General features: G+C 37.4%; 1 protein-coding gene across 1 annotated transcript; it reads left to right on the top strand.

Annotated features, from left to right (window-relative positions):
* The first annotated feature begins 71,652 nt into the window (after positions 1-71,652).
* Positions 71,653-136,391, top strand: LOC131067627 (amino-acid permease BAT1 homolog). The gene is made up of 5 exons (XM_058002711.2): positions 71,653-71,814; positions 132,564-132,755; positions 134,886-135,191; positions 135,358-135,540; positions 135,826-136,391. The coding sequence occupies exons 1-5, from the start codon at positions 71,671-71,673 to the stop codon at positions 136,300-136,302; spliced, it is 1,302 nt and encodes a 433-aa protein (XP_057858694.2). The 5' UTR covers positions 71,653-71,670; the 3' UTR covers positions 136,303-136,391.
* The last annotated feature ends 7,788 nt before the right edge of the window (positions 136,392-144,179 follow it).

Below are 144,179 nucleotides of genomic sequence, written 5' to 3'. Positions count from 1 at the left end.
TCCGCCATATGGTAGTGTTGACGTGTATTTTGTACACAATCATACACAGAATAAAATACCCAAAGGCATCTTATCCTCTCTTGAATAAAGTCGCTAATTGCTGAAGATATCGCAAGAAGGATCAGTTAGGATGACTCCAATGTTCTTTTTAGTAGGGTCTCTACGTGTGGATAAGCACCAGTGGTCGTTGTGATTGCTGTGTCATCAAGGGGCCTTACGTCGCCGAAGATTTTTCCTAAACTAAACAAACTTTCAAAAAATGCCAAAAGAGTAGGGTTTGCGAGAGGTCTAATCTAATCTAACCTTAAGAATGACTTAATGTGGACAAGGCTTGGTGAGATTCTACCAACTTCAATATTGCCATAAATTAACAACTCAATTGAAATTGATGCGATCTTCTAAGGTAATAAATGATTTTTCAATACATCAAAGATCAAGGACACTACCACGAAGGTACATATCCAAGATACAACAACGATTGAAGGTTTAAGCGATTCAAGTATCTCCAGTCGACCACGCAAGGCGTTCCTACAATCAGCAAGAAGCTAGTGGTTTGGAAAGCGAATCCTGCCAAAGATCAAGTCCAACACTTTGTCCTTCGAATTAACACACTACTTTGATTGAGAATGATTCAAGAAAAATGAACAACCATGAAGATAACCAAGAGAATTGCAACAAAACACCATAACTTCAATATTTCATTGATCTCAAAGCCATCATGTACAACAATTGTTTGAATTCCTTTCTCAAAGCTCAATCTTGCTTTGCTAACTTCCAAATTTATCTTCAACGGATTCGTTGTGCCCCTTTTCACTTATCCTTGGCATGGTATTTGTTTCAACTTGGTGAGAAATTGGTCTAAGGAAGAAATCGCTCTGGTCCCTGACTGAGGGACAGGAGCGCCTAGGCAAATATGGGCCTCGCTTCGGTGTTTTACAATCTTCAAATTATCTTCAATGGGTTCGTCACACCCTCTTTACTTGCTTCAAACTTAATCTTCACTTGATCTTTGCCCAAATTTTGCCCTATAAGGAATTTCGCTCTGGTCCCTGGGAGAGGGACGGGAGCTAACATCAAATTTCGCCCTGGTCCCTGGCAGAGGGACAGGAGTGATTTTGCTTCTAAGTCTAATTTTCCTTATGATGACATTTCCAAGTTATATTCAACTGACAGGATGTACTTCCTTGGTTCTCCTCAAATCGCGAAATTGTTGAAATCTTGCAAGGACAAGGCAATGTTGGATTTTAAGCTCTGGTCCTTCAGTGAGGGACAGGAGCGATTTTTTCTCCTGGCACATTTCCATGTTCGCGAAATTCTTCAAATTATATTCAACGGAAAGAACATGCCTCCCTTTATCTCTTCCAATCCGAAAATCATCTTGATCCTACAAGGACAATAAAATTTTGAGAAACAAGCTCCGGTCCTTCAGTGAGGGATAGGAGCGATTTATCTTCCACAGGCCAAAATATCACGATTTCAAGGGTTTAATCACTTCACAAGGTACAATTAAGCTATTTCCAATGCTCGGGATCAAAAATCAAAATTTTCAAAATTTGGTCAAAATCATTCAATCAGACAAAATTCATCATTTCATCATCAACACTTAGGCAAAATTTGGATTTACAGTCAAAATTTTGACTGAACCTAGACCAACGTACTCAACTACCTGACGAATTCACCTTATTCAAAATTGCATCCTACGGGAGGAAGCTCAAAAAGTTCTCAAGATTGACTGGATTCTGGCCTGAAAACACTAAAACGGGAACCCTAAGGCTTGACCCTAGTCCAGACGACTGACATACTAAACCAAAACCCTAAAAAGCAGAGACAAAGGCGAGCACAAACGAGCAAAAAGAGGGGGTCCCCATTTTAATGGGGCGATGTGTGAAATGGTCACAACAGTAGTACTGGCAGCATTTCTTCTCATTTTCATTTCACGCTTCTTATTTACATTTAATTCTATTTCTAAGTTCTTAGCATCTCCGCCATATGGTAGCTCCATTCCCACCCTGGGTTTGAAAGCACATGCTTGGTGTCGAGTTTTCCTTTCAGCAGTTGTAATTGTAAAGATCCTCTGACCATATGTTAGTCCATCTTGGGCACATCCTTGGTTAGATTTGCTTTCAGTATGCACGAAGATCCTCTGACCATATGTTAGTCCATCTTGGGGACATTCTTGGTTAGAGTTATTCTCAGAATGCTTTAAGACCCTCTGACCATATGCTCACGCCTTGCCCAACCCGGGATCCTTGTGTACATTCTTGGTTAGAGTTGTTTTCCGCATCGTTTTGGTTTAAGTGCTAACCCTAACGAATGTGTGTTACATTACTCTTTATAATTGAAAAATTGAAAAAAATTGGTCTTGGATATTTGAGTGGTATCAGAGCCTCACATCCTGCCATCCTGTGAAACAAACCTTCTATGAGTGACAGAGAATGAAGATACTTAGCAAGGGAAGATAAGAAGGCTGCAAGTCAGTTTCAGTTTCAGTGGTATTAGGTTCCTGAAGGTCAGACAGCATCAGGGGTTTTGAGGGCTCCTTGGGAGTCTTCTCCGGAAATAGAAATGGGGGACAATGAAAGGCCAGTGGGTGGTACTGAGAGGTTTACAAGCAGTCGGGATGAAAGTGGAAAAGGAAGGGAAAGAACACCAAGTCCGGGAAGGAGGTTCGAGAGGAAGATGGATGCCTTATTGGATATGGTATCTCTCATGATGGGGAAAATGGGTCAAAGTTCTAATTCACAGAACAATCAAGGGCACACCGGAGAACATAGCGGCTCCAACTAGCATAGTGAACATGCTGCTCCGCATACCTCAAATAGAGCAAACATTTCTTCCAGGCCTTTTAAACCCACCTTCTTGGCACCAGTAAACCCTCAACCTGATCCGGGAGAAAATGCATCATTTGTGGAACAGTTGAGACTTGATCGTGCTGAGTATGAGTCTCTTCCTGATGAAATCAAGTTAGACATGTCTTACAATGATTTCGTGGACCTTAAAAGGAAGAATAAAGGACATGGGAGACATCGTGAACATAGGGAAGCAACAGTACAGAGGGATTTGCATCAAGCAATCAACAAGGTTATGCTTCCACATTTTGACAGGAGTGACAGTAGTTCAGCTAGAGCTTGGATAAAAAAGTTAGACAACTATCTAGCTCTTAGACCCATGACAAAAGAGGAGGCAATCAAGTTTGCTACGCTTCATTTAGATGGGGTAGCACACGAATGGTGGTACCATGGTCTAGTCACCTTGGGGCATCGGTCGATCACTACCTATGATGAGTTCACCAATAGGCTCACAGAGAGATTCGAGAAAAAGGATCCATAAGTGCATTTCATAGAATTGGCACAACTTAGACAACATGGCATAGTCGATGCTTACATAGCTGAATTTCAAAGGCTTTCAGTAATGGTCACGGGAATCACTGAGAGGCGGTTGGTGATCCTATTCAGTGAAGGGCTTATGGAACCACTCAAGGGTTGGATTAAAGCTTTCTATCCACCCTCTTTACAAGAGGCAATGAAAAAATTAACAAATATGAAGTGGGCTGCTCCTAAGGCAAAAATTCAATCCAAGCCATTATTTCACAAAAAGGATAAAGGAAAGGGACCTCAGCATAAGGAGTTCAAACATCATAACACTAATGCACAAGGTTGGATCTAGAGACACTTAACGAACTCCGAAGAAAGGAGTTATGTTTCCGGTGTAGAGAAAAATGGTCCCAAGATCATATTTGCCCAAAGGGAGTCAAAATTCATCAAATTGAATACTATTCAGCTGGAGAAAGCGATACTGATTCTTCAGACCAGCAATCAGATTGTGATGACAACAAAGTGGAAAGAGTTCCCGAAGAATCTGAAGGTGAAAAAGGAAGTGGGGGTACCCTGGCTGAACTTTTGAGCTTTCAAAAAAATGAATCCTTCAAGGTTCGAGGGATGATTAAGGGGCAGCAAATAGTTGCTTTGATTGATACTAGAGAAACGCATAACTTCATTGATGAAGTGGTGGTGGCAAAGAAAGGGCTGCAAACAGAAGATTTTGAAGGCTTCAAGGTTATGGTTGCTGATGGGTTTCACATTTCTTGCACCAAGAAGATCCCAAATATGTCTATTCAATTGGGCAACTACGAAGTCAAGGATGACTTCTACATAGTCAAGATTGGAGATACGGATGCCGTCCTAGGCATTCAATGGCTACGTTCACTTGGAGAGATCTCCCTAAATCTGCAAACCATGGAGCTCAAGTTTCAATCCGATGGGAAGAAGGTGGTGTTAAGAGGAATGTCTAACGGTGGACCTCGGATTGTGTCATTGAAGCGAATGGCAAAGTTGATTCAGCATGATCAAGTTGAGTGGGCTGCGGAATGTATGATTCTCCCAGCTAGTCTGGTTGAAACAAAGAGGGACTACCCTCATGATATCCAGTCCTTACTCAACAGGAAGAGTAAAGTGTTTGCTGATTTACCCCCAGGGCCACCTCCCGAACGAGGTTCAGAGCATGTCATAGAGCTCAAGGAAGGGGCTAAACCAGTTATCACAACTCCATAGCGGTACCCTAAGAAGCAAAAGGATGAGATTGAGAAAAACATTAAGGAACTCTTGGAGATGGGCTTCATTCGTCCAAGTAAGAGTCCTTTTGCTTCAGTAGTTGTTCTTGTGAAGAAGAAGGATGGTACCATTCGCATGTGTGTGGATTATCGTGCTTTGAATCAAAGCACCATCAAAAATCGATTCGCCATTCCAAGGATAGATGAGCTGCATGGAGCCAAGTTCTTCTCAAAGATTGATCTGAGGTTGGGCTACTACCAAATTCGGATGAGAGGGTTTGATGTTGAGAAGACAACATTTAGATCTCACTATGGTCACTTCGAGTTTTTAGTTATGCCATTTGGGTTGACTAATGCTCCTGTTACCTTCCAAACTTGTATGAACAGAGTCTTTCAGAAGCAGTTGAGGAACTTTGTGTTAATCTTTTTTGAAGACATTCTGATCTACAACAGGACATGGGAAGAACACCTCAAGCACGTAGAGGAAGTGCTTAGCATCCTTGAATCAGAAAGTCTGTTTACCAAAGAATCCAAATGTGAATTTGGAATGAAGGAGCTACTTTACCTTGGTCACATAATCAGTGCTGATGGAGTGAAGGTTGATCCCGAAAAGATCAAGGCAATAGTTGATTGGTCACCCCCAGAGAACTTGACTCATTTGAAAGGGTTCTTGGGTCTTTGTGGTTTTTACAGAACATTTGTGAAGGGCTATTCACAGAACGCTGCTCCTCTTACTGACCTCACGAAAAAGGGAGTTTTTGTTGGACAGAAAAGGCTCAAACTACTTTTTATAAATTTAAGAAGATCATGAGCTCTTATCCGGTTTTGGCAATTCCAGATTTCTCCAAGCCCTTCGAGCTACAGTGTGATGCATATGGAGAAGGTGTTGGGGCTGTTTTGATGCAAGACAAGCATCCCATTGTGTTTTAGAGCAGAAAATTAAGAGGTGTTGAAAGGACCTACTCCATCTATGACAAGGAAATGCTTGCAATCATGCATGCATTAGCTAAGTTCAGACAGTATTTGGTGGGGAGCAAATTTGTGGTCAAGACTAATCACAATAGTCTGAAGCACTTCATGCATCAGAAGGATTTGAACGAGAGACAACAAAAGTGGGTGAGTAAGCTTCAAGCTTATGATTTTGACATCGAGTATGTCAAAGGGAAAAACAATATTGTGGCTGATGCTCTATCTAGGAGACCTCATCTGCGTTCATTGTGTGAGCTCACTGCTGATTGGAAGGACGTGTTGCTCACTGATTATGCGAAAAATCAGTTGGCAATCAGCATCATTGAAGGTACTTTTCATGATGAAAGGTACAAGGTGGTTGACGGGCTGATACACTACAAGGGTAGAATCTTTGTGGTGGCTGATTCTAAGCTTAGAAAGAAGATTTTGATGACATTCCATGACATTCCACTTGCTGGTCATCAGGATTTCTTCAAGACATATAGGCAGATTCAGGAAAGATTTGCTTGGAAAGGGCTGAAAGGGAAAGTTCAACGTTACATCCAGGAATGTCCTACTTGTCAGATGAACAAGAATGAGCACACTCTACCTGCTGGTCTGCTGCAACCTCTTCCCATTCCCAACCAAAAATGGGAAAGCATATCAATGGACTTCATCACTGGGTTGCCAAAGGCCCAAGGCAAAGATTGTATCTATGTTGTAGTGGACAGATTGACAATCAAATTATTACCAGTTACGAGGTTTAGACTAACCATGCAAAGCAACTTGCAATCAACAAATCACCAATGGTATGAACCAAAGAATTTATAAAATATCTTCCAATATTACCATCATAACCAATGAAATTCAACTAAATTTGAGAAGTAGAAAGAAACCATGCAAAATGTAGAAACAAGGCACAAATATCCACCATATCTTCAATGAAACTTAAGTATTAATTTCAACATAGTCTTGGCAACAATATCTAGTCTCCTCTTTCTACTCTAATCTATTCTGCTTTACTACTTCCTAATTATCAACTCTCATGGACTTCTTATCTCTTACAAATGAAAAGGCCAAGCCTTTTATAGACTTTGAATTACAATTCAAGGGCTTAGATTGATTTGAAATCAATGGCCAAAGTTTAAATGAATAAAACCCTAATATGGGGTAGTTACAAATACCACCACTTTATTTAATATTTGACCAATGATACGATTATACAACTTTTGGACACGTCTCTTTTTAGAATAGACTAATGAGAGATGAGGTAACCGAAATCGATTTGCTTAATTAGGAGACAATTTCTATCTAAACTTAATAATAGTAAATTTTAATCAGATACTTATCATAATGCTGAATTAATTATTCATAATTTCATAAATCAGAGATAGGGCTTGAAGCTTACCTTATATTTGGAGAGTATAGATTCAATTAAGATAACCTGCACCAACAAGGAAAGGCAAACACCTACAAACATATTCATTCTTAACTAGTTTTAATCTATTCTGCTGTCACAATAGAGAGGGAGAGAGTATATGGGGCATGAAAGGATTGCTTGAGTCTGTTGTCTACTAAGCGCAAGGAATGGTTGCTTCGAACCTGCTTGCTAGACTTGGCAGCTTGTATTGCTGCCCTTTCAAGCGTTTATACCCTTACACACATCTCCATGTTGTTGAGATTGGCGTGGGAGGAGTAACTGGTTCCTTGACTCCATGGGTCCTTATGACCACATGTGAGCCGCTCGTCACCACTGGAATACTCCCCCATCCTTCTCACACATGTTGGTCTTAACAAACACAGTCTCTAATGAATTACTTTATACTGATTGTATAATGCGTACTGTAAGAGTTAATGAATTTTCAGTACAGCAGTGACTTTGATATAAACTGACAATACAGATTATCTGGCATTCCATAATATTATTTGTGCAGTCTCTAATGTAATTAGACATCATCAAAGACTGATAGGAACCCCTCTATAATCATGATGTGTGTAATACAAGGGATATGTTGACTTACCAATTGATAATAATGGATGGGTGACCTTTAACGGTGATTGCTGATTGTTTTCTATTACTGGCAACAGTCTCCACTTTCTTCTATATTCCTTCCGATTACTTCTTACTATATTAATTTAAGAGTTCTTTCTGCTTTACATTCTAATATCATTATTTGTCTGGTCAAACATTATATATATATATATATATATATATATATATATATAAAGTATGACTGCCATACATATTGCAGTTTATATTAATATTACAATTAAATTCTGTAGGAGAACATTATTAGGCTTCATATATTAAGCATACATATTAAACACATTCCCATGCACACCACCAAGAACAAGGATGTTACTCGTAACTTAATAATAGTTCTGATCTGATCTGATCGATGGTGATTTACTGAAGAGAACTGAAGTTATGTTCTCGGATCGAGTGCTGATTCCTTGACGATTCACTCTGCTTTTTTTGTTCTATATTATTGATAAGTGCTGCCAGTATTCTGCCTAGGTGTTCCTCTCCTTATTCTTGATTGCCGAACTTCCCTATAAATCTCTTCTTAAGATGGAAGAGCCATAATTCACGTCTGTTCCCTCTAGAGTGGCGTCTCCCACTAGGTGACCCATTTCTTTGATTACCGTTGATTATTGTTAACGTAATTGTTATTAACATAACAAATCCTATCTTCCTTGTGTCTCTTTAATAAGGACATGTGCTTGTTGGAATATAATCCCATCTTCTTTAATAATGCTTGCTTCATAAAGGCTATGCATGAATATTTATATCGATGCAGAATTATCGTCTTCGATTTAGTAGCCTCAGAAAATTGGGAAGTCTCATAAATGTGATGATTTTCTGATTTATGGTATTTCCTAATTTATTTATTTGTTTTCTATTTCCTGCCTGAAGACAAGTAATGGGTTGTGTTGACGTGTCTGGAATGGCATTGCTGCAAACTCCATACAGCCAACACAGAATAGAATAACCAGCTGAGTACCCTATCCTCTCTTGAGATAAGGAAATCCCTAGTGCTGTTTTTTTTACGTTTGATCAAGGGGATAACCTCAAGGTTTCATTTGTTAGGTCTTGACTACGGGATTTCTCAGTGGTTTGATGTGTTTATGCTGGAAACACATGGGGGACTTACGATGAGATAAACGATTTATAGATAAGTTCCCTGGAATCTTTATGATCTTTCTTATCAAATGGTTTCGGTTAAGTTGATACTGTTTTTAGTGGGACTGCGGATTCTCTTTATAAAATAGGGAAAAAGGAGGGAAGGATAGGGAGAGAGAGATACATGAAATGTAAATTCTAACTAAGATAGCAGTTTCAGCAAACAGACGGACACCTCCAAATAACTAGCCTAAGCATCACCAGCTACTTGAGCACAATGTTTACATAAATCTAGTGCAATCTTCAAATGAAAATAAGATTTTCATGTTATCAACTACAACATTGGAGCTTTTACATTCATAGTGAGTATTCAATAACTGAACTTCAGCATATAAAAGGTTCAGATTAACCATGCAGAGAGAAAGGCAATCAGCCATTACCCAATGATGTGAACTGCGAGGATTCTGTCGAATGTTTGTTTGAAAATGCTACAGAAAAATGAAAGACATAACAAAATAATTTAAATGGTGAAGGAGACCATGCACTCACAATGAAAAGAAAAGAGGCTTAACTTTGCATTAATCCTGTGTAAATTTCGCCAGAGCTTAAGCAACAATCCATGAACTTCTTACAAAATGAGGGAAACCAGTCCCCTTTAAATAGGCTTCAAAATTGGATGAATGGTCCAGATTTAATCTAAACAAGTGGCCCAGATTCATCCATAAAGCATGGCTGCCCATACCCATAAATGGGAGGCAAATATCAACAACCACCCCAAAATGAGTAATAACTACCCAAAAAGGATAATTAAAACTTATCCAAAATTATCCAAAAAGGTGCATTCATAAAGTTTTACATTTTAGTTGACTTGAAAGTCAAATATGACCCTTTTGGCCAAAAGTGCACTTTTCAAAATTTAAAAAGGAAAAAAGTGCATTTTTAGGAAAGCACTTTTTCTTTTCCGGCTTCAAATCCTTTTATCAAAAATTGACTTTCTTCATGCAAATATTCCTGCCAGAGATCTCGACCTGATGCACGTTCCTCACGAACATACTCCTGGAACCTGATACATAATTTGAAAAGTAGACTGAATGGAGGCATAGGAGGATGGCGAATTTTATATTGCATGCCTTCGAGGTATTGGTCTACCTGCTTTAGACCATCTTGCCAACTGGAACGATTACGCTCAAAGCACAACATGTCCGAGTGGAATTGACCGACGAAGCCTAGGTCCTTAATGGAATAAGTGATCTTATTTGTTCCCAATCTTTCCTCCCAGTCTAGCAGTATCACTTCATCGGATTGGTCATTTACCCATCCTGAAACCATTGATCAAAGGATTATCTTGCCAAGTTCTTGCATGGTTTTCAGAATTACCTTGCATACATTGTGTTCTCTATCGATGATTTCCTTCGCATCATTCTTCATGTTGACAGTCCAGTACCATTCCTTAAGAGTGCTGATGTTATGAGGATCTAGGATGGGGGGAAATGTAGGAATCTGTGCATGGGTCCAGAAAAGAACATTCATGAGGCGAAGAGTAGTGGCAACCACTTCCTGGATGTGGAGGGATTCCCTCTTTACCTCTAATAACTTAACCAAAGTGGTTTCTCGGTGGCGAGCCATTTCCTTCACTTCCTCAAGGATTCGTTCTCCCCTTTTTCTGATGCCTTGTATCCATTCCTTGATGGCCCTTGTGGTGTCCCATACTCCTTCAAATTCTGTTGTGGTCCTCTCTGCCAATGCTGTCGGGGGAATGTGGGATTTAGAGGCATTGTGTAATGGTCTCAGGAGTTGATCGATGTACCCTTCGGCCTATTCAGCACGGGCCCGATACATATCCTTCTCAGCTGTTATCTCTTCAAGTTCCCTTAGTATGTTTTGCACTGAATCCTTGTATTCTTCTTTTTCTTGCTCCTTAGTGGCTTATCCAATGGGGACAGTCGTGATGCTATAATCTGCTAGTGTGATCTGATCTGCTAGCTTATCTGCAGGTGGGGTGGCAATGTGAAGGGTGCGGTTTCTTTGCTCGTCTTTAGTCATTCTGGAATATGCCTTGGGCTTTTTATATGCGTGAGAAGATGTCCTCGAGGTCGATAGGTGGCGGCCTTGCACTGGGCTCTGGCAATTAACCATTCTTGAGGCACTCTTTGGGTTGATGATATGGTTAAGTTTGCATTTTGGTCTTTGAGGTTTTCAGCCGACTCATCACAGATTTGCAGTTGTTCTGTTATCGGAGGGGTGGGGGTGGTGCCAAGTTCCTTACTTGCAGCTGAACTTTCTCTCATTTCACTGAATAGTTGTCTGGCGCCTTCGTGTGATGGTTGCTCTTCAGTCCTTTCGAGCTTGCGGGTCTCCTCTGCCCTTTGCTCTCCTTCAACGGTAGAGTCATCTTTGGTTGTATTATGGAGTAGCAGTTCATGGTGGCTCTGTTGGGTGGGTTCATGAACTTCGATCCCTTGAATGGATGGAATCTCTCCTTCCTCTATTGGGTTACCGGGTTGGGTTGATTCAATGGCTCTTAGCTCAACTTCTAGCATGTCGGGTGCGGGAGGATCATCAGTTCCAAACGCATCAATGTCACTTTGAGAAGGCGGAGCAGGTATATAATCTAATTCCACTACATCGTCGGATTAATTGGGGTCCTTTGATGATGAAGTGACCTTTGGTCTCCGTATAGGAATCTTTTCCCTTCTCGTTCTCTTGGATGTCCGAGTCCCTCTGCAAGCCTTAGCCTTCTTTCTCTTCGCAGGTTTCTCATTTTCTTCTCTGTGTGCACTGGAGGTTCCTTCATCTTCGGAAGACTGAGAATCGAGGCTGCCCATTAGGTGGTAAGTGAACTGGACTCCCTCATGAATTAGCCTCTCAATTTGCTGATGTAACCATTGGTCTGTGTATCTTGCTGCGGCTGCCATGATTGCCTCAAAATCAGTGATCGGGTCTTGTGACCAATCAACACTTGGCAAAAGATGCCTTACTGCCTCAAATTCTCGGACTTGAAGGCAATTCCCTGAATCTGTGAGTTTATCTAGGACCCGACGATATTCAAAGAGCCGCATTTGCTGCACACTCAGCCTAGAATATTCACGTCTCCGGACTTCGTAGTCATCATAGCAATTTTTCCAATAGTCTTCAACTGATTCCTTTGCTCTATACCGCCTGCCATAGGCTCTCTTTGCCAGATTATTGTGATCGAAATATTTTCTCGAAAAATGGTCCTGTAGGCCATAAGAGGCCAACTTTGCGAGGGATTCCTCTGCTAGGGTGGGGGTCTTCAGGTTGACATCCTAGTTGCCTATGATCATGGGGAACGCAAATCTAGCCTGCTTGCTTTCTCTGAGTAAGACGCCGGCCGGACGTGACTGCTTTGCGACCTCCATGAGAACTACTTTGTCGGTTAGGTACTGTGGAAGTCGGAGAGGGGCACCATCAAAGCCCGCTATTCAGATATAGGAGAACCTTGGGAACTGGATGAACCAGGAGCCGTATCTCTGTACTAGAATAGTAGCCTGCTCTAAGAGCCTTATGTGTAATCCTCCTTGCATTAGCTTGACTAGGCGCATTGTGAAGGCGTCATTGATGTGCTCATATTGGCCAACTGCATAAGCTGGGCTGCTCTTTTCTCTCTAAGCTATATCTTGGTAATGCAGCTGCGGGTAACAATCATAGACTTTTACCTGACCAAGCCCATTCCCGATTTCACCTTCCATTATCAACCCTGATAGCGGCTGGTTCTTGGCGAACATGTAGACGAAATAAGAGGTCATAGTGAAGTATTTCTTTGTTTCAAGCTCAATCAGCTGAGTGTGGATGTTGTCGCTTATGATCTGGGCCTAGTCAAGCTTAGACTTCCCAGCGAAGACTTGTTCTGTGAAATAAAATATCCACTCTTGAAAGTAGTTGGATTTAGGAAGTCCCATAACTTGGCTGAGTAATGTGACCATATCCCCATGCTCATTATGAAACTCACTTCTGGGAGTCTTTTTCACAATCCTGGCGCTCGGAAGCCTTCTGTCCTTGTACCACTCTTCGTTGATCAGTGCTTTGCATCGGAACGGATTCATATCATATGCCCCCTATGCTTTATCTATAGTCGTGGCCGTGGGATTGTTTGGGAAGGGAATGTCGAATGCATCGCCAATGGCTTCAGGAGTGAAGTTGGCTAGAGTCATATTCTCGAGGAGCACCAATCCGGAATTTGGCTAATAATGCCGGGCAGCCTCTACTACTAACTCATAGTTCTGTATTGCTGGAGGAAATCCTGCCGCCTGGGCGATGCCACTTTCCACCATCTATCCAGGCTTGCCATATGCGTTAGGGGAGAAGACCCGATTCCTAAATTCCTGGATGTCAATATGGCCTAGGTCGGTATCACTGATATTGTCCAAGACGCTCTGAACTTTTGACTCCCTCAATCCTCCTCTTTGATACTGATACTTCATCCTTTCAACTTTGTGTAGGATATCTGATTTGGGTGCTCGCGATGCCTCGGCTGCAGCGGGCGTCTTTGATGATTCTACCGCCGATTTAGGCATTTATCCTACATAGCCGGACTCGGATTACGAGGTGATATAAAAAAGTAAGGCGGGTTAGATAGAAAATAGTCCACCATTCAAGGATTAATTCAAAATTTAGATTGGATATCGAGCGACATTTCTAGTTGAGGGCGTGATTGATTTGAACCAACGCATTCATGAAGCTTTTGATCGCGAATTTACAGTTAACACTTTCTGGAGTAATTTTTTAACAGTGACAAAGCTCGATAAATTCTCCTAGGTTTGAAAATGCAATTTTTGGTTAAATCTTAGGAGCAAATTGTAATTTTGACTGCTTTGCACAACGTTTTACAAGCGGAAAGAGATGCGAAGTTCAAAAATTTAAGCATTTTAATCAGATTTCGCACACACATCTATTTGATTGATAAGCATTTCAGATGATCAGGAGAGGCAAAGCGTACTTACCTGATGAGAATGGATGGCGAAAAATTGCCCGACTTGCTGCGTAAAGACGAATGGATAGTTCTGCAAATTTCGAAGATTAACGGTTATCTCCTTAATACAAATTTTCGCGGTTGCTGTTTGAAAGGAATTTATCATTTTAGACTAAGCGATTTTTACCCTGGGCAATTGGTAATCTGAACTTGAGTGTTTGGAATGGTTTGTGTCAACGTTTTATGTTGAATGCAAATTGCGCCGAATTGGCTCTGTCTCCCTTTAAAAAATCGGACGTGATCCTCCCTTTACGTGAAATTCGGCAGTATGGAGGGGCTTCTTACCAATTTAAACTACGTTTTCCTTGATGAAATGGTTGAGTGCTATCACACCAACTTTAGACCTAAGCGATTTTCGGGGGGGGGATGGCGGATTTTATTAACTTCGAATTCCTTACTTGGCCTACGCGTTGCAGTTTTGAAGTTTTATGGCGAATTTCGGAGCTATGGCGCTATTTTGCAAACTTTAAACTGCGTTTTCTTACCGTAAGGGCGAACTTCGGAGCTATTGCTTTCTCGGGTTTTTAAACGTCTTCGCCATTTAGATAAACTTCGGACCATAAGCGCCTTCTGCAAGCTATATGAACTTCAGAGCCATTGCGTCCTTCACGATTTTCGCGTCTTTGGCCAATTTCGGAGCATTCACGAACTTCGGACCATAAGCGTATTCTGCAAATTCAAGTTTTCATGATTTTGGGCCCATTTAAATAGACTTCGGACCATTGGGCATTCTATGGGATTTCGGAGCTTAAACATTTTTGCAACTTTTAAAATACTTCGGACCTTAAGCCCATTTTGGAATTTTCGGACCTTATGCCCCCATTTGCAAATTTCGGAGCATTCATCGCTTTTTGCAACCTTTAAAATAGTTTGGACCTTAAGCCCATTTGGAATTTTCGGACCTTAAGCCCCGTTTTGCAAATTGAAGAAACTTCGGGCCATTTAGCATGTTTGGAATTTCGCGATTTTAGACTCTTTTGACAAATTGAAAGAATTTCGGACCCTAAGGCATTTTTTGCAACGTTTACAAATTTCGGACCTTTTGCCCAATTTTGCAAATTCGGAGTTTTAACGCTTTTCGTGAATTTCGGGGTTATAACGCCTTTTTGCGGTTTTAGGACAAATTCGGACCTTAAGGCTTCTTTACAACTTATCCAAAATTTCGGACCATTTAGCATGCTTTGCAAATTTATACAAAATTTTGAATTTCGGACCTTTTGCCAGTTTTGCGATTTTTTCGAATTTTTGAGAATTTAACCCCAGGGTCTGAAATTCGGCCCCCTAGGCGATTTTGGCAATCTTTTAACCTTTTGAAGTTTTAGAATTTTAGCCTTTGGGTCCGAAATTCGGTGACTTAGGCAATTTGGGCAACTTTTTGAAATTTCGGACCCTTTGCCAGTTTTCACAGTTTTTAAGGCATTTTCAGACCTTAGGCCCAGTCTTGCAAATTTTGGAGTTTTCTCTCAATTTGGCCTGAAAGTTCAAAATTTTACTCCTAGAGCGATGTTGGCGATTTAGACTTTCTCCTCGAGAAGCGCGAGTTTGGGCACTTGGGCAAGTTTTGCAACCTTGTCATTTTGGCCAGGAAATTCGCTCCTTCACCAGCAGGCGAAAATCATCCTTTATTCAAATCCCATAAACATCGCAAGGACAAACCTTATGCAATCTATCTCATCGATCTTGTGTGAAAAACAACAACTTTGGGTCCTTGTGCGACCTTCAGATGCACTGCTCTTTGCTTGGCGGGCTTCGCCAATCTCTATCACCTTACGCCTATTCAAGGCGATTTCACAATTTTGAAGAAACTCTTGGCATTTGTGCCGGGAGGGGTAGACTAGCCTGATAGATTCATCGACTCTTTTCATTGACATCATCACTGCACGGACCAGTCACGGGCTCGCTTGGAAGGGCGCGAGACACTCTGCGCGAAACTCAACAGGGCGAGGGCGAAAGGCTCAAAAAAAGGAAGGGGGACCTTGTCGGCGACAGGGAGCGTGTGCAACGCACAACGGGTTGTTAATAGGCAAGGGCATGGCAAGGCGCCACATCTGCGTAGATATCTCTTGATTCTTAGCATCATCCGGTTCTTTTGATTGATTGTGAAGGCTCATATTCCCAAATTGTATCATCTTGATCAAGTCTCTAACTTTGATTAACTCTTCTAAAATTATCCACTTTCCTTGATCATCCTTGTGTATTTAATTTTTATGTTTCGAAATCGTCCTTCTTGAACATTTCTTGATCTTGACATTCCTTGGTGTAGTTCCTGACTTCATATTGTGGAATCCTTTGTGTTCACTATCCTGGACTTTGATTTTCTCATCCTTGTCATGTCTTGAACTTGTCTTACCTTCATTTGTTCGCCATCATTGTGAAGTCTTCTTCATGTCTTGAGCTTTGTCCTTAGCTGAGCAATCCTCCATATTGTTGAGTTCCTTCCTTTGATAAAGGAAATCCAAGGTCGTTGTAGAATGTTTCTCGTAGAGATATATATTGACACACCTCCTTGCATGACTTGATCTTCTTGAATGTCTTGATGAAGTGTAAATCTTGATGTTGTAAGTCCTTCTTTGTTCTAGTGGATTCCACCTTGAAGTGTGAATCTTGTCCCTCTTTGCATTGCTAATGAATCTTCCACATTGTAATTGTATCATTGAGGTTGTGCAGTCCTTAGTGCAATTGCCACCTTCATGTCTCACCATGCACAATCTTGGAGACGCATGTTCTCAATGTTGATCTTCTTGATTCACCATGTTATAGAGCTCTTCATATTGTAATCATCCTTCATTCACATAAGCATGACTTGAACCTTGATCCTCATTGTGTTATTGAATCCTCTAAAACCTGAAAAGAAGGAGAACACCCTAAATCATGAAAGAAAGATGAAACCTTTATTAATCATGATAAACGGATTAAAAGTTCAAATTTATTGCATTCAATTAAAGAATTTTAAAAAGTTAAAAGCTAAAGTCTACAATACAAATGTTAAAATTACTTTAACTTACTTGTGATAGTATCTTGATTGCAAGAGGTTGGAGGAACATATAATCTTGACCATTGAGGTACCACCATGTAGTACCATCCATTTTGGATTGGTTGTTAGTGGCACAAGGACTATGATTTCTTCCTCAGATAAGCAAACAAAACTCTTTCCTAACACTTTCCACCACTTCAAGATCACTGTAGAGTCTAGCAAACGCCCGCTTGTACCCAGTAGCAACTTCAAAATCTCTATATGGTTTAGTTCTCCTTGGCAAAGAAAGCACTTCATTGCTATAGTACATGGGAGATAAAGCTTGTGCAAGGAGGTGCAATGACATGGTCATCTTGTTCCACCGATGACGAATGATTTGTTCCACCTTTTTGAAAAATACTTCTTGGGGGTCCTTGTCTCCTTTGCTATTATGACTTTGATTATTTCAATCATGGTGTCCATGTCATCATAGACTTCCCCCAAACATGTTGCATCTGTATCAGTATACCTGATCATACTCAAGATAGGCTCGGTGAAATTCAATATATATTCCGCACGATCCCACCAAGTGAGATCCAAGATCAATGACCTAACCTTTTGGGCCCTCACTGAATTTGATTGCTTCCAAATACTCCATTGGGCACTAATAACCATGGTCCTCAATGCCTCTTTCACCTTCGAAAGTCGTCTCATCACTATTGTGTTTGATGCAAATCGGGTCTCAGCGACCTAGGTTCATGTAAAAAATCTGACAATAACACATTTAAAAAATAATAAAATAAAATTAAACATGGCATAAATAAACTTAAATAGATAAATGTAGACACCTAAATTTCATTAATTTAATTAATTGAATTTAGTTATCCTGAGCGCCTTTAATTAAATAATTACACATGATTTAATAAATTAGTGATCCCTCCTAGCTAATTAATTTCATTAATTACGCTATAGTCCCCTTTTAATTAATTATTTGATAATCATAAATAAATTAAATTAATTAAATTTGCCCCCTTTCTTCTATTAAATACATCAAATGCATAAATTGATTATTTAATTCATTTTGACTTTTCCCTTTTAATTCCCTCATAGAGTTAATTAATTAATTCGGTTTCCTCACATGTCTCCTAACTTTAATCCTCCTCTAACCCTCAACTAACTCTTCCTCTGACCTAACCCACCTAGCTAACCATAGGTTGTAGTCAACATTCCAAAATATCTTAAATATCCTAATATTTGGAAATATCTTCATATTTGGAAATGAGTCCCCTTTTAATTAATTATTTGACAATCATAAATCATTTGTTAAATTAAATTCATCTCCTTCTATTAAATATATCAAATGCATATTTTGATTTTTTAATTCATCTTTTGTCCCCTTCCTCCTTTTTCCCATTATGGAATTAATTAATTCTATTTCCTCACATTCTCCTAACCTTAACCCTCATCTAATCCTTCCTTTAAACCTCACCCATTTGGCTAACCATAGGTTTTAGTGAACCTTATCCCTTTCCTTCACCATATGTGTGCACATTCTCAAATATCTTGAATTTCCTAATATTTGGGGAAATGTCTTAAATATCCCAATATTTGGAAATATTTTCATATTTGAAATGGAAGCTTCTTATTTGGGTGTCTCTCTCCCAAATAGGCATGTGTTGTCATGTCCCCTCTTTAGCTCTGTCTAGCAGAGACATGTGAGTTAGCCTATTATGGAGTCTTGTAGGTTGGCAATGGTGGATAGAGACTCAGTCAGGATATTTAGTGTTTGGATTTGGTGTTTCTGGCAGTAGTAGACCACTTTGGAGTAGTTCCTTGATTTTAGGAGGCAATTCCTACATTTTAGGAGGCAGTTCCTACTTTTTAGGAGGTTGTGACAGCGTCCAGGGTTGGGGTTCCATGAGACCATTCCTTGGTTTCAGTTTCGGGAGATTTGGGTGTGTTTCCTAGTTTCTAGGAGCATCCCTAGATTTTACGGATGAGACTGCCAGTTGTTCCATGGTTTCCGACATCAGTCACAGACAGGTGACAGGTTCCGTTTCAGACTTTTGGAGTGATTTGAGCCTTCTGCAGCTATTTGGGTTATATTTTTAATATATTTAAATATTTCCTAAGTTAGCGTTTAATTAATTAAATAAGGCTATGTTTATAGCCATTTTGGAGTAATAAGGGGTTTTTGGCTTCATCTGGATGCATATGCCCATGTGTTATAGCTCGTTGGAAAGGTCTTGAACTTTTCTAAATGTTTCCCATTTGTCAAGGACCCTTTTGATGAATGGAATTCTTTTATATTAAAAAAGTGGCGTTTTCTTTATACTTGGCGACTAAAAATGAGAAATAAGACTTTATAAGCCTAAGCGCACTTTTCATACACTTTTAGGGTTCGAGCTAGAGGGAAGGAGTTATAAGGAGATGGTAACCTAATTATCAAGTATCTTTTACACATTTTCATCTTTGATTTGGAGAATTTGCTCTGGAGACCGATTCAGCATCTGGGACGAAAACCCCAGGGTCTTGCCTGTGTGGGACGTAGCCCCCAGCACAGTGGTTATTTGGTTCTTGCATTCAGTTTTTAGTGCCTTAGAGTTGGTACGACATCTTTTCTGGAGGATTCAGTGGACAGAGTTAGGGTTCAGCATGGAGATTGGGGTTTCCAGCTTGGCATCACCTAACAGTTGTACGACTGTACTTCGCAGCCATTTCTCTTCCCACGTGGAGCTATGTAAGAGCTTTGGACGTTTGCGGCAGCCTCCTTATTTATTACAGTATTCACTCTTCATCCAGGTTGGACTCATTGCTTATTGTAATCTTCCTGGAATTGTTTGGAATCACTATCTAGATAATTATTTGATTTAAATAATCAGAAATCTGCTTGGTACGATTCTGATTTGGCTGTGTATGAACAATTATTTCCAGTACTCTTTTCATGTACTTGTTCTTCAATTATTACTTGCTGAAAAACTATCAAAACATAAAAAGAATTCAACCTTCTGCAACTTTTGTCTATTTCTGGAAGATTATAGTAATAAATAGGAAATTCAATTAAAAATAATTAAAAGACTTACAGCAGATCAGCGAAGGGATCCATCAGGGATCTTTCATGTGTCCTCAAGGACATTTGTCATTCTTTTATCCTAATTATCTTGATATTTGGAAATATCTTCATATGTGGAATGGAAGCTTCTTATTTGGAAGTCTTTGTTGCAAATAGGCATGTGTCCTCAAGGACACTTGTCATTCTTTTCCACGACACTTGCACTTCTCAAGGACACTTTTCATTTCCATCCATGATACTCGCCCTTATGAAGGACAAGTGTCTGATTTACTCAACCCTATCCTCTTTCCCTCACTGTATGTGTGCACATTCCCAAATATCTTGAATTTCCTAATATTTGGGGAAATTTCCTAAAATTTGGGGAAACATCCTCATTATCTTGATATTTGAAAATATCTTCATATTTGGAATGGAACCTTCATATTTGGGTAATTGGAGACTTTGGAGACTGGTGTTGGTATTGGTACGGCTATTTTTTTGAAAATAAGAGATGTGGGTACTTGGAGACGCCAATTTCCTTTAAATATAATTTAATAATTTATAGAAATTCTGAAAATATGACATTAAATATAATATAATAATTTAGTAATGGCTGTCGCAACGTTTTAAGAAATCTTTGTGGCCTGCATTTGATTTTGAGCATTGTTTTTTTTCCGTTTTTACCACATTTTGATTATTTTGTTGGCTGTGTTTTTATTTTTTTAACATTTTAGGGTTTCCTTTTTTTTGTTTGGCTTGGAGACAGTGGGAGACGAGCGGATACTTTAGCGGGAAGTCTCCTCTCTATGGAGACGTTTCGAACCAAGTTTCCGGTGTGGGATATGCGTTCGAGTCTCCGGTACGAGTACCCAGGGGCTGAGTACAAGTACCCATGCAACCTTGATAAAATCAAAGGACTATTAAATCAAAGGATAAATCTAGAGTTTGCATTTTAATTCCTATTATGTTGTTTGTCTAGTTTTCCTTCTGAATCGTCCTAATCTTGAGTGTTTGAAGCGATTTTGTGTTTGTTTAGATTGCTAGGTTGTATTTCAATGTAATATCCCGGATATTTTTTTTTTGTTTTAATGCAATAAAGGTTAGAAACAAACACCATAACTCGTTAAGGTTAGAAAATATAATCTCAATACTCCTGAAAGTAACCCTGCCACGTTCTTATCTCCAAGAGCCCAATGTGGGAAGGTGAGAGCATACGGTGATTAAGGGGTTCGTTAGCTCACTGATCTGCTGGAAATTATAATGCAAGTACAATATTGGGCAGCAAGCGAACCCCTTCCACTTTTTAGCGGGATGAAGATCAAGAACTTGGCGGTAAACCAACCAAGGGAACAAAAACATAACCAGAACCAAATCACTCTACCGCTTATGCAGCGAGAGGACTTATGCATAAAAACTATGACTCAACTGCATATTTCAGCCGGAGGACAATACCACTCCACCACTTATTCAGTGGGAGGACAAAAGTACAAAGAAATTACAAACACTAAGGCGGCTTGCTAGCCTCTTCCACTTATGCAGTGGGTATTACAATGAGCACTTCAAGTTCAATAAGAGGTTAGTACTACTAACCAATGATACAAGATGATTGCAATGAAGTACTTTAAACATTCAATCAAAGACTAAAATTGATTTTAGGCTAAAACATAAAACAACAAGTTCTGATATAAAATACCAGCTTCTCCAGAAATGGGCCAACAACACAACAATTCACACAACTCGTCCGAATCAGCTCCAAAATGCTCACGAACTTAGGCGAACAAGTGATATGACCATGGCGAGCCAACCAGGAGCTCAAACCAGCACGAAATTCACCACACACAAATGGCATGCAAACCGAGGCACTCTAATTAAGGTACGACCAACTAAGAATTTCGATTTGCTCTCAAAAAATTCAATCAACACCAAATCCAACGCCCTTGCAGAGGAATGATCACCTCTCCAATATGCTTCCGACGAGCCTCTACCTAGAAGAAACAGACACTCAGGCAGAGATCTATGAACAAAATCTGCTTCAGCCACTCCAAACTAGCAACACAGAAAACTCACCAAAACTCTAAAACTGAAAATCTTCACACCAAAATCCACTCTCAACACACCCACCAGCTAGGTACTATATTGCAAGTATGAAACTGTGCTAGATAGGAAGCCTCAACTCGGAAGCTCAGTTTTGCTCTCCATTTCAGTAGCATGACAATGCAAATTCTTTAGATGATCGAAATGAGAGCCCAAAGCTCTTATTTATAACTTTTTTGCTCGCTAAATTTAGATGCAAATGCACGCAAATACACCCAAATTACATGCCACTTCATTACACCCCAAGGGCGCTCAAACACATTTGAAAAAATATTAAATAAGTCTCCTCAAGGATGGCGTCCCCTTCCCCTAGGCAAGTTCGAAGTTTGCCTAGAAAAACAACTTGCAAACAAAACATAGAATGATGCTCATGAAATAAGTTCGATTTCCCTTATGCCATTGACTTAGGAAAAATTGATAAAATCACTTGAATAAAATAAACTTCTATTTCCCAAAGTCGTCCAAAATAATATATTTAAATATTAACCTTAGAATGAAGTGTTAACATTTAATAAATCATCCTGCAAGCCAAATACTGCTCAAAACCCAAATGAATTGAGGACTGAAGTGCCGAACCATCCACTGGACTAAACTGAATCCTTGAACTGCTCTACTATAAATAGAACCAGCTGAACTGATACTTACTAAAAATAGTAAGTCAAGCAATATAGCTCCGAAAAACATAATCTTCGCACTTAGTGACAGAACATGGAAAACTCAGTAAGATAGCACCATCCAAACAGTCAACCCCTAACTTACTAAAAATAGTAAGTTCAATGTGCACCAACGTTTGAAACCCTAATTCTTTATTCCACATAGCCTACGGGTCTCAGAGATAGGCCAATGGACCACTGAAAGAACATTATTGAGAAGGGGACATTACATTCAATCATTTTTTTTGCACACATTTTTACTCACACAATAAATTAAATTTACCTTCACCAATTCCAACTTCGAGAAGCTCCTATAAATGGGTTGTGACATATGGTGGTTTGTCACCAACATTTGGATCTCCTCACCCTCTTGGCAGATATCCTTCACCCACCCTATTTGAGTGCCAATTTCTTGCATCACCAAGTTGAGGGAGTGTACGGTGCATGGTGTTGAAAAAATGTGTGAATATCTTTGTTCAACCAAAGCACCTGTAGCCCTACAAACCTTTGCATTGTCTGTGATGACTTCGATAACATTTTCATGTGCCGCCATATCTATGGAATCAAAGAGGATTCTGGAAATGATTTCTGCATCTTTGAGCTGCCCCTCACAATCAACTGCCCTCAAGAACATTGCCCCTTTAGGGAACACTGCAATAACATTGATCAATGGATTGTTTTTGCAATCTTTCCATCCATCAGAAATAATAGAAACACCCGATTCAACCCAAGAATCTCTAATCGGTTTCAATGACATCTCTACAAAATTCTTCTCTCTTGCCAATAAGGTGGTGCACACCTTTTCATATCCTGGACTTATGAAACCAGTAGGTACATTATTGATTGCCATCACCATCTCCCGCCAATATGGTGATCTTACCAAGTTGAAAGGAAGACCATTGTTATAGAGGCAACGTGCAATTTTTTGCTTTGCAATATCTCTTGATTCTATTTTGAATTCTTTGTCCAATGGGCCTCTTTTGTGGGAAAGAAGGGAATTTTCTACTTCAACTTCATCTTGCATAGCGGTTATCTCTAAGAAAGGATGATGGGGGGACATTTTTGGTAGCATATGATCATTAGGTAAAGTCTTTATTGTTTTGCTTGCAGATGGATTAGCTCTTAGTTTCTCTCTTGCTATAGCTTGATCAATGTCTTATTGTTCTCTAATGATTGCTGCTATTTGTGTTGCAGACAACCCTTTCTGATCTGGCCCTACACACATTTTAATCCCTTTCCTAGCACTGCCACAACAGTGACGTTTCACTCGATAATACGAGCATTTATAATTGGTTTTACAAAAATTACAAGTCCATTCATATTGCCCACCTCTTGGAAGTTGTTGATGCATTGTAGTATAATTCCATAAAGGATATCCTCTATCAATTTTAAATTTTTGGTTTTGAGTCTTGTAACCCCCACCCATTAAACTTGAACTTGTTGCCATTTTGTTTTTTTTGCTATTATAAGAAATTAAACATTTTTAAATAAGAGAAAAAAAAATTAAAAAATGCAAGTTACAACAATGTAAAAGCTAATGGAAGCATGAAAAAACATTATGAAAAATAGTAGAATTTGTTATCTTTTTCTAAATTTTTTTTAAAATTTTTTTTGAAATTTTTTGTGAAAAGATCAAAGAATAGGGATAAATGCCTACCTTAAGTGCTTGAATCTCCTTTTTGGAAGCCCTCCACCTTCGTCAAACACTCCACAAACAATCTCCTTCGAAAATAATCACTTGCCCTTCAAAATGCCAAAATGAAACCAAGTGAGAATAGATGAGGAAATGCAATTGTTTTCGGTTTCAAATGTATTTAGCAAGGGGCGGATTAGAGTTTTTTGATTCAAAAAGGCAAAAAAAATTATTTTTTTATGTTTTAAAGTCACTTTACGTGACTGTTGATGTGTATTTTGTACACTGCCTAACACAGAATAAAATACCCAAGGGTACCTTATCCTCTCTTGAATAAAGCCTCTGATTGCTGAAGATGTCGCGAAGAAGGATCAATCAGGATGACTCCAAGGTTTTGTAATGTAGGGTCTCTACGTGTGGATAAGCACCAGTGGTCGTTGTGAATGCTGTTTCATCAAGGGGCCTTACGTTTCCGTTCAGGAACAGATTTTCCCAAAACTAACAAGTTCTCAAAAAAGATCAAAAGGTAGAGTTTGCGAGGGATGAATTCTAATCTAATCCTAAGAATGACTCAATGTAGGCTAGACTTGGCAAGATTCGACCAATTTCAGTATTGCCAAGGAATTACAACTCTACTGAGATTGATGCGATCTTCTAAGGTGATTATTGATTTTCAAGTCATCAAGAATCATAGACACTACCATGAAGGTACATATCAATAATTCAATAATGATTGAAGGTTTAAGCAATCCAAATATTTCCAGTTGACCACACAAGGCGTCCTTACAATCAGTAAGAAGCTAGTGGTTTGGAATGTGAATCTCACCAAAGATCAAGCTCAACACTTAGTCCTTCAAATTTAAACACTACTTCGACTGAGAATGATTCAAGAAAGTAAACAACCATGAAGATAACCACGAGAATTGCAATAAAACACCATAACTTCAATATTTTATTGATCTCAAAGTCAACATAGACAACAATTGCTTGAAATTCTTTCTTCAATGCTCAATCTTGCTACAAAATAACTTTCTTCTCAAAAGCTCTAATCTTCTAACTGCTATTCTCTATCTCTCTCTTATTTCTAATTTTCCTCTTATGAAATGAAAATGAATGAGGGTATATATAGCATCCTCAATTACAATGAACGGCCCAGATCAAAAGAAGATCGACGGCTGAGATTTTGACACCTAAACCCTAATTAGGGTTTTATTACAAAAAGTTCCCCTTTTATTGAACAATATTAAATGCATAGCCAAATATTTAATTGGCACAAAAATCTAGGAAACATAGACCAATGATAATTAAGGTGCCACATCATCTATAACAACCTCTCTTCTAGAACCTTGTTCCCTTTCCAATGCTCCTTCTTGGCATATGCAGTGAATCTAGACACAATTCCCTCGATCTCAGCAATAGGAATCTCTGGAAGATTCCTCATTCGTTCCTCCAAGTGGATGACCTGATCAAATGCCTTGAGAAGAGCTACGTCCCATCCAAGCTCGAGTTCTTTGATTTTCTCAATCAGGAGCATAGTGGCGAACATTTGATCTCTTTGCTCATCTGTGATAACATTCTCATCTTTGCAAAAGATGACCTTGACCTTCTCCTCCAACTCTTGAAGATTCACATCTGTCTCATCTTCAATCCTTCTGCCAAGAATAGAACATAACACTTCAAACACCCTGTCCTGAATTGGATGGATGACCTCCTCAACTTGATTGCATTTGGTACTAATGTCTTCGAAAAGAACTTCCTTCATCTGGAGTAGAGTTGACCACTGGAGTAAATTATGAGCTCCTCCATCCATTATCTTTTCTTGTGCTAAGATCTTCCTTGGTGTTTGCCTGATTACTTGCAGAACAGGAATGATAACATCTCTAGTGTGGGCAAAGGCGGCTATTGTTATCATTAGGTTGTGAATGATCTCAAGGACTTGGATAGCTCGATGGGTGGTCTGCATCATTCTTGTTGCGAACTCAATGGCAACGGTATGGGATTTGTCAATCCAAGAGCTCATAAGCTGGACCAAGCTCTTAACTCTTTCTACCTTGCCAACTTATTCAAGGGGAAGTGCTTGCACAGGAGATACTGCTGGATCCTGACGTCCCAAAGGCTGATTGAGATGGCTAAACTAGCCTCTCCAAGCACCGACGTCTCTCTCAAGCTTTCTATTCTTTTCCATTTCTTCTTTAAGCTTGTCTTTAAGTGCCTCAAATGAATCGGTGGCCTCATCTAGTGTCTGCTCGGCTGTTAGTGGACCAAGCTCAAATGTTTCTACATCATATTCTTCTGCAAGGATTTCACCTTCATATTTGTCCACTGGCGGTGTAGCTTTCTGCAACTTCCTGGACCCTGTCTCATCTCTGATCATCTTGGACATTTTGGTAGCCTTCCTTCGCTTTGTCACTTCCTGAGAATTTCCAACAAGGCTTTCTAAATGAATTACATTATCTTCATCTTTGATCACAATCACCCTTGTTAGCCTCTCCTTTAACCAATCTGGAATGGCGGACCTTGTCTCTCTAACTTGTATTTCTTTTGGCACTGATCCCTCTTCTCGGAGAGGAGATGTCACTTCATCATCATTCTTGTCTTCATATAGCCCATTGACTTTTGGAGATTGACTTGATGAACGTTGAGGTGCTTGCCTTTCTTCATGTTTATCATTTTGGACCATTGATTCCATAGATTCCTCAACTTCAAGCACCCTCTTCTCTTGTCCTTGACTTGTCCCTTTTTCATGTCGGGAAGATGTGCCAGATGAGTGATCTCGATGGGCCTCTTGCTTCTTCTTGGAGGGTTCCCTTTTTTCAGGTCTTTCTTTCCTCTTCGCGCTTCTAGGATGAGGATTGCCTTCACTTACGCATCTAGGGTGAGGATTGTCTTCATTTGTGCTCCTAGGATGAGGATTGTCTTCGCTTGTGCTTGCTCCTCCTTCTCCTGGCCTTTCCTCCAAAGTAAAAGTCATCGATGTGCTCTGTTCTCTCAACTTTTGATGTTGTATATCCACCCATCTGCGAGTACATGACAAAACCGGAGCCATCAAAGTCCTCAAGTCTGTAATCTCAGGCTCGTTCCAATCTATCTTCACTATTTTGTCCTCTCGGTCATAAGATGATTGGAGATGTCTGCCACTGTCCTGGGCTTGATCGGCCACTCTGTAAACTTTGCATTTCCTGATGAGATCTAAAGGCAATCTGGAATGCATCTTTCTCTTTACTTCTAAATCACTTGAGAGATTCATCAAAAAGTCTTCTATCTGAAATTCATGCTTGTACTTTCTACCGACTGTCTCTTCTATATATCCATAAGGATCAAAATTCTCTCTCAAGGCAAAGAATGAAAATGAATATAAGGCCAACTCTTTCTCTGCATCATCCATGGCTAGAGCATTAGGACATACCTCAACTGAATTCCCTAGTATGATAGGCACAGGAATTCCATTTCCATGCCTGTGTCTGAATGCCTTTGCATAAGCTGCCAACTGCCTAGTCACCTCCAGTAACACTATTTTGTCTGTCGGATATCTTGGCAACATATATGGCGGTGAAGGACACCCATGAACTCTAATATATGTAAACTTCTGGAATTGGATAAACCAAGCACCATACCTCTTTACAAGCTCTTGTGCATCTTGAGATATCCGATTGTGAATCCCACCTTGCAATGTCCTGGTGATGTTCATCGTGAAGGTATCATTAACTAACTTGTAGTTACTTCCAGGTGGGTGATGCAAATGAACATAAGATTCACAAACTCTGACTTCCCCGGGCCCTCTTCCAATCACTCCTCTGTGAGGTAGTCCTGCATATTCAAAACTCCTGATCAAGGCATATATGATGTATGAACTCATGTGGAAGGATTTGGTAGCCTTCAGTCTTCTCAACTGCACGTCCAAGCAATGGCTAATAATTCTAGCCCAATGAATTGTTCCTTTCCCTTGAACTATAACTTGGATGAAGTAGAACATCCACCTCTCAAAATAGAAGGCTTGAGGAGCCCCTGTAACTCGATTGAGTAATGTTATCAAATCTCTGTACTCCTCCTGGAAGTCGATCCTATGTGGTGTGTTGGGAATCTTGCTCAGGCGAGCACGACTTTTGAGTAACCAATTCTTATTGATGATGCTCAAGCAAGTGTCTGGATCATCTTCATACGTGGATCTAGCTCCTTCCAAGCTTTTGTAAATCATATCTTTATGTTCTGGCAGATGGAGAGCTTCACTGATAGCCTCATCTGAAAGGTAAGCCAAAGTGTTTCCTTCCTTGGACACGATTGATCTTGATTGTGGGTCATAATGGCGGGCCCACTCGATCATCAGCTCATGACACTGGACTGCTGGGGGGAAGCCGGCGGCCTTGATAATGCCACTTTCAATTATTCTCCTTGCGACAGGTGATGGCTTTCCAATATAAGGGACCTCTCGAAACTTCTTCACACTGAAGTTTCCCAAGTTGGTATCTCCAATGTTGCTCCACTTTGACACGATCTTGGTCTCCAATTCTTCATTCTTTTGATCTTCCTTCATGAGGGCTGGACGACTGGTGGATGCTCCTGCCTTTGGGGTCGCCATCTTGACACCTACACAACATTTCATAATGAGTAATATATCTTGCTACGTAGAAATATAGATTAGATTTAAGTTTTAAATTTAGGAAACTTCATGATAAATCTTTGAATTATCATTTCCTAAATATAACTATGCAATTTGAAATTCAACATTTCAAAATTTGAACAAGGGAGATCTCGCCATACCTCTTCTTGAGAACTAACTCTAAAAAAAAAACGATGCAAAATTAGGAGATTCGCTAGGCAAAAATGAAGAACGAAGTCTTCTAGCAAAATGCGCCTCCCCTTCAACAAAATGGTCTTCCTCTAGACTTCGCAAGCATCACTTCACCACCTTTAGTCTTCAACGCCTTGATAAAAATTCGCTCCACCTCTAACCTTCAATAAAATTCGCTCCTCTTAAATCAAACTTTGCACTCCCTCTTGGACCAGATTTCGCACCTCTATTGCTTCTCCAAATCGCATTTGAATAAATGATTGAATGATGGATTAACATCGCTAAAAATACCTCTCTTATATAGGCGCTCACCATTGCAATTTCCCATAGGCCGACTTGGAAAATAGGCCAGAAATAAATAAAAATTAAATAAAAGAAGAGGCCGACTTTGCAAAAAACATTAAAAAGATACCTTAAGCGCTCTATTTTTGAATTTAATTTAATAATAATTAATTTTAAATGCCTTTATAATTAAAATTTTTGATTTTTTAAAGGCTTAAATTAATTATTAAATGCCCATGCGCTCTTATTAAATGCCAATTTAATTAAAATATTTCAATTTTTTTTTTTTTTTAGCGAATTTGGCATTTAATGCAATTTGAATGATATTGGCGCCTAAGCATGGGAAGAATAATGGATACCAACAACATCGCTCTGGTCCCTTGGAGAGGGACAGGAGCGCCTTTTCATTTTGGCCTTGAATTTCTTGCTTTTCACGTTCAAAGTCTCTTCCTGGATGTCCAAAATGGCATTTTTATTGGGGACCTTGAGTTTAATTCATTCCCTCTTTGGAAGGAGTGTGCCTTAAAACATTTTCGCCCTGGTCCCTTGGTGAGGGACAGGAGCGATTTTACCTTTTGTCCTTGGTCCTTGTCTTCCAAATCGCCAATTCATCATTGGGGGTAAACGAATAGCCTTCATTCGTCCCTTCAATGTATGTTTCACTCGCTTTGTCAAGGCAAAATTGAGTTCCTCTTAAGATTTTCGCCCTGGTCTTCCAGTGAAGGACAGGAGCGATTTTTTTATTGGAGCCCAAGATTGTCGATTCTTGGGGTCGATTCCTTGTTCATCGTCCTTCGAAATACATTTCCTGTCTTGTATAATCTTGCCTTGACATGGCTTTGGAAGGAAATGATTGATTTTATAGAAATCGCCCTGGTCCTCTAGTGAAGGACAGGAGCGATTTTTAACTTATTGCACACATTCATGATCGCATCAACTTCCAATGACCTTCGAGGCATAAAACATCATTCCTTATTCCTTGGAAACGAAAGTAGCATTCCAAAATGTTAGGTTTTTTAGGCAAATTTGAAGATTTCGCTCTGGTCCCTTGGTGAGGGACAGGAGCGCTCTAGCCATTTTTCATCAGGTTTTGTGGTCTTTGCAACTTCGTTCTTCATTGAAGCATTTCAAATGTCATCACCATCTTGCGCCTTGGCCTGGATTCGTCCCAATTTGGGAAGGAAGACTTGATGATGTGTTTTTCGCCCTGGTCCCTTGGTGAGGGACAGGAGCGCCTTGGCCATTATGGGCTCACTTGTGTCTTGCTAACTTTCAAAATTATCTTCAACGGATTGATTACCCCCTCCTTCACCCATCTCAAACGTAAAACTTGCTTTTCCTTCGCCAGAAACTTGTCTTGAGGGAAAATCGCTCTGGTCCTTTGGATCCTTTGAAAATCGCCCTGGTCCCTTGGAGAGGGACAGGAGCGCCTTAGTTACTTAGGTTGATTTTCTCCATTGTGGCCCCTTCAAGTTATATTCAACGGGCAAAACATACTTCTCTTGACTTCCTCAAATCACGAAATCCCTTAAATCTTGTGAGGACAATGCAAATTTGGATTTCAAGCTCTGGTCCTTCAGTGAGGGACACGAGCGATTTTTGTCCTCAAAGCCAAATTATTACAATTTTCATCTCAAATTTCCCTTGTTGGGGAAGATATCATGTGCCATCCGTGAATGAGAGCCCAAGTCCAAAAAAAGGTCCAAAAAGGTGTATTTGAAGAAAATCGCTCTGGTCCCTTGGAGAGGGACAGGAGCGAATTCATCGTTTTAGGCCAAAATGTCAACTTCTCACTGCATTTGACTAAGTCTGGGTGGTCTATCATGTCGATTTCATCCTTCATTGCACCCTTGGCGCTCCAATTTGACCAATTGAGGCCAAGAATGACCCTGATAAGCCATTTCGCCTTGGTCCTTCAGTGGAGGACAAGAGCGATTTTGTCTTAATCATTCAAAATCATCATCTTTGAGTCTTCAAAATCTTCAAAATCTTCAATTTACGTCCAATTGCATCCCCTGGCGACCCTGCATAAAACCATTAAAACAAGTCAGTAACCAAGATGCACCAAATATCAATTTCGCCTTGGTCCCTGGGAGAGGGACAGGAGCGGTTTTACCTCTATAAGCCAAAATATCCAAAATTTAGGTCTTCAGTCACTTCACAAGGCATAATTAGGTCATTTCCAAGGCCAGGAATCGGTTATCAAGCCATTAAAAATTTGGTCAAAAAATACCCAGACAAAAAAAATGCACAATTCCATCATTAAAATGCTAACACCTAGACAAAATTTGAATTTGCCCTCAAAATCCTGACTGGATCTAACTTCTTGACAGACTCATCTTATTTCAAAAATTGCAATTCTCGGGAGGATGCTTAATAATCTTTTCAAAATTTGACTGGACTCGGCTTGAAAATATCCAATAGAAACTCCTAAGGCTTAACCCTAGTCCAGAGAACTCACTCACTTAATCAAAACCCTACAAGCAGAGAGAAGAACAGGCAAAGTAAAAGCAAAAAGAGGGGGTCCCCATTTTAATGGGGCGATGTGTGAAATGGTCAAAACAGTGACTTAACCCAACCGACGAACCTGGGTTCACCCGGGTTCGCCTAGGTGCGACTTGGGTGCATCCCAAGGGCCTTGGGTTCATTGTAGATCCGTGTTCATGGACACATAGTGAACCCAGGGCCCCAGGTGCGCACCTGTTGCGAAGCCAGTGTGAAAGGAGACCCACATAGACTCAGTTCAAGCTAGAGCCTTCAGACAGGTGAACTCAGTATCATAGTTATTCAGTCATTGTGGAGAAGGGTTAATAGTTTTCAAGATTTGTTGATTATTTTACTTGCTCAGATTGCATTTATTTTTCGTAAACCCTATATATAAAATTATAGAATGTATATTTCTAATCATAAACCCTCGATCTGAAATTAGGGCAATAGGGGAACATAGCATTGGTATTAGAGTTAGTAGACTTACCAACCTTCTAGGTGTGTATCGTGTATGTAGCTGAGCCAATTGAAGAGGGAAAGAAAGAAACTAGAAGCTGAGTCATAGTAGTTAGGACTTGGAATTGGACACTGTTGACGTTTCTAAAGTCGCAACGCTACAACTCTATCTGACCAACGCAGAATAAAATGTTCTCGCCGAGTATCCTATCCTCTCTTGTATAAGGAAGCCCTAATGCTGCTTTTAATCGATCAAAGGGGACAACCTCAAGGTTCCAAATGTCAGTTCTTGACTGCGGAATAACTCAACGGTCGATGTGTTTTGCTGGGAGCACAAGGGGACTTACGTTTTGCAACAATCTGGTTTGCATCCTACGGTGCTGTGATTCCCAAGCTGCGAAATAAAAGCAAAAGAGAAGGGTTTAGGAATCCTAAAATTAATAAGACTGGGATGCGGGTAGACGGATTCAACATAACCAATCCCTGCTTGGTCAGAATGGCTCACAACCTCGCAAGAACGGTGCAATCTTTAAGGGGACTCGGAAGATTTTCAGACTGCAAATGCGTGACTAAGCACCCAATTCTGGCTTAGCTCAGACAGACACCTGGAATGGATTTAAATACGATTTAAAGGCTTAGGCTAACCATACACAAGGATACACAATCAACATATCCTCAATGTTATGAGCCCGAATCCATCAGATACCTGCACACCAAGAAGATCTATCCAAATTGCCGAAGAAAACCATACAAATAGCAGAAAACCAAGATAACAAACACCATTCTTCAATGTTCATATATTGATTTTGACGGCCCTTACAACATTTTTTTGCAGCATTTCTATGCTACTCCTAAAATCTAACCTATTCTTACTGCCTAGAAAAACTCTAACCAAAATCTAATCCTTTACAAAAGAAAGGCCTCCGCCTTTTATAGATTTTACATACTGAATCAGAGGCCAGGATGGGTTGCATCCTACAACTGCAATTTGCCTTCTAGAACCTTGGCAACCTTTACCCATGCCTACTCAATTCTTAGTTATCTTCCCAACCACCTTCTCAACTGCCTACCACTATTTGGCTTTAACTCAGTCCACCTGGTAGTTGGGTATAACTGTCCACAACTGACCTGTGTTCCAGTTTGTTTCAAAATATCTTGAGCGGGACCCATAAGCAGCTTTACATTAAACAATTTCAGTTTTCAGAAACTGAACTTCTGGAATTAAATCCAGCAATGTATTCTTCTGAGGATGCACATTTGGATTGCTCCTGCATGTTCTTTGTCTTCAATCTCGTTTTCCAGTAGTCTGGTGATGGCACGCTTCCCAATGCTTTGTCTTGCATTCTGTGGTGTGCCCTGCATCCTCGCTTCCCAGCTTCGCTCGTGATCAGGTCTTCACCTTGCATCGTTTATCTGTGAATATTCAATTTCGACTTGGATTAATCACTTGAAAAACTATACAAATTAATTTAACAAATATTGAATTATAAAGCGACGGTGGGCTTTGTTTTGATGCAGATGAAAGACGTTCACTTTACAATAACCTGATCCTTTGAATTGGAAAGCAAATTCGATCCCCAAGAACACTTTGCAAATTCAGCCATGAGAAGAACTTTGTGGATTAAACTACCTTGGCAATTCCTTCAATCTTGACGATTTGGGAGAAAATTCGACCTTGAAAGCCAAAATGCGAACTTTGTTCTTTAATATTCGAATGCCCCACTGAGCCCTCGTTAAAAATTGGGCTATTTCCACTTGGATGCGATTTAGACTTTTTTTGGCTTTTAGGATAAGATGCGCAAACTTGACATTTTCGATATTTTTGGCCTCTAAAGCCAATTTTGCAAGTTTTTCCCAATTTCGGCCTAAATAGACCCTTTGCGAGATTGTTCTTTCTCTTGAAGTCGAAATGTGACTTTATGACTTGCTTCCACAATGACAGAAAACCAATCGATTTTAACTCTTGACCTACCTTTAGTCTTTTGACGGTTTTGGCGAACTTTGGAAGTGTTGGTTATTTTGGGCTTGTTAAAGTGTTTTGCGTGATTTGAACCTTTTATTTTCGGCTCAAAGGCCTCTTTACATTTCGGCATTATGAGGCAATTTTGACAAATGATAATGTTTCGGCCTATAAGACGCTTGATAGCGTGATTTAAAGGTTTTGTCATTTTCGGCCTTTGAAGCTATTTTGCGAGACTTTGGAAAACTTAACGATTTTCAGCTTGTATCTCTTTCTTTTTTTTTCTACTTTTTCGGCCTATAAGCCGATTTTGCAAGCTTAGCCTTCCTTTTCATTTTTTTCGGGCAAATAAGACTTTGGCGCGATTTGGAATTCCTTAGTCTTTTCGGGCCAAATGCTTATATTGTGCGAATTTGAACTCTTGAACTTTTTCGGCAAATAAGAAGACTTTGGCGTGATTTTAGACGGTTAGCCATTTTCGGGTAATGAGTGGATTTTGTGAGCTTTGGGGAATTTCGGCTCTTTGAAGCCTTTTATTATCTTTTCGGGTTTTTTGCCCCTTCTGTGCGATTTCGATTTGATTAATATTTTCGGCTTGAATGAAGTGAATTGCACGATTTAGGCTCTGTGAAGTTTTCGGCCTAAAAACATTTTTGGCGCGAACTTAGTCTACTTTGGTCATTTAGCTTATTGCGCAAACTTTGGGTTCAATCTCCTTGTGCGATTTTGTGATTCCTTGGCTTTAAACGCTCGTTTTTGATAGATGAAATTCAGACTGTGATAAAAATGAGAGACTTTGGATGGGCGAATTTGTGTTTTTCGGCCGTAGAGGCCAAAATGTGCGATTTGAGGTTTTGGGCCTAGAGAACCCCTTTTTGCGATTTAATACTTTCTTCTTCATGCCCGATTTGAGAGCTTTTAAGTGGTTTTTTGGGTATTTTGGAGGATTTGTGCGACCTAGGTTTAAACGTCCCTTTGCCTCTTTGAACTTTGGGAATTTGAGACAAATGGTGCGATTTTGAGATGCATTTTCACTTGGTTATTTCGCCCCCTGCACAAAAGGATTTTGGGCTATAGAAGGGTTTTGGTCCTTTGCAAAGCTCTTTGATATGTCTAATTCAAAACGCCCAATCTCTCTCCTCTTGGGGAGACTGCAAAATATGAGGGTCCCCGTCAAGATCAGGGTGTGTGTGCAGAACGCACAACAGACACAAGGGTAATATGTCAAATATATCAGACCATCTTAGGGCGAAGAGCTCCGTGGGGGTTGACCTAGGTAGTGTGGATGAACTACCTGTAAATATTTGTTCTTAGACACCTATTAAACTCCTATCTAGACGGGAGGAGATGGTGAGGAGCATCAACAGAGTACTGGAAGGGAGGGAGACGATTCGTACCAATCCCAATAGAACCAAGAAGAGCCGAGACCTCACCGAACTGCCATGAGCCCGACCCGAGGACCCAAAAGCAACAATGGACTCAAAAGAGTTGTAAGCGGGGTAGGGGAACTTGAGGCGCCCCTCCCTAGCGTCAGTATGACCTTGCAGGCGCCCCTCCCCAGCATCAGCATAACCCTGCAGGCGATGCAAGGACCAAACAAGGTCGAAAATGGCCCCAAGTCTGAAGGGGTGAGCCCCAAATTCTGCAAGAATGATATTATGAGGGATGGTCTGGTTGCATTTGATGATCCGTTGATGAGCCTAAATGTGCTTCGCAGAATCTCAGTCAGACTCCAAGAGGGACGACCCCCAAACCAAAGACCCATACAGAACAATAGGTCTAATCAAAGTGTCCATAAGTGTCATCTTGGACGTGGTGTCTTGTAGAGCCAAAGAGCCATAACCCTTGTTGATCCTCGGCTGGAGGGCAGGACTTAAGCTAAAACGGGGACCGGAGAACTTGATCCTCGGGTAAGTGTAGGACGAAGAGATCTCAACCTCCACCCCTCTAAAGAAAAAGTGGAGGTGAGAGGTCTTAAGGCAATTGAGGACCATGACCTTCATTTTCCCCAAATTAACCGTTAACTATCTAACGTCACAAAACGCAGCAAGGTAATTCAAATGTCTCTCCAAACCCTCAGGGGAGGAAGCCAAAAGGACTACATCATCGACAAGAGCAATAGAGAGATTAGAACCTGGTGAAGGTGGCAACCATCCAATGAAAGGAAGTGCTTTGAAAGAAATCCCTCCAACATATCAATGTAAATACCAAACAAGGTGGGGGAAAGGGGGCAACCCTGCTTAACACCACTGGTGCTCTTGATGAAGTCAGAGAAACCAAGGGGGGTCCTAAGGGGACCTAGGACCGTCTCATAAAATCTCATAATGGTAGCCGAGAGAATCTCAGAAATACCAATGTCCCACAGTCTTTGGAAAAGGGCCATCCTTGGCATCAAATCAAAGGCTTTGCGGAAGTCCACAAAGAAGTAAACCTTCGAGGAATGGTGGTGACTCTCCTCAATAATAGATCTAAGGGTCGAGATATGATCTGTGGTCTGATAATCAGGTCTCAAACCCACGTGTCCCCGTGCACGGATAGGATGGTGGTCTAACTCTTTGGAAAGAATAGCATGAAGAACCATGGCATAGAGTTTTGAAAAAGAATGGCCAACCATAGTAACCTTGTAATTGTTGGGATCAGAAGTTGCACCCGCCTTGTGAATCGAGTGGATGATGTGATGACACCAAGAAGGAGCAAACCTCGTGCGAACCACATGATTGAATATGTTAGCTAAATAAGAGCCCAGAATAGCACTAGCATGCTTGAAGAGCTCGGCCTGAAATCAATCCTCATTGGTCGCTCTGCTACTGTTCAAGGTCCTAATAGGATCCCTAATGTTCATGTGGGTGAAAAGATGGCAATAAGGGGGTGAGGTGACAAGGATGGGGGGCTAGTTGGGGATAACATAAAGCGCTGAAGTATGGGAAACCATGGAGGCGTGGTTCAAATCGATGAGAAGGGGAGAGCGGCGGGGAAATAGGGTGCGCCAAAAGGACTTGGGGGAGTGATTGTGAGAGGTTTGAAGGACTCTCCTACGCTGGGAAATGAAGAGGCATTTCTTGTGGTGGAGGAGATGGTGGTAGGAAGTTTTAAGCCATGCAAAGTGAGCGTTCCACACACCTTAAGGTTGAACCCGCGAGCCCTTCGCATGCGCTCTTCTGTGAGCTTGGACTGCACCATTTTCTCAATTCCGGCCAAAGGAGGAGCACTGTCGCATACCGAGGCCCACGTTTTGATTTGCTTTTCTGTTTGAAATCTGAGAACTTCGTGTTTGTTGTCTAGATCAGACTGCATGGCCTTTAGTTCGGAGATGACTAAATCTTTCCTAATAACATTTGCGATGTTTGCATTCAGTAGCTTCCCAAGTTCATCATTATCCGCCATTACAGTAGAAAGTTTAGCAAACATCTCGAGAAGGGATCCCTTGAGTGAATGGTTGTCCATTTCCAGTTTCGAGACCTTGTCAAGCAAATCCATGAGTGTGGAGCCGTCTGTAATTTTCCTGTGATATGTGTGTACAGGTGTTGTTGGGAGAGGGATAGGGGTGGATCCTCAAAGAGTTCCATGCCAGAGGCTACAGAGGACACGACTTGCGAAGAAACCTTGATGCCACAAAAGAACACTTAGAGGACACAACAAGCCAATCTCAGAGGGCAAACAATGATGACAATGCGGGCGAGCAAGCAGGCAAGTCACATGGGCAAGTAGGCTGCACATGTAACGTGGGTAGAAACACGTAAGGCTGTGTAGGCGTTGTGCATGCAATGTGACGTGGGCCATGCAGGAGGCTGCGTGGGCATCACGTAGGTCGTGAGAGGCAACGCGAGAGGCAACAATTGGGGAAGATTTTTGTATTATAGACGATTGACTAAGTAATATTAAATTATATTAATTATATGCATAGCAATTAATTATTATATGCAAAGGCATAGGAACAACAATGTCAAATATGAATATAAAAATATGATTGACTTCACAACAATGCAAAATACACATCGAGTCAGCATGGAAGAGACTTAGGGTTCAAACTTCAAAGACCTATAGTTCAATTCACTATTTACAAGGAGATCCTTATCATGAATAAAAGATAATGAGGAAAGTGATTCTGTTTTGGAAAGGGAAACTATCTTAGTATGCTAACCACAATGATCAAAGATAAGATGCAGCAGTTAATATCTCATCACACAGAATGTGTGAATAAGCAGAAAGCGCTCATGGGGAATCGATGATTAAGAGGGACCATAAGGTGACATTGATTCCCTTTAAAAGAGCATTAATTAACATTATTGAGACAGCAGCATAACAACCCGTGACTAACATGAATTAAAAAGAACTTAACAAACAACGATTAGTTTGAATTATGAAAAGACGCCCCTAAGAGGGGTGTGAGCCTTCCGCAGGGATAGCAACTTCCAAGAGTCGCCTCTCCTCAAGAGAGCATGAAGCTATAAATGGCAGAGAAAGGAAATGCTATAAGGATCATTGATCAGATAAGATAGAAGAGCAGTTAATAAGAACTAGCTCTCAAGCATCATTCAAGTTTAAGTTGTGGTCTGCCATCAGACCACAACATGGTACGCTGAATCTATTTTATAATTAGAGCAATTTTTATTACAATTCATAAAATTAATAATTAAAGATGAAAGGCCAATCTATGACACATAATATGAGCAGAATTATGTTTATCTTTTATATTCATATGTTATAAGCATTAATAATGAGAATAATTTAGCAAATTGCATTTATTAATGAATTCATTGTAGATAGAAGATTATTTATATAAAATGGATATATGCAAATGGACTAAGATAGTAAATTCATATAAATAAATGATTAGAGAATGTTAATAACATTTACATCCTTAATACTTTAAGAATTGTTATATGGTAGCCTAATCTTTAATCTTTGGTATTGCCCCTAAGAAGGATTGAATGTGGGAATGTTAGGGAAAGGCGGTATTAATATCTTGCAAGATAGGTAAGGCCTGCGGTGGAATGGACCATGCTACATCATACAAGGGCAATAGATAAGACCTGCAAAGGAATGGGTATGTGTTACATCATACAAGGGCAGTATTTGTGAAGGATAGTTTCTAGCACCCTAACATGGTTATTCCCCATCCTTTGTAGGGTTGAGGATTAGGTTAGAGTTAGGGATTGGGGCTTAAATATAATAGTTATCAGATGTATTATGAAAGCTAAATGTTCATTAGTTGCAATAATGGGATCTAAGAATAATAGTAATGCTGAAATATGTTGATCTTGGTAAGAAGTATCCTAAGGCTTATTTAGTTAAGAGTAACCCTAATGCTAATGTGTTATAATTATAATTCTAGGACAAAAACTTGGAAGGGGACATTACATAAGGTTTGGTTGTGTGAATTTATATTTGAGACCTAAATGGCCTGTCTTCAACTCAAAGGGCTTCCGCAATAGGTAATGCCTCCATATCTGCAAAGCATGAACTATGGAACCCAAATCCTAATCATGTGGTGCATAGTTGAGCTCATACTACTTTAGTTTCCTAGACTCATAGGTTACCACTTGCTTGTTTTGCATCAACACTCTCCCTACTCCTCTTGAGGGATGTGTTATCACTATGAATGGTCCATGTGGATGAAGTATAGTTAGGATAGGAGCTGAAGTTAGTTTCTGTTTTAGAAGCTGGAAGGCTTGTTCACATTTTGTTGTCCATTCAAATTTCTTTCCCTTTTTATGGAGTGGGGTGTAATGTCCCCATTCAATACCTAAATACAATAAGTCATAAGACAAATGTTGATCACCTTTCGAAAAGTGATGATGGGCAACATGAGGACCAACTATCATCCGTGATAATGACGATTGCCAAAGAGTTGGAACTGATCAGCTATAGACATAAAGTTAAGCATTGAGTATCAATTACTTTAGAACAATCAAGGCATATCGAAGACTCATGAATGCGATTCCATTGATTAGTATTCGGGCTGGTGTCATGTCCACTCCTTGATTGTTATATATAACCTATACAAAGCAATTATTATTATTAATTAATATAATATCTATTAACGAATGATTGTTTGAAGCTATTAAATATCATTATTAATTAATAATAATATTCTTGAAATATTCAAATAGAATAAATTAATATTTCTTTTAATAAACATTGTATAAACAATGATATTACATATCAATATTTATTTAGAGCAACGTTAGAGACGAATGGTTTTAGGAGGAATGAAATTATAACAAAATTTATTAATATTTATTAATAACGGGCAATCCTGTTGACGTGTATTTTATACACCATCATACACAGAATAAAATACCAATAGGCATCTTATCCTCTCTTGAGAAAATAGTCTCTAACTGCTGAAGATTCGCATAAAGGATCAGTTAGGAAGACTCCAAGGTTCTGTTAGTAGGGTCTCTACGTGTGGACAAGCTTCCAGCGGTATGATGTGATTTGCTGTTTCCTTCAAGGGGTCTTACGCATTCCGAAAGTTCAAAGATTTTACTAAAACTAAAGAAACTCTTCAAAAATAACAAAAGAGTAGGGTTTGAAAGAGGTCTAATCTAATCTAACCCTAAGAATGACTTCGTGTAGACAAGACTTGGCAAGATTCAACCAACTTCAATTTTGCCATAAGATAACAACTCAATTGAAATTGATGCGATCTTCTAAGGTAACAAAATGATATTCAATGCATCAAAGATCAAGGACACTACCACGAAGGTACATATCCAAGATACAATAATGATTGAAGATTAAGGGACTCAAAGTATTCTCCAGTCGACCACGCAAGGCGTTCCTACAATCAGCAAGAAGCTAGTGGTTTGGATTACGAATCCTACCAATGATCAAGTCTCACACTATGTCCTTCAAACTAACACACTACTTTGATTGAGCATGATTCAAGTAAGTTAAACAACCATGAAGATAACCAAGAAAGTTGCAACAAAACACCATAACTTCAATATTTTATTGATTTCCAAGTCATCATGTACAACAATTGCTTGAATTCCTCTCTTCAAAACTCAATCTAGCTACAAAATAAAATTGCTTCTAACTCTAATCTCTTTAATCTCTATTCTCTCTTACATCAACTATCATCTATTGACTATTACCAAATGAAATGAAAAATGGGGGTATAAATAGCATCCCCAGTTACAATGAAAGGTCCAGATCGAAAGTAGATCAACGGTCAAGATCATCAAATTGTTATCATCAAATTGTGGATTATCTCAAGAACTTGGATAGCTTGATGAATAATCTTCATCAACCTTGTTACAAACTCTATGGCCACTGTATGAGATCTATCCATCCAATTACTTGTACGTTGGACCATGTTCCTGAATCTTTCTGCCTCACTGATTGATGGAAGTGGAAGTGCTTGCACTGGTGATCTAGCTGGATCCTGACGTCCCAAAGGTTCATTGATGTGACTGAAATAAGTCCTCCATGCACCGACCTCTCTCTCAAGCTTTCTGTTCTTCTCCATTTCTTCTCTAAGCTTGTCTTTTAATGCTTCAAATGAATCGGTAGCATCATCTAAAGTCTGCTCTGCTGTAGATGGTCCTAGCTCAAATGTCTGTATATCATATTCCTCTGCTAGGATCTCACCTTCATATTTGTCTGCTGCCGGTGTAGCTATCTGCAGTTTTCTGGATCCAGTCTCATCTCGAATCATCTTGGACATCTTGGTAGCCTTTCTCTTCTCTGTTACTTCGTGTGAATGTCCAACAAGGCTCTCTAAATCAATTGCATTGTCCTCGTCCTCTACTACGATCACCTTGGTTAATCTTTCCTTCAACCAATCTGGAATAATCGATCTTGTTTCTTGAACTTGAATCTCTTTATGCACTATTTCTTCCTGTCTGGGAGGAGATGTTATTTCATTGTCTTCTTTATCTTCATCTAACTCATAGTCCTGGAGAGATCCATCGGGTGACCCTTGTTGTGCTTGTCCTTCCTCCTGCCTATCGTTCTGTACCATCGATTCCATGGATTCTTCCACTTGAATTGTTCTCTTCTCAGGTCTAGAAGATGTACCGGATGAACGATCTCGGTTAGCCTCTTGTTTCTTCTTGGAAGATTCTCTCTTTCCAGGTCTCTCTTTCCTCTTCGAACCTCTTGGATGGAGATTGCCCTCACTGGCACATCGAAGGTTTCCTTCACCTGAATTTCTAGGATTAGGATTGCCTTCACTCACACTAGCTCCACCTTCGGCAGGTTTCTCTTCCAAAGTGAAAGTCATGGCTATGCCTTGTTCTCTCAACTTCTGATGTTGTATGTCAACCCATCTGCGAGTACAAGACAAGACTGGTGCCATCAAAGTATCTAAATCCACGACCTCGGGCTCATTCCAATCTAACCTCATTGTTTTGCTTTCTCGATCATAGGAAGACTGGATATGTCTGCCACTGTCCTGAGCTTGGTCGGCCACTCTGTAAATCCTGCATTTCCTGATGAAATCCAAAGGCAATCTAGAATGCATTTTCCGTTTCACTTCAAGATCATCTAAGAGATTCATCATAAAATCTTCTATTTGGTACTCATGCCTAAACTTCCTACCGACTGTCTCCTCTAAATGTCCATGTGGATCAAAGCTTTCTCTCAAAGCAAAAGATGAAAAAGAATACAAGGCTAACTCCTTCTCTGCGTCATCCATGGCTAAAGCATTAGGACATACCTCAACTGAATTACCCAAAATGATAGGTACTGGAACTCCATTCTGATGTCTGTGTCTGAATGCCTTCGCATATGCTGCCAACTGTCTTGTTACTTCAAGTAACACAATTCTGTCTGTCGGATATCTCGGCAACATGTATGGAGGTAAAGGACATCCATGCACTCTAATATAAGTGAACTTGGGAAACTGAATGAACCAAGCATCGTACCTCTTTATGAATTCCTGGGCATCCTGAGATAATCTGTTGTGAATTCCACCTTGCAACGTCCTGGTGATGTTCATCGTGAAAGTATCATTAACCAACTTATAGTTGCTCCCTGGCGGATGATTCAAGTAGGCATAGGAATCACAAGCTCTCACCTCGCCGGGTCCTCTTCCAATCAATCCTCTGTGAGGTAGTCCTGCGTATTCAACACTCCTAATCAAGGCATAGATGACGTATGAACTCATGTGGAAGGACTCAGTAGCCTTGAGTCTCCTGAACTGTACGTCCAAGCAATGGCTAATCATCCTAGCCCAATGTATCGTACCTTTCCCTTGAACAACCACCTGGATGAAGTAAAACATCCACTTCTCAAAATAGAAGGCATGAGGGGCTCCTGTAACTCGGTTGAGCATGGTAATTAAATCTCTGTACTCCTCCTGGAAATCAATTCTGTGCGGTGTGTTCGGGACCTTGCTCAGACGGGGACGGCTCTTAAGTAGCCAGTTCTTATTGATAATGCTTAGACAAGCATCTGGATCATCTTCGTACATTGATCTGGCTCCTTCTATGCTCTTGTATATCATGTCCCTGTGCTCTGGAAGATGGAAAGCTTCAGTTATAGCTTCCTCTGAAAGGTACGCCAAAGTGTTTCCCTCATTGGATACGATCGTTCTGGACTGTGGATCATAGTGACGAGCACACTCGATCATCAACTCATGGCACTGAACAGCTGGAGGAAAGCCGGCCGCCTTAATGATACCAGTCTCGATTATTCTCTGGGCGACAGGTGATGGCTTGCCAATGTAAGGGACCTCTCGAAACTTCTTCGTGCTAAGGTTACCCAAGTTGGTATCTCCAATGTTGCTCCACTTGGACACGATCTTGGTCTCCACTTCTTCGGTCTTCTGATCTTCTTTCATGAGAGCTGAACGACTGGTGGATGCTCCTGCCTTTGGGGTTGCCATACCTACACAACATTTCATAATGAGAAGCTAGATTTTGCAATAAATAACATAGATTAGAGAGTAAATTCTAGGAAACTTCATGATAAGTCTTTGAGTTATCATTTCCTAAAACAAAACGATTGAGCTAGGAATTCAAAATTCAAAATTCAAAATTTAGGCTATGACGATAAACAATTCAAAATTAAAACAATAAAATCAAATCGCCATACCTCAATAGAGAGCTAGCTCTAGAATGCAAATAAAGAAAAATTCGCCTAGGCAAAAAAAGATCGAAAATATATAGTCTTCAACGTGATCTCCTCAAGCCAACGTTCTTCTTATTAAGTTCGCCACCCTTCAAGTTTTTTGACGTGATCCTCTAACACCTTGGCAAGTTCGCCCAATATAGATTCGCACCACCTTGGAAGTTACTAGCGCCTTCTAACTTGAAATGAAATTCGCTCCTTGAATACAACTTCGCACTTTCCTTGGATATAAATTCGCACTTCTCCCTTTGATCGCATATGAGATGAAAAAATGATAATGTGAAAATAATGATTTTCACCTCTCCCTTTATAGCGCTCACCTCTCCATTCACCCCAAGGCCGACTTTGGTAAAATATAAGGCAATTTAAACGATTTTTAAATAAATAACAAGGCTGACCTCCATATCTTAGCGCTCCTCTTGGTTTTTTTATTAATTAATAAATAATTAATTAAATGCCTTTATCATTTAAATTGACAAATTCGATTTTTACAAGGCAAAATAATTAATTAACATTAAGCGCAATATTTAAATGCTAATTTTCATTAAATATCGATTTTTCTTTTTTTTTTTAGCATTTTAAATAAATTCAAAAAATGTATGTTTGAGCGCCAAATTTTGAAAATGGAAGATACGTACCTCATCGCCCTGGTCCCTTGGAGGGGGACAGGAGCGATCCATCAATTTTGTCATGATTCTTGCAATTTCGACGTCCAAAGTCTCTATCCTTACGTTCAAATCGGTATTTTTGTTGGGTCTTTCGAACTTGAGTGTCTTGCATGTGTGAATAAATGCATCTCATGACCATTATCGCCCTGGTCCCTTGGAGAGGGACAGGAGCGATCTCCATTGTTTTTCCTTAATCTTGCATCTTTGATCTCAAATTTCCATCATGAGGCAAATAATAACCTTGTTTCTTCATTCCATGCTTGTTTCATTTAACCTTTACAAGGCGCATTTGATGTTAGGAAGAATATCGCCCTAGTCCCTTGGAGAGGGACAGGAGCGATCCTTATCTTCTATTTTGAAATTCCTCGTTTTTGATTCTAACTCCTCGTTCATTGCCTTCCAAATGGCGTTTTAGACCCTTTGTAACTTGTTTTGTTATGATCTTCGAAGGAACATGAATGCTTTGGCAAATATCGCCCTGGTCCCTTGGAGAGGGACAGGGGCGATCCTCATAATTTCTCTTTAATCTTTGTGACTTCGAACTTCAATCTTTGTTATGATGGACAAACAATGCTATTCTTTCGCTCCCCTTTCGTTCCACTTGAATTCTACAAGGCGTTTAGACGTTGGAAGGATCATCGCCCTTGTCCCTTGGAGAGGGACAGGAGCGATCTTGAAGCTCTAGTCCAAATGCATCACCTTTCAACCTTGGTTCTTCGTTCATTGCCTCTTAAAGGACGTTCTTGATCTAGCATAAACTTGCCTTGACATGATTTTGACGAAACATGAGTTTTTTAATAAAAATCGCCTTGGTCCTTGTCCAAAGGACAGGAGCGATATGAGTTCCTTGCACAAATTGGTAACACTTTGACGTTCAAAACCTTTGTACATCATCTTCAAATGACACCTTATACCTTGTGTGATCTCGAAAAACCTTGACTTGGCATGAATTTGAAGGAAAATGAAGGATCCCATACAAATCGCCCTGGTCCCTTGGAGAGGGACAGGAGCGATATAGCTTCTGTGTTCAATTTGGGGATCTTTTAACGTTTGAAGCCTTTGAATATCATCTTTTAATCATGTCCTGGACCCCATACGACCTTGCAAAACCTTGACCTTACGTGATTTTTGAGAGATTTGGCCAATATAATAGATATTGCTCTGGTCCCTTCCTGAGGGACAGGAGCGAATTAGGTGTCTTGATGCAAATTCTTTAACTTGGCGACCTTTGTAACTTTGTGTTTGATGGAGATGTCTTAAAATGTCCTCACCACCTTGTTCTTCGCCTTGGAGTGTCTTGAACTTGGAGGAACGGCAATATAACCATTATATTGCCCTGGTCCCTTGGAGAGGAACAGGAGCGATCCTGCTCTTGTAGGCTCCACATCACATTGCTAACCTCTAAAATTATCTTCAACGGATTCGTAACGTCCTATTCCATTCATCCATGCCTTGGGATCGGTTGTAACTTGGCAAGAAATTTGTCTTAGACAAAAATCGCTCTGGTCCCTTCCTGAGGGACAGGAGCGAACCAGGCATTTGAGGTCCCTTGTTGACATTTGGTAATCTTCAATTTATCTTCAATGAGTTCATCTCGTCGTCTTTCTTGCCTTCAAACTTATAACTTGCTTGATTTTCGTCCAGAACATGCCCTATGAAGAATATCGCTCTGGTCCCTGGGAGAGGGACGGGAGCTACAATGTACTTCGCCCTGGTCCCTTCCTGGGGGACAGGAGCGATTTTGGCATTCTGGGTCATTCTCCTTCATGTCAGCACTTCAAGTTATATTCATTTGATAAAATGCATCTCCTTGGACCTTTTCAAATTGTCAAGTCGTCAAAATCCCGCAAGTACAAGGCAAAATTTGATTTGTAGCTCCGGTCCTTCACTGAGGGACAGGAGCGATTTTGCTTCTGGAGGTACTTCCGCGTTCGTGAAATTCTTCAATTTATATTCAACGGAAAGATCACGCCCTTCCTCATCACTTGCAATTCGAAATTCACTTTGACTCTGCAGGGACAGTAAGATGTTTGAAAACGAGCTCCGGTCCTTCACTGAGGGACAGGAGCGATTTTGCTCCTACAGGCCAAAATAACATGATTTCACAAGTTTAATCAATTCACGAGGCAAAAACAAATCATTCCCAATGCCTGGGATCAAAAATCAAAAAAGTCAAAATTTGGTCAAAATTACTCAATTGGACAAAAATTCACATTTCATCTTCAACACTTAGACAAATTTAAGCTCTGCACTCAAAAAAATTCCAATTGAAAATAGACCATTTTGGCGAATTCATTCCATTCAAAATTGCATCCAACAAAAGGAAGCTCAAAAAGCTCTCAAAACTGACTGGATTCTGGCCTGAAAAGACGGCAATTAAAACCCTAAGGCTTGACCCTAAATCCAGACAACTGACTGACTAACAAAACCCTAAAAGCGAAGCGAAAAGCGAGCGAAAAACGAGCAAAAAGAGGGGGTCCCCATTTGCAGTGGGGCGATGTGTGAAATGGTCACAACAAATCCCTAACAATGAGTGACAATTTTATGAAATGAGTCGCCACCCTTACAAGGATAGTGGGCGTGGCAGAAGACATACCCTTCCAAACCGACTAAGGGGATATATAAGTAGCATTCAAAGGAGAGTTCAGGGGACTGATGCCAGGTATGTAGGGAATAAGGAGAAAACGTTGGTTTAAAACAATTGCAGCACTCAAAATATAATACAAAACCCCAGATCGATGGAAAGAAGATTACAGGACACAATAAAGGAGGTCATATTAATAAACCGCATCATTCGGATCAGCTCAGAACTGATATTATGTTACAGGCAGTGACATCTTTTGTTCTCCATGGTGTGCATGGGAACGCACTCGACATGCATGCTCAATATAGGAGCCCGATAAGGTTCGTATGCAGAATTTTATAATATAAAGATAGATAATAATATAATACTTATAATTATTATAATACTATCTGGAGACTGCTCTGTAGTCATATATATATTAATAATATCTGAAAATAAATAAAAGTCTATGAATATATATATATAGTATTTTGATCAGACAAATATATATTAGAATAGAACTCAGAAGAATTCTCAGGTTAATTTCAGATTAATAACAATATTAGTTTGATCAGAAAAAGCTCACAAGGTAATAAACAGTAAAGAAGAATATGTTTGCATATAATTCTCGCTACTGCTGTCATGATTCAAGAAGTTGGGAATTGAGATGTTCCAAAGAGGGGTGGTCTAAATCCAATTAATAGGATGAGCCCCAAGACAGGGTAGGGATCAGCAACCCATAAACCTTGAGGGCATGGTCCCAAGATAGGTAAGAGCTTGGATCTGTAAACTTATTATGGATGTATGATAGATGAACAATTTACTTATTAATAAATTAATTAGTTGAACTATGGAATATCACCGATTTTATTCATGTTAGGATAGATTTGTCTCCTAACCAATTTAGTTGAAGTGATAAGTATATGAAAATAGATTAATTATGGTTAAAACAGGCCTAAACCAAATAGGGGACATTATGAGGAAATAATGATGTACGAAAACTAGAAGATCGATTAATGTTAATAGAATGAACAGGTCGACTAAGTATGAGAAGATAACATGAATAGAGTCTAGATCATTATCGACATGAGGGGAGATTAATAATCATAGTTAAAGACAAGGATTAGTTGTCAGCAATAATAAGAGATCAATGAAGAACAACAGCGAGGGTATTGACAAATATAATCAAGCATCTTCAATCAATACATATGACTAATTGGTATTATGCAATATTATGTTAATAATGATTATCAATTATAAACTAATTGATATCTTTATGAAAAGGCACAATAATAATCAGTTTACCAGCAATCATAACAAGCAGATATCAATTACGTATGAAGGCAGCAATTAGTAAAGAGACTAATCAGTGGTTATAAGATGACCAATTGGGATTCGGATTACATATGAAAGGATATGATTAGCATAAGGTCAGATCGATCATGAAGGCAAGTCTAATTGATAACCATAATTATCATGAAGTGGTGCAATTAATAAAGGAGGTGATTATGTATAGTCATGAGTCATGTCCTTTGACAACATGACTTATCATTACACAAACATATAAGAAGGCATTTTCTAGCATTCAAACAGGAGGTGGAATTCATATTTCTTTATTTCCAGTCTTGGGAGAGCTCGTGGTGAGCAGGCCAAAGGCCCAATATCGTGGGTACAATCCAATCAGCAATATACATTAGAAACAACACCCTTATCGCATGAAGCTCAAGTAGATCAGAAACAACAATCAGTCCCCATCGATATAAGCGATAGTGTAAAAGGCTTACAGCATATTGTTCTTGTTAAATCAGAAATGGCTTTAGGCAGTGGTGAGATTACCTACAGCATAAGTTACAATCGACATATCAAGAAGAGTGAAGGGAACCCCATCATACTGAAGATCATATGTAGAACAAGAGATCATCCTTGCATAAGTTTTATATCAGAGATAGCAGTGATTTTCTATCATATTGATAAGTATTATATCATCATATTATAAATAGCTTCAATTGTACAAGCCTAAGGATAAAAGGTTATAAACAGATCATAATATCCTTGTACTAAGTGGTATCGATTATCTTTTAGAGTCTTTGATTGGAAAGAAGTCTTTTTTAATTGAATTTTTATAGAAAGAAGTCTCTTGCAATTGATTTTCAAGTTAATTGTTCCCTTCTGTCTAAGGGATAACAAAAGGGGACATTACATGAGGTGATTGGAGTTGCAATCTTAGAGAATCCCTCAACAAATTTCCTATAATAAATGGCAAGTCCCATGAAGCTGCAAACCTCTGTAACATTCTGAGGTCTCGGCCATTCTACAATCACCTTAATCTTATCTAGATCAACTGCGACTCCTCAAATAATATGGCCCATATAATGTACCTTCCTCTGGTAGAATGTACACTTGGATACTTACCATATAATTTGTGCTCTCTTAGGTGCTGCAAAACTATCCTTAAGTGCTTCTCGTGCTCCTCTAAAGACTTGGATAAATCAAGATATCATCAGTAAATATTAGCATGAAATCATCTAGACAGTCCTAGAAAACACCATTCATCAAATTCATAAAAGCTTCCGGTGCATTGGTTAACCCAAAAGGTAGCACAAAGAACTCATAATGACTTTGCTGAGTTTTGAAAGCAGTCTTTGAAACAACTTCCTCCTTGATTCTGACTTGATGATGTCCAGAGCTTAAATCAATATGTGAAAATATTATAGCCCCCCTTCATTTGATCAAAAAGTTCATCTATCCTAGGAAGAGGATACCTGTTTTTAATCGTTGCCTTGTTTAGCATCCTGTTATCGATGCATAAACGCAAAGTTCCATCCTTTTTAAGAAAAAATGACTGGAGCTCCCTATGGTGACACACTTGGTCTGATGAATCCCTTATCTAAAAGTTCCTACAGTTGGACATTCGACTCTGTTAGCCCTACTTTCGAAAATTGAAAAGTTGCGAAAATTTTGCGATCTTTCATTCCATTAGACTGATTGACTATAATAACAGGTTGATTTGTATTAGAGGAAAGAGAGAATGATGACAAAGCTAAGATATCTCCTTGGTATATTCAAAAAAAGTTTGGATATCCACCATTGCCGATGATGACAAGATGTGAAGATGGAGAAAGTGGAAAAGAAATAATTTGAGGCAGAAATGTTAATGATTAGAAATCATAAATTTTCTAGTTGCTTATAACAAGTGAAAATTCTATCTCTTGTTATATTGCTAAGGACTCCCAAGCATTGATTCTTCTATTGATAAACAAAGTTTTCGGTGTTTTGTTAAGGTTTCCCAAGTTGCCGATAAGGGTTTAAAACAACTTGTGAATGATAATGAAAACATAACTATCGACAATTTGGCCAAGTGTGCGGAACAATGCTTCTATATCAACGAACAAACAAATAAACAACTAACTCCTTGTCCCGAAGCCTTCTTAGTCGCCCTTAGGTGTGTTCTCTCAACGAATGGACTCGACTGTGCAGTTGGGAGTACTTTGACCAAGGTGCCTCCGATCTATCATAAAAGAATGGATGCAAAATCATTTACATTCACTTCCCAACTCTTTGCCCCTTTCCGCTATAGAAGCCACCAAATTATGAAGACCAGAAATGAAAGCAATATGTCGGTGGTGACCAAGTCGTTATCGGCAACTTATGGTTTTTAAAGAAGCCACCGATATGCAACACGATTTGTTCCATCATCTACGTTGGCAATTATTCTAAGTGCAATCGGTAGGCTGGCGAAACGCTTAAAGAAGCCGGTGCACATTAGTTGGAAGGATAGCACCCAGCTGGCAAAGATGACTCGATATGTGCTCCACGATAGGCATATCATAACACAAAGTCAGTTTCTATAACTATCTCATTGAGGTCGTTCAAAGCAATCTGTTTAGCAAGCCGATAGATCATGCATTCCATTATTTTATGTGTTCTTACATCTCCAGTTGTAGTGAATAGCGAATATGAAATATATGGCTTCGATGATGGAATAAAGAGCCCGACATGCACTCTGCATATTTCTGAAAGAAGTATACTGGCCGATAGCATATGTGCAAAAGAGTAGACTCAGTTTATGCATGCATGGAAGAGGAATGGCTAGTTTAGATGTCGATCTGTATTTTACTTGCAGATGAAGTCGCAGTATTTGAAATAGATTAATTCCTTGGATCGTTTTTCAAGCAAATGCCATTATAAGGCGTCAAACCAAAGCTGGAGATCCTTGTCGATCTCCTTCACGAACATGGAGAAATGTAAGTCCTGCATAGGAGATATGCATGCACTATGCGGGCCTAGTCAGATGTATTTTATTTCTCTCAGGGAAAACACTATCTCATAGAAAGCCGTGAATCACAAAATGTAGGAAGTGGATGTGTTGATATGATTATTCATGCTTAAAACCGAGTCATGGGTCGGTCTTCAACAAACAACATCTCATGGTATATTTAGTGCGCAAAATGGATTTGTTGAAGATGCTATAGAAACTTTGAAGCAAATACAATTAGCAGGTGTTCAATCGTATTCTGCAACCACGTCGATATCTCCCTTGCCCGCGAGTTTGGCAATATAGCTCAAAGAAATGTGGTCTAATGATAAGCAAATATGTTTGTTTGAAAGTCTCAAAGAGACGTCATCTCAAAGAAGTGAAAACAGTAATCACGGGAATACATACACAACCTTTGCTTGAAAGGGGTTTTTGAAACTTGAAGTAGATACAAATGGCAAGTGTAAAGCCAAGACCCACAACCATTACTCGCATTCTCTCTGCCTGTGAATGTAGGGAAGCTTATGAATAGGTTTTCGACATTTAATGAAACATAATAATGGGAGATTCAGTCAGATATTATAGCTGGTATGTCACGACAGATATACATGCAAAGAAAAAGAAAGTATGGAATCACCAACAGTGCACTTGAGTTATATGATCGAATGCTCCAAGAAGATATTATTTCTAGGAAGGTAGTAAAATGAATGCAGAATGTGAACAAAATGGATTTATCGAAAAGGTTTAGAAACTTTGCAATAAATAACATTTGGCTGGTAGAAGTATATGTGACGACTTGCTAACTTGGTGCATGCGGATGAGTTGACAATAAACCTTCAAGGAAAACACAATTGTCAGTCATATCAGCAGGAAAACAATTCATTGATTGGGGCCGTCTTATTAGTGATTGCATACACAATCAGTTGATCGATTTCAAGACAAGTCAACGCTTTCACATGTCTTCCTATTTGATATATGCAATTGCTAATTTAAGATCGTGGCCAGGTTTGACTACAACTGGTGTTCTGAATCCAGAATCACAGATTTACGACTACTATAAGCAACTGTAGTTGGAGGAGAGCTTCGTGCATTTCAGACGAGTGAATGATGCCTTTACAATGCTATTAGTGAGACTACTTCAAGGAAATACAGCTATGAGGATATCAAAAGAAGCAATAACATTGATAAAGAAGTACGGAAGTTACTTCATTCAATTTCCAAAATTCACCTACCTCCGAGTAGGGGAATTCGATGGCTATCCTTATAGGTTACCAAGGTATGTGGATGATAAGCTCTTTTTGATCGAGATTTTGTAGACAGTTGATGTCGGTCCAGAAGAAATGCAGAAATAGCAAGAACAAAGGATTTACTTTCCCGATTTGCCTTTGTCATTATAAATGTGAGTCTAGCTCAAAAGCAGAAGAGGTGGAAAGGGCTCTAGCAAAAATCAATTTGTACACCTGCCAGATGAGATTTCCCTTTGATAGTAAAGGATATATCAAGAATAATTTGAGACTTGGTCTTGGATAACTCCATTTCCCAAATATTGAAGACTTTTGGGAAGATTGCGAGGATGAATTTGAAGTTAGAAAAAGAGATTGGACAAGATTCACCTTGAAACAAATTTGTGATTTCAAGATGGAATGGATCATTGAAGGTATTGAAGATGATGAATCGGATCTAATTGATCCCTTTTATTTTGAGAAGATCCAGGCTCAACCTCTTCCTGCTATTAATTGGGCAGATCTAGAGATTAGACATATCAGAGAAAGAACTAGTTTTGTGATCAAAAAGTCAGAAGCTTGGGTCAGAAAGAGGATAGCAGAAATAATTGCTACAAAGCCAACAAGTCGGAAGGAGACACCAAGGAGAAGAGACCATAAAGACAGTTGTACTTGATCAGTTCCTTCTCATACACCAGTTGCGGATATTATTTCTCACCAGAAATCTCAAGGAAGCAATAGAGATGAAGATCCTCCAAGAAGAAATAATCTCCAAAATACATCGGAGATGAGCCCAGACAAAAGAAGAAGAAATCAAGATCAAAGGACAAAGAAGAAAAATCTACTTCCAGAGAAGTGAAAGATCAAGATCCAGTAGACGTCTGGGATGATCCAAGGCTTGATGAAGGTATACAAACTATGTCGGCGTCAATCCTCATTGAATCACCTCATCACGAAGTACAAGACCCTACTTCAACTAGGGAGCCTTCTTTGCTAAGGAATCCAGTTGATCAAATAGAAGAAGTTAGAGAGGAAGCAACTTCACTAGTACCTAAGCAGCAAAATCTTCAACAAAGTAATATGCAGGAGCCCTCAGAAAGTATTTCTCTCCCATGGTTAGAACAAAGCCTATTGAAGAAGAGAAGGTTGGAGGAGTTGGTGGTTCCTGAATTGAACACAATATCTGATCTTTTCCAGAGACCTGAGAAGGCAAAGAAAATCAAAGTGACTTCAAGAATAGAGATTTATTCGAATTCAGGAAATATGTGCCTAGAGATAGCTCGACCCATCGCTGAAAAAGATGTGAATGAAGCCACTCCTGTAGATTTTGTTATGACAAAAACTGATATGGGTTGATCTACTCATGAAGCTGACATACAAAATTTCAATGTGGTAGCTGCAAAGCTAGTGTAGAGAACTGAAAAATAAAAGCAATCAAAGGATCAACTGAAGCAACAAGTGCAAAATTTGTCCTCCTACTTGAAGTCCATAGTTGACACTTCTACCATGCCACTCAATGTGGCTCACCAATCAGTTATCTTAGGTCCAGAGGGGGAGGTTGAAAGAGATGTTATTGAAGGTCTTGAAAAGTATCAAGTTTACAAGAAAGTGACCGAAAACTGGGTGGCGAAAGTCAAATCCCTTGCATTTGATTTCATTGTTAAGGCCAAAGCTGTTCATGATGAAGCTTTAATCAAGAAAGAAACCATTGAAAAGGACCTGAAGAATGTTAAGAAAGAAGAAGTAGCTTGGAAGGAAATCATGAATGATTTCAGACAGATGATGGAGATCAAAATGGACATCCTTGTAGCAAAAAAGATTCTACCTAACACTGAAGAGAACTACTTAGAGATATGGACAAAAAGTATAAGCCTGAAATTAGTGATTATTGATCAAGTTTCAATAGAGCAAGAAAGGCTTATGCTTTCTTGTGATCAAGTATGTGCAAAACTTCAAAGTTAGCTCACCGTCCTCCTTCCAAGTACATCATTGATGGAAGACTCACAAGCATTACAAAACGGTTTCCAGAGCATGGTTGATCAACAACTCTTTAACAAAGAAGTCTTCAATGAAAACACAATGGATAAGTTGATTGATACCTACACGTCCTTGAAGATTTATATTTCTCAAATACCTTATATGGTGGCAGAGTTGAGCGGCATGCACAAAAACTTGAAGATTTGGAAGATGAGGATATCCAACATCCTTATTCCTAAAGGGAAATCCGTTACTCCAGCCATCAGTGGTACCCTTAGCTGGCGTAGAATAAATGCAGTGATGCATATTGTATAGTTTTCATTTTTGTTGTGTGTGTGTGTTACTCGAATCATGTTTTTGGCTTTTCTTTGTAAATAAGTTTCATGATCGAGTTTTCTTATTCGAGTCTTATCTTCATCTCTTTTTGTAAAGTTAGGTTTACCCTAACTCTTTCTTATGGGGTAGTTATTCTAAGTAACTATTTATCCGAAATGAGTTAGTTATTTCAAAGTTGTTACACTTAAAGTAAGTTAGTTATTTTACGTAGTTATAAAGGTGGTTAAGGTAGTTACCCTAAGTGGTTACTAACCTCACCGATATATACCTCATTGTAATTCAATCATGGGGATTCCACTTTTTCGCAAGTATTGTATGAAGGACTCAAATATTACTATTCGCGCAAGAAAGCAATAGAGAAATGTTTTCGATGTGTGTTCAAATTCATCTCCAGTGTTATTGTTAATTTTCTTATGTCCTATTAATGATAACCATTTGCTTTCCTTTAACATTGCATGTGAAGAAGATTATCATTTCAAGTTTTGGTATCTTAACTTGGATGTGTGGTATTTAAAAATTAATAAGTTTATATCTTATTTCTCAACCAGTTTTGATTGTTCATGTTGTTATTTAAATCTTATATCGCCATCATACGAGGGAGCTGCCGCTGTCAAATGCAGAGAGGAATTGCTATCATTCTGATTTTCTTCAACTGTTGTGAACACTTTGTTGCTAATCACAGGGCAAAACAGGGTTCTTCAAGAAGAATACATAAAGCAACAAATTCGTTTAGCAACAAACTCATATAACTCTGTTGTTGTCATTCTATATGGAGCCTTGGACTGAGGCTCAGTTCCAGGAAGCAAATCTATGGAGAAGTCGAACTCTTATTTGGGTGGCAACTCAAGCAATTCTTCCGGAAACATGTCTTGAAACTCCTTGAGAATACGATAATTATCAGTTGTCGGATTTGTGTCATCAGATCTCTCCCATGAATGGCATAGATCATTCACCCTTTCCTCTGTGCTTTTTTGAACTGCATGGCTGAAATTTGCCTAAGCATACTTGGCCTTTGAACACCTTGTACCTCTACATGGTTCCTATATCATGAAGGCAACTCACAATCTTGTCTTGACAGTTCATTGCAGCCTTGTGTTCGACCAACCAGTTAATCCCTAGGATTACATCTTAAGAGGCTAGAGGGGCCACATATAAATTGACTAGGGTTCGGAAACTCGAAAGTTCCAACTCATTGCACACTAGACATTGGTCCACCCTTTTCTCTACTTTGTTTCCATATTGTATGGTCCATGATTCAGACATATTATAGCTCTAATAGGTAACTTAGATACTACTTTAGGATCAATGAAAGATTTAGTAGCTCCTATATCAATTAAAATAAAAACTTGTTGACGATAGAGATTACGAGAAAACTGGATTGGTGAAGCTTAGAAGTCTGCTTGCCTATTGTCAATTGTTGCATGAATGTGATGTTGAGCTTGATTTTGCTGGTTCTTCCCATTCTTCCCAAATGACCGTTGTGGGCAAGTATTGGCATAGTGGTCCCCACCACAAAAATAACACGCATCTCATGGTCCTCTCTAACCCTCAGGCTTATTCTGTTTGAATTAATTCCTATTATTGTTATTGTTGTTGGGGTTGGGGTTTCTAGTGTTCCCACTAAAATTCCCTGAAGCTCTCCCTTGCATATCCTTATTCCCCTTAAGGTTTCGAATCTCATGAGAGTTTTCTCTTTGTTGGTTATTGCCTTGGAACTTCCTCTTTCCATATCCTGAAGCAGTATTCATTTTCTGGCTTTTACGAAAATTGGCTAATCTGTAAGAGCTTCTGCTCCTTTTCTGTTGCCTTTTCAAACATCTCATTCATAGTAATGGGGTTGTGTATATCCACCTTGGACCCAATTTGGTATTTTAGTCCCATAATGAACTGACAAATTCTGAAATGTTTGTCCATCTAGTATTTCAGTACATATTTCAATAGATGGGAAACGTTTTCCTACTACTGTGTCATTGACATATTACCTTGGGTCAGGTTTTGAAACTCTGTCATCTTTTTATCAAATAAATGCTTAGGTAGCCACCTCTTCCTAAAATTCTGAAGGAATTATTCTCAAGTTACCTCCCCTGGTAGCAAATGCTTCTCTGCCTTCTCATTATCTCACCAGGTGGTTGCCTCTCTAGTAAACTAGTATGCACCCCACATAGCTCGGGACTCATTGGATAGGATACGGAGTTCAATGTATTTCTTCATTTCAATTATCTAGGCCTCAACTCCTACCCCAATAGTCTTGCCACCAAATTTAGGTGATGCGACCTTCTTGAGGTCATTGTAATGCCCCCTTCCTAGGTGACGAGCAGTTGAGTAGGGATTGGCCTATCATTTGGCTCCTGTAGGCCAGTGGAGTGAAGAGGGAACCCATTCAGGAGTCATGGAGCCTTGCAGGGGGCTTTGTGAGCCAATTCAGACATCCAGACGACAGTTCCTAGTTTTTAGGAGGGATCCCTATTTTTTAGGGAATGACTGACAGTTGGTTCTGGGGTGTCTAGGAACCATTCTGGATCATTTGAGACCATCTCCTAAATTTTAGGGAGGGGTCCATTTTTTTAGGGAGGACTACTAGTTGACTGGTTGACCAGCCGGAGGGCCACAGAGCAGAGCTGGTTCGCTTTTGAGCATTCCCAGATATTTGGAGATAGTTTCCTACTTTCTAGGAGGATTCCTACTTTTAGGGGAATCACTGCCAGTTAGCCTGCAACAGTTAGAGTTCATCCATGGACAGGTGGCTTTAGTCAGAATTTGATTCGTAGTCCAGATGTGCAACTTTTGAATTATTTGGGAAATATTTAATATTTCCTATGTTGGATTAAATAAATAATAATGTGAAATAATATAATCACTTTATATTATAATAAAGTGGCCTCTTGGCACATTTTCCTAGAAGTTATAACTTAATAATATGCCATGTTTTAATGAGGAATTAGACCCTCAATAAGAATGTTGTGCTGTCCCTACTGTACGGCTCCAATAAGAATGTTGTGGCTGCAGATTATGACCTCCAAATGACCAAGAAATGGTCTCCGCAAACCCTTCTTGCTGTAAAAGGTGAATATTCCTCAATCTGGTCCTCAAATGACTTGAAATTAATCTTCCATAAGCACCACAATGCTGGAATATGACCAAATCTGACTGACGCTATGTCCAATTCCCAATTCCCTGTGAATACTTGCAGATCTGAATTTGCAGACTTCCTTCCACAAGAGTTGATAAGAAAAAAGCAATCAAGAATGGGAAAATGATTGCCAAATGCTTCTTTTAAACATTCCTCAAACCCTAATTCGAATTTGGGGTTAGGGTTGTACTTTTGACATCATAAAACATGTTAAAATGTTTCTTTTTATTAAAATATAACTTCCCCTAAGTGGTTTGACCCATCGAGGGTCTAATTCCTCATTAAAAGTGGTCATATTATTAAGTTATAACTTCTAGGAAAATGTGCCAATTGGCCACTTTATTATAATATAAAGTGATTATATTATTTCACTTTATTATTATTTATTTAATCCAACTTAGGAAATATTAAATATTTCCCAAATAATTCAAAAGCTGCTCCTCTGGACTTCGAATCGAATTTTGATTGAAGCCACCTATCCATGGATGAACTCTGAGTGTTGCAGGCTAACTGGTAGTGATCCCCCTAAAAGTAGGAATCCTCCTAGAAAGTAGAAACTGTCTCCAAATATCTGGGAATGCTCAAAAGCGAATTAGCTCTGCTCCATGGCCCTCTGGGTGGTCAATCAGTCAAATGGTAGTCCTCCCTAAAAAATAGGACTCCTCCCTAAAATTTAGGAGATGGTCTCAAATGATCTAGAATGGTTCCTAGATACCCCGGAACCAACTCTCAGTCATTCACTAAAAAATAGGGATCATTCCAAAAAACTAGGAATTGTCATCTGAATGTCTGAATTGGCTCACAAAGTCCCCTCCAAGGCTCCATGACTCCCGAATGGGTTCCCTCTTCACTCCACTGGCCTACGGGAATCGGATGATAGGCCAATCCCCGCTCAACTCCCTGTTACCTAGGAAGGGGACATTACAATCATTACTTAGATCTTCCACAGTCTTGCATCGGTTCCCATTATCTTCATTTCACCCATTTTGCTTCTCATTCCTTTGATCCTCATTTCTAAGATTCTTATTCTAACCTCCACGGATTCCTCTAACCTCGTACTTGAGATTATCCATCCTAGCTACCTGCTAGGTCAAGAGGTTAAGGATTAGATCTAGCCTCTCATTTTGCTCATTTTTGGGACTGTTGCTAGACCCACCCCAACTGACATTTCTAGTGGTCATTACGGTTTATTATGTTTGTCTTGCGTCAATTTCCATATCTTTTAGCTAGGTAGACAATAAGGCCCTAGTGTTAAACCTAGAATTCTAATACCAAATGTAAAGATGCAAACATTCCTAAGATTTAATTCGTTCAATATTTCCATAATATGGATAAAGAGATAAGGTACGTCCATGTTCAATTACAACGTTCATCTCATAAAGAGGGATAATACAGTATTGAGACCATAAAGGTTGATTACATCAATAAATATGTACAATGATAAGATGAAGCCTCTAGTCGCCTTGTATGCCTCTTCATTTGGTACTGTGAGACAAGAATACGATCTAGGTGGTTTTTTGCATAACCACGAAGTGCAATCTTCCCCAATGCGCATCAAGTAATAAAGAGCTTGCATAAGATACCTAGCAATCTGAAACTGGTGGGAGGGATGGAACCTAGTGCAACAAGATGCAACCAACAAACATTTCACATATGAACATGTATTGTCCTACACCATGATATGGCAAAGAGTAAAGAAAACATAATAATCATCTAGTATGAAAATGATTAATCAACAACTTTGGCCCAAACATTTTAAGCTGACTATTGGCAGACAAATTTAAAGTAGAGACCTACCCTTCTTTGATTACCTATATTCGGCAATCGTCCATAAATGTATGTATTAAACATTTCTCCTAGTTCCACTTGGATGAAAGAGAGAACTACCTTCCCTGGTAATCACTAATCCCCTGGGATCATGTGGTTACTTGTGACACATTTTGTATACGAAATATTACTTTGGTTTTAATACAATATGATTGTAAACCAAACTTGCGTATACGGACAATTCAATGGATTTCCTATAACAAGTGGCTGATCAAATGTGGCTCAGAAGAGACTCGTATAATTGGATAATATAAATAATATTTATATACATCCAATTTTAATTTTCAACAAAAAAAGGATAAAACATAACTTGATTTCTTTCTATCTCTCAAAATGATTAATAGAGCTTATCTCCATAAAAATTTAATATGCATCTTGAGTACTAACTATCATAAGAAAAATACAAAAAAATATAGAACTTTAGCTCATCTTCCTATCTTACTTATTCCTATATTCCTATATAATATTGAAATGTATCATTAAGAAAAAATAACTTTTTTGAAGATTTCACTTGATATTATAATGTATAAAATTCATAAATGCAACTTTTATAGCATAGTTTTAAAACTCGTGGACTCGCCACAGACTCGCGAGTCCATGGGAGCCACGAGTCGACTCGCCAAGACCCAGGAAAAAAGTCATGCAAGCTTTAAAATTGAGTTTTTTAAAAAAAAATTTGCCTTCATTTGGCATAGCTGAGGGAGTGAAAAATAACACCGGACGCCTTTATAAAATAATAAAAGTATTTTTGGCCTCGCGGGGTGCTGCCCCTCGACCCCGCCCTGTATCGCGACAAGGAGCGCGCAAGAGGCGCTGCCCCTTGACCCCAACTTGGGGGCGCTGCCCCCAAACCCCCGTCGAAAAATATAGGGGGAAACTGCGCCGATGGAAGTAGGGAAAATTTAACCTCCGAGTCTGATTAGGCTCCATATAACAACATAATTAGCAGTGAAGAAATCTTGGTATTATACATTTTAGAGTTGAAAGTTTGAAACTATGAGTATGTGACATGTGTAATGTTTCAATTATGGCTCTTATGCTCTCTAAATGCATTAATTTCTTTATGTTTTTTTGTAAAACTACGGTTTTTCTTTTTGGCGAGTCCTTGCCGAGTCTTTCACGAGTCTTTCACGAGTCCGAGTCCGAGTCCAAATTTTTGGTTTGCTGAGTCCGAGGCGAGTCCGAGATTTTCAACTATGTTTTATAGCAACAACTTTCTACCTTATATGTATATATATAAACCATATATCAAAGATTTACTAATATGACTCAACCATTATTTTCACTAATTTAATTACTCACTATCCTTTGTCAACAAGTAAATTACAAGTTTATTTACTGGTTCGGGTTCGGGTACACGAACCCGGTTTGTGGGTTTTGTTTAAAATTTATTTTGCCCTTTGGGTTCGTGGGTCGGGTTCATCCATATATATATATATATATATATATGCAAAAATTTAACGAAATATTCAGAATTATAAAACTAAATACATTTAATAGTATGCTACTTCATCATTGATCAATGCGTGAGGAGAACCCAATGATAGAAGTGTTGACGTGTATTTTATACACAATCATACACAGAATAAAATACCCAAAGGCATCTTATCCTCTCTTGAATAAAGTCGCTAACTGCTGAAGATATCGCAAGAAGGATCAGTTAGGATGACTCCAATGTTCTTGTAAGTAGGGTCTCTACGTGTGGATAAGCACCAGTGGTCGTTGTGATTTGCTGTGTCCTTAAGGGGCCTTACGTTGCCGAAGATTTTGCTAAACTAAACAAGCTTTTCAAAAAAATATCAAAAGGATAGGGTTTGCAAGAGGTCTAATCTAGTCTAACCCTAAGAATGACTTGATGTGGACAAGACTTGGTGAGATTCTATCAACTTCAATTTTGCCAGAAATTAACAACTCAATTGAAATTGATGCGATCTTCTAAGGTAACAAATGATTTTTCAATACATCAGAGATCAAAGACACTACCATGAAGGTACATATCCAAGATGCAATAATGATTGAAGATTTAAGTGATTCAAATATCTCCAGTCGACCACGCAAGGCGTTCCTACAATCAGCAAGAATCTAGTGGTTTGGAAAACGAATCCTACCAAAGATCAAGTCCAACACTTTGTCCTTCGAATTAACACACTACTTCGATTGAGAATGATTCAAGGAAAATGAACAACCATGAAGATAACCAAAAGAATTGCAATAAAACACCATAACTTCAATATTTCATTGATCTCAAAGCCATCATGTACAACAGTTGCTTGAATTCCTTTCTCAAAGCTCAATCTTGCTACAAAAGTAAATTGCTTCTAAACTCTAATCTCTCTAATACATCAATAATCTAATCTTCTTCTCACATCTCCTTCTGAAAATGAAATGAAATGAGGGTATAAATAGCATCCTCAATTACAATGAATGGTCCAGATTGAAAAGCAGATCAATGGTCAAGATCATGACACCTAAACCCTAATTAGGGTTTTATTACAAAAGTTCCCCTTTTATTGCACAACATTAAATGCATAGCCAATTATAAATTTGGCACGAAAATCTAGGAGACATAGACCAATGACAATTAAGGTGCCATGTCATCTATAACAACCACTCATCTAGAATCTTATTCTCTTTCCAATGCTCCTTTTTAGCATATGCAATGAATCTTGATACGATTCCCTCGATCTCAGCAATTGGAATCTCGGGAAGATTCTTCATTCTTTCTTCCAAGTGGATGACCTGATCAAATGCATCTAGAAGAGCTGCGTCCCATGTAAGTTCAAGTTCCTTAGTCTTTTCAATCAGGAGCATGGTAGCAAACATCTGGTCCTGTTGCTCATCTGTGATATTGGCGTCCTTATAAAAGATGACCTTGATGCTATCCTCCAATTCTTGCAAATCCACATCTGTCTCAACTTCGATCCTCCTGCCAAGAATGGTACGTAGTACCTCAAATACTCTGTCCTGGATCGGGTTGATCACCTCCTCAACATGACTGCATCTAGTACTAATGTCCTCAAAGAGAACTTCCTTTATCTGGAGTAAGGTTGACCACTGAAGTAAACTGTGAGGTCCTCCATCCATAATCTTTTCCTGCGCTAAGACCTTCCTCGATGTTTGTCTAATTACTTTGAAGACAGGAATGATAACATCCTTGGTATGAGCAAAAGCGGCCACTGTTATCATCAGGTTATGGATGATCTCAAGAACCTGAATAGCTCGGTGAATGGTCTGCATCATCCTTATTGCAAATTCCACGACAACTGTATGAGATTTGTCCATCCAAGTACTCATACGCTGGACCATACTCCTGAATCTCTCTGCCTCACCAATTGATTGAAGGGGAAGTGCCTATATGGGTGATCTTGCTGGATCCTGACGTCCTAAAGGCTGATTGAGATGGCTGAAATATGTTCTCCATGCACTGACCTCTCTCTCAAGCTTCCTATTCTTCTCCATTTCTTCTCTAAGCTTGTCCTTCAATGCCTCAAAGGAATCTGTGGCATCATCTAATGTCTGCTTGGTTGTGGATGGACCTAGCTCAAATGTCTCTATATCATATTCCTCTGCTAAGATCTCACCTTCATACTTGTCTACTGCCGGTGTAGCTATCTGTAATTTTCTGGATCCAGTCTCATCTCTAATCATCTTGGACATCTTGGTAGCCTTTCTCTTCTCTGTCACTTCCTGGGAATGTCCAACAAGGCTCTCTAAATCAATCACATTGTCTTCGTCCTCGATCACAATCACTTTCGTTAATCTTTCCTTCAACCAATCTGGGATGGCTGATCTTGTCTCTTTGACCTGTATTTCCTTATGCAATATTTCTTCTTCTCTGTGAGGGGATGTTACTTCGTCATTATTCTTGTCTTCATGTAACTCATAATCTTGGAGAGATCCACTTGGCGACCCTTGAGGTACCTGTCCTTCTTTATCATTCTGAACCATCGACTCCATAGACTCTTCCACTTCAAGTGTCCTTTTCTCTTGTCGAGAAGATGTACTGGATGAACGATCTCGGCTGGCCTCTTGTTTCTTCTTGGAAGATTCTCTCTTTCCAGGTCTCTCTTTCCTCTTCGAGCCTTTTGGATGGAGATCGCCTTCACTTGCACTTCGAAGGTTGCCTTCATTTGCATTTCTGGGATTAGGATTACCTTCGCTTACACTAGCTCCACCTTCGGCTGGTTTCTCTTCCAAAGTGAAAGTCATAGCTATGCCTTGCTCTCTCAACTTCTGATGCTGCACATCAACCCATCTGCGAGTACAAGACAAGACTGGAGCCATCAAAGCATCTAGATCTGCGACCTCGGGCTCATTCCAATCTAACCTTATTGATTTGCTTTCTCGATCATAGGATGACTGGAGATGTCTGCCACTGTCCTGAGCTTGGTCGGCCACTCTGTAAATCTTGCATTTCCTGATGAAATCCAAAGGCAATCTAGAATGCATCTTTCTTTTCACTTCAAGATCGTCTAAGAGATTCATCATAAAATCTTCAATCTGAAACTCATGCTTAAACTTCCTACCGTCTGTCTCCTCTATATATTCATGTGGATCAAAGCTTTCCCTCAAAGCAAAGAATGAAAAAGAATACAAAGCTAACTCCTTCTCTGCGTCATCCATGGCTAAAGCATTAGGACATACCTCAACTGAATTGCCCAATACGATAGGTACCGGAACTCCATTTCCATGTCTGTGTCTGAATGCCTTCGCATAAGCTGCCAACTGTCTTGTTACCTCAAGTAACACTATTCTGTCTGTCGGATATCTCGGCAACATGTATGGAGGTGAAGGACATCCATGAACTCTGATATAAGTAAACTTCGAGAATTGGATAAACCAAGCACCGTACCTCTTTACTAGTTCCTGTGCATCCTGAGATAATCTGTTGTGAATCCCGCCTTGCAATGTCCTTGTGATGTTCATAGTGAAGGTATCATTAACTAACTTGTAGTTGCTTCCTGGGGGATGATGCAAGTGAACATAGGAATCACAAACTCTGACCTTGCCGGGTCCTCTTCCAATCACTCCTCTGTGAGGTAGTCCTGTGTACTCGAAGCTCCTGATCAAGGCATAGATGACGTATGAACTCATGTGGAAGGACTTGGTAGCTTTGAGTCTCCTCAACTGTACGTCCAAGCAATGGCTAATCATTCTAGCCCAAAGAATTGTTCCTTTACCCTGAACTATCACCTGGATGAAGTAGAACATCCATTTTTCAAAGTAAAAAGCTTGAGGTGCACCTGTGACTCGGTTGAGCATTGTAATCAAATCTCTGTACTCCTCCTGGAAATCAATCCTGTGTGGTGTGTTCGGTACCTTGCTTAGGCGAGGACGACTCTTGAGTAACCAGTTCTTGTTAATGATGCTTAGGCAAGCATCTGGATCATCTTCGTACATGGACCTGGCTCCTTCTATGCTCTTGTAGATCATATCTTTGTGCTTTGGAAGATGGAAAGCCTCACTTAAAGCTTACTCTGAAAGATACGCCAAAGTGTTTCCTTCCTTGGACACTATCGTTCTGGATTGAGGATCATAATGACGAGCACACTCGATCATCAACTCATGACACTGTACTGCTGGAGGGAAGTCGGCCGCCTTAATGATGCCACTTTCAATTATCCTCCGGGCGACAGGTGATGGCTTGCCAATGTAAGGGACCTCTCGAAATTTCTTTGTACTGAAGTTGCCCAAGTTGGTATCTCCAATGTTGCTCCATTTAGACACGATCTTGGTCTCCACCTCTTCGGTCTTTTGATCTTCCTTCATGAGAGCAGGACGACTGGTGGATGCTCCCGCCTTCGGGGTCGCCATACCTACACAACATTTCATAATAAGAACTAGATTTTGCAATGCATAACATAGATTAGATTAAAGATTAATTTTAGGAAACTTCATGATAAGTCTTTGAGTTATCATTTCCTAAAAACGATTGAGCTACTGGAATAAAATTCAAAATTCAAAATTTGAAGCTATGACGATCAAAATTCAAAATTTAAAACAAGGGACCACATCGCCATACCTTGCTTGAGAGTTAACTCTAAAATGCAAAAAAAAAAGAAAATTCGCCTAGGCAACAATCGAAATTTGGTGACTTCAACGTGATCTCTCTCAAGCTATCAACTTTGCCACCTTTGGGATGCCTTTGACGTGATCTTTTAATATCTTTGGCGAGTTCGCCTTACTTTAACTTCAAGTTCGCACTCCCTTGATGATGTTTGCGCCTTCCTTGGAATGGAAATTTGCTCCACTTAATTACCAATCGCACTTCTCCAAAATCGCATATGGAAGATGATAAAATGATAATGTAAAAATGAAAATTTCACCCTCCTTTTATAAGCGCTCACCTCTCATTTACCTCTAGGCCGACTTTGCCAAAATAAAGAAATTAAAATGATTTTTTAAATAAATAACAAGGCCGACTTTTGTAAAATAAACAAATAAACACCAAGCGCCCCATTTTATTATTAAAATAATAATTAATTAATTAAATGCCATTGTTTTTTAATTAATTCGATTTTTAAATAGGCAAAAATTAATTAATTAATGCTTATGCGCAATTTTTAAATGCTATCAATTGATTTATCGATTTTTTCCTAGCATTTAATAAAATTTAAAAAATTGTTTTAGCGCCAAAAATTGGGAGAAGGGAGAGATACAAACCCCATCGCTTTGGTCCCTGGGAGAGGGACAGGAGCGAACTTCATTTTGGCCTTGATTCTTGTGCTTTCGACGTTCAAAACCATCATCTTCACGTTGAAACTGGCATATTTGCAAGGAATTTCGAACTTGATTAACTTGGTTTCGTAAATGAATGCCTCTTGTAGCCATCATCGCCCTGGTCCCTGGTTGAGGGACAGGAGCGATCTTGGTGTTTTCTCCTTGATCTTAGCTTCTATGATCGCCAAATTTCATCATGAGGAAGAAACAACGTTATCCTTTCGTTTCATGCTTGTTCTACTTGTCGTTAACAAGGCACCTTGATGCTTGGAGGATTATCGCCCTGGTCCCTGACCGAGGGACAGGAGCGAACCTTGTATCTTAGCCTAAATTTGTCGCTTTGTAACCTTTGTTACTTGTTCATTGCCTTCCAAACGATATCCTTAATCTTGTGTATCCTTGTCTTGTCAAGATTTTGAAGGAAAATGAATGATCTTGTGAAAATCGCCCTGGTCCCTGACTGAGGGACAGGAGCGATGTTGTCTCCTTGGCTCAGTTGATCACCTTTTGACGTTTGATTTCCTTGCATATCATCTTCTTAAGACACCTTAGACCCCGTGCAACCTTGTACAACCTTGACTTGGCGTGATTTTTGAAGGATTTGGCCAATCTAATGGATATCGCCCTGGTCCCTGACTGAGGGACAGGAGCGAATTTGAGTATTCTGGGCTCATCCTTGCTTGTATCGACTTACAATCACTTTCACCATGTAGAATGAGGTCCTTTGATCCCTCCTGGACACTTAAAACTTGATAAACCTTCAAAACTTAGGCCCTCAAAGAAATTTCGCTCTAGTCCCTGACTGAGGGACAGGAGCGAATTTGGGCATTTGGTGCAATTCTTTCATTTTTAGCGACCTTTGATACTTCGTTCTTCGTCAAGACGCTTCAAAACGTCCTTGCCTCCATGCATCCTGGCTGGGAGTGGTTTGAACTTGAGTGGAAGGCAAGATAATCATCATTTCGCCCTGGTCCCTGGCTGAGGGACAGGAGCGAATTTTCATGTGCAAGCTCAATTACACTTTGCCAACCCCAAAATTTATCTTCAACGATCCTGTTGTGCATCCCTTCATCCATCCATGGCTTGGAATTCATTCAAACTTGACGAGAAATTGACCTAAGGCAAAAATCGCTCTGGTCCCTGACTAAGGGACAGGAGCGCCTAGGTCAATTTGAGTCTCCTATTGATGTCTTGTATTCTTCAATTTGTATTCAACGGGTTCATTTCACCCTCCTTTCTTGCCTTCAAACTCAAAACTTGCTTGCTTTTGCCTGAACTTTGCCCTATGAAGAATTTCGCTCTGGTCCCTGGGAGAGGGACGGGAGCTACACTGAATTTCGCCCTGGTCCCTGACTGAGGGACAGGAGCGATTTTTGCATTTTTGGTCTATTTTCCTTCACGAGGGCACTTCAAGTTATATTCAATTGATAAAACATATCTCCTTTGATCTCTTCAAATCGTCAAGTTGTTTAAATCCTGCAAGGACAAGGCAATGTTTGGTTTTAAGCTCCGGTCCTCCACTGAGGGACAGGAGCGATTTTCACTCCTGGGGCATTTCCGTGCTCATGAAATTCTTCAAATTATATTCAACGGAAAGATCATGCCTCCCTTTACTACTTCCACTCGAAAAATCATCTTGATCCTGCAGGGACAGTAAGATTTTTTAAAACGAGCTCCGGTCCTTCACTGAGGGATAGGAGCGATTTTGCTCCTACAGGCCAAAATATCATGATTTCGGGATTTTGATCACTTCACAAGGTAAAAACAAGTCATTTCCAATGCCCGGGATCAAATATCAAAATTTTGAAAATTTGGTCAAAATCACTCAATTGGACAAAATTCGCAATTTCATCATTCACACTTAGACAAATTTAGACTCTTCATTCAAAATTCCAATTGAAAATAGACCAACTCACTTAACCTCTGGCGAATTCACTTCATCCAAAATTGCATCCTACGAGAGGAAGCTCAAAAAAAAAAAAAAACTCTCAAAATTGATTGGACTTTGGCCTGAAAGCGACAAAACAGAAACCCTAAGGCTTGACCCTAAATCCAGACAACTGACAAACTACCAAAACCCTAAAAAGCAGAGAAAAAGAACGGGCAACACGAGCAAAAAGAGGGGGTCCCCATTTTAATGGGGCGATGTGTGAAATGGTCACAACAAGAAGGGGTGCTTTTAGGGACATTTTAGGGTTTTTGCATGCGAAAAAGGGTCAAAAATGTCTTCAGTGCCTTTGGATATGCAGATCATTATTAGTAATTAATAATGATCTTTATTTAACAATTAAATTAATAATTTATTTACGCACAAAGCAAACGCTAGATAAATTCTCTATAAATTTCCAACATTGGGACATCTCTTTATTTTACCTTTAAATATCTATTTATTTCAAGGAAAACTAAATAAATACATACATTTTTAATTTCACATGAAGTTAGGTCCTGAACTTTGGAACTAGGGAACTATGCCTTAACCATTTGTCACGCCCCGTCAAAATGAGGTTAAAGATCTGTACCTGCTGAATGTTTCCCACAACCAAGGTAGAAATGTTGTCCATTAAAGACACAGCAATTGGTTTAAGAAGTGATTAAAAGAAATGCCATAAAGTACGATTGATAATGATTAATATAATCATTAAAGGTCACGATGCTGTTTTAGGGACAGCGTTTCATATTGTATATAATAAGCAATGACCATATTAAGAGAGCCCAATGATACTTAAATAGCAGTGACCTCAAAGAATATTAAAGCAGCGATTAAGATTGTGTATTGAGTATAAATAATAGACATCAAGCAGGAACTAATTGGTAACAAAACAATTATTGTTTAAGCAGTGATTAGAGACTGAAAAGACATGTCCTATTTGGAAAGAGGTATTTAATCCCAAAGGCCATGTCCCTTCTATTAATATGATAATATTAAAGAAAACTCATAGGAAGAAGAAGAGGGGAGGAATATATGAGAAAATCATCAACCAAGAGAACACAATCTGATATAAGGGATCAGACTTTCAGATATACAGTTATTACACGTTGTACTAATAATTTGGTATGAAGACTAAATGTCTATAGCATTGCAGGAGCAGATCATTATTAATTACTAGCAGATCATACTTGCTGCTGATCATATCAATTTACAGGCAGATAATATATAATTACTGGCAATCCTTGTTATTACAACAGATTCGTATGCTGTGTCTTCCTTATGAATCAAATACTTATTTACAGTCATATTATATCTGAATACTATTAGGAAATAAGGGCAGATATATGGCCTATAGTATAGCTGTTACATTTATTCTTATTTACACATATAGCAGAAATAATAAGATCTGTATTTGTTAATTAGATTTATATAACAATTTGATTAATTTCAATTGTTTACATGTATATTCATAATACATGAGAAGTCAGTATACTCACAGCTTAATCCTTTCATAATACATGAGAAGTTAGTATACGCAGAGCTTAATCATTTCATAATACATGAGAAGTTAGTATACTCACAGATTAATCCTTAATCATTGTCTATTGCCCCTCATGAGGATAAGTTGGTTTTGTTAGGGAAAGGCGGAGTAATATCTCCCAAAATAGGTGAGCCCCAAGAGGTGGTATGTACGGGTGTATCTGAAACCCTTGGGCCTATTTATGGAGACTGGTTTCCTAGTGGCATAACAAGTAATTCCCCATCCTCCTTTAGGGTTGATGATTAGGAAAGAAGTAAGGATTGGGGCTTAAGTATAGTAACTATCAATTGTATTATGAATACTAATTGTTCCCTAGTTTTAATAATCTGATTTAAGGCATAACAATGTATACTGATGTATGTTAATCATTGGGAAACAGGTAGCTTCCTAGTAGGGGACATTACACCATTATACCAAACACTCGTCAGTGACTACAAGAGCAATTACTACGTACCCAACTTATGGAGTTAATGTACCCAACATTTTTTATTTCCTCTATTGTCTTCTATGTTTCCATTGACTAGTGCTGCAATCGAAGTTGCTATTCAGAATTGTTATGAAAACTTTTGTATTCATTTTCCCTGCTAAATTTTATTGGAAGGCCATTATAACCCAATGCAGAGCACCTTTGCCTCTGCAAATTTTTCTTCTTTTTTCCAATGGTGCTGAAAACCATTGTGAATGCACCCTATAGAGTCCCAAAAGATCCTTCATACTCTTGCTTTGCGTGTGCCGTGCATGGAGGCAGCACAATCATTGAGATTAACATACATACTCGAAGCCAAACCCATGCTTAAATAGGTAAATTCAGCTCATTCTTCTGCTTTCCATTATTGGGTTGGCTAATGCAGAACAATCAGGTCACTAGTATTTGTGGTTCATTTTTTCTCAAATTTAAACCTAATTAATCATATAACTAGCTCCAATTACTGCAATTAATTTTCATATTAAATTTGTAATAACCACCAACTCTATTATGCATGAAACGTGCAAAGCAAACTAATAATAAATTTTTACAGGTGCACTTTTTCATTTTCTTTATGAACAGAAAGTTATGACTACATTTTTATCTTCATAATATCCTTGTATGTTAGATGTATTTGCAAACTGGATGCCAAACCTCTTGGAAATTGATATAACATACATTCTAGAAGATGAGGGAACCATTATATATCAAGCTCTAAATGAGCTTGGAGCCCTAGTTTTCCTCTGCTCTTTTAAAATTTGCTAGTGACATTCTGTCAGCATAGTGTGTAAGGTGTAATTACTCATTGTGTTGATTGACTTATGACCACAAAATGGTAACTGAAATTATATCATATTAAAACATTACTAGTGCTCTTGTATGTGGAAAAATAGTAGACACTACAGTTTATTTGGGGATTACTTTTTGTATCATGGACAACTGTTTATCTGGTTAACACGTTTTGAAGTGTAAACTAATATAAATGTTGATCGTCATGTCCAACAAGACAACTGGTTCCTTGTACTTCTGGTCAGCTCATTTGGCTGGGCCTATTTGGGGGCCGTTTGCATCTTGGTGTTGTGCCTGGCTGGAAATGATTGGTCTAATTGCAGGCATTGGAACACAGGTATTCTGTACAATTCTGTTGATCTCTATGTCAAGACAATGAGTGCAGAATGTTTCTGTCAGTAAGAAAATTACAATGATTGACTTGAAGTCTAGTAGATCATTTCCGTAAATCTTGTAGGCACCATCCTGTGTAGACTCTAAACTCTAATGTATGCTATTTTTTTCATTTTGAGCTTTTTTTCAAGTTTTGAGTTAAAGAACTCCAAATCTTGTTATTATTATAAAAAGTGAATAGTGTTAGTAGGTAATTGGCTTTTGCAAATGTCCTGTCAAGTAAAAGATAAGAAAAGTAAGGTCAAACAAAGGATATAATATACAAATGTGTTAGTGCCAAATATGCTACCCCTATGAAACTTCACTTGCAGTCTAGATTTATAGTCAGTAACTATCATATTTGTCATTTTATTGATGCTAGACAAGTTATCCTTCTTGTCAAATTGCCAAATCATCAAGTGTTTTTTGGCCTAATTTTTTCAAAAGATAACAATGTTTACAGATTGCTTGTGGGTGTGGATTACCAAATAAAAGAGATTCAGTGTTTACAGTTCTGGAGCTCGAACACAGAAAGGAATAGGATGAAATGTTAAGAGGCTTCAACTTGAAAAAATGATGGCAGACCCAAACTGTGTCAAAGGAAAAAATAAAGACTATGTGTCAATGAAGTCGTACTTTTTCAGTGACTCAACCACAAGGAATTTGTAACCTGAAGGAGAATTCAAAGGACAATAGGAAATCACAATTTTTGTTGGCAATGCCACAGATAAAAAGGCCAAAGTAGATGGCTGAATGATTAGAAATTTGGGATCAGAAAATATTAGTTGAAACATGATGAAGTTGGCACACTTTTAGCATGGAAATGCAACTTCAAAGTTGCAACCAACTGGCAATGATGGCAGAGAAGTGCGACCACAAGGGGAGTTTAAGTTTATGAGAAAATCACACTTTTATTGTGGAATGACCATAAAAAATTTGTGTCAAAAGTAGTAGGGAGATTAAAAAGTCATTCCAAGGGGGCAATGGAGCAGTTTGAGAGTTAAATGCCCTTTATTACTGGTGATACAAGTGGCCCAGATAGCAATAAATTGTGACGAAGGGTGGCAATGAGAAAAGAAAACAGCACTCAGCTGTTAAGGCAAGATAATAACATAAAATGTTGTTTTTTTTCTTGCTCCCAACCACTTAATATTGCCAATTTGTTATTTTGTGAGGGCACAACCAAGGTAAATCAGTACCCAAGTTTAAGTGACACCCTTATCACTTTTTGGGTAGTATAGCCATGAAGGAGTTTCATGGATCTTGACATAATTGTGCAATTACAAGATCAATGCCAAGCTAGAACATTTGAAAGAAAAAAGCATTGAATCATGGCTATTTATTGACGTAGATGACTTGTTGAAGTAAGAAAGCAAGTAATAAAGCAAATAAAAGCTGAATTTAGGCTATATTGTAAGTGTCTATTGCCTCTTTTACAAAGAATGGGGATTAGTGTTGATTTAAAATTAATCTTAAAAATTATTATTTTCTTTAGAAGCTTCTCTAAGTGTCTCGAGTACATTGAATGTAAGGAGAGTTTGAATTTAACTAATGTTGTAGAACCATTCATTTAGCTTTATAGTTAGTTTATTTTGCTGAGATTTGAGGATATAATAATAAGAATATTGTTTTCAACTTTGTTTAACATTTTTTCCTCTATTTGTAATTTTTATCTTTGCATGCTTTTAAGGATTGTTGCCTTGGATCTCATATTGTGTTTTGTAGTATTCATAGAATGTTTCTTTTGTCAAATCAATCCTATTGTTTTTTTTTTGATCGGTAAAATATATATTTTATTTATTTGAAATTTAAACATTACAACTTCAGCAAGATAATGAACTATCAAAAAGCTCCCAAAATAAAACGTCCATAACATGGCCACCACCACCCTCCCAAAAAGATGGAATTCAAAACCAGTAACCAGCACCCACACAACCACCCCCCCATACTAAAAGTACGAAAAAACATATTACATCTTGCCAGTCAAAAAGCAGGCATTTCAGCTTGAAATGAACTAACGGAGTCCAAAAGTTTAAAGTTCAACTAAAAAATTAACTGAAAAAGAAAGCAGAGAAAGATGGCACCTATGGGTACCGTGCGTGTTATGACCTATTCATAATTCCTCCTTCACGCCTCTTGCAGCCGAGGCACTCGATTCACTAGCCACCCAACTACGGGGAGCGCCTCCTTTTCCGGCATGTTGTCGCCCTCTCCTTCCTTCTGCATCCTTACTTGCTGCCTCTCGTGAGCTTGGAGAAACCACCCCGCCATCATGACCACCTTCTGCATCATCCCCCGCATGTTTTGCCAATTCTGCAGATAGTCTCCTCACAATCGGCCTCCTAGGGCTCAAATTCTCCACCACTCTCCCTGCACCCTCCTGCCTGATCTCATCTTCAATGTCCATGATCTGGACAAAGATTAGCAGCCCTTCACAGCCTCTCTTCGCATCATCCTTGAAGCGCATTTTAACTTCCTTACGGCGTCGAAGAAACTGAATGCGCGAGTGACGCGCCCTCATCTCCTCATTTTCCTCTGGGATACCTTCTGCAAGATTAAATCCCCATCCCGGTATCGCCCACTCCAACAGGGATTCCAAATTTAAAAGGTATTCCCCTGGAATTAGTCTCTGCAACACTTTTTGCACCTCTTCAACCCTGTGTCCGAGCTCTAGACCCCATGCCATGAGGAGCGAGTAGATATCTGCTCTGCACCTATAACGGTGATCGATGACAGCCACCTCTTCTCCTAAAACCAACTGAATTGCTTTCAAAAGCAGAGGGTCTTTAACGAGAAACATTTTGTCGAGCTTCTTTGGAGGAACAGGACCTCGAAATGCTAGCATCAGTTTGGAAGATTCCAAAGTAAAATTCTCTTCCATTTCTGAGATTTCTAAAAGATTGCAGAGATTTATGATAAAACCAGATTTAAAACTGGTTTCACCAACTTGCTAGGTCTATTCATTATCAGTGCGGGCATTACGAAATTGGCATTTAATCCATGGCTCTCCACCATCGCCACCAATTTAGAGCATGTTGCAATAACTGCTCATTAACTCACACTTGCGCAGGAAAAAAGCCAACTTCTGACAAAGAATTTGAAATAAATGTCGTACTAACTTGGCAAAGCATCTTAGTTCCATTTAACGGTTTCATTTCTGTCATTCCACCACCTCACCTCCCCTGGCTCGAGACTACATGCTTCATTTGACAACCCATCTGCAATAGTGCTTCCCTCTCTTTTCACATGTGAGATGCAATAATTATTGAACATTTTCAGTTTTTCACTTATAATATTTACATATTTGTTTAACTTCCAACACGGAGTATGTCCTTTAACCAAAGCTTGGACAACAATTTGGGAATCACCCTCCAGATGTAATTTCGACACCTTCATATTGGATGCTAAAGCAACTGCAAGTAAAGCCACCTGAACTTCCGCCTCATTATTAGTGCAATCTTGAAGCCTTCTAGCCCCCTTACACAGGATCTTTCCTTCATCATCACAAGCCACACATCCCGCTCATGAGATCCTTGGATTGCCTTTTGAAGCTCCATCAAAATTTATTTTCAGCCACCCCTTCTCTGGTTTTGACCATTTAACTGTCTCTCTATCCAAACGGTCACTAGTAGGATTAATCTTGGGGAACCCATGAACGGGTCAAATCAATCCTATTGTTAATAATAAGTCATTAGTCTCTATTTTAAACATTGATTAATGTTTTGTGTTTCTAGTTTGTATTGTTATTCAATTGTAAAACATAAAAACTTATGGTGAGGTATGTAACGTGGTCTTGTGCTCCTACCTTTGAGGTAAAAAAGATTGATCTAGATTGTAATGTGCCCTTTTTTGAGGGATCATCCCTCAAGGTCATCTTTCCTACTTTTATTCCCATAGGCTAAGATGAGAAATAATAAGGGAATTAAATTAAATTAATTATTCATAAAGTTTTCCAATTAAAATAAATCCTGAGGATAACTATATTTTTAATTGATTTAATTAAAAAGAGACTCAAATATAATAAATAAATATTATAAAGTTACTTTATTAAATAAAGTGTTCTTCTAGAAGCTTTGAAGAGGTTAATTTGGATTCTTCTAGAAGACTTAGTTGGGCCTTTATAAGGAGATGTTGGCAAGCCTCTTGGGCATATTATTTATAATTTGTGATCTTCAGAAAATTTGTGGAGAGCTTGTACTTGCAAGTTCAATGTGCCCTAGGATGAAACCCCTTGGGTAACAAGGTGAATTGGAGTAAAATCAAATTTCATTTATGGGGTGAATTCATTCAAAATTCATCTTTGGGCTCATTGTGTAATTTCCCCACTTTGAAATATAATTTAATAATAAATTATAATAATAAAATTAAAATACAAAAGAATAAAAATAAAAATTAAATTAAATATAAAAGAATTTAATTAAATATAATTAAAATGTGATCAAAGTTAATGAATGGTCAAAAGGCATGAAATGATTAAGTTGTGACTCCACCAAATATGAGGCATAAAAGGGGGAAGAGAGCTCATTTGAAGGGGGGGATAATTTGGGAATTAGAAGTGCAGATTTGATTGTGAAAGGTTGTGTCCCTTTCAAAGGGCAGAATTAATGAAGAGCTGCACTCTTTCAAACGGTGTGTCTCTTGCCAAAGGGCATACATGATGAAGAGGTGTGTCCTCTCCCTCACATTGAGAGATATAAAGGAAAGGAATCAAAGCATCCACTGACAACAACGTTGATCAGATCAGATCAGAACTGTTATTAAGTTACAGGCAGTAACATCTTGGTGCTATGCATGGGGATGTGCTTAATGTGTATCCTTAATATATGAAACCTGATAATGTTCTTATGCAGAATTTAGTAGTAATATTATAGACTGCAATATGTATGACAGTCATACTTAATTTCATATACATTCATAGTACAGCAAGATATTGACATATTTATGGTCCCAAGCTTTTAACCGTTCTAATTCCTTTTTCTTGAGGAGTTGTGTGATAGTGTGAGGGAGAGGCAGAGTAAAACCATCTCGTGATAGATGAGCCCCAAGGGTGAAAGAACTCATGATCCTGAAATCTGGGCTGCAGGCCCCAAGGGTGAATGTACTGAGGTTCTGGTAATCTGGCCTGCATTAGGGAGATGGTATCATCGCGCCCTAGACAAGCAAGTCTCCCATCCAAGATTAGAAATCAGAAGGGGATTAAGATTAGGCCTGAATAAGGACAATGCCTAATTGTACTATGAGCAACCCTAATCATTAATTTGTAATTATTGTAGCAAGCTAGGTAGTAATATATGGTTCCCTTTGGGAATTGCCAGTCTATTACACATTGGGAGAAAATTGTGAAGTCGTCTTTGAAGAAAATTTTCAGTGCTATTAATATTTTTTTCAGGAATAAAGTTTATTGCTTCAGATGTGTTTATTTTTAAAAAATATGATTTGAGGGAAAGAAAATTTAAGGTGACCTTGACTTAATAAGGGAACGCTAGTATTTGAGGCATATGATTATTCTTTGGAATTTTGTGAAAAGTAAAAGGTTGTGGGAATAAAAATAAGGGAGAATCGACTCATTTATGTTCACAGCCCCAAAGAGTGAGACTCTCTTATGTAAATCCTGCTCGAATGGCATTGAAGTGAGCAAACTTAATCAATCTGTCTACTACCACATAAATACAATCCTTCCCTTGCACCTTGGGAAGCCCTGTAATAAAGTCCATAGAGATACTTTCCCATTTTTGTGTGGGAATAGGTAGGGGCTGCAGTAGACCAGCAGGGTGAGTATGTTCATTTTTTTTGTTGTTGTCATACTTGGCACTCACGAACATACTTGAGAATTTCATCTTTCATCCGTTTCAATGAGAATTTCTCATGGATTTGCTTGTATGCCTTCTAAAACCCACGATGAGCCTTCAATTTAAGCTTAGATTCAAGAACGAGCAACAAATTCTCCTTGTAAAATATGAGATCATCCCTTACCTTGTACCTATCATCATGCAAGGAACCATCCAAAATGCTATTGGCAAGGGTGTTCTTGGCATATTCAGCATGAATTTTCTCTTTCCAATCTGCTGTTATCTCTGTTAGTGACCACAAATGTGGCCTTCTTGACAATGGATCAGCTATTGGCCAATTACATTCCTTTTCCCTTTGACATATTCAATGTCAAAATCATAGGCTTGGAGCTTGGTAAACCATTTTTGCTCCCTATCATTAAGATCCTATTGATTCAGGAAGTACTTGAGTCTATTATGATTAGTTTGCATGGTGAACTTCCTTCCAACAAGGCACTGTCTGAATTTAGCCGATGCATGCATAATCATAATGGCTAACATCTCCTTATCATAAATGGAGTGGTTCCTACTCTAATATGCAATTCTGTTTTTATTTTGCATAAGGACAGCCCTAATACCTTAACTTGAAGCATCACATTGAAGCTCAAAGGGCCTAGAAAAATCTAGAATAGCTAAAATTCTTGCATTGTAAAGGCTCCCTTTTTGGTCAAATTTGTGATTTGGGCAGGCAACTGTGAGAACCCTTTGACAAACCTCTTGTAGAAATCACATAACCCGAAAAACCCCTTCAATTGTGTAAAAATAGTAGGTGGAGGCCAATCAAGTATTGCCTGATTTTTTAGGCTCTACACTAACTCCCTTAGAACTAATCATGTGCCCTAAATACAACTCAGTCACCCCAGACACACAATTTGACTCCATAGCAAATAATGATTCACTCTCAAGGATACCCAAAAGTTAAAACCTTATCCAAATGCCTCAAATGTTCTTCCCATGACCTACTAAAAATTAGTGTGTCATCAAAGAATATCAACACAAACTTGCGTAACTGCTTATTGAAGATCATGATCATACAAGACTGAAAGGTAGTAGATGCATTGGTCAAACCATAAGGCATGACAAGAAACTCAAATGCTATTCTCTCTATGTCCTCTCTAACTTGAATTTAATGGTATCCAAATCTCAACTCTATTTTGGAAAAATAGATTGCTCCATGTAGCTTATCGATGAGCTCATCTATTCATGGAATTGGATACTTGTTCTCAATAGTTTTCGTGTTCAAGGACTTGTAATCTATGGAGATACACATGGTTCCATCCTTCTTCTTTACCAAAACAATTGAACAAGCAAATGGACTCTTACTTTGTCTAATGTGCCCCATCTCCGAAAGCTCCTTAATTGCCTTCTCAATCTCATCCTTGTGCCTCTTAGGATGTCTGTATGGTATGGTAATAACAGGTTTGGCCCCTTCCTCTAACTGAATCACATGCCCAATGCCTCAATTAGGAAGCCTACTTGGAGGAATGCTATTGAAGAACTTGCTTCGCTTAGATAAAAAAGCCTAAATCTGTAGATGGTATGATCTCCTCTCGTCTTCTGTAACTGTAGGCTTGATTATACATTCTGCTGCCCACTCTACCTAATTGTGTTTAAAAAGCCTCTCCATTTGTTTGAAAGAAACAACCCATGGTCCTTCGTTTGACATTCCATTGAACACCCAATTCGTACCCCTTGATTCGAATTTCGGCTTTATGGTCTTAAAATTAAGAATAATCTCTCCAAGGGATCGTAACCATTGGATATCCAACATTGCATTAGTGTCTCCAATGCTTACCACCGAGAATTCATCCTCGACTTCATAATTCCCTAACTAAAGGCTCATCTGTGAAATTATCCTAGTGCATGTAATATTAAACCCATTTGCAACCGTCACCCTAAAACCATCCACATCATTTGTCTTGAGCCCCCTGTGTGCTCTAAGTCCCTCATCTATGAAGTTATGTGTAGCCTCTATATCAATAAATGTCACCAATCGCTACCCACCTAATACTCCTCGAACTCGAAAAGACTCATTCTTTTGAAAGCTATAGAGTTTGGCTAGTGTACCCTCACTCTCTTGTTTCTTTTTTGACTCTTCTAAAGACTTTTCTTCCTCTTTTTCTTCTAAATCAGATTGGTGGTCTGATTTTTCTGCTGCTGATTCATCAACTGAATAATACTCTATTTGGTTTGCCATCTCGTTTGTTGCACATTGATGACCTGGGGTCCAAGGTTCTTTGCATGTGAAACGTAAATGTTTCTTTCTTAGGTCATTAAGTGCCTGACTATCAAGTTTTGTAGTTGACTTTTTTGGCTGATTTGATCCTTTGAAAAATGTTTTTTCATCTTTCTTGCTAGGAAATGTCTTGCATTGAAATTTTGATATAGGGGCAACCCTCTCCATACTTCTTGCTTTCTTCATAGCTTCCTGCAAGAATGGAGAATCAAGGCCTTGACCCATCCCTTGATAGGCTCCATGAGTCCACTGAAATGGACTATCAATCTCCTCTCTGTAATCTTGGAAACCATCACTGGTAGCCTTTGAAATTCTGATATGTAAGCCTCCATTGAATCATATTGCTTCAGCTTTGCCAACTCCCTAAAATGTAACTCATGGTCCTTTTTATCAAATCTCTCAATGAGCTTATTAGTAAACTCATCATATGTAGTGATGGATGTGTGACCCAAGGTGATAAGGCCATAGTACCACCATTCATGTGCAATACTATCCAAGTGTAGAGTGGAAAACTTAATTGCCTCATCCTCAACCATAGGCCTTAGAGTTAAGTAGTTATCCAGCTTCTAAACCCATGCTCTATCTATGCATCTGTCACTACCATCAAAGTGAGGAAGTGTAACCCTACTTAAGGTCTGTGCTATGGGTCTCTTTGTACTTCTAGTCCTCTATGACCAGTTCTTCCTCCTCCCCTCTTCTTCTTTTGTTCGAAGAACTCATCAAATGACAATTGTTGTTTTATCACTTTAAGAATGGTGTCATACTCTACAAAAGCATTCTGCAACTTATTCACCAATGGTAGTGGGGTATCATGAGCAACCTGGAGCACATTTGTATGAATGAAAGTGGATTGAAAGGGCCTAGGTACTGTACTTGACCTTTTGCTATCGTCTATCTGTCGTTGTAAGCTTGTTGGACATATTGTCATTGATGTCAAAGGTAATGTTGATGTGTGTTTTATGCACATGCAAGCATCAGAATAAAATACCAAAGTACTTTACCCTCTCTTGAACAGAATCACCTCAGATGCTAAGGGTAAGATCAACTAAAATGATTCCAAGGTTTCTACAGTCAGGTCTTGATGAGTGGGTAACTCAATGGTCGATGTGAATTGTTGTTTTCACTTGGGGACTCACACTATTGTTCGGATAAAATTCACTTATCATGAATGTGGAATGGATATGCTGATAACTTAGGATTTGGCAATGTAGTTCTGGACTTAATTCTAACAAGACTTTCTAAAGAAGGACAAAAGGGAATAGGGATAGGAAATCTATTCTAAGACTAGAATGCAAGAAGTTATGAACAAATTCAGTGGAATCAAACTAGGCAAGGTCTCACTATCAAGTCGTACAGATTTTGACACAAGCTTAGTGCAATCATCTAAGGTGTACTTCATAGATTTTCAAATTACCACCATCAAACATTGAAACCATCCAAGTTGATGCATAACAATGGACGTATAATAATCGAAATTAAGCTTGCATAAACTTCCAGTTGACCACGAACGACACACTTACAATCAATAAGAGACTAGTGGTATGGATAAATGGATTCCACACAAATACATTCAACAATTTTTTCATTCAATTTAACAAAAATGAAAGAAAATTCTTATCTAAAATTCTAATCTAACTTGGAGGAATTGAGAACCTTGAATGCAAGACAACACTTAAACAAAAATCACCATCAATTCGAACAATGATTTATACTCAAATCTGCAACATCTACCAACAATTCTCAAAAATCTCTCTTACAAATGAGAGGCAATGGGGTATATATAGAGTCTCATACAAAATGGATGGCCAAGATTAAATCAAAATCAAGGGTCAAGATCATGGCAACAAAACCCTAGAGTTGCCATAACTAGGGTTTACATAAAAAATGGAGCCACCAACATATGGTCTAATAGAAAGACACCTAGTCATCAAATAGGGAATCTTCTAAAAGATTCTGCCCTACATTTCTTTCTCTCACAACATAATCCAAGAATCTAGCTAATACATAATCTAATTCTTGCATGGAAATGCTGGGTAAGGTATCCTGCTGTAAATCAATCACGTCCAACGCATCTGAGCAAGCATCTAAGGTTTTCTCCCAATCTGGCATCAGCTTCCGCGAATTGTGAACATGAATCAACAAAGAGAACAAATCATCCATCTGGCTCTTCTTCAAAGAGTCCAACTAATTGAAGTACATGAACTTCATCTTGTCTCTTAATTTTGCCAAGTGTAAACCACTGGCTTTGCTGACATCAAATCCCAATAATTCCTCAATTGAGGCAACAATCTTCGACTGAATATCATGAATTGATCCTTCCATCTCTACACAACTCTTTTGTGCACTCTCATAAGTTGATTTCTTCATGGCCAATGAACAATACCAGCCATGAAAATCGTATCTATCTCCATTATGCACAATATTCTCCCTGATCGATGTGGACATAGGAACTTTCTTCAAAGCTTTGAGGCGTGGAATAGTCTTCTCCTAAATAGGTCGGAATTCCTCCCAAACTCCCTCTAGATACTATATCCTAAACATGAGTGTTGTTGTCCTGTCAAAAGCTTGGACAAAATGAGTAAGGAAATCATTTGCCTGTCTCTTTGTATCTTCAATCCATTTCTCCACTTCCGAGAGTGTATCTCTCGCTGCCTCATAATGTGTATGTAGTCTACGGTCAACTGCAATAGGGGAAATAAGGTTGGGATTCTCATGCCTTATCCCTACAATATACTCTCTAAGTCTGATATTCTCTTCTTCGTACTTCTCTCTCTTCTCTATCTCCCTATCCAATCTTGCACTGATTGCCTTGAGAGTATCACCAACCTTCTGATATTCCTGCTCTTTTGTAGTAAAGCCAAGGGCAACTGAAGTAATTTAAAAATCCATGGGAGTAGCAATGTCCGTCGTCACATCTCGAATAGGAACAATCACCTGCGCAATCCGCATTCTTGTCTCATCTCTAGCTATGTGACAAAATTTCAGCTTTCTTAGGTTCTTTCTCCTTATTGCTCCTAGCTAAGTAGTTGTCAATGTTATCAATAGGCTGCGCCTCTACCATCTTCTTACTTTTCTCCACACTCTTCATTAGCCAATCAGGAATAGCGGCCATCTCCACACCATCATCGAGACATATCTCTCGATCAAGCTCTCTCAATGCCGAGATAACATCATCGTCATCATCGAGATCATCTCTGGTCAAATTGTATACATTCTTCCCCAAACTAACCTCCAAGAGGACAGTAGGAGATTCCGACTGATCACCATCTTCATTAGGTGGAGTAGATGTAGCTGTGGCATGTAAATCTTGAACATTCTCTGGTAATATCACTGTATTAGAACATTGCTCAAACGCTTTGTTCTGTTATAGCAATCAACTTCCTTGATTGATGACACATGGAATGATAGGTTAAGGAATGATAATCTTTTGCTTCTTCTTCTTAACCTCCTCAATCTTCTTCCCTCTAGCCTTGACTTCTCCTCCAGTGTGTTCTTCCTTTGCTTGGGAGCTTGACTCTCCTCATCCGCATGAATCCTGATATCACTAATAGTCCTTTGATCATCTTCGGAAGAGGATTCCTCCTGTTTCATCTTTTCATAAGTGAAGGTAAAACCCATGTCAACTAACTTGTTAATCTGTTTGTCTACCCATCCCCAGGAGAAACTCAAGACCTTTCTCATCAATACATGTATATGATCCTTTTCATCTAATATCTGATCAGGAATGAGGAAAAGTCCACACTTGATGAAATCCACTGACATTCACATTGTTCTTTTCACTGCTTGCTCGTCCATCAGGTTGTGTAATGTACCCAAGCTTGTACGGAGGCTATCTGCTGTACGGTGGAGTGGTCTATCGTACGATGGAGTGAACCCGTACGGTGGCTGAGATGTATGGTGACTGGGATCACTTGAAGGCTTGGTGTCGTACGATCATTGGTCACCCGTACGGTGGTTGGGAAAGTCGTATGATGGATGTTGTTCAACCGTACGAGGTGTACGGTAGTGGTCGTACGGTCGGTGAATACCCACCGGTAGATGTTGTTCAGCCGTACGGGGTGTACGGTAGGGGTCCATACAGTGGGTGAATACTCGCTGAGTTCCACCCTCAGAGCTCTCCGGATACTTTGTTAGTTCGATGTTTCACAGAGGTATGGAATGAATTATTGTTATGCCAGACACAAGAGACTTAGATGAAGATTCGCACATACAAGGAGAAATTAGATAAGATTCGCACAAAAGATTTCACACTCCAAAGAGAAGCAGAATAGGGTGAGAGATGAATCCCACTGAAACTGAGGATACGAAGTAGGGAGGGTCTTTCAGCTCCGAAATGGTGGACAAGAGAACTCCAATTGGAATTTGCATAAACAGGAAAAGATACCAAATTCGCATACCTTCAACAATGCTTAACTCGTCCATATATATGGCTCCAGGAAGTTTCCCGAAGGGTTACAAACGAGCCGACACCAAAAAAGTTTATAACTAACTAATTAATAAAAGGGGCCCAAAATATATAATGAAGTACGGGGCCATGCAAGAAATTATTTAAATTGACTATTTAATTATATCGGGGAAATTACAGGTTGGCCCAATAATCTTCTATGTCTACCTTGTGGATGAACTTATCTCCCCTGATCCTTCCAACTTTCTTATTCGGATCGAACCTTTCTCTTCTTTTGTATGTTGCAAATCGATAGAATGCAAGTTCTTCAACTACTGTGCTAGTTGTTGTGTGGGTTGGCAAACCTCCAATGTCGTCCCTACGGAAATAGGAAATGACATACCCGTTCTATGTTTGTCCTTCTGGATAGAATCAAACTCCAGAAGCTCTCTCACCACCTCAAGTAATATCATTCTGTGTGTAGGATACCTAGGAAGTCTGTAAGGTTCTGATTGAAATCCATGAATCCTTAGGTATGTGAAAGTGGGAAACTGTAGATACCACGATCCATATTTCTCTATCAGCTCTGTTGCCTCCTTGGACAACCTCCTGTGGATCCCGCCTTGCAACATTCACGTTATGTACATTGTGAATGTATCATTCACTCTCTTATAATCTTCAATTTCATACATGTTCAGCTGTGGATAATATTCATAACTCCTGTATTGTCCTTGTCCATTCCCGACTTCACCTCTGCATATCAATCCTTTGTAGGTAACAAATCGTGCAAGCAGGTACACCAGGTAGGAAGTCATGGCGAATGACCTGGATCTCTCCACATTCCTCAGCTGAAAATCCAGATTGTTACTTATGATTTTTGACCAATTAATCAATGTTCCTTTCAGACAATCCTGGATGAAATAGAACATCCATCCATCATATATTGCACCCTACGACATCCCCATCACTTGGTTAAGCAGGAATACTAGATCACTATATTCATCTTTGAAATCTATGCACATGAGTGTCTTGGGAGCCTTGGAATGATGAGACATAGGTTCGATCATCCATTCTTTGTTTGCTACGGTCTTGCATGCATCCATCTGCTTCTGATATCTTTCTTCATATTTATCCTTGGTTCTATCTTTCATGTCTATTCCACGTGGAATTCCAAACACCTCAGCAACTGCATCCTCAACAAGGTAGGCAATGATGGCACCCTTAGGAGTCGTGATCATTCAGGAGCGAGGATCATAACATTGTGCACACTCCAGGATTAGCTCGCTACACTGTATGGACTGCGGGAATCCAGTGGCCTGATAAATACCACTCTTCATAATATTTACATAAGCTGGGGAAGGAATCTGGCTTCCAATTTCGAACATCCGCTGCCGCATTTGGCCAATGTTCAGGAAATGCATGTTCGTGTCTGTAATCTCCTTCCATCTAGAATCCCGTCTCAACTATCTTATGTTGTTCCCTCCGAATGCTAATCCCGAACTTCGACATTGCACTTGTATGAAGCTGGAAGTTAGACACTTCGGAAAATTTATCCTGATAACTATTTTCAGAATTAAATAAGTTCTGATTTTTTAATGATTAAGACAAGTTTATGGATGGAAATCAAGAATTTTATCCGTATTCTCCATGAATTCTGAAAATAGAACGAAAATATGACAAGATTAGGGTATGAAACCCTCATGAAATTCATTAAAATTATCAATTTTCAGACTTAGCAAAGTTTGAAGACACCTCTTTATACCGGATCGAGATATGAACTAGGAAAGGTGTGAAAAGTAGTGATTAAAATAATGTTGCAATCGCGTGTTACACAAAAATTATGATGAGAATAAGCTTCCCAAGGCAAAAAATGAACAAATTTGAGCACGTATGTAGGGCTAGAAATGAATTTTCAGTCTAAAGACATCTCTGAAAATGTAGTTTTCAGACTTACCAGCACCTCTAGGAATGATAGTAAACTCAGAAAATAGCAAAGAAATGGTGGAAAAATGCACTTCAAGTGAAATCGCCCAAGTAGGTAGGTGGCTGGAAATGAATGTTTTCTGAGGACAGAGCCTTGACAATGAAGTTTTAGACTTGCAACAACACTTAAAAGCTCTGAAAATACACATATAACCTCCTCAAAAACACCTCCAAACAAAATCGCCTAGGTTGGGATTGGGTGGGCAATGAAAATTGTCTGAAAATTAATTACCAGCCAACAATGGAGGTCACACAAGCTGCAATAATGGCGTCAAACTCAGATCTGGAAGTTATCTCAACAAGGAATGACAATGGCAGCCACCAATGACTAAGGAGATACACCAAAAATGGTGTCAAATAAATTCCAAAAGAAAATCGCCCCCTTCCAACTATGGCGCCACCTTAGAAAAATCACCAAATCTGAAAAATAAGTTTAAACTTGCTTTAATGGCTGTCCAAAATAAATCGCCCAAGGGTGGAAATGAAGAAAAATAAGTAATGAAAACAATCTTCAGCCTCAAATGTGTCAACTTGACACTTCACCAAATTAGCCAGCTGGAGGAAAATCGCCCAAATCAGCAACACACTTGGCAATAATAATAATATTATAATGCAGGGTTCACTCTTGTAAACTTTCTTTTGCCTTGAGTTTTCACCACACAAGCAATGTGGGATAAAACTTTGTTACTTATACTTGCTTGGGGAAAATTGATTTGCTTCTAGAAGGTGAAAATCATTTAATATTCATTGCAAATCATTTATTAATTGTTTTTATTTTTTAAATAATTGTCATCACTTTTAAAAACAATTTAATGTGGGGTCAATTTATTAAAAAGATTTTAAAATTTGATCGAAAATTGACCCATGGGGAAAATCGAACTTCATTTTTGGAGTATTTTTTATATGGGCTATTTTTACGAGAGCTTTGCAATGGTGTATATGGTTGTTGATTTTTGTGCTCAGCTTTTACAAAAATTGCAGATTCTCATAGATCATGTTGATTAGTTCTTATTTTGAGAACTTCTAGGGTTTTGTTTGGGCTCATATGGTAATGTTCTTGGGTGCAAGTTTTTTGGAAGTGCATAATTTATTATGTACTACCCATTGGTGTAGTCTTATGTATATCCCAGTCATTATCAAAAATTGTAGTTTTAGTTTTGTAGCTCATTTTCAGCATTTGTAATAGAGTAAGATCAAGACTGCTTTATTGATTTGGCAAGAGACAACTGTAATTGCACTAATTCTAAAGTGTAATTATCATAATTTTATGGTTGGTCTCATGATTTTGTTAATTTGGGGGGATAATCCTATGATTTTACATTTGCTTTTGTTGGTTTCATGATTGGGTAGTCTTGGAGGATTTAATCATCTCTCTCACGCACTCTTCTTTCCATTTGAGTATTCTTCGTAATCTTTTCAAATCATTTAAGTTCAATGTGGTTATCTGTTTAAATCATGTAAGTTCAATGTGATTATTGTCCTAATAAAGTTTAGTGGCTTGGTTTTTTGATAAGGATAAACAAGAAAAGAAGAAAGGAAAATAGTGGATAAATGAATTTCACAATGTAAGCAATGTCCTGATAAGGTTTATTGATTTGGTTTTTCGATAAAGATAAATGGGAAAAGAAGAAAGGAAAATAATGGATAAATGAAATTAAAGAACATCATGCAAGAATAATAGAACAAAAAGATTCATTTTGTGAGGTTAGATAAAAAATTGAAAATGATTGTTGCAGTATGAATCCTTCAGAGTTTTGGACCAAAAATAAGGAATAACGTGAAATACAAATAAGGTGAGAATGCTTGTTTATTATTCCACATAAACTAGCTTACCTATTGAGTCCTTCAAAAGTCAAGGATATGGATGAGCATCTTGAAGAATTACTGACAAGAGGGTTCAGAAGACAGAGTAAGAGTCCTTTCTCATGCCCAAAAAAATTGGTTAATAAAAGAGCAAAGAAAGAAGGAAAAAGAGATTTTAAATTAAGTACAAGCCTTTAAATGACATTATCCCACCTTTCAATTATCCAATTCCATTTAGTGTTGATTTAACTAGAAGAGCTGCCAACAAGAAAGTGTTTTTAAAATTTGATTGCAAATTTGGTTTTTGGCAAATCAAGGTGAAATAATAAGATGAATATAAGATTGTATTTTCAGCTCCTCAAGGACAGTTTGAGTGGAATGTGATGCCTTTTGGTTTATGTATGAAATATCCCAAACAAATTTTTTCAATTACAAAGAGTAATGCAACACACATCCGTTAGGGTTAGCACTTAAACCAAAACGATGCGGAATACAACTCTAACCAAGAATGTAAACCAAGATCCTGAGTTGGGCAAGGCGCGAGCATATGGTCAGAGGGTCTTAAAGCATTCTGAAAGTAACTCTAACCAAGAATGTGCCCAAAATGGACTAACATATGGTCAGAGGGTCTTAGTGCATGCTGAAAGGAACTCTAACCAAGAATGTGCCCAAGATGGACTAACATATGGTCAGAGGATCTTTACAATTACAACTGCTAGAAGTAAAACTCGACACCAAGCATGTGCTTTCAAACCCATGGTGGGAATGGAGCTACCATATGGTGGAGATGCTAAGATCTTAGAAATGGAATTAAATGTAAATAACAAGCGTGAAACGAAGATGAGAAGAAATGCTGCCAGTACTACTGTTCAGCTTACAATATGATAGTGAATGCTTGCCAAGATCATAAGATTAAGACTATACAATGCTGCAACAATATAGAAGACTCTCCCGGGCTTAACAAAAATGATAAGTCCAAGAAATTCTACTCAAGGATCAATCTTAATATTCTGATTTACGACAGACTTGCACTGGAAATGCTTAATCAGCAACATATGAAATCACTAAAATGCTCATTACTCTCTCAATACTAGTCTGAATGACCCAAAACCAAAAGCAATGACTTCCTATGAAGGAGGCGAACAAACCAATACCAAAAAATTAGACATTAACCCAACAGATTATTAACACGAAACCCAAGGCAATTCCCAGCAGTGACGCCAGACAGGAATGGCGATTCTTCTCTATAAAATACAACACTTCATATTAGAATCTGTAAATTTGCACAAAGGAGCACCCAACCAAAACAAGAGGAAATATGCAATACCCAGAATGAATATGTTTTTATTTTGAATTATATGAGTGAAACTACGAATCTGCCCTGCTAACCGCGACTCCTGAAAATGAAATGAAATGCAAATAACTGAACTTTCAACACACATCAAGCTACAATGCAATCCTCACTACAAACTCTCACAACTACACTAAATCACTACTAGTTGCTATCTTTCAAGCAAGAAGGAATGCCAAGGCTAGGAGGCATTCATTCCTCGAAGTAACCCCAATACCATTCTGGCAGAGTAACACTTCAATAGACATCAGATCCCAAAATGAAGGGAAGAGGCCTCCATTTATAAGCTTAACAAGGAATCTCTAGAGGCTTCTATAAAGTGCGTCTTAATTTCACATTTGAATTTTCCTCTAAGAGATGGCGCCAATTTTAAGAGCTTTAATTAACCTTTATTTTAATTCACTTCTGTTCTTAAAGTTGGCACCCCTTTTCATAAGCAAGATTTTAGACCTTAGGAAATATTAAATCCCTTCCATGATGCGTCCACCCTTGAAGACTACCTTTTAAAACAACTTGAAGTGATGAAGCTAGGCCAAGGGGTCAACTTTAAAATATAACATTAAAAGATAACATTATTTAAATGAAATGAACTTATCTCTCCAAAAACATCCCAAGGCCAAAAGTGATGAAGCCAACTGAACCAACTGAAGAAGAGAACCAACTGTGCCGAAATAATCAGGACCACTGCTAGAAATAGAATTTACTAAAAATACTAAATTCCTAAAAGTGCTCCGAACACAAAGCCGGACATACCACTGCGAAGCCCTCTGAAAACCCAGAAAGAATCCGCGATCCAAACTCTAATTCATGAGAAACAACAACCTTCAAAACTAGAAACCCTAATTTAACCCATTGAGTAGCCTACAGGTCTTCGAAATAGGCCCCCGGTCAACTGAAACATCACGCCTGAGAAGGGGACATTACAATGTACTATTCCAGCTTATTTCCAGAGAAGAATGGACCAAGGTCAAAAGCATCTTAAAGAATTTTGTGCAGTTTATATAGATGATATCATTGTGTTTTTTAATTTTATTCCTATACATTTAAATAACCTTGAACAACTATGTGTAACTATTACAACGAATGTAATTTGTCTTTCACCCAAAAAGATACAAATAGGCAAATTCGTGATTGATTTTCTTGGTTGTTGTTGCATTGTGAACCATCATTAGAGGTGGTTGGGGTCATTGTTAGCATTGTGTTGTAGCGGCAATGCCTACACTATACCATGCAATAAATAAACAAATAATTTTTCGTGACTTTACAAATTGAGGAGGAGAAGAAAACTTGACAGCAGGGAAAGTACTCCAATTTCAACAATTTCAGAGTCAATCCAATGGTTTTTGGGCCTTAAAGCAACGGTGAAATCAAAATAGACCAAAAATGCTATAATGATTGAATGCTCGCCAAATTTGGTATGCACCTCCCAACTTCAAACTTTGGTAGATTTGGTATTTAGTGTCAAACACTTCAAAAGACAACTTTCTTTCTTAGATGCTTTGATCTCAAAATAGCTCCAAATATTGCCCAAAACTACCTGGATTCCTATCTTTCAGATCTTGATGTTAGCATTGAAAATATTCATCTCCTCTTTGTTGTTAGCTTCTTTGGAGTTGCATCATTATCTTCTTCAACTGTCATAAGGGCACATTGTAAGAGACCATGCTTGTTTGAACCAATTTTTCTGTCCACTTTCCCCAATGCTTCATGTAGGTATTCTCCTAGGCAGCTGTATGCATGCACATAAAAGTAATTGTATTTTTTTTTTTGTAAAGGTCTCTGAGATGTTTGTTTGCAAGTTTAAACTAACATTTTTTTGCAATTTTCCCACGGTTCAATAACAAACATTTTGTCAAATAGTTTGCATGTAGAATTATTTTGACACCATAATAGTCTAGATATAATAGTAAATATTCGTTCAGTTCCTAACTCCTGATTTGATACAAATTTATATGCTCAAGGAATTAAACACAACAATAATGGCATCAATAAATTATCAGTATATCATATTCCATAAGGTTAACCTGTTCGAGGTGCTTGACATGCTGTTGGCATTTGAATAAGGATATTGAGAAGGTTGTTGATGATTATGGATATAACTGATTAACGATGTTTACTGTCTTAATATTATTATTTTGTCATTGATGTCAAGAAATTGATTTTCTAATTTAGTATGATGTTGCCATATCTTGAGAAGTATGATTTGATGAGTAAAAATATGTCGGTAAAAGACACAAAAAGAATATGATGAATAAGGGGATGAATAAGGTATTCAATGGGCAACTATTATCGAGTTAGACAATGATGAGATCATGATGTTTAGATTGTTTTAACATCATACATATGTTGTAAATTGTAAGGTTAATACTATACTATGTTACCGAGCAAAGAACCTAGTCGGTAAACCCTAAGGTTATCGCTATCGGTTAATGAAGGCAGAATGTCTACCGAGTAAAGTTTAGTATTCACCGAGTTGTTACTGAATTGTAACCGAGCTGTAACATAATACATTAAATGGTTACATGCATTATTTAATGAAGGAAGCTGATGAGCTGGAACTGATTAAATGATTGGTATGCCGTGCATGAAGTTCATTAATGAATCTATGGCAAAAGAAAATCGATATGAAGATCTACAACGCAGATTGAACCGCATTACCCTAGCACAAGTTCCAAGAAATGTATGCAAGTTCCAAGGCAGGGTAAAACGTTTTTCAGATCGAAGGATACATTGAACCTGGACAAGTTTGAAGATTTGATGGCTATGACTGACCATGGGATGTGTGATCAAGGAGATTAAGCGGTTAGCTAATTGTTTATAAATAAGGAACTGTTGAAAAACAATGCATGCGGGCAAATGTATGCACATGGATGCTACATAGTGATTACCGAGCACAGAAGCTTGAAGACCTGTTTGAATAACAGTGTATAGAAGCCCAGCAGATGGACAAGATTAGTTCTATGTCTAGATTGTATTGAGCAAATAAGAATCTGCTTTAGCATTTTAGATGTGAAGTTGCAGATAGATTTTATTACTATTATTTTGTGAAAGTGATAGAAAATCTCTTAACCGAGTGGACTTAACAGTCTTATTTGTAAATCCCTCTAGCAAGGTGACATTCTGATTGAGTGTTTGAAATCCTTTAACAAGGTCACTTCTAACAAGGTGAAGATCCTAACAGATCTGAGGGAAATCCCTTAACCGGGTCACATCTAGCAATGTGTTTGTAATCTTTAACAGGATTTGCTTTTAACCGAGCATACTCTAAAAGAGTATATTTCTTAGTGGGTCCGAAATCCCATAGTGGTTTTTCCCTATTTGGGTTTCCACGTTAAATCTGGTGTTATGAGTGATATGATGTTTATATACTTTTGAGTTTGCATGTTTAGCAGTTTTGGTTATATTACTGAAGTATATGTTACCGAGGTTGAATCTGTTGTTTTTATGGAAGATTAAGTTTGTATGATTCACACCCCCCCCCCCCCCCCCTCCCCCCCCCCTCTCATCTTGTTGGCTATTGGATCCGTACTTACATTAAGTATCAGAACTATCACATGCTTGAGGAGCTTGACAAGCTTGAGGTGCTTGAGCAGCTTGACCTACTTGAGCAATTTGCAACCTTGCTATGGACTAGTCAATATTCAAATTTCAAACCTTAAGCCTTGCTGATATATTATTTTAATATTGCAGCACCCTTATGCTTAAAGCAACATCTATATACACCAAAAAAATTCCACTTAAAGTGGTTCGACACTTCCCTTGGAAGGTAGGGCTCTCTCTAAATAGAGCAGTAGCTATTTAGTACTTCTTAAATGCCACGCCACACCACACCAAATTACTTCTTGTAGTGTTACCACAACTTAGATATATGTTCCTCCTTAGTAAGCTGTGATTTCATTCTTTAATATGCTGTAGCAATTTGTCTATGCTCGGGGTCACCGACAGGAAGCCACGTCATTAATCAGTGGTCCTTTTGGCTGTAGCGACTATCAAACGGAAAGCTTAGGAAGTATTCACAAGTCTCTTGGAGCCTCTTAAAAATAATTCGACCTCTCTTGGATAGATTAAAGGGTGTACGAATGGGTATACCACCTGATAAAAATATTTATCATTCATCCATTTATTTTATTATTTTCGGTTCTTTATTTCTCAATACACTATATGATAACCCTTGTCAAAACCACTTGCACATATGGGACAAAAAATTATATTTTTCTATAAATTAAACAATCCTTTACATGTAAATCTAGCAACATTGTGAAATAAATAGATTTTCAGTACCAAAAAGTCTATAGATCTCTTTTATGCTTAAATGCAAACCCTGCTTGGATTCACATCTGAGTTTTTATCATGAATGAGGGTTTTCGTCTCTCCTGAAAGTGCCAACACCATGTGGATCCTTATGTGGAACCGCTCTGGTGAAGATAGAGGATTTTCGTCCTTATCTCCAAGAAACAACAATTGAAGACTTGAGGCTCCCTGAGGAAGTAACATAGGAACAAGAATGGCTAGAAGAGCATAATCAAGAGTCAACCGCTCCAAAGTGGCAAAAGGAAAGAAGGAGAAAGGATCTAGAAGAAGAAATTGAACCTGCACTAGAGATTGATGAATTTCTAAACTAGATAAACAAGCCAGTGGAGAAGACGACGACAAAATTTTATTGTAAGGTCACCAAAACCGAATTAAGATCCAAGCTCTACATGTGGCAGTGCCAAGGGTTGACAAGGCTAGGAATGAAATCACCCCGGAGGAAAATGAAGAAAATGGAAGAAAAATACGAGAGGTTGAAAAATTAGAGGAAATCTTTGTGAGGATATGTGCAACGCTTAATGCGTCCATTCAAGTAGGAAGACTAGACTTTTGTTCCTCCTACCACTCTTCTGAAGGAATCGGTTGATAAACTTGAGGAAATGAGAAAAATCACCGAAGGCACTAAGAAATGGATGGAGAACATTTTCACTACAACATGTAAGTTCATTGAGGACTTGACTCAAATATATTGGAGAGTCCTTGCTATCCTTAGCAAACTGGACAATGTGGACCAAGCATGGGAAGACACCCACATCTATCAGGTAATGACTATTCCATGCTTGGAAGTGTTGATTGAAATCCCCAGGCAAGTGTTGATAGATGGTGTAGTCATTAGAGAAAATGAAGCATATGACTTCCCTCAGTGGTACTGTGCAGTGAATACTGGGAAAGAATTCTTCAAATGGTCAATTGAGGAGTCAACTCGATTAAGGAAAGCAGTCAAGGGGAATCCTTAATACTTCAAGGCATTGTTTGCAAAGAAACTAATTGACAACGATTTGATAGTGGATAGTTTGAGAAACAGGCTAAAGGAATTCTTTTTCGTGGAATCCTTCTGTGAGGATCATCTGGAGAATGCTTCCCTTTTCTTGGGCATCATGCGAACAACTCAGTAGGCAAGGTCAGGTTGGGAGAAGATTTTCTCCAAGTGTGATAAGGACATAGCCATTTTGGAATATAAGCTCGAAATTGCACCAAGTGTCTCCGTAGGCAAGTTGGAAACCATCATGACTAGATTCATATCATTTGACATCAGAGAGAGGGATATTGGGCGCCCTATTTTAGGCGATTTATTAAATGCATGATAGAGTGGTGGGCTAATAAATGCTTAATGGATGCCCTATTTTCAGTGATGGGCTATTAAATACCTAGTGGGCGTGATGCCTTATTAATTGTTAGGCCCACTACTTGGTACCACATAGGTCATTCCTGGTCAAACCCTAATTAAGGTTTGCATGGAGGAATCTCGACCCTTGATTTCTAGTTTGATCTTGGTCATCCATTTCATTTTTGGGGGCCTATAAAAGGGTTTCACCCCTTCATTTGTAAAGAGGGAGAATGTATATGAAATTGTTGCTATAAGCTATCAAGATAATAAGAGTAGTTCATTGGACTTTGGTGATTACTTGTGTTGTTCTTTAAGTTTGCATGGTTTCTCTTCCTCAAGTATATTAGATTTGTTTTCAAGCAATCAGATGAATGAGATAGATGATATTGTTTCATGGTGAAATTATTTGCTCGTACGTTTTGCAAATAAATGATATCTACTTGCAATGCAATGTTGGACTGAGCCCTTTTATGTGTATGTTTAACTCTAATCATCGAATGAACATTGTTCTTTTTGATGGTGTTCATTAATGATGTGAAAATCCTTAGCACAACCCTTGAAGATTGCACCTCCTTTGCGTAGTTGTCTAGGTTGGCAAAACAAAGTGTGGTCAATTTCACCCGAGCAGTTGTTGTCTTTTGAATTCTTTAGATTTAGAATTGAGCCTCTCAATCTCTTACTCATTTACTTTCTGCATATTTCATTGAGAAAACATTTTTAAAAATATACTTATCATTGCTAAATCATTCACCATATTTCCTTCATAGACAAATTTGCTTAAGTCTCCTTAAAGATTTTTTCACTTCGAGTAAGTCCCAAGTTCCCCTTGGATTACCAGCATACATCAAGCCAAACGAGCTCATATCCATCACAAATTCACATGTTCGCAATAGCAACCTTGGAATCACTTGTATGATCTTTCCCAATCTTAGCATACAAGAGATTTTGCTCAAGAGAGGATAGAGTGTTGTTTGGAAACTTCATTCTGTGTTGGTGTGGTCATAAAACACTCGTCAACACATCCAACATTTAAAACTTTTAATTTTGAACCTAACGTGCTATTATACTAAGGTGCTCGTTAAATTATTTTAATCAAAATATAACAATGTTAGTAAAATAATTGAAAATATATTGGACAAGAGTGATATTGGTGATGAAGGATGGTAATTGGATCAAATTGGGTTATGATAAATTGATGCTCTCTTCAAGAATATTGCAGGACACAAAAAGTTGAAAATAATTTCATAAAGCATCTTGTAAGTTGTCTAGACTATTTGAAGACATTGTTAACATCAAATAATCACTCTGATAGGGAACACATTTAGAAGGTGTCACATCTTGATTTTTGCTTGCATGAACCTAGCATTAATAATACATAAAACTCGGATGAGACCATTGGACAATTGACATATGTTGTTTGATGCATTGATAAATGTGTGGCTAAAGGATAATATATGTGATTATTGAAAATGCATAAAATTTAGATTTAAATGGTGATGAATTATTTCATTTTTATTACAAATGTTTCGAAGGTTATGATTATGGATTTAGGTACTAACATATTGACCAAAAAATTGAGTTTAAATAAGTGCAATGAATAGGTTGAAAACAAGAACATGATTGAGATAGAAGTGACCTAGCCATTTGACAATGGTTGGCATGATGGGATCATAGGCACACACATTTAATCATGCATATAGAATTGTTTATTGTCATGAAGACATTGTGCATTATGTTTTATGATTGGTTAAAGTTGCAAATTATGCATTAAGATTTATGATTGGCTAAGTTGAAAATTAAGCATTATATTTTATTTCAAATTGACCATGCAAATTGAAAAGGTCATATGCAAATTGTGAAATAATAGTTTAAATCATAGTTGAAAAATTCACCAATTACTTGCAAAACACGTGAGCCAATTCACCAAATAAGTCACTTGCCCAATAACTCATTCATGCGTTTTTGTAAAACTCGCTACAATTTTTGCATGAGGAACTCATGAATACTAATGACTTTTTGTAAAACTTGCAGTGATTTTTAATTGAGAATCATCCAAATTCATACAATTTAGTTTTTTTTTGCTTTTAGTTAAAAAACATTATTTTCATTGGTAATGATCTTCACTCTCTCTTCCCTATACCACTTCTATGATGGGGTTTTTCTCACATCTAACACCTTGTGTAGCTTATCATAGTTGCCCCTCAAACCTATTTGGGCGTCCACTCCTAAACACCCACTAGTTATTGGGATATCTTGTCATATAAGAATATTTTCTAAAAAATTATGTATTTTAAAATGTTTGATAAATTTGCCGATTTTTTCTAGAGTTTTTTGGCGAGTCCCTAGTTTATAATTTTTTTGGGTCAATTGAGTCACTGTCGATTCCAATTTTTTCAACTGTGGTTTAACTTTAAAAAGCTAAAATAAGAATAATAAAGTTGTCTTATCAATTGATGCATGCGGAAGTTTGATTTTTGCATAAGCCTGGGGGAGGCTCTTAATGATAATGGAAGATTAATAAATGAGACGACTTGGTAGAGTTATTTACCCCATCGCATATCACTACTGAGGATCATATTCTTTTATTCTTAGAAGGCAATGAAGGAGGTATAGGTAGGCCAACTACTTGGTATCGACAATGCAATCCATTCATTTATGCATTGGACATTGGCTTGATATGCAATTTATTATTTTTCATGTGCATATGTATCTGTGTGTGTGCATGTGCGTGTGCGTGTGTGCGTGCGTGCGTGTGTGTGTGTGTGTGTGTGTGTGTGTGTGTGTGTGTGTGTGTGTGTGTGTGTGTGTGTGTGTGTGTGTGTGTGTGTGTGTGTGTGTGTGTGATGTTTTATCTTTGATGTAGTATTTGGCTTGTAGCTTTTTATTAAGTACTTTCCTATTATGAAATTCAACTTGAAGCATATAAAGATAGTATTTTTGTTATCATATGCTAAGCAATTCCTTTGTTTATAGTTTTAGGTTGCATAGTCATCAATAAAATTACTTGGAAAATGTGAAATAGTGATAGGATATGCATGTAGATATATCATTTTGCATCAGATTCCATTTTGCCCATCGATTCTAGATTCCTAGGTATCTCATGTAGGGTTGGATATTCTTCTTGTAAGAATTTTGAGGAAGGATAAGCTTCGTGGTTGGGTGGAAAGGCGCTTGAATCGTGTTCTCATCTCTTGGTTTGCAGATGAAATTTGGATTTGTGGTGCCTAGAGACTCCAATGATCATGTATCGTTTTTGTATTGATGTGACGAGATGAGTCCAGGTCACATTCTTTGTAAATTATATTTCTTATATTCTATATTCTTGAGTAGACATTCATTAATGTGAAGATGTATTGTGTACTTGGATATTGATGGTGTTGTATTTATTTTATTATTAATATGAAATTTGAGTTATTTAATGAATTTTTTGATATTGTTTCGAAATTTGAGTTATTTAATGAATTTTTTGATATTGTTTCGGGTTATGTGCTTACATTTGGTATTCGAGCTCTAGGTTAAAAACTAGGGCCCTTTGTCTACTATGCTAAGATGCAAACCTTGTTGTAGGTCGTTTCATAATCAACCATGGTGCAAACAAGAAATGATGGCTATAGTGGACTAAGCAAAGAGCAAACTAATAAGGGGGACCAAATCCTCAACCTTTTGACTAAAACAGGAAACATGATGTATAACTTGGAGCAAGAGTTTAGAGGGAATCAAGAGTTACAGAATCAAGGCAATCAAAACCAAGGAGATAGTTGGGCTAGGATTGAAGAGGAACTGGGTAAGGACCTTAAGAGGATTGCAATGCCCAAATTTGATGGTGAAGCCATCGAAGAGGGAACTATTCAAGTTTGGACCATTAAGATGGAGAAATATTGTGAATTTAGGAATCTATCCTAGGAAACCAAGGCTATTTGGGTTGCCTATCAACTCACTAGTGAAGCAAATGAATGGCGGGACAACAAGTAGAGAAGAAGTTTCTATTAGAAGAAACCACTTGGGAACTCTTTCTTCAACTTTCAAAAAAGAGGTGGTTACATGAACTCTTCTATGACAATAAGATGACAAAATATTGGAATTTGACCCAAGGCAACATGATTCCACGTCTACCATGGGTCATTCTACCTTTACCCGCATTTTAATTGACACTGACATCTCTATGCCTTTCTCTAGGGATGTGGTTCTTATGGTTGGGGATAGGTCATGGACTCAATCGTTGCATTATGAGGGTCTTTTCGCTGTCAGAGATGCTTCTCAACTGGTCTTTTTGCTTCATATTGTTCTCTGTCATGCCACAAAGGTGCTGCTACCTGATGGAAAAACACTACTGATGATCACTTGATTGTCAAGGCTATTGATTATGATGTTTCTAATGACTCTTCACATAAGGATGATGACCCCTCTTTAGATGAGGTTGTGCCTCTTACTTCTATTGAGGCATTTTCTAGTCGACTTGTTTCTATTGATGTGGCATGAGCTATTGATGTGGCCCCCTCTGGCCCTGATGCTTCTACATTCATTACTCCTATTTTGCAGTATCAATCTGTTCCTAATGTTGTTCTGCAACAACAATCTGGTCCTTCTGCGAACAAAAACTCAGCAGGGATCCCCTACTTGATCCTTCTTTTATGTTCCTAATAATAGTATTGCTTGGACTGTTGCTTGTCGCAGGTGAAAGGGGAAATCTTCCTCCCCCTCCTAGCCCCCCAAACTTCTCGGGGTGTTTCTCCCCACTCGAGTCATGTTTTGGGGCTATTGTTGCTTTGACAGTCTTTTAACAATGGTCTTCTGGCTTGCTGTTAAAGGCATGTTCGACCTAGGACTATTATGGGTTAGCACCCTTGTTTTGTTGCCTTTGTTTTTCGCTGCTTACGAGCTATTTGTATAAAGGGTCAACACCCTTGTTTTTCTTTTTAGTTTAATAAAAAACATGATGGTAACTCAATATTGTTAAAAGTTCACCACTTTGCTTAAGTATGTATCACATGATTAGTTAAATGAATGATTTTGTATTCAGAAGTTCATCTTGGGTTTGAAGCCTCAGCTTGGAGTAGATGTGGACGGTCATAATTCTTTGACAATGGATGAAGTCTTTGAGAAAGTAACCAAATAGGAGCAAAAACTTCAACAAGTGGCTAACTATCGCAAGAACCTAACACGAGATCTGGTTTTGAGAATAGGAAAATTTAAAACAACCAACAAAGAGGCAAATATTGTCAGATCCAAAATCTGCAACGATGCAACAATTTCCAAGATAAAGTTGAAAGGAATTACAATGGAAACATTAAAAGGGATTCAACAACGAGAATAAAAGGAGGGACTTTAATAGGAATAAGCCTAAAGGATAAAGAATACAAACCAATGGATGTTTTGTATGCGGGGGAGACCATAATGCCAATGCATTCCCTCAGTAGAAGATAGGAAAAAAAGAAAGGAATCAACAAGGGGTACCTTAATATCAAATCCATGTAGTAGTGGACAATAGCTAGGCAGACTTTCAAGCCTCTCCAATTCAGTTACTCGGTAAGCTCTATGGACAACCCATCTCTATATTAATTGTAATTGGAGCAATTAAATGTTTTGTAGATCCAAGAATATTTTCTAAGTTACAAGTTAGAGCATGACATATGGGTAACTCTTGGATGGTTCAGTATGGGAATCAAATAGAAAAGAGGGTACATTCTTGTCTTTGTTGTAGTGAGTTCCAACTTCCTAGTTTTCAAACTCAAGTTAACTTGTATGTGGATCCCTTAGAATCATATGATGTTATTTTGGAATCAATTGGTTAGATGAACACAAGTCTATAATAAATTGTGAAGATAAGATTATAAGTTGTTTGGATGTATTTGAAAATCTTGTTGAGATTTGTCGCTCTCAGAAACCAAATTTTGAACTTAGACAAATGTTAGCTAGCCAACTAAACAATCCCAAAGGAAGGGATGTTCCATTTATGTTGTCACATTAGTGACCTTGATGACATGAAGCCAAGTCTTGATGACTACCTTAACCTTAAAAAAATTTAGGATGTGTTTCTAGAGGAACTAACATAATTGCCACCAAAACTCAAATTTGGCTTTTCTATTGAGTTAGTACTTGGAACTGAGCCTCAGTCAAAAGCTGCCTATAGGATGACCATGACAAAGCTATATGAGTTAAAGGCATAATTATAGGAATTGTTGAATAAAGGATTTATTTGACCTAGTATGTTGTTGTGGGGAGCATAGATAATTTTTGTAAAGAAGGATGGAAGTTTGCACTTGTGTATTAACTATAGGATGTTGAATAACGTAAATTTCAAGAACAAATACCCCTTTCCGAGAATTGACGAACTGTTTGGTTAGATGAAAGGGGCTACAATATTTGCTAAGATAGATCTTAGATCCTAATGCCCACTAATTAAGGATTAATGAAGAGAACATTGCCAAGAAAAATTTTAGCACTCGTTATGGCCATTACAAATTCACTGTGATCCCTTTTGGGTTAACTAATGCCCTCGTAGCTTTCATGAACCTAAGGAAAAGTGTATTTAGAGATTTCTTGAATGACTTTGTGCTAATATTTCTGGAGGATATCTTGATTTACTTCCAATTGGTTGAGGAACACGATAAGCATTGTAACATAGTGTTACAATGCTTGAGGGAGCGTAAACTCTTCTGTAAGCTATCATAGTGTACCTTCTATCAAAACAAGGTGCATTATCTAGACCATATCATTGTTGTAGATGGGATTGTAGTAGATCCAAAGAAAATTAAAGCAATCATGAAATGGCCTACACACAGAATGTAACTGAAGTCTAAAGCTTCATGGGACTTGTCGGATACTACAAGAAATTTGTAGAGGGGTTTCCAAGGATTGCAACACTAATCACTTCACTTCACAATAAAGGAAAAAGATTTGAGTGGATTGATAGGTGTGATCAAACTTTCCAACTTTTAAAGCCAAATCTTACTACAACTCTAATTTTGGCAATACTTGATCCAAATGGACAATTCACAGTTATAACTGATGCATCATGTGAAGGTGTAGGTGGTGTGCTATTGTAGAATGGACAAGTGGTGGTTTATGAATCAAATAAGTTGAAATAGTATGTGTTGAGCTATGTATTGGATGACTTGAAGTTAGCAATCATAGTTCATGCACTACAAATGTGGAGACATTATCTCTTTTGGAAGTCATTTGAATTGAAGAGAGATCACACAGGACTTAAGTATATCTTTACTAAACCCAATCTCAACGTTTGATAAAGGAGATGACTAGAATTTCTCAACGAATATGATTTTGGAATTGAGTATATTAAGGGAAAGGAAAATATGGTAGGTGATGCTCTTAGTTGAAGAAGACAACGGGCAATCATAACTACAACAAGGTCTAATTTGAAACAACTAATTCAAAATCTACAAGGAGATGAGCATTATTCTAGAGTGAAGCTAGCATTCAAGAAGATCCCCTTGGATTCTTGTTTCGATAGGTATATGTTTGAATTATATGGAATATTGAAATATCAAGGGAGAATGTACATTCTAAACTTAGGGGATCTAAGAAAGTTGATCCTAGAAGAAACTTGTAAGAGAACTTCTTCAAGGTACACTGGAGTAACTAAGATGGTTGCAAAATTGAGGTCTCTTAAGTTCAAAATACCACATTTGAACTAAATTTTTCAACCTTATTCATCATTAAATTGAAATAATATAAATCTATAATTTTATGTATATATAAAAAAGTTAAATATAATATATTAAGTTTAAAATACTAACTTTTAAATACGTGTAAAATCACTGAAATCTAAATAAATTTAAAAACTAAAACTTACCTTGTATAATACTATTAATAATCATTTATACAACAATGAATATTAGTATGAAATTTAAAGCTACAAATTTTTATTATTTTAAAATGTCAATATTTTAAATTTATAAACTTATGTGTGGGACAGTATGCATGCATTGTTTAAAACATAATTAATTCCTTGATGTTGTGCAAATTTCCAAAAGTGAAAGGTGTAGATTCAATCCAACACACTAGCAATGCATTGCATAGCTTTAGGTGTGCATATACAACATCTCATACAATATTATCATAGGGTAGTTGATACTCTTAGCCAGCAAAGGAATCTAGCAGTCTTAACTACATCAAGGTCTGATTTGAACTAACAATTAGTTCAAAATTTACAAGCAGATGATCATTATTCTAGAGTGAGCCTGACCTTAGAGAAGAACCCACTATACCTTTGTTTTGATCGGTATATGTTTGAATTAGATGGAATAGTGAGATATCAAGGAAGAATGTACATTCCAAATTCAAGTGATTTGAGAAAGTTGATCCTAGAAGAAACTCACAACACATCTTATTCGGGCACCCTAGAGTATCCAAGATGGTAGCAGAATTGAGGTTTGTTTACTTTTGGCCAAAACTTAAGAAAGATGTGATTGAATCTATTGTTTGATGCTTGGAATGCTAGCAAGCCAAGGCTAAGCATGTGAATCCAGTAGGGCTTTTGTACCCACATGACATTTCTGAGTGTAAATCACAAGTGATCAGTATGTATTTCATTCAAGGGTTGCCTATGTCCAATGATAAGCATGATGTTATCTTGGTGGTTGTGGATAAACTGGTGAAGGTAGTACATTTCTTTCCATGAAGTCTTAAGGATGGTTTGTTGTCCCTAGCTAAGAGATTTACCCAAGAGATCTTTCGTTTGGATGGAGTACCTGTGACAATTATATGATATCGAGATACTCGTATGACATGTAAATTTTGGACAACATTGAGTGCAACTTCAGAAACAAGATTAAGTTTTAGTTTAGCCTATCGCCTAGAAATAGATGGGTAGACAAAAAGAGTGAATCTAGTGGTTGAAGGCCTACTTAGAATGTATTGTATGGTATAGTAATACAAGTCCATTAGTGGAGTTTGCATATAACAACTCTTATCATGCATCTTTGGGAATGAGACCTTTTGAAGGTCTTTGTAGGCAAAAGTGTTTCTCACCTATCAGTTGGTATAAGGTAGAAAACAAAATCATAATTTGTCCATATATACTTAGAGAAATGGAAGAACAAATGAATTTGATCAGGGGAAGATTGAAGGAAGTGACAAATAGACAAAAAAGTTATGCATATAAGAATAGAACTTTTAGATAATTAGTTGTTGCAAACAAAGTGTTTTTGAGGGTTAAATCTTATAAGAGTTCCATATCTTCTGGCAAATCATTCAAACTAGCACTTAGATTTGTGCATCCTTTTGACGTGTTGGATATGATAAACCAAGTTGCTTATAGATTTACATTACCAGGTACTCTTGCCCGAGTCCATAATGTGTTTTATGTTTCTATGCTTAAATAGTATCATCATGATGCTAGTCATATATTTGATAGGTATGTCTTATAGGTACATGATACAGGAGTGGTGCCGGTGGAGCCCACTAGAATTCGTGATATGCATAAAGTTAAGTTGTACAATAGAGAAATAGTGCAGGTCTAGTGGGACCAATATTTTGTGAGTAGTGCCACATGGGAGAATGTAGAGGATATAGACTGTCCTTTTCCTCATTTGATGACTTTATAAGTAGAGATAAGTTATCAAATGAGGAAATGATCGATCTTTATCCTTTACATTCTCCCATGTGGCATTGTCCATAGAATATTGGTCCCAAGGGACCTTATATTGCACTATCTCTCTACTCTGCAACTTAACATTGTGTCTATCAAGAATTCTTGTAGGCCCCACGAACACTACTCTTGGATTCTGTACTTGTAAGGCATGTCAGTCAAATATATGAGTAGCGTCGAGGTGATACTATTTAAGCATAGAAACATGAAATACATTATGGATTCCAACAAGCGTAGGTGGTAGTGGATGTCTATAAGCGATTGGGTTGATCACTTGCAACATGTCAAAAGGACCTACGAATCTAGGTGCTAGTTTGGATGATTTGCCAAAAGATATGAAATTCATATGAGGTTTAACCCTAAAAAATGTTGTCTCCAATTCAAAAGTTTTTGAAAGTTCTGTTTTTTGGATAACTCTTTTGTCTATCTGCTACTAACTTCAATCTTCCTTTGATCTATTTAATTTGTTCTTCCATTTCCCTAAGCATATCTGAACCAATTATTATTGTCTTCCACCTTATCCTAAATGACTAGTGTGTGACACTTACGCCCATCAAGAGGTTCAAAAGGTGTCATTCCCAATAATGCATGATGAGAGGTGTTTTATGCAAACTCCACCAATGGAAGATACTCTTCCTGCTTGTATTGTTGATCCATACAGTGCATTCTAATTAGATCTTCAACTACTTGATTCACTCTTTCTGTTTGTGGGTGGTAGGTTGAGCGAAAATTTAATCCTTTTTCTAACCTGTATTCAATGATGTGCAAAATTTAGATGTCATCTGAATATGTTTATCTTATATGAATGTCTTAGGTACTCTACGCAAATGAAAGATCTCCTGGAAAAATCTCTTAGCTAGGGTCAACAAACCATTCTGAAGAATTGCTAGAAAGAAATGTGCTACCTCGGTCAACTTATCCTCAACCATTGAGATAACATCATGCTTGTTCTTGGACATATGAAACCCTTGAATGAAATTGTTAGAAATTAGGATCTTAGGATATTGATTATTATAAATAAAATAGAAAATAAATGAAATGAGAATCATACATGCATAAATGTGCACATACACAAGATATACATGGAGAAAACCCTTTCAAATAAAAAACTCTGTAAAACATCATTTTATTAAAACATTTACAAATGTAGTCTTTAACAAAATATACTTCAACCTAGGGATACTCCTCCATATACTTCCACATGGCCAATAATACCTCTTATGCATGGTGAGACAACGTACTGTAAATCTCCAAATTCACATGCCTCTCAACCTCCTTAAATATAGGAGGAAAGGTGGCTTCCCTTGTCACCCTTTCAATAATCCTCATTCACAAATAATTAATAATGTTATAGTTATTAGATTATAACTATTTCAAATTGGATATTCTTATAAGCATATTATATATAAGATTTTATAACCTTATATTAGAATATTATATAAATGTTACAAGGGTGTGACCGCTAATAACCTTATGTTCTAACATTTTCTGTTAATGTTAATAGGGGATCACACGTCAATTTCCAAAAAAAGAAAAATTCAAATACCCCAATTATGTAGATCTTTGACAGTGATAAATAGGGACAAATATATGCCAATATAAAGATCATACCTTTTAGACTACATTAAGGTCATCCTGTCATAATTTATAATCCTAGTGTTCTAAAAATGATGCTATGAGGTCTTATAAAAATTATATTGGAGTCAGAGTCCCCCTCGCTGGCATCACTTAAGGCCAAGCATTGATTTGAATTTGGAGCATATAATGCCTAAATGTCTTATGCCTATTAGGTCTTACATCTAGGATTTAGCCACTAGGTGGTGTCATGCACACTCCCTCTGAATGACATCACCTAAAAACCAATAAGTGCATAGAGGTTTTAATAAGCGATGACTAAAATTGCAATATATAGCATGTGCCCATTATCTTCAAAGTGTTGTTATGATGAAATTTGAGAGAACTTTTATGACGAAATACTTTCACTTTAGTGAGGTGTCATGATATTCAACGTGCTTTTCTCTCTTTAGAAATGATATTCTTTGGAAGGAGTAAAATACCATCAAGTAAGATGGTACTTTTACATGTATCCAATTGGATTTGTTCCATAAATTTCACGGCCATATTGATTCTTCAAGAGCTACACATTTTGCCCTTTTGATTCAAAGACACATGAAGATTGTCATTTTATTAAAGTATTGCACCATTGATATAATAACATCTATACCATATGTTTTGAGGGCATAATATCACCAAAGAAGCACCAGTATAGCTAGTAACATAGTAATCAATTAAACTTAATTCTTGGTGTAAAGAGAAAACATAATACTATGAATTTGTCATTTGCCAAAGATCATATAATTTTCTTCATAAATTTAGAATATAGTCCAATGATTAGTAGCAAGGATATCAACATATATTTTCATGAGCATAAGCATGAATAATTAGAAAAGTAGACATGATACTACATGTAGTAATGATGGATAAAAAGTTTAAGCAATAGGTGAGCTATCCTTTTTAGGATTGCTCCCCAAATAGTTTATAAGGGCGATAGCCACCCGTTATAATGATAAATAGTATGATGAAAAAATGGATCAAATACAAAATAGATCAAGTAATATCTTTGATCTAAAAATAAAATGCTAGTGAGCAATTTATCAATTTTGAATTTACTTATGCATATTTACTAGCCTATATATTTCCGAAAACATATATTTTATTCTCTATATATGGATAAATAAATGATCATTGTGATAGTTAGATAGTAGTATATTTGTTCATCAAATATACTACAAGTAGGATTTTTTCTCAATACAATATAAGGCATATGTTCCTTCCCTTTATTCCAACTAGTGCACTTAAGAATCTTTTGTAATACAACTTAGGACAATATTATACCAAATAATTTGAAAGGACAACTTGAAAATTGGAAGTGAAACTAGATGCTCCAAATGTATTATGCCATTATATGGATCAACACCATTAGTTGTGAGGTGTTCACTTATTTGTTCATGTCTCATCATCAAGTGATTTAAGAGAATATACCATAAAAATGAAAAAATGTATATTATTATATCTACTCCTATAATATATGATCTAAGAACATACAAGTCTACACCATCTCTTATGACATTGTGAGAGCAACCCCCTTAAGAATATTCTTCATGTATAAATGTATCTTCTATAATGTGTTAGACAATGTGCTTTTCCTACATCAATCACTTTTAATGATAAGATTATTACATGCATGAGAAGTGTGTATTACTGTGATTCGAGATACCAAATGTAAGCTTGGTGAAGGAGACACCAATCTTTCCTTAATACAAAGATTTAATTATTTATATTCAATGAGTATATGTTGCCTATTCTCAATGGACCATGACACATACTATGCTCCTTTCCATTCTTATATAAGTTGAAACTACTAGGGTAGAACAATATGGTTTAACATAGCAAAAGATTTAATTTGTCCCATTACTTATCTTGCTTTGAAAGAAACAGTGAAGGGACAAAAAACTTTAATAAAGGTAGTGACATTAAAGATATTTAACAAAGAAGAATTGACATTTAAAGGGACCCCTTTTATTCATCCTTCCTTTGATTAACCTTCTCTGCTCTCTCAATTTCATTGTTGAAGCTTACAAGTAGTTGTTGTCAAATAGAGGGAATTTGTTTGGAAGGATTAATCAACGACTAAACTTGATTTTCATATGGATTACCATTTTAAAACTAATTATGTGTGTGTATACGTATGCATGTATGTATGTATGTATGTGTGTGTACACATATATATACATATACTCATACTTCTTAAAATTGCTTTATTCAAAGCAATTAATAATGATTGTTTAGTTTAAAGGAGAGATTCATTACCCTCTTAATTATAATTTAATAATATACATAAAATATATATTTATAAAAAACAATAAAAAATTAATATAATTTTATTTTTATTAAAAATATGTTTAAACAAATAATTAGATATTAATTATATTTTTTATTACAATTAAATATTAATCTTATTCTTAAAAAATATATATATTTTTTAATAAGTATTACCTTATTTAAAAGAAAAATCCTTAATAAAAAAGTTAGGCTACTTTTATAAGAAAGGATCTTACGAATTAGTTTACAGAGCATTCTTTATTATTAAGTATAAGGCTTGCATTGAATTAATTCAACTATTGAAAATGCTTTCACGTGGGGCATTTATGAAATGGTAGAAATAATAATGAGTTCTAATCAATTATAGGAAGATATATAGGAAAAAATATAGAAGAAGAAGAAGAAGAAGAAGAAGAAGAAATTTTAACATCCATGAGACTAACAAAAGCCTATGGGACAAACCGCCAAATCAAATCAGCTTCCGCAATTCCAATCTCTTCCTATGTAAGGTGATGATGGGTGCCCCCAACTTCTCTACTAACCCCTCATTAAATAAATTATACCAAGAGCTAGCTGTCAAGATATTCGCATAACTGTCCTTGTTGTCCTTATATGCATCACATTCCAAAATGAAATGTTTTTCAATTTCCACCTCTCCGGAGGTGCAAAAAATACATACTCTTTCTTCCCACACTTCTTTTGGCCTTTTCCAATGCCCAGTTTCTGAACGAAGTTGATGAGAGTTAGTTCTAAGTTGAGCAATAAGAATTTTAGCTTTCCACGGAATATTAGCACCAATGTACACTTTTTGATGAAGGTCAAAAGTGGGATTGAACTCATTGATATAATATTGCTTCTTTCTCCCTATTCCTTTACCCCTAATGCACTTACAAAACTTATCTATCACAAAAGTCTTAATCTCCTTGTTGGTCATGGGACAAGCATTCAAGTATATATTCCATTTACTCATCCAAGTCTTCTTTCTTTTGCACAAAACATCGCTGAAAACAATATTAGGCTATCTGCTTTCTTTCATTTGTTGAATTCTTTTTAAGTACCTTACTGGACGAATCATAGCCATTGCTTCAATTGGGACAGCCCCAGTTTCATCTTGCATGATATCATAAGGGACCGTGCTTTTGATTTTGAACTTGCTTGTAATCAAATGTTTCTGAATTTGCTCAATTTGCCTCCATTATAAATCTGAAGTACTATTGGCCCACAATTCACAACCATAAAGAACCACTGGAAGCACAAGAAGCCCAAAAAGAGTTTGGGTAGTGTTCCAATCCCACAGCTTTGCTTCTTTACATCTATTTTGAAGAGCATAAAATGATTTCCAACCTCCCAAAGTCCTCTCCTTTCTACAACTATCCTAACTCAAGTTTTTGCCAAAGTCAATTCCAAGATATTTGTAATCAGTGACTTCTTCAAGGATTTTATCTTCAAAGTAAAACTTGTGCTGGTTTTGTTTTCTTTTGTTAGAGAAAATCATGATTTTAGTTTTGCTGATATTGACTTGCATCCCAACCACTTTGCAGAATCTTTCAAGAACATAAAGGTGCTCTTGAAGGCCAACAACAGATTTAGCAATCAAAATGAGATCGTCTGCATAGAGGAGAAGCCTAATCCCATGATCTCCCAAGTGAATACCATCGCCATCTTTCGAATTCAACCACTCTTCAAGCTTGTGAATGTATAAACCAAAGAGGGTAGGGGATAAGGGGCACCCTTGTTTGACCCCAATATCACTCCTAAATCTCTCAGAGATGCCAGCTGAGGTTCTGATTTTAACTTTGACCTCTTCATAAAGCCTATGGACAACCACTCTAAGATGCAAAGAAATCCCAAGCTTCTCCATCCTGTGCCAAAGCTTATTTGTAGGGACTGTGTCAAAAGCCTTTTTGAAATCAACAAAGCAACAAAAGGCTTGTCCCTTTTTCTCCCAAACCTTCTCACTGATATGCCTCAAAGTAATACAGTGATCTCCTGTGGAATGTTTAGGCCTAAAACTAATTTGTCCCTTTGCACGTTTGCCTTCTACTTCTGCCCATTTGCTAATTCTATTTTCTATCATGTTGCCAAAAAGTTTTGCAAATAGAGGATTAATCATAATGGTCCTGTAGTTGGATGGGTTGTTGACATCACCACCCTTGAAAAGAGGAATAGCAAGGCTAGTTGTCCAATCTTTAGGGAAACCACGATAAATGATGCCATTGAATATTTTCATAATGTGTCGAGCGAGAGTTTTCATACCCCATTTTAGAAACTCATCTTGAAGCTCAAACAAGTCTTTTTCTTTTCCAACACCCAATTTTTTAATTCCTATCTCTATCTCTTGTATGTTGAACAAATTTGCCGCAGTATTGACCAAGGGGGGGGGATCAATCTCAGAAACCTGCTCATAAAGTTGCCTTGCGTAGTCAAACCATTGAGTAGCTGAAATATTATTTACCGTTTACTTCTTTTGTGGTTGCAGCCCTTTCCAAAATAACTTGGAGTTATTATTACGAAGGAAAATAAGCTCCTCTCCTTGTGATCATATAATCAACTTTTTTTCTTTTTAAAATTTGCTTGTAACTTTTAATGCTTAATTTTGATTTTTTTTCTTTCAAAGATTTCCTTGCCATTTTACATTCTTCGTCAAACCAAGCATTGACTGGAAAACAATTTGTATTTGATTTCTTATTTTTTGCTCTCTTGCACTCTGCTAGTGCACTATGAATTAAATTGGTTAACTCATGACTATGCAGCCCGTGACACGAAATTTTCTCCTTCTTAAATTGCCTCTCGATAGTTATCTTGAAGATATCACAGTTTTTTTGGTCAAACGAATTTTGCCCTTTGACTGAGATTGAGGAAGAAATTGAGAATTCATCCCCTGTCGCTGTTTTTCAGCCCAAGAAAAACTTAAGTAAATTGGTTTGTGGTCTGACTTTAAATCCCAGTGTTGCTCACCGATCAAAACTTCCTCCATTTTCTCACATAAACTGTGGGAGCCAATTGCATAGTCCACAACGCTTGCCCCATTGTAAGTATTACACATGAAATTTCCAGACTTTTCCCATCTGCTGATACCATTGCAAATGATTAGATCGAAAGCGCTACTCAAATTAAGCAATTCCTCTCCAAAGTGGTTGAAACCTTTGTTGACTTCTGAAAATATAGTCCATTGATGCTTTCTTAATTTAGTGAGCCAAATAGGATTGCAATCTTGTGAACAACAAAAAATGCTAGCTTGTTCACTTGCAGTCCTAGCGTTAAAATCACCTACCAAAAGGACTTCCCCTTGTTGGATAAAAACTGCAATGTCTTTCTTTAGGGCTGCAAAGGGGTCTTTGTGGTCTATTCCATTTTTTTTTTAACATTTTGAGACTTCCGGTGCAAAATAACATGCAGTAATTCTAATCATGTTATATATTTTTTTATAAAATAAGTATTAAAGTGAGAAACACTTGTAAATTATAAAAAAAAATAATTGAATTAAAAAAAATATGTATATTCTTTTAATGTTAATAATAATATTGATATATTTGTAATCATTTGTAATGATTGTAGGATTATGAATTGTCTTCTAAAATACAATCTTTCTATCAGTTATCAAGAATTTTGTTAATATTATATTGGTTAATTATGTTTCTACATAAGGAAGGGATGTTCATCTCTAAAAAAAATCGAATTTTTTTTACAAGTAAACAATAATGTAGACTATTTAATGTCTTCGTATCTTGGTGATTTTGATTTGACATGATGATAATTAAGGTTGATGCAACTAAATACTATTGTTTTTTTGTATAGAATATAAAAAGAGAACTTTGAATGAGTATATTTCCCAATTTAAACAAGCAAAAATATTTTATTATAGTGATATGTCTATTCTTTTCAAAAATTAAATTTTCTTTGAAATAAAAAATCAAATCTTTACCTATTGAGGTGCAATCCCAAATGTTAGCTTTTTTTGTTTTTTTGAAATGGTGTCCTTGTAATCATGTTGCTCAACTAATGTAAAATATGATGTATTTCTTCTTCAAAAAATAGATTAGCATTAATGGATAATTATGTCACATACTAAGATTTGTTTATTTAAAAAATCCAAATTGAACGATAATAAGAATGTAATTTGATGATTTTTAATGTAATGATGAAGGAAACATATTCAATTCACGTGAGAGGAGGGCAACAAAGGTCATGAGTTATGAATTTTAAAAAATCATCTTTTGACTTTAATAATGGATAATAATCTTTTATAAGAAGCATAACTTTTTGTAGAATTGGGACTAAAAGGTTTTGATAATAAAGTTCTTTTATAAAAAAACAATTTTTGAGCTAGATTATGAAATTATAATTGCGTAAGAATTATATAGTTGCCAAACATAATCCTATGCATTATAAATATTTAAGAAAAAATTATGAAATATCCTTGAAAATATCATCTATGAAAAGGAATAGTTAGAATTTCCTTACTTGGCCTTGATAAATTGATTTTAAAACAATAGAAAAGGCACACTAGATACATAGCTTAAATCTGCATATATTCCTTTCTCAATTGTATACTCTCTTCTTCACAGATCTGCATATATTTCTTTCACAACTGTATCTATTTTTCTTCACAAATCTGCATTATTTCCTTCTTATGCATTACACAAACTTTCATCTAGAATTACACTTCATGTTTCTTTTTTATCTCTGCTCAAAATCTTATCATAACTATTTCCAACCTTCTTTCAGTATAGATCTTCAATGTTGTTCCATACACGACACAAAACCACATCTCTCACACACTTCAATATCCATTTATATCTTCATATTAAAATGAAGAGAGACACCTTTTCACAATGGATGCATTCTTTCTAAGAGAAGCGGCCTATCATTTATGGATCGCAGCCCTTCACTCATGCTTTGTATTGATCTCAACACAATATGATTTCCTTGATCGCTGCCATCACTACATTTGATCTTCTGTTGTATATTAATGTTGCCCATTACTAACATATTCAAATTGCTATATTAATCATCGACTTCATTGTTGCTCAATACCCAGTATTATTGTGTTTTGATCTTCTTCACCGAACTGTGTACATCAATGTCTTATTAATCAATGCCATTACTTATCCCACCTACTCCATATTAAGTCGCTTATTAAATTGTGTAATGGCGTCTTCAATATGTTATCGCTGCATTTAATTTTTTATTTGTGAAATAGTCGTTCTCCTTGAATCAGCTTTGCATATAGTCGGCTATCACATGATTTGTTATTGCTGTCTTTTAACTTCTATCGCTGCTTTGAAACATAAATCATCGTTTTCAAAAACATGATGGAACGTATCGCTCCTTGCGTCCCTTATTTGCCCACATAAGTATTAAAATTGGTCTTCATCAAAAACGATCTCCTTTGCCATCACAATGCTCAAGACTTTGTACAAATGTGACGCCCACATAAGTATTAAAATTGGTCTTCATCAAAAACGATCTCCTTTGCCATCACAATGCTCAAGACTTTGTACAAATGTTCAATTTGCTCCGAACCTTGAAGTATTTAAATCGCCCATGGAATATTTAGTTTAGTGGCCGACCTTTAGAATAGTCGATCATTCGAATTTTATTTTCTCAATTTGGCATTTAATATTTTTATATTATTTCTTTACTTCATTGCCGTTCTAATAATCTTTATCGCTTCTTGTATTAATATATTTGTTGTTTTCTTTTATACGCCTTCCTTATTGTCAACGTCATCACTAATCAACATCTAATGTATATTCTTCTCGTGCTAGCATACCTTCAACTAATTCACAGATTCTTCTCGTGCTAGCATACCTTCAACTAATTCACAGATTATCTTAATCACCGCTTCCATACTTTTATGGCTGCCACCATCTATAAATCAATCATTGCTATAATCTCTATGACTGATTTAAATCCACAACTCTATATGAAGATTGTTCACCTCGATACTTCACAAATCGATCCAGTGTCTATGCTTATGTTTATGTTCATATGAACAGCTATGGCCATCATGATTTCCTTCTTTTTGACTAAAATTTACAATGATTGTCATTCAAGCTATTACTGTTATTGTATGTAACATTTGGCTTATGATTGTCATAAATTAAATTATTGTAATATTCATTTCTTTTTGACATCAATGATAGTGAATTATTTAATCATCTTGACATCAATGACAACATTTTCAACAATTATATTATAATTATTTCAAATGTGATATGCTTATTAAGAAAATAATATATTAGGTTTTATAACCTTATATTAGACCATTATATAAATGTTCCAAGGGTGTGACCCCTAATAACATTATGTTCTAACAGAATTCCATACTACTCACTTGCCATTTATACTCAGGTATGTCACGTGGGTATGAAAGCCCTATCAAATGCATATGCTCAACCTTGGCATGCTGACATTCCAAGCATTGAGCAACAAATTCAACCACATCTTTCTTCAAGTTTTGGCCAAAAAGTAAAGAGACCTCAATTTTGCTACCATCTTTAATAGTCCATGGTGGCTTGAATAAGGTGCGTCGTGAGTTTCTTCTAGGATCAACCTTCTCAAATCGCTTGAGTTTGGAATATACTTTCTCCCTTGACATCTCAATATTCCATCTGATTCAAAGATATACTCATCGAAACAAAGGTACTAGGGGTTTTTCTCTAAGGCTAGGTTCACTCTAGAATAATGATCATCTCCTTGTAGATTTTGAGCTACTTGTTTCAAATTGGACCTTGTTGTAGTTATGATGCTCGATTCTTTATTTGGCTAAGAGCATCAACTACCCTATGATAATATTGTATGAGATGTTGTATATGTATGCGTAAAGGTATGCAATGCATTCTTAGTGTGTTGGATTGAATCTACACCTTTCACTTTGGAAATTTGCACAACTTCAAGGAATTAATTTTGTTTTAAACAATGCATGTAAATTGTCCCATACATAAGTTTATAAATTTGCAATATTGACATTTTAAAATAATAAATATTTGTAGCTTTAAATTTCATGTTAATATTTATTGTTTTATAAATTATTATAATTATTATTATACAAGATAAGGTTTAGTTTTTAAATTTATTTAAATTTCAGTGATTTTACACCTATTTAAATGTTAGTATTTTAAAATTTAAATTTAATATATTATATTTAATTTTCCTAACCATGGGCTCCTCTCCTACTTTCAGAAGGAAGGTCGCATGGGAGCTAACATAATAGATTTATATTATTTGAATTTAATAATGAATAAGGTTGAAAATTTTATTTCAAATGTGGTATTTTGAACTCAAATATAGTTTTTTAGGCTGCAAATATGTACATGTTTTAATATTATAATATTTTTTTTTGTACAGATGTAATAAAAGCATATCCAAACCCCTCCCCAAAATTGTTGTATCAGAATACCATAGCGAAATACTTGTACTCATTCTTGATTCCGATTCTGATTTTGATTCATTAACTTAGAATTAGAGTATTAGTAATGTGTAGTTTTATGTAGTTGGACAGGGGCCCCATTTATATACCTCCAATGCTTTTATTTGAAAATATATTTTAGTAGAGCTTGGAATCATCTCTTTATCTAGATCATAGCTCTTACAAAGTGTCTCAGATAGAAACACCATTATAGGGGCTTCGCAAAATTAAATACTCAACATAGGATTGAAATAATATAGCTTGTAGTATCCTAGTCATTATGAACTCACCTTACACCATTTATCCTACATTTATGAGGGCTTTCCTAGTTATTTTAGGAAAACAATCTACATAGAGTCTGTTGAATGAGTTTTCAAGGAAAGAATACATGAACATAGCATCACTAGGTGGCATTAATATTTTTTTAATAGAATATACCAGTCATAACACCGAATAATCTCAAAATTTAATGCTATTTTGTTAAAATTGGAATAATGGTTTAATGAAATTGATTTAAAAGAGATTGCATTCCTAAAACTTTGAATTTGGAACCCATCGAAACCCCCCACAAAAGAATTGTCGGTGCCTCATGAAAAATTGTTATCTATTAAAGCCCAATAGATATGTCTCTATTTTACCCTTAAATGATTATCATTTAGTTCATACCATAGTTACAAGACTCACCCAGACTTAGCAAGTCTAGGGGCAAGCTAGGTAATACAAGGCCTAGGGACCCAAGACTTAACTCTAGGTGAGTCTTGCAAGACTCGCTGACTCGGCAAGTCCCAAGCCCAAAATGTAAACACTTTAAATTATCCCCACCACCCTAAAAAGTCATGATTTTATTTTCAAGCTACCTTTTGGAGAGAAAAACTACCTTTTGAGCAAAAATTGTATGCCATTGGAGAGAAAACTAGCAGATTGATTGAGGACAAAACAATGATTAGAGATCATTTGGGCAGGTTAGCAGTTGCCATTGATGTTTCTAGAGGAGCTTAAGAATGATTTGGAAGAGGTGGCCACTAATTTGGAGCTACATTTTTTCATTTTGGAGTAAATTTGAAGAGGTAAGTTAGTATTGTTTGTTGTTTTTAATTTTTAAAATAAATGTTGTTGTTTTTTATTTTTTTTTATTTAAAATTTCCATTGTGTTCTACACAAAGATGAAAAAATCTTAATCGGCAATAAATCTTTTGGCCGAAATGTTTTTAAAAATCGGGAATCAGCAAAATATGGAGAAAAAATCGGCAATAAATCGACAAAATTATCGAACATTTGAAAATATATAATTTCTTAAAATATTCTAAAAGAACACACATATACACTAAATTTATAGAACACAATAACATATTACTACTTTCCATTATATATAAATCATAGTTTGAGTCAAATGCATGCCATATAATAATATACCAAAAAACAAGTTCAAGTTCTAAATACGTTTGAGTCAAATACATATCGTAGTCTAGACCACAAAACAAATACAATAACTAAAGTCTGAATACATATTAAGTTCAATCTTTCATATGAATGAAAACTAGAAATCATAGATTGCGTCTACGACTAAAGCTCAAAAAACTCTGCTGCCATTGAGTGGGTGCTGAAGTAGATGGTGTTGCAGTTGTTGCTGCTGCTGCTACAATATCCTCAATAGGTGAGGACTCTGCCTCTTCTGGATCAGCAAACTCATCTCTTGCTTCCTCACGTTCTGCCACTTTTGCTGCCCATTCAGCTGCCTCCCTCTCCATCTCATCTAAGTGATCGTCAGTGAAAAATGGATCCACATCAACATCACTAGTAGCACCATCAAGTTCAGCAATCCAATCCGCTGTATATGGATCAATCTCATCTATGTCAAGTGCGTCATATGAATTTTTCCCTTGTACCCTCTTTTCATGCAATTGAAGGTTGTACCGCACATATACAAGGTCATTCAAGTGCTTTTGAGTCAACCTATTGCGCTTTTTTGTGTGAATGACCTCAAAGACACTCCAATTGCACTCACAACTAGAAGCACTACAAGACTGAGATAATATGCAGATTGCAAGGCTTTGAAGATTATGCGTTGTCTGCATCTGCATGTCAGAAAGAATCCTTCGGAGCCAAACTACCTCACATGCGGCCTTGATTGTTCCCCAGTATTCAACTCCGGTCGAGGAAAGAGACATGGCCTTTTGCTTCTTATTGCTCCAAGTGACGGTACGAGTACCCAAATTGATATGTACCCAGAAGTGGATTTTCTGTCATCCACTGATCCTGCCCAATCTGAGTCAGTATAACCAATCAGCTTTGGATCGTTGCACCTGCTATACAAAATGCCATAGTTGGAAGTGCCTTTCACATATCCCAGCACTCACTTCACTACAATCTAATGATCAGCTTTTGGGGCTGTCATGAAGCGAGAGATGTAGCTGACAACAAAATTGATGTCAAGTCTAGTGGCAGTGAGATAGATGAGGCTGCCTACTAGTTTCTTAAATTCGGTCTCATCTACGGCAGGTGAATCAAACTTGGTTGATAACTTCAGCCCTTTCTCCATAGGTGTGGAAGTAGGTTTACAATCCTACATTTGTCAAGCAAATTGCGGGCTTACTTGGACTGTGAATTAAAGATACTATCACCAGTCTGCCACACTTCGACACCTAAGCAATAATGGAGAAGCCCCAAATCTGTCATGTCAAAAGCTTGGCACAAGTCCTGTTTGATGGATGTAATCAAATGTGTTGAATTGCTAGTAATGATCAAGTCATCCATGTAGACAATAAGAAAAAGGATATCATCACCGGAGAGTTTGACATACAGATTAGTGTCAGAGGGACTGCGTTGAAAACCATGTTCTAGCAAATACTGATCAATCTTGAAGTACTAAGCTCGAGGTGCCTTCTTCAGGCCATACAGGGCTTTTACTAATCTGCAAATTTGATGTTCCTTACCAGGAACCTTGAAGCCAGGAGGTCGAGTCATATAAACTTCTTGCAACTCATCGTTGAGGAATGCACTCTTAACATCCATTCGGTGAAGTTTCCATCCAAACTGAGCTGCAATGGCGAGAAGAAGACAAATTGTACTCATCTTGGCAGTAGGAGCAAAAGTCTCCTTGTAGTCAATGCCCTCCCACTGTGTAAAACCCCAAGCAACCAATCTGGCCTTGTACTTATCCAAAGTACCATCTGCATGATACTTGACTTTGTAAACCCATTTACAGCTGATAGGTTTCTTCCTAGGAGGCAAATTAGAAAGAACCCAAGTGTTATTCTTTAGAAGACTATGGTGTTCTTTCTCCATAGCCTTTTCCCACTCAAGAATACCTTTAGCCTCAGAATACATTTGGGGCTCATGGATGCTATGGATGTTGGCCATAAGTGCAAGGTTGACTGTATTTTGCTGCTTTCTCTTGCGGCGAACTGATCTATCGTCAAGAAGCTTATCATCACGAAGATCTCCTATAGTCTTGGCCCACCATTTAGGCCGGAGGCTAGAAGTACCAACATCTGGCATTGGAGAAACAACATCCCCTGGGGTTTTCGGAACAAAGTCATCTGGATGCAAATCCTGTGACAAATCAGGTGTTGGATTAGTAGATTCCTCATCTTCAGAGTCAAAATGCTTTGAAGCCCTCCCATTATGGGAACCAAGAGGAAGACGAACACCAACATCAGGAGTCTTCACAGACTGATTCGCATGACTGAGAGTAGTAGAAGGCATGAATGGACCAGTAGTCTCATCAACCACAACATCGCGATTGAAGATGAGACAATCTGTCTCCAAATGAATCAACTTGTAGGCCTTGTGGTTGTCGTTGTAACCAGTAAACATAAGCGTTTGGCTCTTTGAATTCAGCTTAGCACGTTTGGCGTTTGGAATCCATACATGAGTGGTAGAATGGAAGACTTTCAAATGGCCCACTTTAGGCTTGCGTCTTGACCAGGCTTCTTCAGGAGTTATCTTCTTGACGACATGTGTAGGTGATCGATTCAAGAGATAGACTACAATGTAAACTGCTTCAGCCCAGTATTTCTTACGAACATTTCTATGCTCTATCATAGAACGAGCCATTTCAGTAATGGTGCGATTCCTACGTTCAACTACACCATTCTGCTGAGGGGTGTATGGTGTGGTGAGTTGGTGTTCAATGCCATGTGTAGCACAAAATATAGAGAAGTCATTGGAATAAAACTCCCCCCCCATTATTTGACTTTAGAGTGACAATCTGAGAACCGGATTCTTTCTCTACTAAGGCCTTACACTGCTGAAATGTACTAAACACATTTGATTTATTTTTAAGAAAATACACCCACATTTTACAACTGAAATCGTCAACAAATAACAAGAAGTACCTGCAACGAGTAATAGATGGAGTGTTCATTGACCCACATACATCAGCGTGAACCAATTGAAGGACCTTGGAGGCTCGCCAAGAATCACCATTCGAGAATGGTGTCCGATGCTGCTTCCTAGCCTGATGGGCTACACAAACTCCATGATTTTGAGGTTGGATCTTAGGTAGACCAGCAACCAAACCCTCCCAATATAACTGAGAGAGATAGTGCATGTTTAAGTGCCCATAACACTGATGCCAAAGTGTTCTGATGGATGTACTTTGAGCAACCAGAGCGTGCCCCTAAGAATCACCGGAATCAGCAAGTCTATACAAACCATGATCCTCAAGTCCCATAGCGATTGTAGTATGAGTCTCCCTATCAACGATGCTGCAGATGGACGAACTGAAAACATCTAATTGAGGAGAATGCCTCATGATTTGACTGACAGAGAGGAGATTATGTTCCATGCCTGGAACATAGTAGACATCAAGAAAAATTAAATTTCTACCTCCTAAGTGAATCTGGACAGTGCCCTTACCGGCAACTGTGTACTCTTCTCCTCCTCTGAAGATTACTGAATCCGAAAATGGTTCAAATTTCGCGAACCAATCCCGACGATGAGTAAAATTCCGCGAAGCTCCTAAACCAATATACTAGGCAGAAGAGTGTACTGGATCTGTTGTTCTCTTGGCCATAAAAACATAGAAAGTAGATTCTTTCTGCTTAGAGTGTTTGGTGACATTTGCTTTCTGTTGAGACCCTCCTTGCTTCTTTTGTTCAGAAGCCAATCGAATTTGACACTCAGCCTTCATGTGACCAAACTTGTGACAATAATTGCATTGAACGTTCTTCTTCTTGCTGTTTTGAGAAGAACTGGAGCCTTTCGACTGAGAAGTTTGAGCCTTCCCTTTGTTCTTAGTAGAAGATTTGGTAGAGAATGCTTGCTCAGTGGAGGGAGAACTGGTACTACTTCCAAATTGTTGTCGCCATTGATCCTGCTGTAAAAGCTTGTTACAAAGATCGGAAAACTTCAAATCGACGTCAGTGGAAGTGATATTGAGTGTTTCGTTGAAATGCTCATATGAGCGTGGGAGACTCTTCAGAGTAATGACCGCCATATCTTCTTCCTCCATTTTTCAACCAATAGCTTCCAGCTAGTCATGAATACCCTTGATCTTTGTCAGATGCTTCTAAAGAGATGTTTTCTCATCCATCATGATCGTGAAGAGCATATTCTTAAGAAAGAACGCTTTGCTCTTGTCAGAGGTTTCATGAAGACTGTTCAAATGATCCCATATTTCCTTCGCAGTTTTATCAGACAGTACCTGAGGTAGCTGCTCATCGGTAACAGAGAGTTTGATGAGCATGACGGCTTCCCGGTTGCGCTCATCCCATTTGTCCTGATCTTTTTCGATAGTTTCTGGACGTTGAGACGTGCGTAGAACAACTGCATCAAGACATTGGTACTCAAAAATCGTCAACATACGTTGCTTCTAGGTGTTGTAGCTGCGGCCATTGAACTTTTGGCTGCTTTCGAGCATAATGTTTGTCAGTGATGCCATCACGTACCCCAAGGTCGAACTGGTGAAGGCACGAATTCCAAGAGACAGAAACTAGTAGATGAAAAAAGGGTTTTTATCCAAAAATTCTGCAAGTCAGATTTTTAAGACACAAACAGAAACCTTAGCACGATTTTCGAGGCATAAATTTTGAGGGACCCCAAAAATATGACAACCCAGTTCAAATCTTTAAAATCCCATAAAGATTCTGTAAATAAATTGAATCGATGGAGATAATCTAAAAACCCTAGCACAATTTTCGAGGTAAAATTTTTGACATACTCAGAAAAATCCGAGGAAGACCCAAAAATCCTTGCAAAAAACCCAAAAAGAATCTGCAATCAGAATAATTTTTTTGATAATGAAGGGTCAAATCTATAGGCTCAAAAAATGAGGCATAGAAAACGATGCACCTAGAAAAATCCGATGACAACCCAATTGAGCTCTTGAAAAACCCACAAAGAATCTGTAATCGAAAAAAAATTTCGAGTTGAAATAGAGGTTTAAAACCTTAGATAGATTTTCAGAAACCCTAGGCGGCCATTAAAGCTCAGAAAAATTGCAGAATGCTGTTGTGTGGGTAAAACGACAGACAAGGCACAAAAATTGTGGGATAAATCTTGATTTTTGTGAAAAAATCATGCGTGATGAGGGCAGAAAAATGCGAAAAATGAAAACCGCAACCTTGCCGAAAAAAATGGCCCAGCAAACTCACTAATTCAGAAAAACCCTTGATGAAAACAGATGTGGGTAGGAAAATTTTTCCAAGGCAGACCCACGATGCAGGAAAAATATTTAGAAAAATTTTGGTTGCAATCTTCACTAAAAATTTTAGAATTATAAAATCGCTCCAAAATTTTTTAATCCTGCTCTAATACCATGTGAAAATCAGATTCACTGGTAAAATATATTAGTTCATATTAACTGATAAAGATTACAATTTATAGAAATACAAAACACTATAGAAATTAATGATATTACCTACCTATATCTACCTAATACTGTAGATACATTAATGAAATCTAACAACCTAAGTTGACCATTAACAATATAAGAAATTATTATTCTAACAGATGAAGTTAGAGATTTGGATACTTTTCTCACAAGAGTAGAACATAATCAAGAAAAGAAGCCTAAGAAGTATTCTAGGATTGTGAATGATGGATCTGGCTCTTGAAAAGTACAAGTGGTTGTTCCTAAATTTGATAAGCCAAGGGATCAAATTACAGCAGAAGAGTATGACATAAGGGAGATAGACATTGGTCCTCTCACTCGCACTTAGGTTGTTGAAGAATTTAGAGGATTAGGCTCTAACATGGAAGAACGATTGGAGATTGAGGGAAGAAAAAAGAAGCAATTGAAAGAGGAAAACAAGAAATTGGTAGACTACATCCACTGTATGTCATCCTGACAGGAAGAAGATACACTTCTCCCACCTCAAATACTCTCCAAAGAAGTAGTTGAAGGAGTAGAAGAAACAAGAGTAATAGCCCAAACCACTAAGGCTTGGATTGAAAATGCTTTCCAACAAGCTAGTATATTCACCCATGAGTATATGCAAATTTATGATAGAGTCACCACTTTCTTGTGCAGAATCCAGAACATTATGGAGATATGGGAGGAATTTCAGTTTATCCGAGATAAGACCATTCCGCATTTGCAAGCATTAAAAGAAATTCCCAAGCAGGTGCTAATTGATGGTGGAGTGATGGATGCAAAAGCAGTGTATGACTTCAACAGGTGGCATTGCATTTTGGTGACTAAGAAAGAAACTATTGATAAAACAAGAGATGATTGTATTAAGATGGAGGAAACACTTAGAGGAATTCAAGAACAATTTATCATCTCAATTAGAGAAATGTTCCTTCAAGATATGCTTGATGAAGATGGTTTTAGCATTGATGAATTACATAATCAAATAAAGTCTATCTTCTTGCCAACCACATGTTTCTCGGATGTTGTTTTGACTAGAGTATGTTCATTCATGGCTTTCATGGGAATGTTTAGGAAGCAGGAGATGGAATGGCAAAGAGTCTTTTCTACTTGTGCTGATACGTTGGAAGTGATCTAGTTCAAACTTGTCCATGGAAGAGCTCAACGCAATAATGACTAGGTTCATTGCATTCGCCTTCAGAGAGAAGGACCAAGGAAACGAGCTTCTAGAAGAAAGTTTGTTATGAGCTACATGTGGTGTTCATTTTCTCATTGGAGGATATTTCCTCAAAGTTTGTGCCAAAAACATGCCACATTTCTATTGGTTGATTATGTAATTAGCTAGTTGGCTGCAACTCACGCTAATTAGGGTTTTTATCTCAACCATTCATTTCAGGGCAATTTGAGCCCTCTATTTCATTGTGGAGCTCTATATAAGCTGCCATTTTTTTTTTTTTTGTAGGAGATAGATGAGAAAGACTTGAACAATTGTTGCTACTTTGTTGCTGGATTAATAAAGACATTGAAGTCTGGTGTTTTCTATTTAATCTTTGGAGCATATGCATGGTTATTCATCTTCTCAATCTAAGCTTTAGAATTTTGTTTGTGTTAAAATTGAATGATAGAATGTTGTGTATGATTTATGGTGAAACTCTTAATCCATACCACTAGCAGTTTGTTGATTGCAAATTTGCCTTGTGTGGTCAACTGGAATTCTTGATTGTTCTTATGTTCAAATTGTTATTCAATCATTAATATGCATTCAATTGATGGTGTCCATGTTTAGTAATAATTGGAAAATTCATTTAATCTCCTTAGAAGATTGCATTAGTTGTGGTGGAGTTGTTCTTGTATGGCAATACTAAGACTAGTAGAGTTTCACTAGTAATCATCTTTCATCCTTGCATTCTTAGGCATAGTTTAGTTTCTTTCAACCCTCATCTTTTGCAATTTTGTTTTGATAAACATCTAGTAGGAATAGTAAATGAGCTTCATTGCATATCATTCGAAAACCATTCCTTGAAAGTTTAGCATTCATACCCTAAGAAGTATGTAAAGCCCCTTAAAGAAACAACAATTACAACGACCAACTGTGCTTATCCACACCTCGTGACCCGACATATTAGGAACCTTGGAGTTGTCTCAAGTGATCCTTATGCGAATCTTCAGCATTTGAGAGACTTTGATCAAGAGAGGATAAGATACTTTTGGGTATTTTATTTTGTGCTCGCATGTGCCTAAAAAACACATCAACAGTGACCTAGGTGGATTTAGAGATATCTTTTACCTTGTGGAGATCTGATCTGAATCACAAGTTATGATTGGAAATGTCATTTTGGAGGGCTACTAGAATCTAGGCCTAATGGTGTGGGCAGTATAGTAGTTGGGATAATCAGAAGCTTTGGAAGGTATGGATGGTCTATTCATGTTACATTTACTTGCCCTAGGATGTCTGCAATGTCAGTTCACATGTTGTGAAGCCTTGACCCAAAGTTGGTGTTTATAGCCCATTGAGGTATAGTGCATTGTGAGGGGTAACTTGGAGTTTGAGTAGGTGATAATGGAGATATGAGCCCATTGTTGTGAAATATGCCCACATGTTGTTGATTGGAACCCCACCTACTGCATCAGTAAAGTGGAATGTTAAATTGAGACTTTTGAGCAGCAAAAAGTATTGAAAAACAGGCAAAGGGAAGAAATAGCAACCATTGGTGGAAAGAGTTCTTCGATTCCTCCATTCTTGGATCTATGAGTAGTGGCAGTGGTAGTGGTAGTGTAAGTATTGGGCCTTGGATTCATAAATATTCATCCAGTATTACATTCATATTTTGTTCCACTCACGACTCTACATTCCCAACCATCACTTGAGAGCATGGGTTGGAACATCGATAAGCATGAAGCTACAAAAAGTTCAATTAGAGACTTTTGGTTCTACTGCACTATTCCTTTCCATGTAGCTAGGTAATTATTATTATTTTTTTTAAAAAATGCATAGTATGATTTCTATGTCTATTTATCTTTTTGCCTTTAAGAATATGTGGCATTGAAGATTTCAAAGTTAATACTTATTTTGTTTATTTAATTTGTTTTAGGTCTCCTTATTGGCAAAATATAATAGATGTCATTACTGTTTGTGGTGTGGGGTTCAAATCCTTAATGATGAGGAGATAAAGGGCTCTATTTTGAGTCAAAATGTAGATTATGCGAAAGACAAAATTGATGAGCAACATGATATATGGAGGAAAAGGGTTGCATTATCATGACTGAGGGATGGACCGATAGAAGTAGAACATTGTTGAATCTTCTTGTTTCTTCTTCAGATAATTGTACTTTGTAAAATCCTTTGATTTAGTGGTTTAAGATTTTTAATTTTTAATTTACTGAATCGTTGATTTTTTTTCTTTCTCAAGTGGCATCGTGGTCTTGAAGTGTATCAATGCTTCAAGAAACACAAAAAATGTCAAGTTTCTCTATGAGTCCTTGGAGGGACTCTGGCTAAGGTGGTTGAAGAGAACGCAGTATAGATAGTTACAAATAATGCAGAAAATTATGTTGCTGCAGGTAGACTTCTTATGGATAGGTACCCCTCCTTGTTCTCGACTCCTTGCGTTGCTCATTGGCTTAACCTCATATTGGAGGATCTTGGCAAAGTTCCTTGGATCAAAACATGTATAGAGCACACAAAAAATATCTGCAAATATATATAATCATACTTGGGTTCTCAGCCTTATGAGGAAATTCACTAGTACGAAAGAGTTGGCTCATTCTTGAATAAACTGCTTTTCAACCAATTTTACCACGTTGCAATCCTTGCTTCAATCCAAGGCCGCTTTGAGACGCATGTTTGTAAGCGAGGAGTGGTTTGCCTCATCATATGCAAAGATGAATTTTGGGGTTGAGGTGGTTGATTAGGTTTTTGATGAGCAAAGTTTTTGGCAAGCGGCCAAGGAGATTCTAGAGGTAACTTTCCATTATACTTTTGTTCTTATTTTCAGTTCATTTGTTTATTTTTGTTCACACTTATATATATTCATCAGTCAATGTTTCACAATGATTGTATTTTTCAAAGCCTTTAGTTTTTCTCCTACGAGGAGTTGATGGAGAGAAGCCCACAATTGGCTACATATATAAGGGCATGAATAGGGCGAAAGAGACCATTCAATCTATTTATTCAGGGGTTGAGGCTAAGTACCGTCCCATATGGGAGATCATTGATTGACGATGGCATCTTCACCTTAACAAGCCTTTACATGTAGTTGCCTACTACCTTTTAAATCTGACATTTTGATTTCATTCATATTTCAAGACTGATGAGGAGGTGTTAAGTGAGATCTCCACAATTCTACATAGTTGAAGAACTAATGACACTTGATTCATCAGTTGGAGCACAAATAGTTTGTGAGATAGAGATCTTCAGGCTTACACAAGGATACCTCTTTGCATGAGAGATATGCAAGGCAAATCAGACATCAATGCATCCAGGTAAAAATCTATTAAAGGTATAATTGGAGGATAAAAATTAAACTTTTCTATCTTTTACCATTTTATGTTAATAACTTAATATTGAAAGTGAACTGTGAAACTCAAAGTTACAAAATAGAATTGCTTTTTTATTTTTTCTCATTTCAGATGCATGGTGGGAGATGTTTGGTGCTAAGGTGTCAAATCTTCAAAGAATTGCAAGTGATGTCCTAATCCTTCTATGTAGTTCAGGATGTGAGTACAATTGGAGTACGTTTGAGCACATACACTCCAAATAGCACAATAGGTTGTCAATGTAAAGGCTGAATGATCTTGTGTATTTTCATTACAACCTTCACCTCTGTTGCAAATAGATCTTGTGCATTGACTTGTCACCTATCACTTTAGAGAAGGTTGATCCATAGTCAGAATGTATCACTAAGGTTGATGATCTTGTCTTAGCGATGATGATTTGGCATGGGTTGATCAAGTGGATCAAGAGATAAAGGTTGTAACCATGACAAAGGAGGAGGATAGAGTATGAGGAGACACCTTGGATGGTTGTGTAGATGTCACTAAGCTTGAGACACAGATACATATCATGGCTACATCATCATCTAGGACCTATCTTAGACGCACATGTAGGAGGGTCGGGGGTTCAAATGATATAGGCTCCTTTGAGCTATAGACTTATATCTTTTGTTTTAATATTTGTTTGTGTTGTCCCAATTTTTGGATTTTCAAAAATTTGATAACCCCTATGAATTTCTGCTCAAAATGTGTCATTTTTGTCTCAAAAGAACGTTTTACGAGGTGCAAAAACTCATATTTGTTAATGTCAAAACATGCCGGGGTGCATTTGCCATTGTTGACCGAGCTTTGGTTGGTTTTTGCCTTCATTTTCCTAGCTTTCTATGCAATTTCGGGTTTCAGATCAATCACTGCAAGTATCAACTTTTTTGCTTGAAATCTGTGATTTTAAGGCTCTAAGGCACGCTTTTTTCAAGGTGGAAAGTCTACATTTCTTGATAGTAAATCAGTCATGAGTTTATCTTCCATCTCTGTGAAAATTTTGGGTACTTTTGGCCTTCATTTTGGCCATTTTCTGTGCAATTTCGGGTTTCAAAGCAGTCATTGCAAGTGGGGGTCTTTTTGATGTCATTACAAGTAAAGTCACTGCAAGTGGGGGTCTTTTTGATTTCATTGCAAGTAAAGTCATTGCAGGTAGGAACTTTTTGATGCAATTTCAAGTTTTAAATTTTACTTTGTGTTTCTTTTTTCACTTTAAGTGTAAGTGGGGGTCTTTTTGAGGTGATTGCAAGTAATTGAAATTACAAATTATTTTAACTTGTAATGTGTCCTTTAAAACCCGAAATTGGCCTTTAAGTCATTTTTTTTCAAACTTGTAAAGTGACTTTTAAGACCCGAATTTGCCTTTAAGTCATATTTCAAACTTGTAAAGTGATTTTAAAAGCTTTCATTACAAGTTATTTTCAAAAAGCAACTTGGAATGAACCAAAAATAACCTGATTTGCTTCAAGTAAAGGATTACAAGACATTTTCAACTTGTAATGGGTAATGAAAAAATCGAAATGCTTGCAATGAAGAATTACAAGTTATTTTAAACTTGTAAAGAGTCTTTCCAAACCCGAAATCAGTTTTGCAACTAATTTTTACTTGCTCTTGCTCATTCAAACCCCTATTAGAGAGATTTTTGGCATGAAAAGCACTTGGCAAGGTCTGCAACTTTATTGAATCCCCCATTTTTTTTCTCTACCATTGCCACATTTTTGCAGTATTGAGTTTGGTGATGCCCTTCCCTCCTTGGTCGGATTTTTATGTTGCTGCTGCAAGTACATTTCACATTAAAGAACATTGCCTCCATTACAATTAATTACCAATAATGCCTATTGTTGTTGTTTCCTCTTTATTATGCCCACAAGTTTCATTTCGGGTCTTGAAAGGGTGATTGCAAGTTCATCATCCATGGCTTTCATTACTGGCAGTCGGGTCTCAAAGACCCGATTGCAAGTGATTTCAAAAGTTTTAAAACATTGCTTGCCTCCACAAAATTCCCATAGACAGATTATGAAGGCTTTCCCACAAGATTGCAAGCTTATACCCAATCAAAATGCTTACTTGCAGTTGGGTCTTTAAGACCCGATGACAAGTGTAAGTGCCAAGGTTTTTCCCTACATTACACTTGCAGTTAGCCTCCCAAAACCCGAAATTGGTCCAAAATGCACTCAAAAACACTTGAAAATGAGTCTCTAGGGTCCAATTACAAGTGCAAACTTGTATTTTCCCATTAAACATATGAAGTTGCATGTTCATCCTCCATAATTGCAAGTCAATGCTCTTGTTTTTTCACACATGTAATGCAGTCTTCAAAACCCAAAATTGAGCTTTGGCCCCACTTTTGCAGTCCCTTTGTCTCACCCATGTCAGTCCCATTTGCACACACGACCTACCAAATCAATAAATTAAGGCATGGGCCTTATTTTGCAAGAACATTCCAAGATTGGAGAAAGAACAACAGCATGACGGAGCCACACAAGGAGATGGATAAGTGATATGAATGATTGAGACAATAGAATGCTTTCAAGACAGAGATAGGCTTCTTACTTCAGCCTTGCAAAGAACTTCCCTCCTGAAAAACCAGTACTACCCCAAGTAAGAAGATAAGATTGAAGTTCGTTGGCCAAAGACACAAAGATCATTAAGGATGCAAATTCTCATTCCGGTTCGAGATGTTTTCACGAATCCTGAATACTTCAAGTTCTAGCATCCTAAAGTAGCATGAAGATCATCACAAACAAAGGATGATGTAGTTAGAGTCGTGCCTTTGGACACAAAATAGTTTCAATTATGCATTTGTAATTTTGTTTTGACAAGTTACATGTAAAAACAAGTTTTGTAATTGCAAGTGTCACTTTTACTTGCATTTTTGTAAAATTTAATTACATGTAAAGCAACTACAAGTTGAGTTAAATTAGGACTGTAGTTGGAATAAGTCATGGTGGTTGAGATAATTTCTCAAGCTAGTTGGGATCCTCCCACCTTTTTCTCAAGGCTCTTATCCTATAAATACTTGAGGGGGTCTATTATAATGGATATCCTTTTTTGCAAGCAAGTAATTTCTGCAGAATTTTGTACTCATAAAGCCTTTGAGCTTTATAGTTGTAAATTGTTCTCTTTTGACTAATATAAAGGAGTGTGGGATTTCAGACTTTGTGTTGAAATCTTACTTCGTTCCCATTGTATTCTTGTGTCATTTTGGAGCATTGCTTTGTGCTTACTTGAAGATTGTAGAAGGTTGCTAAGAAGAGCTTAACCCCAAATATTTTCAGACTTTGTGTTGCAGATATTGAAGGTGGAATTAGTTTAGTTTATGATTTGAAGCTGAGAAGTACTGTAAGACTTTGTGCTTGTAGTAATTCCCATCTGAAGTGGTCTCTCAAAGTGCATCATATTTGCAGACTTTGCGTTGCTATACGTTGTACTTTGTTCTTAAATTATCATTATAAAAGGGTAGATAGGATTTTAGATATTCAAGACTTTGTGCTTGTTATTGTTTTCCCATCCCGGAGGAGTTGACGAAAGTCTTTGTGCTTTCAAGAAACTTCATTTCCTCTCTCGGTTTTGCTTTAAAAGTAGTTGTTATTATTTCTTTACAACTGTCATTACTTTTCTGTGAAGAGAAAAGAATATAGTCTTTCTTGAAAGAAGAGGAAAGATTGCTGTCCTACCCATATTAGATTAAATTAGTTAAGTAGATAGGGGGAGCCTTCCCTAAATAAGGAGAGTATTATACTCACACACTGTTGCTGAAACCACAATTTTGCACATCCCCAAGTGTACAAAATTTTCAACTGACAGTTTGGAACTTTTGATGCCATGAATTTCATATTCCATGAGTTTTGTATACATTCAACACTTTATATATCTGACATGTTATTTTCTTCAGCTAAAATTTGCATGTATACTTATATGATCGATGTATACTTGTGTATGTGATCAAAGTAGCTTCTATTTGATGAGATGATTGTGTCTTTAAGGTTTATTTATTAAAGGATGCATGAAACAAGTTTTAAATCTCTAAAAATCTCTAAATTTCTTGGGTTTTTCAATTTGTCGAGTCTACGTTGAGTTTGGGCGTTGAATCCAAGATTGAGTAAAAAGTCAGCTTGCCAAGTCTAGGCTAAGTCCGAGTCTTGTAACATTGATTCATACATTAATTTATTTTAAGTGTAAGGTACTTCGAGATAAAATTCTGAAGCGAAAAGTTCATCTTATTCAATTGGATTTGATATATGAGCTATCAAAACTAGTTGGAGAGTAACCTTTATTTGGGTATTTGAGATGTCTGTTTAGCATTATTATTTTGAAAATTCCATTTACAAGGAAATATAAAAGGTGTTATGAAATATTTTCTGAATCCCTCTTTTGTGTCGTGCCATCAAGGTAGATTCCTCTATTCAGGAATATTGGAATAAATATGAAATGTAACACCTTTCCCACTTTGAACACGTTTACCCCTCATAACATGGGAAAAGGGATGGTAAGCAAATTGTGAAGATTAGCCAAGGCTATGGAGTATTGTTGTAAACTCTTTTACCATTCTTCACTTTGTTTTAAGAGATCATAGATCTCTTCCTCTTAAAATCCTCTTTTAGTGCTTTTGGGCTTCTATCTATCTTCTTTGTTGGCTCCCTCCTCTTGTAATGAAGGTTGCTATATATTATTGTGGTTGCAATTTCTTTGACCAACTTCTGTTAAACAATTACCGTACTTGCCAACTTTTTCATGAACATTTGCATAGTTTTGCTTACTTTTTAAAGCAATTTGTGTTATAACTTTTTATTGCATGGTTTTACTTATGCTTCAATATTTTAGTAGATCTTGGATTCATTTGTTTGTCTAGACCAGATCTCCTGTGAAGTGTCTTAGATAAGAATCACTATTTTAAGGGCTTTACCGTTACAGATTTATCATAGGATTGAAATTACGTAGGCTATAGTATCCTAGCCATTATGATATCAGCTTAAGCTATTTGTCCTGCCTTCATGAGATTTTTCCAATTAATTTCAGAAAAATGATATATTGAAAGTCGAATGAGTTTTCTGTGAGGAAGGTATAAATAAACCTAGAATACTAGTTGTTGAGTGTAGATATAAAGTCCATTGATGTATATTATGGGGTAATGAATTTCTATAAATTGGAACTAAAGAACTTGAATATAATGTGGTTGAATTGGTTCACTTGTTTTACAGGGTTATGCAATCGAATTGATAGTTATTTATCTTACAGGCTTATGGTGGATCAAAAGTTCTACAAAGTATTATCTTACTGAGCACTGGAACAAATAAAGGTGGAGGTTATTTGGCTCCATGTGGAGTATTTCTTTCTATGTACGTGGGTTTCACTATTATATGGGCCATTTTAAATACATTTGCTTTGGATGTGATTGCTTGCATCGATACCGTCTCAATTTGGTGGCAGGTATACATTACACTCATCTATATCCTATTAGTCTAGATAAACCACACCACAACAATGAAGGCCTTCTACTATGTTTATTTTAATGCTAATGCTGATGCAGAGGATATTGGTCCTGATCAACTCTAGAGGGATAACATCAACCTCTTTCCCAAACTAGGTTCACTATCTACTCATGTTGTTTGATACTCAACCTTCACTAGGTTTCATTAAATGCACTCAACTATGGATTCCAACTCCAAAGGCTTATCCAACACATCCAAGGGTCTCAACACACTCACATTAACTTGACAAAAGGTTCTGCACTCTTCAAACTCGGGGTTCTAACTTCATTACACCCGGACTGCTCTATAAGGCTTATTCCTACTAGCCCTATTAAATGGGTATCTGCAACTTAACTCCAAATTCTTCCAAAACACTTGCCAAAAAAATTACATATTCAGACACCCATTTGGAATTTCTACAACATATCCAAAAATCAGGTATAGGTACTTTGGACTAACTGTACCAACCAGCACCCTGCTACGCATGAAACTAGGCTAATTAGCCCACTTTTACAAAGCAATTACCTCAAAAACTCATCACCAAACCTCAAAACCCAAAAAATGTCTTACTAAAGGATGCAAATCAACATATTTTCAAGGTTTTAGACGGTGCCATGAACATTTACACTCCCAAACACAAAACCCTCCTTTTTATGACTACAAACAAGGGCTTTCTCAATCTCACCTCTCAAATCACTTCAAGACTCCAACAATGGACCAAAAACATTCCATATGACCTGCTTAAACTCCAGCAACCATAAAAACACCCACTCATTCAATGGTTTCACTCAACTCCACACATGGCACCAAAAATTCACATACTCAACACACAATTCCTCACCACTCTTCACCCTAGGGCTTCACCATCACGTCTCCATGACCATACCTGCACTCCAATTGTTAGAATAGGCTATAATACAACTTTCCAAATCCATTCCACAAGAAACAGTAGATACATAAAGTGGAATGGGTCAATTCTTCATTGTGACCCTCAAGCCCCTACAAAACTTGTCAAAAGTGACTGTTTTTAGGACAGTCAATATAAAATGCACAAAACGAATTAAAGAAACCTCAAAACAGTGCCAAATGAAAGTTAAAACATTGCCCTATCACTTCCAAAAAGAATCAGATCAAAAGATGCTATGAATGGAAAGCTACAGCAGTTGGAAGTTCAGGTTTTAGACCAAAATTGCAGGGAAAATTGTGTATTTCATTGCCAAACTCCAAATATTTACAATGCCAATCAAGTCCGACCATCAAAAACCATTACCAGGCGTGTAAATGAGTATTTAAACTTGTCTAATGCCCATCCAACCGACATCAACCTCCTAGCCAACTTTCAAAACTAATTATGACTGTTGGAATTCAAATTTGACAACTTTAACAAGTTGTTTGATGACAACCTTACATTGCTTGATCTTTTACATCATTTGATTAATCAACACACCTAATTAGACTCAAAAGAACCTAAAACCTGATCTTCACACCAATAAGGAGCATTTTTACATTTATTTTCTCATACGGCAACATGTGACACAATTTGACAACTTTTTGAACACAACTAGACAACATGACATATTGACCCAAACCATTACATCATGGACCATAAATGATCTTATTACATCACATATTGATAAAAAATGACCTTATTACACCTCATCTAGACTCAACTTGACACATTTACTCGTGATCTCAGAGGACCCTTAGGTGCTCCTGCACCAAGTTATGTTTGTTCAAATGTTTATATCAACAAGGCTAACAATGATTTTCAAAACATTAAAAGCTAAGAAGGCCAATCATGCCATGCAGAAGCACATTCCATATACGTCAGACAATCTTAATGAGCCAAGAGAAGACTAAGCTTTCACACTCCAAAGTTGTCTTAAGACAAAAAAGGACTTCTGGATAAATTGCTTAAACGAAAGTTTGTGTAACAGCTGCCAATTGTTTAAGTTTCTTCATGTTGAGTTGATTGATTGTATGCTTTTCCTTATGGATTGAAGATTTTTTTCATGAAGTACTATTGTTGTGAACACAAAATTTCTTAAAATCTTTCTGTATATTTTTTATGGTTCTGATTCTGGTGCAGATCATAGGAGGAGCGGTTATTGTTGTGATGCTTCCACTAGTTGCACCAACTACTCAATCTGCGTCATATGTATTTTTGCACTTGGAGACTTCTCCTGATTTAACAGGGATACGGAACAAGGCATATGCTATAGTTCTTTCGTTCCTTGTTAGTCAGTATTCACTCTATGGCTATGATGCTGCAGCACATTTAACTGAAGAAACAAAAGGTGCAGACATCAATGGTCCAATTGCAATCCTCTCAAGTTTAGGAATTGTATCAGTTTTTGGATGGGCTTTTATCTTAGCTCTTACTTTTAGCATTCAGGTAAATACATTGGTAGTATATTAGAATATCATGCATTTGATTTATTATTGAATTGCAAATTTTTAATCCAAGTACATTGTGTACTATTTTATGATAGTGTAACAGCCTTTGGCTTTGTGGTACGGGTTTGAATCTAAGGTTTTGTTGATTTATATGCTGCGAACAGGACCCTAGGTACTTATACGATGCAAACAATGAAACAGCTGGAAGCTTTGTGCCAGCACAGATTCTATATGATGCATTTCATGGGCGATATCATAATTCCAGTGGTGCAATAGTTATGCTCATTGTTATATGGGGCTCTTTCTTCTTTGGAGGCGTTTCAGTCACAACAAGCGCTGCACGAGTTGTATGTTACTAAACTGTGCTAAACTTGTACTATTTATGTCTCACTTTAAAATACACCTTACTAGCAGAACATAGGTATATGACTAAAAATATGTAAATAAATTACTTTCATTACATACTAATGCTACTCTGGCCATAATTTATTTTTCATAGAATGTTAATTCTGACAAGGACATTTTGAGCATTGTTTTCCAGTGTGCTTCATTATCATAGGAAATTTGAAAATGCTAAACTTGTAAAAGATTGTGTGTACAATGTCTCTAATATATAGTTTTAAGTGTCACAGGTTTATGCTTTATCTCGAGATGGAGGCATTCCATTCTCTAGAATTTGGCATAAGTTGCACCCAACGTACAAGATTCCTGCAAATGCAGTATGGCTATGTGCAGGTTTATGTATACTCTTGGGCCTTCCTATCTTGAAAGTAAATGTGGTATTCACGGCTATCGCATCAATCTGTACCGTAGGATGGGTTGGTGGATACGCTGTTCCCATATTTGCTAGAATGATTATGCCAAGGAAGAACTTTAAACCGGGACCTTTCTTCTTGGGACGTGCTAGCCGGCCCATTTGTATGATAGCATTCTTATGGATATGTTACACTTGTTCAGTATTCCTACTGCCAACAGTTTACCCAATTGAATGGGATACATTCAACTATTCACCCATTGCACTGGGTGTAGTATTGGGACTGATAATGTTTTGGTGGTTGGTGCATGCAAGAAAGTGGTTCAAGGGTCCGGTGAGCAATATTGGAACTTAACATGATAAAGTTTAAGAGTCTATAACATTCGTTATTTAATTCTTTATGTGCTAAATATCTGAAGCAATTGATGGTTTCGTTGCATAGCATTTTAAGAGAACCACCCTATCATGATCCTCTGTTGATCCCTTAAAGCTCTTCATTTTAAGAGAACCACCCTATCATGATCCTCTGTTGATCCCTTAAAGCTCTTCATAGAGCCTTGAATTGCAATTTCATTTAGTCAAAGTTGACCTGAATTTGAGCTGAAGCTTTTTTCTGTGAGAGCATAGTTCAGCCCAAGGTGCTTTTTGAAAGAGTACTGTAGATAGAGGAACAAAATCTTCAGCTACTGGGATATGCTACTTCATTTTGTAAGCTTCCTGTAAATTAGAACGTTATAATTCATCACATGATAACAACTGCTAGATTCAGAAGGATGATTCTAACGCATGGCTGAAACCACTGGCAAAGTTAGTATTGGAGAGGAGGACTCTAACGCATGAACTCAATAACTCTGAAAATTTCCAGGATTATCAGATCATAGAAGTCCATTATTCTTGTTCCCATAAAAATACATAATAACAAAAATTGGTCATTTGGATGACTCGCATTGATTTTATTTATTGCAATAACAATTATGTGAACTAATAGTACACGGTGTTACAACAACAACTAGAATGTCGTCGGCAAGTTCAGTGAATTCTTAAGCAACCAAAAGCTTATGAATCTGATATCTCGAACCAGCATGAATGACGACATAACATCCAAACATTTAGAACCAACGTAATCCAAAGTGTTAAATAATGGCAATAACAATACAAACACATGAAATATGTGTTATTAAAGGTATACAAAGGGTTGAGTTAAATCCCATTTGTTAATAATGCCCACTAGAGTTGCTTCCACTGTCGAGACCTGAGCTAATAGGCACTAGGCATAAATGATTTTCCAACTTGTTGACACAAGAATGTGCTTTGGATAGAAGAAACAAGTGATAGTGATAGTGATCCTTTAACTTCCAAGCATCTAGCAATACGTTGTGTATAAGGCCAATAGAATTTTCAATGTAAGCTCGAAGCATCCTTGACCAATAATAAGAAATTCTTGGTAAGAATCACTTAGTTATTGGCTATCCTACTATGTGACCAAAGAGGCTAACATAACTTTATTGATCATAGATTGTCACCTCTAAGAAATCTTGCAATTTCTTAGTCTAAGTATGCACATTATGGACGCTAAAATGACGGTCTCGACTTTCTTAATAGGCCCATTCATAAGTATAGGTACAAGCACTTGTTAGGGTCTTAAACATATTATTAAAGGAAAATAGAAACGATAAAGAAACTGCAAATTACATAATGTATAAGATAGAATATATTAAACATAAAATTAATCCTAAACATTCATTCTTCGTTACATTCTCATAAATGCATTTTTGTATATATAGATCACATTTTCATAACTGAAATTTACAATCGATCGTAAACAAATAATTAATTGAGTTACTAATGTTCATTATCTTACATTCTCCCCCATAATGAACATTAGTGAAAAAAATGGTCATTATTCTATCCTTTCTCCCCCATAATGAGAATTTTGAAGAAAACCTCCAAAAGATGTGTTGTGGCACTTTTATGACTTAGGGCCTCTCCTTAGCTATCTCCACAAAAAAGGGTGAATCTACATTCTCTAATCGTCGATGGAGTCACGATGCAATCAAAGATGATCAACCTACAATCGACCATTGAGAGTCACTCTGCTAGTGCTCACTCCAATTAGGACCATAAATGGCCATCTCTTCTCTTATCTGCAATTCCCAAAACTCTAGAACCTCCAATCTCAAAATTTGCATTCCACAAATAAATAAACATCCACTTTGCAAATAACAACTACATCAATAGCATCAAAACAAATCATAGCAATCGCTTCCTCGAGCTTCACATTTTGTAGACATTTGACAAGACAATGCTTTCGTTTTCATATAGGAATAGGTATGCTTGGACAATTTTTTGATTACATGTTATCTTTTGCCAACTAACTCCAAAATTCCATCCACAATCCATTTTCATGCATCTCGACACAAATTCGTTCTTCAATTCTTTGTTTCAACATGACTTTTCACAATGTTTTTTCAATCCACATATGGGACAAGGATTTAATCCCAACATTTGTCCTTTATATGCCCTTTCTTATTACAATGAGAGCATTGAATTAATTTAACATCTAGAACATTATTATCTATAACATTATTTCCTTTACCTTTGACATACCTTGAGCCTTCATACTTTGGCCTCATTATTGGCTCAATAGGTTCTCTCATTCTGTAATCATTACTTCCTAATCCCTGAACTTTATAGCCCATTCTTTTCATAATTTTCATACTAACATTATCTTCAAAACAACTAGCTCAGCATTTGCATAATCACATCTTTGAAGATTTGTAGATTCAAACCTATTATCATCTTGTTCACAAACAACTTCAATAAAATCATAATTACCAAACGAAAAACATAAATCTTCAATGCCACATGAAACATCACATTGAACCAATGGTTTTTATAGACACTCATTGGATGTTACTAATTGTTCATTTTCTTCTTTTAGTTATAAGATTTCTCTCATCTATAAACTATTTTATAGATTACATTCTCATAACTGAAATTTACAATCGATCGTAAACAAATAACAAATTGACTTACTAATTTTCATTATCCTACAGTTATTAGGCAATGACACGAGAGGTTTTAAACAAATATTCAAAATAGAAATACAAGAAGCAAAAAGGCAAGATATAAATGAGAAAAGAGAAATGAGAAATAAATGTGTTATGAACATATAATTAGATGTGTATGAATGGATAAGAATCAATGCCAAGGCTGATTAGAGTATATCTCTTTCAAGGCAAAACCATTAACCATCAATGTGTTGTAACCATTCAAAAATTTCATATTGTGTCAAGTTTCAATTTAAAACCTAGTCTTTCCATGCATTCTACCGATCATATTTTAGTGTCTTGTCTAGTTGGTCTATGTTTTTTTTAATATATATTTTTGTCTTAATGTAGGGGAAATTGAAATAATTTTAGACACTTTTAGGAGGGCAAATAATGAAAGATCAATCAATGAAGAGCTAATAGAAAGTCACAGTGGCAAATAACAAAGGTTAAATTAAAGACATTGAATTTCAAGGTTGAAAATTGAAATGCCACCCCAAGGTTGATTGCACACCTAACTAAACAACAACTCTTTATGTAAGGAAACTTGCAGCCAACTTTATAACAATTTTCACGTAACCCAATTGAGATTTCAACAAAATAATCACATAGAATCCGCATGCAAAGAATAGACAACATACCCATTAAAGATGACACAAGATATACCCTAGAAAAACCCTCATGAGGGAAAAACCCAACCTCCAAAAGCATCCATCACCATGTATTATTCAACAATGCAACATTACAATACAATTATGAAAGCTTCTGAAACCTCATCCATCAACAAGCCATTAACAAGCACTCCATGTGATCAAGCATGCAACCACACATCCCATGCCATGCTTCCAACCTCCACAAATGCTAAACCTGGCTAACTGGCTCTAACCCAAACAACTACCTTTGTGGTTGCTTTTATAGACACAAGCTCCCACAAAACCACCAAGTGGTATTACATCAAAACCATGTGCAAATACCATGGATTAACTACCTCATTGACTCCACATCTAATATTGGATACTTTATTAAATTACTTTCCTCAATATTAAATAAATACAATATAATATCTCAATGTTACAATACAATTCATCAAGTGGTCCCAATATTCCCAAGGAAACTCTATATGTTACACGTCCATGTGCAATACCAAATAAATAAATATTACATTACATGTCCATGGGAAACTCACATAATAAATAAATATTACAATTACAAATATTATTATGCAAGGTGTACAACACCTATTTTCCCAACACTTTACAAGACAAAACATAATTTTTCTCAAGAAAAATGGATAAGGCATGAGATCAAGGGTGCACTTGTGTAAAGGAAATCAAATTTCGTCTTTGAAGTATAAAGAATTTTAATGAGAGATTCAATGGCATGGTTAAGAAGTTATAGGAGTGATAAGCTCTAGTGGTATTACTTAATTTCCAAATAATATTGCTACAATTCTCCTAGTTTTAAAATACTTGGTAGGCAAGATGTGCCAAGCAGCTTCAAAAGTTCTTCAAATTTCAATTGTAACTATTTCAATCTACCTTGTAAAGCTCAGGTCACATAACTCCAAAGTGAATGTAAAAGTTCTTGGATTGTGTTCTAAATGATGAGTTGTACACATCAATGGTGGCTTGACCAACTTCACTCCTCGACTTTAGTCTTGATGAGTTCCATGTAGGAATAGAAATTTGTAATTGCCTTAAGTTTTGTTTTCCACATTTTATTCTTATCGAACTCAAATTACTCTCAACAGAATTCTCATTCAATTGCATCATGCATGTATTTTTTATGGCCACCAATAAAGGATATCTCCTATTTAGGTTACCAAATCTTTCTATGAATAAAGAGACTGAGTCTTAAGAATAAAGTAAGAGGGGGGAGATTAGATCAATTGAATCTTCGATTGGTTAAATCCTCTGTTCAACTTATATTTTCTATATTAGAAAATAAGGGTCAAGATATAAAGGAGCCATTAGATTGTTGTAGATTTTGTTCCTACTTTTAGATTTATACACAATTTATCTTTACTATGTAATTTGACTCTCATGTGGTCCCATTAGAGTTCAAATAAGAAATATTTTTTTGTGATTGTGCATTAGATTCAAGAGATCCCTCTAGAAGGAGAATTAGGCCCACCCTACTAGAAGAAGTTGATTCTTTGTTATCTTATCATTCGTTGATTTATTTTAGTAAATGTTGTTGTAACTTGTACTTATATTACTTTTTTACATCATCTTATTTATCAATCTACAAGTTTTCTAAAGATCATGAAAATTTTAAAATCAAAACAAAATGACAATCTTCAAAATTTCTTTTTTATTTATAAATTTCATTCATTTTTATGTTTCAATATTTTCTTAGTATCTTGATTCTATTCTATTTATTTTCAGCATGTGTGTTTAATTTCCATGTTATTCTAATAAATGAGTACTTTTTCTTTCATTGTAATTCAATATTTATTTCTACGTGTGTGAGAAATAGATGATAGAGTACATGTTAGTTACTATTTGGGTTCTCACATTGCAAGAAAGACAATAATATTAGCTTGATTAATTTCCTTAGTCGTTATTAAGGCTTGGAAACTAAAACACCATCTTGAAATCCCTTAAATTGCCTTACCTCAAACATCTCTATACACCACCATAAATTGATTAAATTAATAGGAAATTGATGACTCCAATGAACATTCTTTTTGGTTTCATTGCTAGGGAGAATAACTATTATATCAAGGTGTCGGTAGGGTTTGTGACTAGAGCCTTATAATTTATGATTAAACCTAGAGATTTTCTAGGTTGTTTCATTAAGAAACCCCCAATTGGCATGACAGATGAACTTCATTCAATGTCCATTCTAGGGGAATCTTCATACCTTGAAGTATCAAGTCAAGAATCAAACACATCTCCTAGACCTTATGTCAACATGGCTGAAAATAACAGAGGTAGTGATGGACCAGCCAATAGAACTTTATCATATCCAATTTCCTTGAATTCTTACAAAAATGAGCCTCCTATGGAAAATATGTCTTGTTTAGTGTGATTGATATTTAGAGGAAAGATTTTCTAAGATCCAAATCAAGTTCTATTCAAATTCCAAATCCTATGTCAAACATTGACTATGGTACTTACAACCAAAATTTGAAATTCTTTCCCTCTACCTTGAAAGAATCAAGTCTACAAGTGTTGGTTAATAGGGTTAACTACTAATTCCATACGTATATAGGAGAAAATGGAGATAATTTTCTTGATAATTTTCTTGATAATTATCAAGATTATTACCAAGAATGGGATATAAAGGAACAAATTTTCTAAATGAAGCAATTGGAGGATGAAAACTTGGAAAACTATGTTGATCACTTTATTTTTTCATAGAAGATGTTGAAATAGCTTTGATGAAGAACAAAACTACTTTCTTAGGAGGGATAGATGGATATGCTAGGGAAGCCTTAAACCTTACATAATATGAAGATATAAATAAGATAGATTAGAAGGGGATTATAGAGGTTTGTAAGAAATACTCTTGAATCTAAGATAGCAATAGGATGCCTAAGAAAGAAAAAGAATGATAATAACAATCTCATAAAAGTAATGGAAGAACTAGATAACCTAAAAATTAACATTTGAAAGGAAATACAAGAGCAAGGAAAGAAAAACAAAATCCAAGTAAGTTTATTGAAGAAGTAAATGTTACCAAGAGAAATGCAGAAACCTTGGAGCAATAACCCAAATGTGAAGGAGGCACAAGAACTTTTGAAAGGAGAAAAACAAAGAAAAACCCCTTGTGTTATTATGAATGAGGCAATGCCTAAAATGAGTGAGAGAGAGAGAGAGAGAGAGAGAGAGAGAGAGAGAGAGAGAGAGAGAGAGAGAGAGAGAGAGAGAGAGAGAGAGACTTTACAATATTGTCATTAAGAAGAAATGAGAGAGAAGACATCTCTTAAATAGAGATGAGGAGAGGAGTTACAAAGTAACTCCCAAATCTATGAATGCCACCATTCATAAAATGTGTGTGCTATGTGTCCACATCCTCTTAAGGAGGAAATCTAATATTCCTTAATAAAGGAAAATAAAAGAAATGACTTATCCTCACACATGTACTCTAGGACAAATTACATGTAGGGATTCCAAAGGAATATCCTAAACTAGAAACAAATAAACCTAAGCCAAGTAAAGATTAAATATTCTAACGCCCCCCTTAAGCTTTACTTGGGGAGTTTACATCAAACCCTTCAATGGGTTGCAAACCAAAATTTTTACAATGAAATTGAAACTTCTCTTTACAAAGTGGCTTGGTCAAAATATCTGCAACTTGGTCTTCCCCCTTGCAATAGAGGAGTGAAACTTGCTTGCCTTCAATTTGTTCTCTAATAAAGTGGTGTTGGAGAGAAATGTGTTTTGTCCTTATATGGAAAACTGGATTTTTAGCCAAGGTAATGACACTTTGGTTGTCACCATACAATGGAGTCGGTTCATGTTGAGGTAGACCCAAATTGCCAAGTAGTCTTCTAAGCCACAAGGATTCTTTGGAAGCATTAGTGCATCCTTTGTACTCAGCTTCAGTGGATCCAAGAGAGGTAGATTGTTGCTTTTTACTATTTCAAGAAATTGCTCCTGAACCAAAAAAAAAACAATAACCACAAGTAGATTTCCTAGCATTGGGATCTCCACCTAGATCGGAATTAGTAAAACCTTTTAAAGTAAAATTAGAATTTGCATCATAAAACAAACCTACATTAATAAATATACCTTAAAATTCTTTTAGCAACTTTAAAGTGTGTTTGTTGAGGTCTAGATATGAATCTTGAAACCAAACCAACACTATAAGCAATATATGGCCTAGTAAGAGTTAAATAATTCAAACTTCCAACTAATTGTCTATACAAGGTAGGATCAACAAGTGGAGTTTGCATATCAAGCATTAACTTAGTGCCTAATTCAATAGGAATTGAAACATGGTTAGCATAATTCATTTTAAACTTATCTATGAGATCTTGAGCATATTTACTTTGAGATAAGAAAATTCCTTTAGAGGTTTGCCAAATTTGCATTCCTAAGAAATAATGTAAAATACCTAAATCAGTCATTTGAAATTTTTTATTGAGTTGAAACTTAATTTAAGAAATCAAATTATTGGAGCTTGAAGTTAGAATTAAATCATCTACATATAAAATAATAATCACAATGTCATC

The sequence above is a fragment of the Cryptomeria japonica genome, chromosome 5, assembly GCF_030272615.1.
Source record: "Cryptomeria japonica chromosome 5, Sugi_1.0, whole genome shotgun sequence".
In the NCBI taxonomy this organism is placed as follows: domain Eukaryota; kingdom Viridiplantae; phylum Streptophyta; class Pinopsida; order Cupressales; family Cupressaceae; genus Cryptomeria; species Cryptomeria japonica.
The sequence above is the reverse complement of the archived record's forward strand: the minus strand, read 5'-3'. Positions and strand labels throughout refer to the sequence as shown.

Coding starts and splice junctions, on each gene's coding strand:
- LOC131067627 (XM_058002711.2), top strand. CDS start 71,671: ATGTTGATCGTCATGTCCAACAAGACAACTGGTTCCTTGTACTTCTGG. Junction 71,815..132,563: donor TTGCAGGCATTGGAACACAG/GTATTCTGTACA, acceptor TTTATCTTACAG/GCTTATGGTGGATCAAAAGT. Junction 132,756..134,885: donor CCGTCTCAATTTGGTGGCAG/GTATACATTACA, acceptor ATTCTGGTGCAG/ATCATAGGAGGAGCGGTTAT.